The sequence below is a fragment of the Takifugu flavidus genome, chromosome 22, assembly GCF_003711565.1.
Source record: "Takifugu flavidus isolate HTHZ2018 chromosome 22, ASM371156v2, whole genome shotgun sequence".
Taxonomy (NCBI): domain Eukaryota; kingdom Metazoa; phylum Chordata; class Actinopteri; order Tetraodontiformes; family Tetraodontidae; genus Takifugu; species Takifugu flavidus.
The window spans coordinates 6988809-7092681 of record NC_079541.1 but is presented as its reverse complement, the minus strand read 5'-3'; the positions used below and the strand labels follow the sequence as shown (position 1 = coordinate 7092681).

Below are 103873 nucleotides of genomic sequence, written 5' to 3'. Positions count from 1 at the left end.
CAACTGAACTGTCTCTCACACACACACACGAACTGTCTGTTGACGTCAAATCTAGGTCACAGCAACACACACAGGAGTGAGAACAATCAGAAATGTTGAAGACAAACATTTTCCAGCTCAGCCCTTCACCCCTCCACCAAGATTAGAGTCAATCAAAAACTCTCACAAGTTGAACAACCAGCAGGACCCCCCCCCAGTCACCTGACTCCCGTTGTGACCTGTAGCCGCGTAACCCCCCCCCCCATGACATCATGAGTTTTGATCACTAAATAATCGAGCAACATTTTCAACCATGTGGCAAGCAGCCAAAAGTAAAAATTGTAATAAAAGAGACCCCGAGGAAGGGGGCAAACAGGAAGTTACCACATTTCTTCGTGTACACGGAGGTGGATGCTGTGGACGACAAGCTCGTTTTGGTGATTTCTGATTATGTCACATCCTGCCCCCAATCGCCACTGAGTAAACCTCAAGCCACACCCACTTATGTTTAAATACATAGGGATTTGGCTAGACCCTGGAAAGGTTCCTGCAGGGAAGGGTCCTGCAGTAGAGACGCACCCTTATCTTGCTAGAGGAAAAGATTCCTGTTATGCTGACGACTTCAGCTTCTATCTGTGACATTTCGTGCACGCTTATTTTCAGTGCAGGCGAAATGTTCTATGTTTCAATCCATTTATAATAGTTTTAAACAGTAGGGCTCATGTAGAATCTCACACCTTAACCTCTGTAATCTCTTCAAAAATAGCATGTCAGCTTAAAGTCTCGCTAAATTCTTTCAGATTCTCCGAGAGATTCAACAACTGCCGAGGTAAAACTCTAAAAAAATAAAACCCGGAGCCAGTTTGAGCTTTACAGTAAAGTCTAGTGGTGAGTTGGTGTCATCGGGCAAACTTTGCAAAATCAAAAAGAAACAATCAAAGCTGAGGCTAATGGGCTAGCCGCTAGCCGACTGTTACACCTTGAGCAAACAAGCTGATTACCTGTGTAAAGTCAGTCTTTCTGCCATGCTTGTTTTTCGGGGTTTTTTTAGCTGGATTCCAAACGTCCCCACACCCTGCAGGTGATTCATTCCCATCTTTATTGAGCCGCTGAGACCCAGGAGCCACTTCTGCATCGGGAACTCGGAGCAAGAGTCAATGCCGATGAACGTTTGGCAGCAGCTGGATGCTAACTTGCACCTCTGTTTACACAACACGGCACTTTTCTCTCGATTGTTCATTATTCATCACCCGTGAGACCCTCTCCCATCTGCCACTGCGGCCGGGTATGTGTATTAAGTCCTGCTGCTCGTCCTCCCTTCATCCGTCCTTCCAAAGGTAATGTATTCACTGATGGTATCACTGGGAGAGCTGATGGGGGCCCAACTGGGAACACGGTGCGAGGGTCTGAGCCGGTGTGGGAGGAGGAAGTGAGTCGGTGTGTTGGTGGGTGGGCGGCACAAAAGGGCGAGTTGAGAAAGAAAGGGGAAAAAAGACAGATGCATAATTACATCTGTCTGCCCACACGGAAGTTCACACGGAATCAATCGGCAGGAAGTGGTTTGATAATCGACTGATCACTTCTCTGCCGGCACCTCGAGCTCAGGTCGCCAACGCTCAGAGGAGAGTTTGCTGGTCACCAAACATTCACCTTCCACCCAAATAAGGTGAATTTAACATGAATGTGAACCGGTTTAGAACTGGTACCGAACTGGATGAAGCTAAGATTAATGCCTGTTCTTGGAGAAGAGCATCATGGGAAATGGGAAAAATGACCTCTGCAGAAACAGCTGACAAGTGGATTTGCGTTATTGCTACGTCTTGATTATTCGTGTCGCAATTACGCATTTTTCTGAATTTATATAAATATAATATAATTTATATAAATCATCAACTTTTTTCTGCAGCTTCAAAAAGGACGTGAAGGTGCGAGAAAAACATTAGCTATTTAGCCATAAATCCTTTAGCTGGTCCACAAACCAGTTCTGATGTGGTTCCGTGTGGGACTCGGGTTATGCTGTTTGTGATGAATGAAGGTTGATGCAAGGTCCTAGCACAGCTTTGTGCGCGTGTGCATGTGTGTGTGTGAGTAACATGAGCCAGTGCCGCTGGTGGGACGTGGTTCTGGAAGGTCAATGAGACCCAGCTCTCCTCTTCCTCGGTGTGTCAGGGAAATTCAAAACCTCTCCGGAGTCACGGACGACACGTTAGCACCGAGTGTGCGTGCATGTGTGCGTGTGTGTGTGTGTGTTTGGTGGGCTGATTAAATCTGGTCCAGGATCAATGACTTAAAATTACAAGCAAAAGTTCTTCAACAGCCTTCAGTCTGTGACGCATGTAGAAAAACAACCACCACTTTTTCATGGACGACAGGATGTTGTCAACAGCACCTTTACTGTAACTGTTGCCATGGGGAGCATTTACGCGAGTATTTCAAACACACGCTGCTAAAAATGTCCTGCATGATTATAAAAAGATGGCTTCATCCCAGACCCTCGTCCCCCTTGGAGGTTTCTCACCATCGTTGCAGAACGCAGCTGCCCAGATGTTTGAAGCAAGGCACTGTGATTATTACGCTCTATTTGTGGATGTACATGTGAGCCCACAAGCGTGTGTGTGTGTGTGTGTGTGTGTGTGTGTGTGTGTGTGTGTGTGTGTGTGTGTGTGTGTGTGTTGCTGCCCTTTGTTCTTTTTGTTTAAATGAATATATTCCAGTGAGATGAAACAGTTGACTCATTTCCTGTCCTGTCAGTGCATTGATCACATTGCTGCGCAGTTAAAGTGTGTGTGTGTGTGTGTGTGTGTGTGTTCGTTTCTAAAGACACTCACTGCTCAGATTATCCTAATCTTCAGTATTACCAATGTTAAGTATGGTGGGGGTGTAAGAATATGAGGGAGGGAGGAGGAGCATCTGGATAGCACAGCTGGTTGGCTGCTGGGCCCGTTTCTATGGCAACCGGGGTGCAGGCACCGTCCCCAGGTCCGCATGGATGATCTTCCTGTGAAAATAGTGTCTAAAAAGCAAAAACAAAGCAAAAAGTGACTGTGGTGATTTCTGAGAGAATCTTTTACACTTTTTTCGGCGGGAATTACAGAAGATGTGAAAAATAAAACTGCTCGAATGAGTTGTTTTAGGAGGTTAATTTCCTGTGTTTTATTCTTTGTTTTAGAAGTTGAGATCAAAGCAAGTATCTTTAAGAAGAAAGACAAAAAAAATTCTCTAAAATCTCTCAAATAAAACTGGCGTTTTCTGATATAACATGTATTTAATGTGGCACAAATAGTTTAAAAAGGTGAAATAATGGACAGATTTTTTTCCCAGTGTAGCGGTAGAGGAAGAAAAGTTGTAAAAACCTTTAAACTTGAAGATGTGCAGGCTCCTGTGAGAAGGGGAATTAACAGAGGAGGGAATTTACACAACAGATTCCTGGGGATAGTTTTTCTAAAATATCTGAAAAGACGAAACGAGGCCTCCTTTCTGATGATGTTTGAGGAGGTCCTTAAAATCAGACAAGATTAACTGAGATTCCACATAAAACCACCAAGGAAACACAAACAACTGTCATTTGTTTCAAGCGAAGCTGCGAAAGTGAAAGTAGCTTCTTAGCAGTTAAGAGTTCCAGGAAGTAGCCTGAAGCTCATGCAAATATGTCTTTTCTTCCAAGGTGTAGAAGCACAAAAACATGCATTTAAGACAGAAACATGGAAAAATGTCACAGCTGTTCCCCCAAAATTAATTAAAACAGTTAAATTAAATGAACCTCTATATAAAATCTAAAAAACCTGATGATTACAAGAGGAAGGAGGAAAAGCAGATGTTTGCCAGACGTGATGAATAAAAGTTCAAATAGACTGACGACACGTCAAAGTTAATATTGATTGACTGTGAACAAGAACTCGGTCAATAAAATGACATAGAAAAGAACAAAAAAGACTGAAAGATATTTCAGTTTAAAGACGCAGAAATGAGGGGGGGTACATTAAAAACACAATAACAGGGTTCAAAATACATGAACAAGGAGAGTAATTTGTAAAACTGAAAATGTCTATTCATGTGAAATAGCTAGCATCGGTATGCTAACATTGCTAACACTGTTAACACATTCCTAAATGTGAGGGGGAAGAAGCCACCTTCACTTCACAAAAAACCCAAATGTTTTTAAAATTTTGTGACCTTTAAAATTTAGGCTATGACCAATCAGGGGAACCCGAACCACAAGTTGGAACAAATTAAGTATAAAAACACAGTAAACACAATAAACCTCCAACTTCACTGTAAAATTGATTAATGTAGTAATAATAATGGCAATAATGATGGATAAAATCGATAGAAATAAGAAAAATAGAATGAAAACATCAACCAGCATCATTCCATACGGGACTTAAAGTTTAAGGTGACGTAACGGGTCATTTGGTGTTTCTGTGCTGTTGGATCAGCATGGGGGGGGGGGGGCACTGTGTGCCAGGCTTACTCAGCGGTACACAACCACACATTACACATCTATAGATCTGCATACCTATATGTGTGTATGTGTGAATGGATGATCTGTAGCTTTGATCTTCTTCTTTACTCTTTTCTTCTTTCATTCTATTCTTTCCCGCATCATTAGAGGAGTTCTTTGTTGTTAAAGTCGTGCTCCTGGTTTCTAAGGGCTTGTTTGGTCATTGTTGTTTGTCTGTCCTGTTGTTTTTCTGGGATGATTTGGGGTTTTCCCAGCAGTCATGTCCAGCATTTATTCATACAATAAAGTTTAAGCTTCATCACGACACAGGGTGGGCTCCGACCCACAGTCATAGAGCAACACCGTCTGAAGGTGTTGAGATCCGAAGCTGCTGCCTCCCTGCTGGACCGGAGCAGGACAACGAGCAAAAAACAACGCGTTAGATAAAGTGTGTTGGAACAAAGAACGTCACCAAAAGCTAACGTCACATAAACACGGAGGAAACATGGGAAAAATACAAATACTTGCGTAAAGACGTGAAAGTTATATTTAAATGCGGTCTGAAGCAGTAATATTATACTGAAGGACGTAATTGACCAGGACAAAGATGGAGTCTGAGGTTTACTGACAGCTCATCATCTAACTCCATCATAATTACCAACTGTGGGAACTTTAATTTAGACTCTTGCTGTTTGTGTGGACAGAAACTGTTGACAGAACCAGGAAGAGGAAAGAGAGAGAAGGAGGAAAGCTCAACATTTCTGATACTCCGACTGGCTCTGGAGGCTGTTCAGGAAACGATGGATGGAGGGAAAACTGCACAGGACACGTGTCGACATTAATCAATATCATTTTAGTTTGGAGTTCTTCGTGTGTGTCAAATGAATATTCTAATTTTTGTATTGTTTTTTTTTTTAAATTAACATCGCCACAATTTATTTTCTTTCACGCTTCAAACACAAACAATACGCAAACACTGGCGCCGTCTCGTGGAACTACTACAAACTGCACTGAGTTCTGTTTTTCTACTAACAGGGCAGTTTTAAAGAAAACTCCTTTTAATTTTGTTTTCTGAAAACAGATTTCAAATGTCTACCTTAAGGCTGCATTACCTTGATTGAAAAAGTAATTTATTCTTTTTTTTTAAAGTTGTTTTTAGAATCATTAAATTGGTCGATGATTCTCCGCAGGTGATTAGAAAACCAAGTCTGGGGAACCATTTTCAGTTCTTTAAACTCTAATTTCTCTTTCGTTACGAGTCGTTATGTCACGCTGCGTTCAAATCAACTCGGAGGTTTCGTTCGCTTCGAATTATAATCAGTTTAGTGTTTCCTATACTCACAAACCTTATAATCGATTAACTCAGTGACTAATGTCAAATGTGAGCTCAAATACTGTTTAATTATACTGAGAAACCCCATTAATACTTTGACAGGAATGAGGTTTGTGTGTCTGACGTGATTTCGAGTTTCGTGGTTTCAAAGCCCAGGAAACCTGTCAATGATCATGTAAATTCCCACTGTCTGTGAACGCCGCGCCGTTGCTCCGCTTCGGTGGGTTTATTCCAGAGGGTCGATGAGATGAACAGTGAGCATCCCAGGTCCTTAACAGGTGAGCAACCCTCTAACACGTCCATCACCTTTCTTTTAGAACGGTGTTAAAGCCTGACGCAGAGGTAGATTCATATCTGTCAATATTTTAGTTTTCCGTACCGTGATTTGTCTTAATGAGTCAAATTCAGATTTACGCCGCATGTAAAATACTTCAAACTAGCCTGATAAAATCCTCCTTCTTTTACTTTTTTGATCAATAAAACCTGAAAAATATCAACTGTGTTAAAGGTCAATATTTTGATATACATAGAATTGGGTATAAATCGTGTTTTTGTTGTGACATAACAAGAAAAAGTGTGTTACTATATAAAATGTGTGAGATTTTTCACAGATAGATCAGAAAAGAATCAATATTTCTACAAAATTTGAAAAAAAAAACAAATGCAATTGATGTGTTTCTAACCATTTTTGCCTTTAGCTAATTTCTTCACCTTGTCTCAGTCATATTTAATTTGTTGGTCTTGCAACTTATTTTTCTTCTAATTCATCTCTTTATTCTTCATTCTTGTTTTTCATGTCTTTGTTTTGCCTCCTGTTTTTGTTTCTTCACTTCCTGTTACACTCTCACTTTTTCATCAGCTTTTAATGATGCCATTTTTTTGTCCTTTTACAACTTTTTATCATTCTAAAATTCCCTTTTATCTCTATTGTGAGTTTACACACTCATCTGTCCTGTTTCTATCTTTGATCGAGTGACCCCTTCAGGGGCACTTGGGACTCATGTTAGTGTGGCAGCAAATGCTCCTGTCTCACACACACACACACACACACACACAGGCTCTGGCCCATGCTGTGTTACCTTCCCTCTGTAAAGGTTTGACAAAGGTTTGTGTGACCTTTCACCTCTGTTTGAGGGTGGACGGGGGGTATCACAAGGTCCACATGTGGCCTCAGATGTTCCTAAAGGTGAAGACCCCCCGACAACAACAATAAATATTAACTCTCACCATGAAAAAGCAGCTTTAGCTACATGGTTATTAGCATGATGCTACCACCTTTGTTTATGCCTGGAATAGCACATTAAGCATCATCAGCAGGTTTATTAAGGGTTTCAACAATGGCCCCCGTGTGCTGGTGAAAATCCTCTTAGCTTGTGGCTACTTCATCAGGAAAAGCATTTATTCCACTAAGACCCTTCAAACTTTACAACATTTAAATGGAAACTTCAGTAAAAAGTGAAGCAGTTTTCATTGTTTAAAATGTTATATTACTGAGCTGAAGCTAACGTTGGTAGCACAGGTCTATCTTTTTACATGTTTACGAGCGATATGCGTGCTCTACGACTCAAGCTTGTGTTTTGTTGTTGTGTTTTCTGAGTTGAAGTGTGTTTTTCGGCTGCTGTTTTCGATTTAGATGTCTTATTTTGATGTTTTCCAGGCTGCTTCGGCTCTGCTTGTGAGGCTTCACCACGGGAAGTGTGGTGGAGTCCACCATTCTACGCCGGAAGGGTTAGCGCCCGTCGACTGCAGGGTGTGATTAAGCAGATGACAGAGATCGGATCATTTTTTGATTGTTTACTTTAACCTTTGAGAGCTTTTTTGTGTGTTTGAATGACACTTGTCACAGTTAGCGTGGGGGCATCAAAAGCTTCCTGTCAGACTGATGCAGCTACAGATGGATTTGAGATTAGCTAATCTACATAAACATAAAGATCCAATCATAGGAGAAGGTATTTTAAAAACTTGAGATGATTGTAGCTCATGTTAACATGAAGCTAGCGTTAATGCGCTAACATCAGGAACATTATATCAAAAATGAACCAGAGGGGACAACATTCTCATTTAAGATTTGTCTTTTATTTTATCTACTAAAAAACATTATTGGGGTTGTCCTAAATCTGTTTCACACATGTTATCTTCATGTGTAACATCTACAGTTTAAGCTAGGCATACTCGCTGTATTTACTGTATTTTATGTGGTGATTTGTCAGCATGACACCAACTCAAACACACTAAAAATGACTTCACTGTTAGTCATGAAGACCACAGAAATACGGACTCATGGGGGGGTGCAATTTACTCTAGTCTAGTATTTCAGTTCTATTAATAGACCCCTCCCAGGCAAACACACACACACACACACACACACACACACGCCTTAAATGTCACATCCACTGTCACCCGGTCGCATAAATCTGCTGCAGTCGAGGCAGCGCCGGCGGTTTCGGTTGTTTCTTCCTCAGACGTCGGATTTAACAAAGTTTTTTATCGACAGCTGGTGCTGACGAGTGTCGGAGGTCCGCTGGTTGACTTCAGCTGCTCTCTGGTTTGGAGTTTGTTCAGGTTCCTGGTGCGAGACGTGTGCTTTTACTGGATTTGGTTTAAAACAGAGCTTACCGCCGGCTCTCGTGGTCGAGGCGTCATGGTGATGAAGTGTCTCTCTCTCTCTGTCACAGCGAACCTCGCCAGTCTGCCTCCCCCTCCGACGCCCCGTCTTTCCTCTGGAGGTGAGAGGGCCAATCAGAGGGCGTGCCACACAGGAAGCGTGCTAACGGCAGCGCGCTCTGGCGTTCTGCTGGTCTGACAGATATTCAGGGGCCGAGGGAGAAACCCGCTCTTATGGCGCCGTTCCTGCGAATCGGCTTCTCCAGCTTTGAGATTGACCCGGGTCTGGCCTACCACGAGGAGGTGCTGAACCCCTACTGTGCTGTTTACATGAAGGAAGCCGTGGAGACAGGTTAGTCCTGTCTGAGGAGTTGATTGAATATTGTGTAGCAGAACATGTTAGCAGAACACTGTCGCTAAACTGGACCCGTGCACGATGGAGCTAATTTAATCCAGATTATTCCCACCACAGCTTGAATGTTTCATCTGAATGATGATGAGCTCTTGTTGACATGGTCGCCAGTTAATCCAAATGTGTAACCTAGCAACAGGATCACCCGTCTATTAGCAAACAGGAACCAGGTTCAGCGAAAGTCATGTCCTGGTTTACCAGTCCAGATGTGACAAATGAAGCCGAAGTCCATCTGCCTGTCGTCAGATTAAGCGGCGACGGGCGTATGTCAGCAGCTTTGCAGCAACTAAACTGGACATAATCTTGACTAAAAGAGGTGAAGCGTCCTGATGCATCGGCAGGGATGGTTAAAGCACCATGGAATTAACCAAAGATCAGAGCAGATCTCAGTTTCAGGTTTTGGTTACACTTTCCTTCAGCCTGGAGGCTTGTACTCTGCACCATATGCAAAAAAAAACCAATCCCCTGTGTGGCGGAAGTGTCGAGCAAAGCTACAAAAGTTGGCTTTTACGATAATTATAGTGACGCAGAAGTTGCGTCTTTATTTTTATTTTTAGAGCTGGGCAACAGATCAGATTGTTAACAGGCAGAAAAAACACGACTAAAATGAAGAAGAAGAAGAACGGAGAAGCTGGACAGACGCGGCTCAGAGGGGTCTAACTCGAGTACCTATGAACAAGCGCCACGGTCAACATCAGTCAATGTGCTGTCGATTTTAGGAGACGTCCCGTCCAGATAAGAGGACGTATCTGTGCTGTCCTTCTGGTTGTCTTTGTATAATGTCACTGAGCGGAAGGAGAACAGTTCTGATGTTTCTTTTCCTCTGAGAAACCACAAGACTCTGTGTGTGTGTGTGTGTGTGTGTGTGTGTGTGTGTGTGTGTGTGTGTGTGTGTGTGTGTGTGTGTGTGTGTGTGTGTGCGTGGGTGTGTGAGTGTGTGAGAGAGGAGAACAATGACTTCTGGTTTTGTGTTGATCGTCTGAATCGTCTCACCTTAGCTTGTGAAACTCTTTGCTGCTGCTGATGACCAAAATCACGACCTTTGTGACAGAAAAGACCTGAGAACCAAGGCTCTCCGTTGGAACCCAGACTGAAGCTTTTAGCTTCTAAAAAGTCATGTTTGGAGGGAAATTTATCACCTTCCAACAGGACAAAGAAGCCAGGACACCCTTCAGGGACACCAGAAGGGAGGGATTTTTTACACTGCTCGGCCATTTTGTTACGTTCACCTTGCTAGTAAAAGGTTGGAGCCACTTTTACCTTCGGAACAGCCTTAAATCTTCCTGATTCACTTTCAGCAACGTTTTGGAAACATTCCTCAGAGATTTAGCTCCCTATTGACACGCCAGCATCACGCAGTTGCTGCAGATTAGTTGGCTTCTATGATGTGAATCTCCAAGGTGCTCTACTGGATTCAGATCTGGTGACTGTGGAGGCCACTGGAGTACAGCGAATGGGAATGTTCCAGAAACCAGTTAGAGATGATCTGAGCTTTATGACATGGTTCATTATCCTGCTGGAAGTAGCCATCAGAAGCTGGTCCACTGTGGTTATAAAGGGATGGAAGAGGTCAGCAGCAATACTCAGGAACAATACTCGGGGTTTAAAAGATGCTCAGTTGGTTCTAAGGGGCCCGAAGTCTGCCAAGTAGATATCCCCACCACTGCATCACCATCAGGAGCCTGAACTGTTGGAACAAGGCAGGAAGGATCCATCCTTTCATGGTGTTTCTGCCAAATTCTGACCCAACCAAATTCTGAGACTCCTCCAACCAGCAATGTTTTTCCCCATCTTCTGCTGTCCAGTTAGGGTGAGTCTGGGAACTGTGGCCTCAGGAGGGGCCCCTGGCGTGATCTCCTGCTGCTGTTGCCCACCTTCTTCAGTCCTTTCAGAGACGCTGGTTATTTGAATTACTGCTGCCTTTCTATCATCTCCAACTAACCTGGCCGTGTGGACCATCTCTGCAAACCCCAGAGATGGTTGCCAGTGGAGATTAGCACCTTCTGAGACCAGCCTGTCTGGCACCAACCACCAGGCCAGGTTCAAAGTCAACTAAATCCTCTTTCTTCTCCATTCTTATGCTCATTTTGAACTCTTCAAGGTGTCTTGACCACATCTTTGTGCCTAAATGAGTTTAGCTATTTGTGTAAACAAGCCATTGACCAGGTGGACACAATAACCCAGGTGGCCCCCACTGAGTTGCCATCCATCATCTGTGGAATAAAATCTAATGGGTCTCTGATCGCTATAAATCCACTAAGCTAGCTTAACTAGCGTATCTGGAACAGCTTTGGTTTTTGGTTTCCTTCGTTATTGTGAGTTGAGCGATAATTTAAGCAGAACATGGACGCCAACAGAGACAAGGCCCGTTAGATACGCAACAAACCATCCCAGGAAGCAACCGTAGAATTTATTTGATGTCATTTCTCAGACCAGATGATGGATGAGACAGACGATCACTTTCAGATCAGATTAGTGGACAGAGCGGCACGCGGCCGTTACGTAAGTGGATATGTTTTAAAGCAGCAGATGTCCGTTACGATGTCCAGATTTTGTTATCGTTGCCTCGACTTTAAAAAAGGCTCTGATGGTGCCGACTTTCTCCTGATGTTTGTTGCTTTATTATCCTCCAAAATAAATATGCTGCCATTCCAGAAAATGTCCAGAATTCAGAGAAATCTGTGGATTTTATACGGCAGATTGTGGCAGCAAAAGAGCGTTTAATCCCTGGAAAGTCACACGCTGCCGGTCATCCCATTTGCTGGGATTATGTCACCAACAGATGTTCTCCTCTTCCAGAAAATTTGACCATCCAGACAATTGATCACGTTATTGTCATTGAAAAAACAGAATATTTAACACTGTTTTAAACTGTAATCTGATCTGAGCCTGAGGAGTATCGCTTTAATGCGACTTTGATGTTTCTTTGATATAGAGAAGGGTCAAGTCTACAAACAGAAGAAGCCCACCATGTACCCGTCGTGGAACACCACCTTCGATGCCCACATCCACCGCGGTCGCGTCATGCATGTGGTTGTGAAGGGCCAGACGGCCGAGCTCAAGTCCGAGGCCATGGTTCCCCTGGACTCGCTGGCAACGCGGTGCAAGAAGGAGAATGGAAAGCTGGAGATCTGGGTGGGTGCAGCAGAACAGGAAGTGAAGAGACATGACCTGAAAGAGGGGTAAAAGAAGGAATCTTTGTCAGCCTACAACAAGCATCCCTCAACAGAAGGGGAGGCCTAATGCATAACTTCTCCATCTAAAACCCATTGCGCTCCGATCTGGCTTGGGACCCTAACGACTCACTTGATGGGCACCGCCCCCATCAAATGATTTCAATGGGTACTTTGGCTAACTGATGCTACGACAGCTATTCAGTCAGAACTGAGAAGCAAAAGGTCCTCCAGTGACTTTCAACAGTCCTGTTGACTCTTTGCTAGACCTTTATGGAACTTAAAGTGAACAGAACCTTTGGGAACAGGGGTGGTTGTGTTAAATCCCATTTAAATAAATAGGAAAATAGGAAAAATGAGCCAAACTGTTTGCTGGAAGCTTCTTGTCTCCTTAAATACTAGTAAATTTAATCTGCATCCCATGTGGTTTAGCTTTAGGGCCAACTACAAGACAAGAGTTGTTGTTGGTGCAGTGTTCTTCGGCCTGGACTCAGCCCGGGACATGGTCAACCATAAGGTCCTTCTGACCAAACTGTCCACATTCAAATTCTCCCCATTAGCACTTTGAGTCTAATCTGACTTCTAGATGTAAAAATGTTGTTTTAACAACTAACTTTCTCCAGCTCTGCAGTTGAACACTGGCGCCCCTCAAGGCTCAATCATGGGCCCACTACTGTTTTCTTTATATATTAGCGACCCACCTTCTGTGTGTCCTGATGTGCGTTGTATTTAGAGGACACTGTGATAGAAGTGCAGGCCACTAAAAAGCAACTGGCAACTGCTAAACTGATAATATTGACCTTGTGTTAAAGTTCAAATATCCATAGAAATATCTATCTAAATAACTAACATTTAAAACAAACATAAAAAGAAGAAAGTCAAAGATTTAGGTTAAGGGTTTTGACCAGAAATTAATTTTACCATCCTACACAAGCACAAGCTTCTGAGTTGGGAAGATGTAATTTAATATAGGAAAACTGAATTTATTGATAAAACAACATAATAATACTGGTCAGATCACTAAAAGCACCACACTCTTAGCCATCAGAACTCTCTTTCAATTAATGTCCTCTTTACCGTTGATAGAGTAGATTAAATGGGACTGTCCGCGACATTATAAAATAATACCAGATCACGGTAGCTGACAAACAAAAGAAACGTAGTTAGCGTTAGCCAGATGGCATCACGTGTTCCGCTGAGATAAGATGATAAAAATGTTTCTTGTGCTTCTCTCAGCTGGAGCTGAAGCCGCAGGGCCGCCTGCTGATGGAGGCCCGATATTTTCTGGAGAAAAGTGGTGAGTGCGTCTGCAGCTATCGCAGTGGTAGCACCAGAGGCAACGGCAACGCTGCTGGAACGTCCACCATGAGGACGTGGCCTCGAGTGGTGACTCACTGGACCATCGTTAGCATGTTTACTGCCCTCTGCTGGTTATCAAAGTGATGCTCAATGATGCGTTCGTGGATTCCTGCAGAAAACACACAAATGCACATGCCTTGCTAGTGATCACACTATGATCAATCCACACCAACAATTTGAAGCTAGTTAGACATTTGGACAGCTAAATAATCAGAGATCGTTGTGTTCCAGATGCTGCTGGTCAGACTGGTGTTTGCTCAGAGTCCCAGCGGGAGCGGGATGGCGTCTTCACGCTTCACCAGCGGCGAGGGGCAATCAAACAGGCCAAAATCCACATGGTGAAATCCCACGAATTCAGCGCTACATTCTTCCCTCAGCCGACCTTCTGCTCCGTCTGCAAAGAGTTTGTCTGGTGCGTAAGAGGCCACGTCGATATCATGTTGCTCACTAGCGCGTCCGTCATATCGCCTGTTTCTGTCCACCTCAGGGGTCTGAACAAGCAGGGCTACCAGTGCAGACGTGAGTGACACTTTCCTCTGGCGGGAGTTTGAACTCCACCTGATTTCATCTCGGGTCTCGTCTTTGTCTCTCCAGAATGCAACGCTGCCATACACAAAAAATGCATCGACAAAGTCATCGCCAAATGCACGGGCTCGGCCGTCAACAGCAGGGAAACGCTGGTGCGTACCTGCATCAAGACCGGTTACCCTAGCCAGGCCATTGCACAGTGAAGGATGATGTTTGCGTCAGCTGCAGAGCTTCATTCTGGTTCATTTAAAGCCTCCAACAATAGCCACAATGCTGCTAGCTGCTCTTTTAGCCGCACAGGTTGTGCAAGTTTGAGATTAATGTGTGGGACTCTTCAGAGGACTTGACAGGGAGTATTATAGCATGTCCTGCGTCTGCTAATGCTAGGCTATCTCTGTCTTGTGCGACGGTTTGTGCGTGTTTCAGAGCCACAAGGAGCGCTTCAAGATCGACATGCCTCACAGGTTCAAAGTCTACAACTACAAGAGTCCGACCTTTTGCGAGCACTGCGGGACGCTACTGTGGGGACTCGCTAGGCAGGGACTCAAATGTGAGGGTGAGACAACTCTGGCCTTCTGTGCTGAAATTGAAATTTTAGCTGAATCGGGATCCTTCCTGCTGCTCTCCTCCTTCCTCGGTCGTCTGTTGTGAAGGTCAGATGACCTGTGTTTGCATTTGACCCCTGAAAATCCATTTCTCCCACACCGAAATTTGACACCGCGAGAGCCAGTCCATGAAAAGACGAGTCGATTTAATTTGATCTCTCATTGTGAACATTTTCGCAAAATTTAATCCTCCAGTTTATCCAAGGATTTCAGAAACTTGCAACAGCTGCGACCGCAGCGCGTTTTTCAACATTTCCCATCCGGAAAAAAATGCAGCAGCTGTCACAGCAGCTTAACGACCGAATGATCCAGGTTTAGACCCTCAGGATCTGATACCCTCAGCTTAGTCATTAGCCGAGTCATTGGTGCTGTGGTTTGGAGGGTGTTTAAATGTTGGGTTTCTTCTGCAGAGTGCGGCATGAACGTCCACCATAAATGCCAGAACAAAGTGGCAAACCTCTGCGGGGTCAACCAGAAACTGATGGCCGAAGCTTTGGCCATCATTGAGACCAAACAGCAGGTCAGACGTCAACGCGGATGAGCGCGTTGCCTTAGACGAACGCCTGTGCAACCAAAATTTCGCTTGGAAACTGGAGGTTTTCAGGATGTTCTTTGACTCAAAGTCCAAACCATTAGCGGTCCTACCTCCTGTGTTCAGGCCAGGACTACTAAAGAAGGTGAAGACATTGGTCGAGAAGGTCCGGTGAGTGTGGGCCAACCGGGGATCGTCCGAGCTCCGTCTGGACTAATAACAGGAACTCTGACCACAGCTCCTGGAACCAAAGGTAGAGACCCCACTCTCATAACTCCCAGCAGTTATGGCGGATCCATCTGCCCTCCTGTTGCCTGACCAAGTTGCCTCCAGAGTTGCAGGGCGTCTCCTGGGATGGACCGGCAGACATCTCTATATCGATTACGGAGACAGAAGCGGAGCCTGTGTACGCCGTTCCCAGGAAGGACCACGCCCCCAAATACGCCATTGAGGACTTTGCACTGCACAAGCTGCTCGGGAAAGGCAGCTTTGGGAAGGTGCGGTTCTGATCCAGATAGGAAGCACAGCAAGAAGGAGGTGGAGTCGCTGGTGTGGTAACAAATAAAAATCTCTGCAGGTGTTTTTAGCCGAGCTGAAAAGAAGTGGGCAGTTCTTCGCGGTGAAGGCTCTAAAGAAAGACGTGGTGCTGATGGACGACGACGTGGAGTGCACCATGGTGGAGAGGAGGGTCCTCTCATTAGCCTGGGAGAGCCCATTTCTGGCGCACCTTTACTGCACCTTTCAGACCAAGGTAAGACCCTGTCCAGACCTCCATGAGGGATCATCCACCTGAGTTCTAACATCTCTGCACTGCTACATCCAGGAGAACCTCTTCTTCGTAATGGAGTATCTGAACGGAGGCGACCTCATGTTCCACATTCAGAACTGTCACAGGTTTGCCCTGGACAGAGCTACGTATGTTCAGCTTAAACCTCTAGTCCAAACATTTCGAATGCCTACCTTCTTTTTTGTCGTCATCCTTTTCGCTGACTGTGTCTTCCCGCAGCTTCTACGGCGCTGAGATTATCTGCGGCCTCCAGTTTCTTCACTCTAAAGGAATCATTTATAGGTGAGGCTCCACAGTCTGATGCGGTGCGGAGCACACTGCCTGACTCCTCGTATCCCCTACAGGGATCTGAAGCTTGACAACATCTTACTGGACTCTGATGGTCACATAAAGATCGCAGACTTCGGTATGTGCAAGGAAAACATGCAGGACGAGTCGCAGACATCCACCTTCTGCGGGACTCCTGACTACATCGCCCCCGAGGTAAAATCACACCTCTACCGTCAGCGGTTGTCCTTTAACCTTTTTACAGAAGTATGCTATTGGCTTAGCTTCCTTTGAGGCTAAATATGAATAAAGAAGTCAATTGTTGTTTCTCAGATCCTGCTGGGCCAGAAGTACAACAGTTCTGTGGACTGGTGGTCCTTTGGTGTTCTGCTCTACGAGATGTTGACGGGTCAGTCTCCATTCCACGGCCATAATGAGGAGGCCCTCTTTCAGTCCATACGCACCGACAACCCCTCCTACCCTTCCTGGCTCAGCAAAGACGCTGAGGACATCCTGAAGAAGGTCAGCTACAGTCCTTTTGCTGATCAGTCCAGCAAGAACATGCTAACGATATCCATGTCTCAGTTGTTTGTGAGGGAGCCCGAAGAGCGTCTGGGTGTGAAGGGCAGCATCAGGGAGCACCGTTTCTTCAGCGCTACTGACTGGAATGCACTGGAGCAACGGCAGGTGACGCCGCCCTTCAGGCCGACTTTGGTAAGTGCACTTTAACGATAGCATTCGGCTACATCCGTCCTGCCAATCGAGATGCGTGTCCAAGTATCCCCATGGGTCCTTTGCAGACGTCGCCCAGTGACTGTAGCAACTTCGACAAGGAGTTTATCAACGAGAAGCCTCGGCTGTCCTGCGCCGACCGGACGCTCATCAACAGTGTCGACCAGACGATGTTCAGAAACTTCTCTTTCGTAAACCCTGGGATGGCTCGTGTGGCGTGATGCTAGCTTAAAAAGACCATGCTCAGTTGAAAACTACACGTACCGTAATGGACTCAATGTACAATTTACATCTACAGCTTTTATTTTTAGATAGAAAACTCTGTTTAAATGTCAGTACTGTAGAATCAATGTTTAATGATGTTGTCTTTGTGCTCATCGGTGTTTTAATCCTAAAATGCTGTACAGCTCGTAGAACCGAAAAGGCGTTAAAAAGTACATGATTACCTCCAAATTAAGCTCAGAATTGAACTGTCACTTATTTCTCATGTATATTATAACTTAATTGAAGTGGTTTATGTTTATGTGCGTTTTCTAGTACCGCAGGAAATTTGCTGTGGTTGGACCAGGTGTCCTGGAAACTGTAGAGTTTATTTTCCCCTTTGTGAATCGCGCACATTAAAATGTGTCGCTTCTTGTTTCTTTTCTGTCTAAAATCATCACAACAAGCATTTTATTTGTTCACCTTAAGTGTTTTTTTCTTTTAAAAAATAGTTTGAACTACAGTAGGCCTATGACAAGATCTCGTACAGTGATTGTGGGCGGGGCTAACGAAGGTTTGCAGAGAGAAACGTCCACCTGGAAAAGTCATCAGAAAATGCCAAACGGAGCCAACAAACATGGTTGAGTCACATGCGACATGGCGATTTGTATCTTAAATCTGGCAAATGCGTTAAAATATCCGTAATTCTCGATGCCAACAAAATAACTTCTGTTTTAGTAAACTGACGGGGGCGTGGTTTCGGTGTGGGAGGGGCCTGGAGCAGTGGGCGGCTGATGAAAAAGAATCACACTTAAAATTTTAAAATCACAAGAAAATTGACTCGTTTCATGTTTTTGGACACATACACCTGCCATGTGTTACACGTCTTAACGGAACTTAGCCAAATCACCCAAATGCTAGGCTAACCAACACGTAATTCTTTCATTTTTTGCTGGGAATTCAGACACTCACCAGCGTTGATGACGTTAATAGCCTCCGTTACAGACCAACTAAGCAAGCAAATGAAATAACTCAAGTAAACTTTTCTAAATGCTCTGAGAATGGTGAATGTTTAAATGTTCATCCTTTATGTGTGAAAATGTAATAAAATATATGGTGACATGGTTCTAAAGTTTCATATTTTGAAAACAAATGGAATCATCCGTCAATCTGCTTTTAACCTTTAATGTCTCACTATTATAATCACGAGGGCAATTTCAGAGGTGCTCCTTGTAGCTCCACTGATCTTAATGATGTTGAGAAGACAGAATATTAACATCAAAGGCCACTTTGAGGAGCTTTTCACGTGTCTGGATTTAATGATGCCAGCGTTCAGGCTTCAGTGAGGTGACACATACATTCTGGGTTACAGCGCGGTTACAGACAAGAGTGCGAACACTTGGAATCCTTTCAGACCAGATCGGAAATGCCAGAATTGACAGAAAAAGCAGAAGAATGCCGAGTGTTTCTGGACATTTGTGACCTTTTCAATATTTTCTTTAATGCTTCCACACTTACAGACATTCTAGGGTTTCATTTCTTGTGCCATAGCATGGAAAGATCTGAAGACTACCATAAGAGGAGATCGTAGCGCATAATGTTTGGCTTGATGCTGCCGTGTGTTAGCATTAGCTCGGCTGTTAGCACGAATACAGATGACCACTGAACAAAAATGAGGATTTTCCCTTAAATTCCCGCTTGATCCTTCAGTGTTTGTTATGGCTTCTCCAGTTCGGGACTTTCAGGTGGTTTCTGGATGCACTTGGTGTCTACAACTTCAGAGTGAAGGTTGTTTTATTGCAGGAGGCAAAACGGTGTCGTAGCATCACGGGGGTCGTCATCGCCTCCCGGTGGTGCCGGCGCCGCTGCTGCGGTTGAGGTTGCGGCTGAGCTGAGGGAAGTGGACCGTGGGGGTTCGAGACGTCGGACCGTAGAGGCCGAGGTTTCTGGCTGCTACCGATTTCCTGGGCTGCTTCACACACGGGAAGGGAGAAAAGACCTGCGGCTTTGGCGGGACGGCGCCGGAGGAGGAAACGCAGGAGTGGACGGCGAGAGGGAGACGCGAGATGACGAGGACAGAGAAGAAAGGGATGGAGTGGAGGGGGAGGGGGTTCTGTAGAAGGAGGATGGATGGAGAGCAGAGAGGCTGTTAGAGGATGAGCATGGCATGGAGGGGGAAGGTGGGAGATCGGAAGGTGTGGGGACCGGAGAAGGGGTGTGGCTCGGGGTGGGCGGGGGGGGAAGGATTCAAGCCGACCGGCTGGTTGGGGGGAGTTAAAGGAATGGCGGGGAAGTGTCTTTTGGGGGAGGAGGTTTGCTCTGAACCTGAGGAGTCGGACTCTTTGAGTCTCCTGGAGGATGGTGGAGGAGGAGGAAGCAGAGGGACTGGAGGTTCTGTTTCTGGGTTTATGTCCTCTAGGTCCAGGGCTTCCAGCTGACCCACCACTTCTCCCACTTTGGCTTGTCTCGTCTCCTCGGTGATCGACCCGGTACCGGAGGGATTGGGAGACTGAGGGAAGGAGGAATCGCTGCCATCTTTCTGCTCCTCCTCGCTCCCCCTCTTCACCTCGTCTTCATCATCCTTCCTTTCCTCTGAATCTCCAAATCCCAGCTGAGCTCGAGCCCTGGCTACGTTTCTCCGGTGAACCCGGACATTAGCGTGCCAAGGCGACCCGCGGCCCCCCCTTGGAGCTCCCTGGAGATCCGGTACCGATGGAGGTGAGCGAGCTGCGGTGATGCCTGACAGGGGAGGCCTGACCCTGCGACACAGACCGACCCTGCAGTCCGGAAGTGTCGATGTTTGGGTATCCGGAGCCGACACCGCGAGGTTTCCGACCCAGGAGGAGGTGGTTGATCACGGTGCTGGAGGGGTTGAGCTGGGACGGCAGCACACGGGTGGCGGGACACTTGTCTGGAAGGAACGTCAGAAAGAGAGAGAACAGAGAGGAAAGTATGGATTTAGTTCTTCAGAAATATCGTTTAAGGTCCTGGATAGAGACACGGCCGCCTGGTGTCCCGGAAGGTTTAGACACTAATTATCCTTAATTGGCCGTTTTTTAATGCCCGTCTTTAATTAAGTGACTTTTCTCCTACCCTTTTACCTGTTACAAATAATATCCTGTTATTTGTGTCAGTCTTGCTGTAATCAGCTAAATGATCAGTTCATTGATCTGTTTAAGAGTCTTCGTTCTGAAAGTGTCATACCACCGATGGACACCAGGGGGCGTCTTAGACAAATTAATCAACGTTAAAAGAAAAATCCAGAACAGAAAAGAGTTAATATGTGTAAACCAGGCCAGAGTTAACGTGATGAAAGATGAACGGCGCATTTAGAGAGAGTGTGTGTGTGTGTGTGTGTGACTATGGGGAAAAAACAACAGATAAAACAGCAATGATGTCAGACAGGTTTCCCAGAACAGGTTAGACTGGAGGAACTGGAAGAATTCCAGGCTGTCAACAGACGAATCGGCCAAAAAACCATCATGCAGAAATGAATTGTACCCGGACACATCCGTCACCGCTGAGGCTGAGCACATTTGCTGCCGTTTAACTGATGTTCTAAGGAATTACTGAGCATTATTCTGGGATTTCTGTTGTTTTCTTCTGACTGAAAATGCTGCTCACATCAGCAGGGTGACGTTTGTCCCCAAATACGTGTTTAAATAGTGTAAGCTGGAGCAAAACCATCACCAGATGAAGCAAATATACTAAATGTACACTTAAATACATCAATATTAATTAAATTAAATCCATCCAATTTTTTAAAATGCTCTCAAAATTCATTTAAAGACACTTTATGAAACCTGTAATGGTTTTTTTTCTTCGTAAACTGATGAAAATAAATAAACTAAACAAATAAATAAATAAATCCAGACTGGATGAATTGACAGAAAAAAATGGTTTCTTGATTTTTTTTGTCTCAGAATTTGTAAAAATGATTCCTAAAATCAGACATTATATCAGTTCTAATTCGCTCATTGCGAAACCTCAAGCCTGATTTGTTTGGGTGGAATTTTGAGAGCATCGTCTGTTTGATTTAGACGATCAGAGCAGGTTTACAATATGAAAATGAGGAAAGTCCTGGTCAGATTCTGTTGAATTGAAATATAAAAGGGTTTATAAACTCATAAACTGGAGAATTGACTGGAAATCTGCCCCAAATGACCAGAACCTTAAATACCAACAATCATCTTTGAACTTCTGCAGCTGAAACAAAGAAACTATTAAACCCCATCAGCCACCAGAACACCCAGTTAGTTTCCCGACGACCCCTTGATTGGACCTCGGTACCGTCAGGGTGGCGGTCGGGACTCTTCTGACCGTCGGGCCGCTCCTTTCGAGCACACGTGCTCACGGCTGCTTCAACTCCAGGACCTACAAGTCACACGTCATTATCAACAACCCAACTTCCTGTCTGACCCACGAGGCCCCTCTGTGGTTCTGAGGCTAACCCTGTAGCCTAGCCAAACGCTCCGACTTTAGTGCTGCTGTGGCAGGTTCTGTTGTGTGTTTACGACGACCTCCCACCTGTGCGTACGTAGAGTTGCATAGCCTGCTGCTGCTGCCGCCTCTTGATCCGGGCGTACTGCTTCTTCAGGGCGTAGATGTCGGTGTTCATTCGCTCCATCATCATGCTGTTGATTGACGCCTTGTGCTCCGCCTTGGCTCCTCCACCTCCCGCCCCCGCGGCTCCCACCGCCCCCGGGCTCAGCTCGGCGATGTTGCTCTCCTCCGCTCGCTGCTCTGCGGCGCCGACAGGGGGAGAATCGTTAATCGGGTTTTACGATGCGCGAATCGGCGGCGCGTTTACGTTGCTCGGAGATTAAAGTCGAGAGCTCTGGAAAAGGAGGGAAGCGCTGCACAGACAGGCCTCATCACATCAGATCACGGGGCTTTGCGGGGGGGTTCGGAAAACCTCGCCTTTAGATCTTAACCGCTAAAATAAGTCCCTCGGGCTGTTGGAAGAGCTGCTGGTGGAGTGGTGGGGGGGGATTTGTGATTGGAGTCAAAGCGAGGACAGACGTTTGAGATTTGGGACAGATGTTTGGTCCTGAACCTTCTGGCTGCACCCACCTTTCAGGTACTTCTGGTAGCGCTGCAGCTCAGGGGCCAGCAGACCCCCTAGAGGACCCAGACAGCCCAGCGCCGTCACCATGGAGTCTTCGTCATCCATGTCGGCATCGTCGTCGCTCTCCCAGCTGCCCAGACCCCCACTGAGAAGATAAAAGCATGAAAGTTCGTCCTCATTATTGCTAATAAAAACCCCATTATGGCCATTTTTGGTCTAAAATCACCGATAAGTTTGCTCGAACACACACACACACACACACACACACAGACACAGACACAGACACACACACACACACACACACACACACCTTCCATTGGATTTGACCGAGGTAGGAAACGGAGTGATGTTGTACGTGTATTTCTCTCTCAGCTCAGCCAGCTGTGGGAACGGAAACACGGCCATGGAGTAAACTTCCTGAAAGGCAAATGAAATACGGAAGATTTCTCCATCAGGATCGGACGGGGATGGACGTCAGTGGCGATTTTGGGTTCAACGAACCTGCATGAGCTCGGCGGAATCGAAGAGATTCTCCTCCAACATCTCCTGCGTCAGACACCCCATCGTGCTGTAAAACTCGTCGGCCGTCTTACAGTATTCGATCCTCCTGGACAGACACACAGGACGACCAGCAGCGTTTACGAGTCAGGCGGTGATTTTAGATGGATTCTGATGCCTCTACCAGCAGGTACAGTTTAAAATCCTTCCCTTATTGGACCGAGAGTGCATGAGTAAAGCCATGCAAGATGGTGGTAACAAAATGGCCACTAGATGGCGCTACAGACAGACAGCATCCCTCAACGGCTGCACCGCCCAGCTGTACTCACTCTCCCAGTCTCTCCCAGATGGCGAGGGCAACCCGGAACAGCATCTCGGAGCCTTCGAAGAAAACCGAGTCCCAGATCTTGAGCACGGTGGGCGCCGGCAGGCAGGTGGCGAAGATGGTGAGGAACCACTGCATGGTGAACACGTTGGTGAGCGGCGGCTCGTAGCTACCTGGAGCCAAACAGAGGCGTCAACACACTCCTGCGGGTGGGCGGAGCAAGTGCCGACGTGCTCGCGGGCTTTACCCCCGGCTTCCTTGTTGGCGGATTTCTGAAGGAGGTGGAGATGCTGGGAGAGTCTGGGCAGCTTCAGACGCAGCAGGTCTCTGAACACGGCCATGTCCACTGACGGGAGGAGGGGGGGCAGTTAGCAGGCGAAGTATCATAGTTACACCCCGTCGGAGGACCTGGCGCCTTTACCTGATAACGCTCGAAGGTTGTTGGCAAAATAACTCTCAGGTAACACCTTGTCAATCAGGTAGATCATCACCTGAAATCAGAAAAGCCAAAAATCACAAATCTGCCCATTTCACTCGGTGTGTGAGTGTGTGTGTGTGTGAGTGTGTGTGTGTACCTTCAGTGCATCGCTCTCGTTTCCTTCAGTAACCTCCAGGATGAGCGCGGCCAGCACGTTGAACCCTTGGCAGTAGCCCACGGCCTTGTTCCAGCGGGCGTACGCCAGCAGCACCCTCTTCAGCACCACTCGGTCCTGCTCCCCCTCCTGGCCGCAGTATGAACTGCAGCCAGTCCTGTGCAGGTCCTGAACACCAGAACGGATCAAGAATCGGGAACGATGCCACGGATTGAAGGGGGGGAGCCGACATGAAGATGACACAAGCATGATGACACGTTGTCCTGTCTGACCGTCACCATGACGACTCCTGCCAATCTTACTCACTGTGCAAACATCTATCCCCAATCTGTAATAACCGCCGGCCTACCTTAACGATTTGGATTCCGAGGGAGTCGTCGTCCGGGTTGCTCCGCTCGTTAAAGGCGAAGCGAAGCGTCTTCTCCCAGTCGATGGAGATGCTGTGGAGGTACTGGTCAGCCAGCGTCAGCCAGACCTGCAGACACAGCCAGCAAACCCCCTCGCTCAGCTCTGAGATTTCACTTCCTGCTCCGCTCCTCAACAGAGGAAGAGACGAACGCCAGAGCGCCTCTGGGGCACGTTCTCGTCTCGCCGTCTTTGAGTGAACAAAGTAAACGCTTTTCTTCCAGTGAAGCTGGGTCAGCTGCTCCTTTGGAGCATCGCTGTCGGAACAGCTGGAGGTCGAGGATTACAGTTTATTAAATATTAAATAACAGGGCCGGCACAATCCATTCAACCATGGCAACACTCCCAGACGATGTGTGGGTTTATTTGCTAAATACACACGAATGTTTGGGTATAAATTAGGTTACATATGCTGCTACATATGGCTTTCACTTTACAGCACTAAAGGAAATTTCTTCTTCTTCTGTTAAGCGTATTTTCAAACAACCTCTTAATTGTAAAACCCGTTTGGGTTACATACCCTCCTCCTCCATTCCTTTGGGATCCCAGTGGGGAGTCTGGCCACTGCTTTCAGGGCATCGTACCACTGTTTTTACACAACAAACCCAATTCAGATCAATCGAAAACACATTGGTGTAAACAGGTTAATGAAATCAGTGTGTCTGTGAGTGATGTTGGACGTGTTCTACCTGCTGGAATCCGTTCTTTCCCAGCGACGGCTCAATGGAGAATCTCAGCCTTGTGTCAACTCCTGAAACACAACGTAACCTTTAGCATTGACCTGTCATACAGGGGAATAAATGTAGTAGGACTGTTTAGAGGGGATGTTAGGGAAAAGGTCATTGTTAAAGAGGATCAGTAAAACAGCTTTCAGATCAGAAGTATGATGAGTTTAAATCAATGAATCAACAATTAATTCATCATATGGACTTAAATATCTTACCAGCACATAACAGTGATATTTAAACAGTTACTACGGTTAAAAAAAATTAAATATGAAAGGCAGATGTTAGGTTAGCATTTTAGCTGAGCAACAGCGGACATAATTACACATGTTTATGTTTATGTAACACTTTACAGTACATTGTATGGGTCTAACAACAATGATTATGGGATGAAAAATCTGAAATGATCAAAATTTTAGACCCAGAAGTTCCCTTTTGGATCTTTTGATTGTAAAAACAATCAGACTCATCTGCTTCATATTTATATGTTATCCTCCCAGTGAACACCTCATTAGGGGGCCTCTAAAGTGGTTTATTTGATCAGTCAGATTAATAAAAGTCTTTGAAACGCGCTTTGAAACGCGGAAGCGGAAGTGTCGCTGTCCATTTCCTCTCGGTGCTGAAGTTTTCCCGCGGTCTCTGCTTCGCTCGTAACTGCAAGATCTCCTCGTTAATGGAGAATATTTAACGTATTTAAAACAAAATTCCAGCAGCACTCGGATCTGGGGTCCTGCTAACGACCCGCTGACATGCCCCGGCTCTGGAGCGACGGCTCCGCCGGCTGAGGTCTCCCACGTCCCGCAGGCACCCGGAACGATTCTCCGCCGGCAGCCAAACTTATACACGTTAACAAGCGAGAAATTCACGCCGTGAAATTATTTAGAATGTGTGTTAAACCTGCATATTCCGCCTCTGTCGTTTGGTCCTGCGCCATATTGGATTGTGCAGTTCCCTGTGGGAGGTCTGGGCGGATTATCGCGGGGAAAACCCTCCTCCTGCCCCGTCACAGATTACAGACAGCCGCCAATCACCCCGGAGAGTCTCCATCGTTCAGACTAAACGCTCACCTTTTTTTTTCTAAAATGAACGAGCTAAAAAAGCATCAAACAGCTGCTTCAAATCCATATATATATATATATATATTTATATATAGTTAAATAATTTTGAGGCATTAACTAAGATGGATATTCCAAAGGATAAAAAAATACGGATGTAGAAAACCTCAGAGTGTAGGAAGGCATAATTTTACTTTAATGGTCACGTAAATTCTTAAATTAGCTGTTGTAAATGTCAAAAAAGAAAAGAAAAATCGGCAAAAATACCATATTTCCGTCTGTTTGCAACCTAAAAACGGGGCTAATATCACTTCAGCGCCTGCTCATTTGATCTTCTTATTATTTATTTGATCTTATCTTCGTGCAGGAGGAGGATGAGTGTTTTCCTGCCACATTTGCGTCCATCGTGGTCGTTGGTGTAAAAACGGACACTTGATCGGATACTATTTGGTGTTTTTAATCCTTTGTCGGGGGTGCCCCACTCATGTTTAACAGCATATAGTCATATATATCCGGAAATGAGCTAAATCCAAAAAATCGATATTAAATTTGATTTTCTTTGATTTCTTTACAACTCTTCTTGCATCAATAATAATTTAAAAAAAATCAGTCTTCTGATTTGGAGGATTAATCTGATGGGATCAAACGAAACAAACCCCCCGAGAGAAGCTGCTGCACCCGGAAGTGCCGCCATGCAATTGATCACATCAAGAAGATTTCCAATCAAATGGCGCATTTAAAGCGCGCTCGCTCACGCCCGGACATGCACCCGTGTCACCTGGTTCTAAGGTGCAGAGCAGCCGGGGGGCACTCCTGGAGATGCCGTTACGTTTCTTAAGGACGTTGCTGATGATGTTGCCGACCCCTCCCGAGCCCTGCGGCCGCTGCCGCAGCCTCACGCCGGCCCGCGGCCTCCTCCCGGCGGCGGGGAGCCGCTCCTGCCTCATCGGGGAACCAGAGGGTCCGGTCACCTCATCGCTTTAACGCCCCTCCGCCGCGTCTTCCTGAACCGGATCCATCCAGATAACCGCTGCCGCTCCTGCTGCTCCTCCTCCAGAACGGGGAAGATTCGATCGGTCAAAGCGATCAGTTTCAGATCACTTCCGGTGACGGTTTTTTTTTTTTGTTGCCGACCACGCGGGCAGAACAGATCCGAGATGGATCTTTAAAAACAAAAGGATCGCTGCTATAAAAGAAGACGGACGGTGATTCCGATGATGCCGCTCACCTCCTCATCCTCCTCCGGGTCTAACGTCACCGAGAGAAGGCGCGAGGATGGAGAGACACGTGGGGAGGAGACAGGCAATGACGTAATGGTGGGCAAAAAAAATACCGACCTGTCAATCACTATCACTGTAGTTCTAATTGCCTTAGTGGCTCAGACTTTAGAAATACTCCAGATTTTTCCTCATTCTGCAGCAGGAAACGGGCAACAGCGCCCCCTAAAGGGCTGGAAACCACACCAAAAAAAGGTTTGATTCTCAAGATAGGCTCCATTCAATATCTGTAGAATGGCTAATGATTGAAAAACTCTTTCTCCATCAGCCAATGATTGCTGCTTTACCCTACGTTTTCTTATTTATGTTGACTACACAAAACAAACGTGTGAGCTTTGACCTTTCACCTCCACCAGTTTTACCATCAGCTTTGCCATCCGTGTCCAGGTAAACGAGCACAGAAACCGACGCATTTTCACCTTCACCGACTAAAACGATGGCTGAAAACGTTAGGGAGCATCGAGCTGCTTCAGACACAATATTTAGTGATTTAGAAGTGAGGGGAAAATATTTGGGGGGGCTTCTTTTCCTCTCCTGTACAATCATTTGTCCTTCTAACATGAAATATACATTGTTTTATCATTGTGCCTAAAACAGGATGCAAAAAGTTTAAAAGAAGACGTCAGATAGAAACCGGTCGTTGGAGGAATGTCCCCAGAGCTGCAGCAGCAGCACGAGAACAACCTGATCTCTTCTCAGGTGTTGTCATCAGTCTCTGACCTCTAATGTGTGACACATCTTTAAAATAAGGGGAACGCACCTACTATCTACCCCAGAGCTCACAGCTGAACTGTTCAGTTATGTAAATGTCAGTTATTTTCATACGACTCAAGATACAGGAGAGAACTCTCGATATGCAAACCTGTAGCTTCAATAATGGCGCTTCAGTTTCCTATAGAACATCTGATAGGAAAAATGGAGGAAATACCTAAACCACCAAATACTAAATTACTATTTGTTCAGAGTCTCAAGACACATCAGAGAATAAAGAACTTCTGAAGGAACCAAATTTGCTGTAAAACATCTGGAGTTGCTGCAGAATGAAACAACATAAATAATCTCATTTCCTCCACGTTTTAAGCCAACATTTAAGGCAAAGAAATCATCGTAAACGACAGCAAAACATACATTTTGTTGACATAAATCACTTTGATCTGCGATCAAAGCTAAACAGGAGCCCTTACTTCGTTTCTGCGAGACAGCCTGGAGACACGCCGTGATGATGTCATAGTTCTTCTGCAGTTTGTGGCTAAGTCGGTCTCGCCTCCTCAGCTGGCGGATCAGCTTAGCCGACTGCAGGCCGCTGCGATATTTGGCCTCCTGGATGATGGCGCGCAGTTCCTCCGGAGCTGAAAACACAAAGACGTTTGCCGAGGGCGATCTGAATGCTAAAGGAGGAGGTTACCTGCTGGGTGACGTTCTCTGAAGCTGTTTTCTGGTTATAAAACCACGTTTGGACCTAATTCAGAGGAGCTGCTTGACCATTTCCAACATGTGAGAATATTGAGAATAAAAATGAGAATAAAAATGAGAACACTGCTGCCGTTGCTGCGTTTCCCTGAGCCTCAGGCAAGGAGGAGCAACCAGAACACCGACCCAGACGATCTCCGACATGCTGATCTAATTTTAAACTGAGATTATACTATTTATATATATATATATAATATATATCTATTTTATATTTCTATTCATTCAAAAAAAAACTTTTTTTTTTTCCTTTCCCGAACTTCTGGTTTTCATATTTGTAGAATTCTGACAGTTTTTATTAGGATTTTCTTCCCCTCCAACCTGCATCTACTGAAAATATAAATCTCAACTGAAGTTAACACAAAAAAACGTCTCAATTTTAAAAGAAATGAATCCATAAATCCTCTTTTACACAGTGCAGTCTGTTTCAGAAAATATTGTGTTTTCATAAACGAATCTTTTGAAAAAAATAAAATTCATTTCCCCCCTCAGACTGGTTTAGCTGTGGGAAACGCTGGCACTCTTCATCCGTCCTGGTTCCCTCCTCCTGAGCAGCGATCCTCTGCACTGTTTGACTTGAGCGAGGACAAACACTGAACTGGGAAGCTCGGCCGTGTTTACAGTAGGAATCCACCTTAAGGAAGGAAACAATGGCGGCCTGGCACCCACGTTAGGGTCCCTCTCCACCCTCCCAGGAAGCCCCGTCAACTAGTCCCTGGTCATTTCACATCTATGCATCAATGCTCTGTTAACGTCACCGCTGTTTCTTCCATTTGTTTCATATTAACAGGGATCATTTCCATATATTCAAGCTTTTAAGTTGTTATAACTCCTAAACTCCAGGTATTTTCTATTGGAGACACCTGTGCCAACAAGCTGCAGCATCTAACATCTGTATTTGCCAGTGATCCGGTGCAAATAATCAAAATTATGGACTGAGAATGACAAGCAGTTTGCAAATAGTGATACGTGACACCTCTGATTCGTAAAGCATTTATAGATTGGCAGACATTTGAAATGATCCAAGATTTTAGAACTTTATATTAGGAATTGTCCTCACGTGAAGCTTCGAGACTTAATATGTTTGTTTTTTTTTTAAACAACACAAAAATCACCTTTGCACGAGGGGCATTTACCTTTCTGGCCCAGGTAGTTCATCTGCAGCCTCCTGGTGTGTTTCTCCTGCAGCTCCTGCAGGAAGCTGGACCCAGAGTTGCTCCGGCCCGGGAAAGCATCGGAACCGGACGCCTCGGTGGAGCTGTCCCAGCTGTCCGCATTCCTCCTGCTGCCTCCGCTGTAGGTCTCGTAAAGCTCCACCAGCAGGCAGTCCACGATGGAGCTCCGCGGGGCTCTGAGCCCATCCGCCGGGTTCTCGGCGTCGCTGTCAGCGTCCGTGCGGGGCCTGGGAGCGGCGGACCCCGGCGGAGTTCCCGCTCCGTTGTGGCTCTGTTGCCCCGGAGGTGATGATGTGTCACGGTGAGGTGACAGAGACGGACTCGCCCACTGCTGGAAGCCGGAGAATTCTTCCTGCAGGGAAGAAGCCGAGTTCACAAAAACGCCGCTCTCGTCCTCAGAACACACGCCACGATCGCATATGTCAACTTCCAAAAGTTCTTCCCCGTTTAACTCCAACTCCGCGTCCATTTTTAAATCACCGGCAAACTCCTCAAAACTACCCCCGCCACGGCTCTACATGGGGGGGGGAGGTTATTTTCGCAGGAAAGAAACCGAACTTGCAAAGTTTTCCTTGAGGAGGACCGAGTTCCTGGAGCGCTCCATTATTCCGCTTCCAAAGGTAAACACCGTCCGGCGGCCTTGCCGTTCCTTCCTCATTAGTCAGGACTCGGCGGTGCTGTCCCCCCCCTCCCAGACCGAACAATGGTCCAGCCCACTGCCTCAACTTCTCAATGGCTGCTAAACTTTCAGGTGGCGCGACAGGTGCAGGTGTCTGCGGGGGACCAATGAGAAGGCAGCTTAAAAGACGCTCCACCAATCAGCGTCCATGTTGTGGAACTGTTTTAAACCAGGCGATAATGGCAAATTTTAGCATATGTTAAAATAATGACAATAAAAATAGCTAAGATATATGAAGAAATGAAGTATTCGAACATCGTTTGACCCTTAAGTGTTAAGAATATCTGTTTTATTACTATTCTTAGCAGCAAGTTTCTGAACTTCTTTACTTCAGACACTCTTGGTTGTTTTGATTGGATAATACAGCACGATTATTTCTATACCCTCTGCCTTCCATATTACGCCTGATTTTTTTTTATAGACAATTTCAAAGACAAAGTTACAAACATAATTATATGAATATCTGATGTAATTTTGACAATAGATATTAATCAATTAGTCAAAACGTATTTATAGTCAAAAGTCAATGCTTTTTGAACATATTAATTAAGATAATACTGCGAGGTAATTAATTTGAATATATATATAGTATATTTTGTGTTATTTTGCCGTCAACTTGGGGGGCGTGTCCGCCTCAGATCACCTGACACGAGTTTCCGCAATTGCGTGTCATGTGACCCGGAAGCAGCGAAGTGTGCCGTTAAACAGAAACAGGCCAAAGTCTGCTGCTTGTTTTCCCCAGAAGAGGCGTCATCAAACCGTCAACAGACAGCTGCGGTGAACGAAGGGACGGCATGTTCGTAGTGTATCAGTAAATTATCAAAATGTGCTCGACGGGCTCGTTTCCGCTTCAGTTATTAAACTGTCTGCTCATCTGCGTCACTTTGTGGAGCTGCCTGAGCGGCGGAGCGTCGGCCAAGTCCAACCGGAGACCAAACATCGTTCTCATCCTCACCGATGACTTAGACGTCGCTATGGGTGGTCTGGTGGGTGAATTTAGACTGAAAACCTGTTTTTGTGTGTGCGTTTCCCAGTTTTGTAGCCGCCTGTCGGTCCCCTGAGCTGATCCAGGGTAACAGTGGAGTCAGATTAAGCTGACAGCTCACATTCCTTCTGGCTGGATTCATCATTTGGTTATCTCTGCTGAATGGAGCCAGAAGACAAATCTATCAAGATAACGCTTTTTTTAGGCAAACGCTCTCCACCTTGGACACAATAACAGCCAAATAGCATCGGATTTGAACAAGTTTGGCCCCCTAAATTGCCTGAATCTGCATATTATTCCATTCAAATCTGATGACACTAAAGCCATTTTGGACTATTGGAGTTTAGTTTCGAGATTATGATCATTTTTACCAGTCTTGCTCAAGTGAATGGACTGCATTCTGATTCGTATTCATTTATGAACAGATTTCTGCTCATTTATTAGCATCACAGCTGTTTTCTTGATTATTACTTCCACCCTTTTCCCTCCAGACTCCACTTAAAAAAACCAAAAAACTGATCGGTGACGCAGGGGTGTCCTTCACCAACGCGGTGAGTTTTATAAACGTTGCGCGGATGTCGTTGAAAAGGAGTGGCTCGGTCCGACGTTGTTGCTGTTTCCACCTCAGTTTGTGGCCAGTCCGCTGTGCTGCCCCAGCAGAGCCAGCATCCTGACGGGGAAGTACCCTCACAACCACCGCGTCACCAACAACACCTTAGAGGGCAACTGCAGCAGCAAAGCCTGGCAGAAGAGCGAGGAGGCCACCACCTTCCCCGCCCTGCTCAAGGCGCACGCCGACTACCAGACGTTCTTCGCCGGGAAATATCTCAACCAGGTGAGTGAACATCACGTCTTTGTTTCTCAAGGCTGCAACGTAGCCCTTGAAAAATGTTAAAACCTTGGTATGACAGAAAGGGGAGTCACTTCCTGCTATTGTTTAGTGTTGTTTACATTGACTAATTGCACAGCAAAGATTTCCTGAGGTTTTGAAATTGCATCAGGCTCTCCTGTCAGTTTGTGATAACGTTCATCTGTGGACTGATGAATCAGCCAGTCGGCGGGTTCCTAAGTTCACTGAGTGACTGTTTGCTTCAGGCTGGAACAGGCAGCAGCTTCTATTGAACATCCGTCATTGAATTCCTGCTTTACAGAGATGAACCGGGATCACTTTAATGAGTTTAAATCAACATTATCATGACGATACTAGCATTTTTCCTGCAGACTTATACAGTAAATGCTCTCAGATGAAGCTTCTGCCTGGTACTTTAACACGTTCCACCACTAGAGGGCGCCGCTCAGAGTGTTGCCACTCCAAAGGAAGATTCCAGACAGTCTGATTAATGCTGCGTCAGTGAGACAAAAATGATGCATCTGTTCAGAAAAAGGCCAAATCAGAGACGCTACTGTTGACATTAGTGGTGTTTAAAGCCAAACATGTTACCTTTGCATCCTCTGCTTCAGTACGGACATGCGCAGGCTGGTGGCGTGGAGCACATCCCTCCAGGCTGGAGCTTCTGGGTGGGACTGGTAAGGGTTGCTACTTTTGATAACTGTGTGTTTTTTGAGAGAATAACTACAATATAATCAGAGTATTTCCTCTTTTTTTAAGGAGAAGAACTCAAAATACTACAACTACACTCTGTCGGTCAATGGAAAGGCTCAAAAACACGGGTCGGACTACAGCAAAGACTACCTGACGGACGTCCTGGTGGGGACACACATGATGGGGACACACATGATGGGGACGCACATGATGGGGACGCACATGATGGGGACGCACATGATGGGGACGCACATGATGGGGACGCACATGATGGGGACGCACATGATGGGGAACGCACATGATGGGGACGCACATGATGGGGACGCACATGATGGGGACGCACATGATGGGGAACGCACATGATGGGGACGCACATGATGGGGACGCACATGATGGGGACGCACATGATGGGGACGCACATGATGGGGACGCACATGATGGGGACGCACATGATGGGGACGCACATGATGGGGAACGCACATGATGGGGACGCACATGATGGGGACGCACATGATGGGGACACACATGATGGGGACGCACATGATGGGGACGCACATGATGGGGACGCACATGATGGGGACGCACATGATGGGGACGCACATGATGGGGAACGCACATGATGGGGCGCACATGATGGGGACGCACATGATGGGGACGCACATGATGGGGACACACATGATGGGGACACACATGATCCCTCTCAAGACTTGTTGCAAGTGTATCCGCTAAAGCTTGAACTTTGCGTTTCCTCTCAGGCCAATATGTCTCTGGAATTCCTCCAGTATAAATCCAGCTACCAACCCTTCTTCATGATGGTATCCACGCCAGCGCCTCACTCTCCGTGGACGGCGGCACCTCAGTACCAGAACAGCTTCAACAGCACCAAGGCCCCCAGAGACCCCAACTTCAACGTGCACGGGAAGGTGCGGCCTCACCCGCTATCTTGAGGTGTAAAACATTAAAAATGGACATTACAGAGAGGTTTAATTTCTCCCCACAGGACAAACACTGGCTCATCAGACAGGCCAAGACACCGATGAGCAACAGCTCGGTTCAGTTTCTGGACGACGCCTTCAGGAAACGGTCAGCTATGGTTGCTTCCTGTCGCCCTCGCTCAGCTTCCTGTTTCATCTATGAACACCACAAATTCACACCAATATTCTAGTGCAACGTCTCCAATGTCAACTTAGTCTCCGTTACTTGATCCTCCTGGCCTGCAGGTGGCGCACTCTGCTGTCAGTGGACGACCTGGTGGAGACGCTTGTGAAGAGGTTGGAGATCAGAGGTGAACTGGACAATACCTACATCTTCTTCACCTCTGACAACGGCTACCACACAGGTGCGTAGCGCAGCGGCTAGTTTACCTGTAGCTGTTTAGATGCGGCTTCACCCGCTTTATTCCCCCCTCCAGGTCAGTTCTCTCTTCCTCTGGACAAGCGGCAGCTCTATGAGTTCGACATCAGAGTGCCTCTCATGGTCAGAGGGCCACAGATCAAAGCAAACCAGACCAGTCAGGTATGGAAAGCATTTGTTCCCCTGTTCCGCTGTGGCCGATCACTCAACTCCCCGATGTAACAGATGCTGGTGGCGAACATCGACCTCGGCCCGACCATCCTGGACATCGCCGGGATCGACGTCAACAAGACCCAGATGGACGGCGTGAGCTTCCTGCCCATTATGGTGAGCTCGGCAGGTTTGAATCTCGGGTGGCATCGGACCTGATGTGCGTTTGTGACCGCAGGAGGGGAAGGTGAACAGCAGCAGCTGGCGGACGGACTTTCTGGTGGAGTACGAAGGAGAAGGACGCAACGTGTCGGACCCGGCGTGCCCCCTGCTGGGCCCCGGCGTGTCGGTACGATAGCGACGAGTGGAACGTACTCAGGAGAATTACTCTTAGAGTCACATGAGTGTCCCTCTTTCCCACAGGAGTGTTTCCCAGACTGTGTGTGCGAGGACGCCTTCAACAACACCTATGCCTGTGTGCGCACTGTCGCCCCCTCTGTCAGCCTGCAGTACTGCGAGTTCGATGACAATGAGGTACGTTCACACCAGGCTGATTAAGGCTGCAGTACGAAGTGGAAATGATATTACTGCCCCCTGGTGGTCAAACGGAAGCTTTTCTCCTATTGCAGGTGTTTGTGGAAGTTTACAACATGACGGCGGATCCGTTCCAGCTGAAGAACATCGCAAAAACCATCGACCAGGAGGTCCTGGAGAAGATGAACCACCGGCTGATGATGTTGCAGTCCTGCGCCAAGCAGTCATGTCGGACGCCCGGGGTGTACGACCCGAGGTCTGTTCGGCACCGCTAATGCTTCAATCTTCCGTCACGCGGCTCTAAAACTGCCACATCTGCTGAATATGATCAATCTGTTCTAACGCCAAACCATCCTGCTGTTTTTCAGGTATAAATTTAACCCCCGGCAGATGTTTAGCGCCCCCGGCTGGCAGCCCGTTAGACTGCAACAGAAGCTAAAATAAGAAAACTGGACGACTGGTCCGTTTTCAGCCTCCCCTGTTGTTGCCTTGTTTCACAGCCTCCGGAGCCTGATGGCTAAAGAGATTCTTGGGGTGGTATACTTGGAACGGTGGGTTGCCACGGAGACACGAGGCCTCTCCGCGCGCAGGTCCCACCTGTAAAACTTCTGCTGAAAAGCTGCCGTTTACAGTTTGTTAGTGCAGAAAAGCCAAATCATCTCACCTCTTTAATGTCACTTTGATTTTAGGAAAAGCGTCCTGTGAGGTCCCGAGTCGCAATTCAGAATTCAGGAGGTGTTTTTGATGAGATCACAGGGTAGCCGGGTTATTCCAGACGACCCGTCACCAGAACCGTAGCTGCATTTTAGTGAAGAAAATTTCCACTGCGAACTGGTGAACGCACTTTTCTGAGTCGTTTTCTCCCCCCTAACTTTAAGTGTTTTTAGTTCAAGATTTATAATGTGAATTTCTGCACTGGAGGAAAATCTAATGAAATATGTTGTGAACAATAGGATGTTTGTAGTGTCCTTGAGCCACATTTGGATTTCAGTCAAAATAATTGGTTTTTCTTAGCCCAAGTCATTAATAAATCTAGTTTTGTATGTTATATTTATGTGATCTACAATGTTTAAGGGAACCGTTTCTCCATGGATTACACTAATCTCAAAAATAAACCTTTTAAAGGGTTTATCTTGAGTTAAAACCTTTAAGAACAGAGTGTTGAGAGAAGCTCCTGACTCAAAAACACAATAGTACAAACATGTTGGTTTATTCTGAAGTTTCTTAACCTCCAAACGCCATAAAAGTCAAACATTTCAACTCACTGCTGCACTTTTCAAGCTGTCACAGATGTGTTTTTTGTTGTTGTACTTTAGCTGTGTGTGTTTTTCTGGTCCAAATAAAGAGATTAACTATCAGAGAGCCTGTTTCGTCTAATTCTGCATTTTTGTGGAAAAATCTACATCCGTTAAACACAGAAGTTTTAGAATACATTCAAAATTCATAGAGTTAAGAATTTCCCACATTTATGAACAAGTTTACTTATATTTATCCTGTCTGCTGTAAGTAAATCATTAATGAAATTAAGAAAAAAATATTAAATAAGTTAATGTCTTTTCACATCAAATAGCTGATCTCATTTTAACATAAAATATTTAAAATGTAGCTTTAATCAGGTGTTGCAGGTTAAGTTTGGCATCAATTATTTTTTAAACATCAAGTTTTTCTGTTAAACTTCAAAAGTAAGAACTTAACCGACCGAACGTCCAGAGCTGCTCACGTTTGTCCAAAATATGTCATTAATCATCAGAACTGATTAGAAAACAAACATAAAACACTTCTGAGTTTAAAAAATGTTAGAAAATTCATGTTAATTTCTGTGCTCTTTATCCTCATTACGCTGAACATTTAATAAAACTAAAATATTCTGGAATCGGACCGAACTCTGGCAGTAAACAGGTCCAGGATCAGCTGCTCCCGCCCTCCAGGACCGGCAGGAAGGGCAGGTCGGTGCTGCCCAGGTACGTCCTCCCTCGGTGCTGGAAGACGTCGCTGATGGCCCACGTCAGCCGACCTTCGGGGTCGTGCAGCGAGCCCACGATGTGACCGTCCGGTCCCAGCTCCAGGACCAGCGCGTAGCGCGGCAGCAGGACGTTGTACCAGCTGAGCGGCACCACCTGCCCACATCACAGCTGGTTCTTATCCCACATCAGCGGAACCATTCTCACCTCACGGGATTCCAGAACCCACCTTGGCCAGGAAACGTTTGACGGCTGGATAAGGAGCGATCAGGTCCAGGAACGGAGGCAGAAGCTTCCGGAAGCGTGTTGTCGTTATGCCAACGAGGAATGTTCCGTGGTCGCTGAGGCGGATGTTGTCAGGGTAACCGATCATGTTATCCAAGATGACCTCCTTGGTTCCTGCCTTCGGGCCCTTCAGCCAGAACCTGAAACCAAAGCAGAAGGTCAGCTGACATCCCAGATCCCAGTCAGCCTCGATTATGGGATTGTGTGTTTGTACCTGAGTATACGGCCGATACTGGTCTCTGCCAGCAGCAGGAAGTGCTCATCAGGGGACAGGACAATACCGTTGGGCATGTAGAGGCCGTCCAGCAGAACCTTCACACTTCCTGTATCGGGATCGTAGGAGAGAAGACGGCCCAGGTTGTTCAGCTCGATCACCTGGAACAATTTATTCCTTCTTTAAAATGACCAATCGGAAGAAAGGCCCTTTAAAAAATAAAAATCAAGTCACCTCCAGCTTGACGTGTCTCCGTCCCCACCGGGAGGACGAGTCGGTGAAGTAAATCATCCCCGTCTGGGAGGAAATCTCCAGACCATTTAAGAACCCAAATGGAACGCCGCCGGCGCCTGTGGAGGGTCCAGGTGTGAGACGAGGGACAGAACAACGAGCTCCTGAACTCCTCCAGACGCGTTACCCTGTGAACTGGACACCAGCACCGTCTTCTCTCCAGTTTGAGGGTCGACGCTGTGCAGCCCGAAGTACGAGTCGGCCACTACGAGCTGACCGTGGCGGTCCAGGCGAACGCCGTGGGGACGCCCGCACACGGGCTCATAATCTGTGCTGCTGCCTGGTGACGCACGCGGACTTTATCAAAGCAGGCGAATGAGGAGGAGCAAAAAAAAACACGCCGGATAAATAAATAAACACCAACCACATTCCGGTAAACTCCGCCCCATCTGCGTGATGAAGGTCAGACTGTCATCAGCGCCGATCTTCCACAGCTTCCCGTCGACTGTTCCCGTGAACACATTACCTGGAACACGCAGGTAAAAAAAAGGGCATACAAGGAACAGCAATGTATGGCGTTAATCTAAATCCGAGCACACTCACCCTCCTCATCAGCAGTGAAGGATTCTGGTCCGTGTAGTTGACCCGTGAACAACCTGCGGCCCTTCTGCAGGAGGGTGTTGGCGGCCAGCGGGCCCTCGAGCAGCGGCGGAGGCCCCTTCAGTCTAAAGACCACACGTATAGAGCACACACCCCCCCTCGGGTCAAAGGTCACACCACACTTTTACTACAACATCTCAAACGCCGCCTAGCGGACAGCGGGGGAAATGCATACAATGAAGGTAAAGCAGACTAATGTATGGAGGAATTTTTCATTTCATTGTTGCCAAATTCCATCTGTGGCGCGAACACCTCATCCCTCTCTGCGTCTGCGTTCCATACATACGTGTGTGGTTTTGGGTCGATGGGTGAAGGCAGCAGATAAAGTCCAACGGCGACAGCGAGCAGAGTCACTAACATCGACTTCTTCCCAAACCTGACGGAGCAGACAGATAACGTCTTTACTGACAGCCTGTTTACCTTCTTCACTGATACAATTAAAGTTACATATTCATATTTACGCTCGTCTAAGGCAATTTTATGTCCAGTTGTGAAAGACGTCTGTCTAGTGTTGCCTAATTTCCTCATTTTCCCACCCAGAATTCCAAATAAAAAGAGCGGAAAAGAACATCAGAGTGTAAAATTGATACATTTTTGTTTTTAAGAGCAAATTCTTGAGGGGAAAAGGGTTTCATAACGCCTTCACAACAGTGGGAGAATATTTTTATTTTATATCGTTTTGAAGGGTGCATTTTATATTTACTGTTTGCAGGTAAAGATATGCATTTTCTAACAGTAGATTTATACTATAGAAGAGATCGACTGTTACTTCTGCCACAGGTAACATAGAAAAATAAACTTATGGAAATTGTCAAACTTTGACAGCGCCGACTGTGTCCGTGATGCGTTCAGGGCCTCATTGGGGAAAAATCTTTTTACGACAGGTGCTGCAAAATAACTGTATCAATATTATCAGCACTGATTTGTGATGTCATTAAACGAAATAAATACATCATAAAACGTCTCACCGCCACCATCTAGGTGACCACAGGTGTTCTGTCGGTGTGCTACCTTGTGGTTCTGCGCATGCGCAATGCCTCCGCTACCAACCGGCGTTTATCTTGTCTGATTCAATTGTCCCGAAAATGTTGACAATGGGCCAATAAAGGTGATTGGATTTTGGTGGTTTTACGGATTCGAGAAACTTTAACCTATGATCTTCCAAAGATACGCAAAGATCATAAAGCAACCGAGTATCTTATGTAACATGTGTCACTTTTGCCTAAATATAAACTTTCTCCCCCCTAGTTTGCTAAAGAAGACGCTGAAGTTGATGAATTGGACTAACGCCGAAATCAAGATTGTCATTAAACATGTCGGAAAATATCATTAACATTACCATTAAGGGTTTTATTTTAGGTTTATCACGTTTACAGCAACATTTGACAAATTTGTAGACGGAGTTCGGCTTCACGGACGAGAAACTTCAGTCTCCCGCTGCTCGCAGATCTAGATAACCTCACCAAACGTATGGACAGAAATAAAACACACTTTAAAACTTACATTGTCCAGGTTTATATCTGAGTCTTCTTTGTTGTGTGCGGGATTCAAAAAAAATCAGAAAAGAACGGACGATAACAGGTCTGATTGTTGCTCGCTAGCGTGAAAGCGAGTACATCCGGTAGGGACCTTCAAAATAAACGCGTTGAGCGACAGCTTCCGGTCTGACTCTGAGCTGCCACATTACATTTTAATAAATCATCCCACACAGAACAGAATACACACATTTGGATTATTTAAAAAAAACAAAACAAAAAAACCATTTATCACTGATCTTTAGTTTGGTTTTCACAAAAAAAAAATCGACGCGTTCAGTTTTATTGTGAAGGTGACATCAGCGCTTTCTGCTGCAACTATACAGCTAGCGTGAATGAGGAGGTGTGGCCCCCAAACCCCGCCCAGAATCTGGGGTCACACCGGGGACAGGAGGAGCCTCTGCACGTGCTGTTGTCCTTTAGCCGCACACAAAAGCCACTTGATCAGATATGGACTAGCTGCCAGGTCACTGACAGGATTAACATAACCAGTGATTAGAGAAGACAATAGGTGCTTCGAGACAAACTTCATTTTTAAGATATTTTAGCTGTCTCTTGTGTTGTACGAGTAAAAGTAAACACACCCAAAAAAGCTTTGATTGAATTCAACTTTATTAGCATTAGCCGCCTCTGAGAGCAAAAGTCACATTTGGTAACAACTGAAACAGTAAACAAAAAATAACCAAAACCCACAAAAGTGTCAGAGTAAAACTCTCCTGAGGTTCTTCTCATCTGAAAAAGGCACGCACGAGGTCCTAGATGTCAAAGCCGAAGCTGAAATCCCAGAAACGTTGCTGAAGTTTAGCTTCTGTGACCTTTGATTTTATTTATTTTTAAATGGTGCTTTTGAGCTCAGGATGCTCCAACAGAATGTGGAAATAAGATAAACAAGAAGAGCTGAACTAAGATCTTTGGCATATAAGTCCTCAACAGCTTTTATTCACGTGCAACAGAAAATCCTGTTTGTTTACCTTTGATGCTAACGCCGCTAACAGCACTAAAGAGATGGAGGTCAATCTGCAACTATGATTTGCTTCTTGACCTTTTCGAACATCCGTCAGCTTTATTGTGGAACAGTAGTGTTTACACAAACAAACAAACAACACAAACATCTCACAGTCTACAGCTAGCTAAAATAATATGGGATCTTGTGGGGACAGAACCAAAAATAAAGTGATCTTAAAACACTTCTGTCACACTGTACTTCAATCTGTTTAAAAAAAAGAATCAGTCGAGCTCAATATTTCTCAAAAATAAGAATATCATGTTAGATATTAAGTAGTGAGAAATCCGCAATTTGAATCTATATATAAAATAAATCAAAGCCCATCTTCCCTGAATTCAAGTTAAAGTGCCCCCACAAAAAAGTATACATGTGTACACACACACACACACACACACACACACACACACACACACACACACACACACACACACACACACACACACACACACACACACACACACACACACACACACACGTCTGGTACGATGAGTTTAACAGCTGAAGTTGGTTCTCAAATACACAAGCGACATCAGCTTCATACTTTTCAATTCATAATTTTTCATATCATATTTTAAATTAGATAAACCAGATGCCCGACGAGGCCAAAACGGTCCGAGAGTCACGAGGATCTTTGATTTCCAGTCTCATTGGTCGACCTGATGAACTAAATATTCTGCATTTAACTGATGTTTCAGATATTTTGGAAACAGTAAAGCTACAGAGCTTTAGAGTAAAACAGAATCTGATGATTTCATCTGATCCGACATCACAAACACTTGATTTCATTTCTTAAATTCCCATAGGCTTTAAAAATCAGACCTGGATCATTTTGGCGCCGCCGGGCTTCCGTAGATTAAACCAGTGTCTAAACAATTAAAAATAAAACTCTCTACGAGGCCTCTATTGTAGTTATTTTTGCTCCAGGCAACGCCACAAAATATCTTTGGTTATGAGAAAATAAAAATAAATCTGGACCGACAGAAACAGAAATAGGCGCGTCTGTCCGCCAGGTGTCGCTGTTGGACAGCTAAAAACATCAGTACCTGCAGCTCAGCGATTATTAAAGTGTCTCTGGTCTCAGAGCTGATTAAATACGCAGACTAGAGCCCATATTTGTGTTTAAGGCAACTTTTCATGTCCAGAATCACCAAACGGAGCCTTCTATAGGACTTCGAGGTGGAGGGTCACGCACTCGACCACAACCTCCTCGCCGATATCCTCCTTCTCTTCCTTCCTCAGTTTGTTTCTTCTTCTACTTCCTCTAAACGGCCAAACTTCCCAAAAAAAACAAACCCGCTCAAACTTGGCAGAAAACTCTCAGAGCTTCGTCCTCAACTTCAACCTGCTTTTTCCTTCTGTGCTCGTATCACCTTCTCTGACCTTCGTCATCAGACCAGCCTGTACGGAGTCTGCATGTGCCAAAAATGATGGAAACCCCCCTAAAAATGAAAACATGCACAAGGCAGCCACAACTATATGGAAAATATCATCACGTGTAAATGACAGACGTAAATGCTCAACAGATTAACGATGTTATACTCAATAAAAAATATTTGAACGTCACTCTACGCCGAGACATGAAAAAATATAGCATTTCTGCTCATTGTAATTATATTTAGAATGTATTCAATACACTTATTAAAGCTATAATTTGGATTATATATCATGTTTAAAGAGTCATATTTAGCAATAAAAGAGAGGATGTAATATGGATTTTATGATTTGGCACCCGAGACTCCGTAAACACGCGTGGATCGTTTCTATAAAACAAAGTTACGCCTGAATATTCTCAGACGTTCCGGACAAACCGTCCTCACATCGGCCTGGATCCAATCATCTGCACCGTCGGTGACCAGATCCAAGAGCCACTAAAATAAGACTTCTTTTCAAAAACCAAAAAAATTCAAAAAGATTTAAAAAAAAAAAAAAAAAAACTTCACCAATATAAATTAAGAAAAAAATATGTACAAACCTTTGAAATTAAATAAAAGTTATGGCCTCGAGTGTTCAGGATTGAGAGGAAGGAAGCGACACTCCTCATCGGTGACGTGACGGCAGGACAGAGCGGAAGAAAAGAGGGATGGAGAGCGAACAAATATGGCACCTTTGGATCTTTGGTGTGAGCAGACGGATGAGCGATCTAGATTTAGTCCATTCACCCCGTTATTCACTTGTCCTTTCCCATCGCTCTCTCCTCTTGTCATCTCGGGATCATCCCTTCTTCTGGCCTGGAAATCCTTCTCATCCATTTAAATTTCACCTCCACGGGAAGAAAAGCAGTCCAGCCTCCAGTCCACCGGGGGGCAGCAGCGCTGCCTGCTGGAGGTCTACGAGGTCCCTCCGAGCTCCCTCAGGGCCTCCTGCAGTCTCTGCCGGTACGCCTCGTATCGGCGGATCACAGCCTCCCGCTGCTCGTCCTCCTCCTTGTCCAGGAACCGCAGGAAGTTCCGCAGCTCCGGGATGGTGAAGGCATCCCACTGAAAACCACCATAGAAACACCATGAAAGCCGCCGTTTGACGCGGACATTGAGAAGAAAAAAAGAAGCAGATTTATGCCTCGAACGGGCATAAAGATTTATGCCGTGGATGAACAGGAGACTGAGGAAGAGGAAGATTTACCACAACTTCTCCCGTCTGCTGCTCTCTCAGGACGAAGCTGAGCGTGTCGGTGTCGGGTCCCGCTAGCAGGCGAAGGAACAGCGGCTGCTCGCCATCTGCCAGCTTACACACATAAACTGTGGAGGGTACAGACAATTAGTGTGTGTGTGTGTGGGGGGGGGGGGGGTCAATAACTAAAAAAACTGGTCAATATCTCATTATTGGATTAGCATTAGGCTATTAGACCAACAATACTTTCCACATTATCTGTTATTGAGTTGAATTGGAATAAATAAACACGCCCAAAAAGGTCTACAGCACCCTCTAAATGGGCATTTAAGAAACTAAAAATTGTGTCAAAGACTCAGAAACACTTTTTTTTTGTCTTGGAGAAGCGAAATAATCCAAGATAAACCAGCAGCAGCTGTATGTGACTATAAATGTGTTTACTACTGATGGGCGTAGTCTCCTGGCATCATTACACACACACACACACACACACACACCAGGCTACATGATACCAGAGGAATGAGAAGCATGAAGCACCATGTGGAGTCCCAGTTCTTACCCTGCTCTTCCCTGCAGTAGCGTTTATAGAGGGCGTATTTGGCTGGGTTGTCGGCCACCGTGAACTTGTTCAGCAGCGCCACGATGACCTGAGCAGAGACACACGTCAGGAGTCACCACAGGGTCACACTGGAAATAGCAGGAGGCTGATGGGGGGGGGGGGGGGAAGAAAACGCTCCTAAAGCTCGTGGATGCTAACTGTTAGCTCGCTAACCTGAGACAGGAGGACAGAATTTATACGTGAAGAAGGGATGAAACTGTTTCCTGCTTAAAACGTCCAACATCTGCGATGACCTCAGCCCTTTAGTCATCAGATCCTAATTGAGTCGCGCTGACGTCTGTGTGTGTGTGCGTGCGTGCGTGTGTGTTCAGCCACCTGTCTGACTGTGTTATTGGAGCTGATGTGGAGGGTGTTGGTGACTCCTCGGGGCAGATAAAAGGCCTCCTCCTCCACACGTCCTCCTGCTGCCTTCTGCCCCCCCCTCACCGTCACCGGCCGCCTCAGGTCCATCTGCACCTTGATGAAACCAGTATACACTCCAGTTGGATTCTGGGACAGAGACAGACACAGAGCGTTACAGCACATCTGCACGGGGGGGGGGGGTATTCTGCTAGGCTAAAGCTAAAGAACCAAAAAACTCCAATTTACATGTGACAAATTGTGTTTTATATTGATTTTACAACCAAAAAACAGATTTTACTGTACTGGAGTTGGTGGAACGTGGCTCTAAAGCTGCTAGAAAAGTTCTAATTAGTTACTTAAATGAACACTGATGACTTTTAACCTGGGAAAACTGAGCAAAACACACATAAGAAACAAAATATGCTATTATGTCCCTGAAGCCGCCCAGTCCACCCAGTGAGAGACAGATGGCCCCAGTCAGAGGGGTAATCTGGTTATCCACTGTGAGGGGCCCGTTCAATGCAAGAGTGGCGAGGACGAGATAAAGAAACAAGGGATTTACGATGATGCTGTCAGAGGTTTGCTGGATCACCGCTTTATTTAAAACGCCGTCCACGCGCCAGCTCAGGAGAAATACTGCTCCTCCCACCATTCCCATCAAACCCCACATCGGCGGTTTGACCGCAACTTCAAACAAGGTCCACGCCGCCAGGGACCGCGATGAGGGGGCGAACACTGAGCAGGAACCATCTCATCCCTCTGATCCGAGGGCCCGGGAATGCTGGCAGCAGGAGGAACGCTGAAAACTGGAGCTTTGCTATTACATGATTCATCCCAGATGTTCACATTTTTAGAAGCTCTTTGCTAATTTTGATGTTTAACGGTTAGCGGCAGGCGAGGCGTTAGCGTGGACAAAACCTTCCTTTGGCAGGAAAACTGCAGTCTCAGGCGAGTTTGAGACCAAACTGTAAAATATTCTAACTTTACCACAAACATGTGACATAATATAGTAACTACAGGAACAGAAGGCCATTCTGGATACATCATATCAGCTAATTTAGCTAAATTAGCTGCTGCTGCTGCATCAAACATGATTTCATCTGTATGAAAACACGCAGAGAAGCAGCCGTGGGTGAAAGAGTTCTCCGTCCAGGACAAAAGAGCTCCAAACCAAACACGTTGGAGCTCCCTGACTCAGCTCGGCGCCACTCACCAGCGTCATTTTAAGGTGGTCTTTGGTCGCGGCGTTGTACAGCTCCACCTTCTGGCCGATTTCCTCCCAGCTGAGCTCCGTCCGCAGCTCTCGCTCCTTCTCCACATCCTGACGGTGAAATAAAGGGGGGGGGATGAGATGGCGGGGGCTTAAACGGGATCAGGAGGAGGCAGATTCGGCTCCACCTTAAATCAAACCAGGAATGTTCAGGTGGACCCACATCAGTGGGACATGCAGCCTTTACCTTTCTAAAGAAAACCATGACAGAAGGAAGGAAAACAAGCGCTCGTAGCCCAGGGGTCACATGACCAGAACCCACTCCTGAAGCTGCGGGACTGCTTCCTAAATTTAGACGCCATTTAGAGGCCTGCAGTGTGAACGGGCCCAATCCGAACAGCGAGTTCACAGAGGGAGGACGCGGGGCTGGGGGGGGTCAGCTGACGAAGGAAGCCACGCGGTCCGAGGCGTCCCGCGAACATCTGCCGGCGCTTCAGAACGCACGCTCAGCCCAGAGTAAAAGCTCCCGAGATGGAGGCACGAGTCCATCTCCCTGACATCCCAGTGTGTGTTTATGGCTGCAATCACACACACTCAGGTTTAATCTGCTGTGAGCTTACATGGGCATAGTGCAGCCACAACTATTAACACGCACGCACACACACACACACACACGCACACACACACACACAGAACAGAACCCAGAGAGACTGTGAAGGCACATACACCCTTAAATGGAAACCACAGACTGCTCAAAGGAACAAGGGAAGACATGGTACCACACATACACACACTCACACTCACACTCACACGTTGATATGGCGCCATCGTCCACTGCACACCAAGTATTGATCAGTTAATGATCGACAGAATTAGGTGACTTCCTGACACCTGAGCTGATTCAGGATCAGGATCATCTGTAGTCACGTGGACTCAGCACCATGGGCAGATCAGCAGTGGTGCCAAAGATCATCTACTGGTTTATTCTGAGATCACGCTTTTCCTCCGACCCCCGTATGTCACAACGCTGAGCTGAGGTGTATATCTCCACAGGTGAGGTGAGTCGGGGCAGGTGAGTGATCTCCAGCTGTCGTTACGTCACTGCGTCACTTCTATTTGCAGGTTTCCTGTCAGTCACCTCCACAGCGAGGGCCTCGGCCACAACAGACACCAAAAAGACCCGTCTACTCCCCCAAAAGTACCAGGACGGGTCAGGATCTCGGGACAGCTCCGCAAATAATCAGCTGCGCTCGGCAACGTGTAAAAACACTGACATTATGACTGTAAAGTGCATGTTTTCATGCAGGAGGAAGAGCTCCAGTCCAAACAAACGCCAGGAGGAGGAGACAGAGTTACAGCACCATGAGGTCATGGTCTTTATTTCAGTGAAGCGGGGGGGGGGGGGGGGGGGATCTCGAGAAAGGCCACCTTACCCGTGCTCCAGAGGAGCTCTAAAGAGGAAGTGAAAGAGAATAAAAGTGTTCAGACAGAAAGGAGAGGGGGATCTTTATCAGGTGGTAGTTTAGTCTGAGCAGCTGTAGATGGTGTTATCTTCATCATTTCTGCCAGTTCAGCATCTTCAGGATCATCTGCTTGACTTTTATGGAACATAAACATCATGACATCAACTGTGTGTGTGTGTGTGTGTGTGTGTGTGTGTGTGTGTGTGTGTGTGTGTGTGTGTGTGTGTGTGTGTGTGTGTGTAGACAAAACACGCTCGGCTAGCCAAGGATAGCCTGGGGCACAACAGATCTGTGTGTTTCTTAAATAAACGTAGGCTTCAGAAACCCGACCTTCAGGTTAAAGGACGCTAGCTTGCGCGGCTGAAATGGTGAAACCCAAACATCCTTTCTAAAATGCTAGAGAAGGACTTTTAATGGGAGCTGAATCAACATCCCTCTCTGTAGCGCTTCCTCTCGACTCCACGGGGGGAAGTGGTGGGGGGCCGCACCTTTCCTCCTGCCATTCCTGCTCTAATGGGAACGCACACACGACTGTGCCACACTAGTGAAAGTGCTCGCACCGTTGCTCTGCCACAGAGAAGCTAACGGGCCGAAGGAGAAGTTAATGGAACCCTCGATGTAGCCTGTTAGCTAATATGAGCTGCTTCTAACTGAAGCGGCCTTGGTTTATAAAACCGAGTGCCAGAACGACAGCAGCTAGCACGCTGCTGTTGTGTTGTTATGTTACAAGTTATGTCATGAGTTTGAGTAAAACTGCTTGAAATCACAGCTGGAATTATGTGACCACGATCCTTCAGCGTTAGCGTTAGGGTTGCTATCGCTGCTATTTCTAGAGCTAAATCTAAGAACTGAAACTTGCAGATGAGACAAGAAAACAGAACACGATGAAACAGATCCGCGCAGGCTGGAGTGAGCTGTACTGAACTAGCCCTGTTCGCCATGGAGACGAGTCCTGCTAAACACCTGCAGAGGACACGTGCACACACACACGCACACACACACACGCACACCTCAGTTGCTTAAGTCCTCTGGTGTTAACACATCTGTGCCAAGACTTCTGTTTGAATTATTCACTGTTGGGTTGTATAATCTTTTGATTAAATCAAACACAGAGTGTGTGTGTGTGTGTGTGTGTGTGTGTGTGTGTGTGTGTGTGTGTGTGTGTGTGTGTGTGTTAATGTCACAGCTAGATTGTTAGCCACAAACACAAATTGTTAAAGCTGTGTTGTTCATTTGTTGCCACATTATGCCCCTATTGCCCCATCGGTTGGTCAACTCCAATGTTAAAAACTAGAACCAACAACAGGCGTTATCCACCGACCACAACAACCAGCAGAAACCGTGTGCACGTGCACGCCTGTCGTGGATCAAGAGGCACCTTTAGAAGCTGCAGATTTTAAATGTCTCGGTGGAACTCGGTCAGGAAGCAACAAGCAAAGAGCGTAAACGTGTTTATAACCTCGTGACCTTTGCCCTCTCCGAGGCTCCGCCCAAACAAGGACTGTGTTCAGCATCTGGAGGTTGGATTTACAAGGTCAATTATGCAATTACAACTAAAACCAAGCCAGCAAACATCAACTGCTCAGAGATAATTAGCCGAAGCGCTAGGCTGACATGAATACTGTCACGCTCGCTCATTTTCCCACAAGATGAGACTTGAGTGCAAAGACGAGCTGGAGCGACTCGCTGCAGGAGTCGGGGTTAAACCCGGTGACCTTCCACGACCACAGAGACCTGGTGTGTCTGCGGGGACACCGATAGGGAAACAACATTGCACATAGCCACAAACGCCAACCCCGAGGCTGCCGGCCGCTGAATAATAACCTGCTGAGTCAGGGCTTAATGTTGAAACCCGCCGACTCATCATCCGACGGCGCGCTCCGAGACGGCCTGGAGGCTTCCCGTTGAAGGTGTGACACATTCAAGCCGCCGCTCCACGTAACCGGCTAATGACACGCGGGATAAGGATTAATTCAGCACCCAAGCGTGGCAGCCCGTCCCCTATTATTAGAGTAACCCGACATTAGGAGGGTTATTCTGGAATTATGAGAGCATGTCTGACCGTCCGCTAATAAATGCTACTATCACATCTGGCTAGCATCTGCTACAGCCTAACTCGTGGCCAAAACTGTATTTCTTGCCATTCGTGCGCTTCAAAACAGGTCCCAGCAGGTGGTCTTTAGTTCTCCCTCGCCCTTACTTTCTCTCTTTGAACATCAAAGCGAGCTCATAAGCCCGAAAGAAGCGCGCCGTGGTTTGGCGATAACGGCGACTGGAATCGCTCTGCCGACCTCAACTGTTGCCAGATGAGCTGCCGACTGGAGACGACTTTAAAGGGAAAGACCGCGGCGGCACCACACGCCCATATAAGCTCTTATAAATGTGCCTGTGCCATGTAAATAATGAAATAATGTTCACAAAAGGTTGCAAGCTTTGGGTTCTTGCTCCCACCTGGAGCCACTCGATGCTACAGGTAGCCGACCTGCTTGCTTGCAGCTAGCTTGAATCATCACCTCATCCTGAACAGAAGGTTCTTGGTTCAGTTCCCTGAAAGGGGCAGGCTGAAGCTGCACATGCTCAATGCTAGCTCAAAAACTTCTAAAAACTTTGTCCAAGTTTACGTGTGTAGAAGGGATTTATTACTAAAAAAACAGGTGGTAACGGAGGAGTTAGCCAACTGCAGCCTGATACGGCGCCTATGTGCTGCAGGAATTGATCGCTTCCCTCTTTTCCCTCTCTTTCCTAACAAACACCTCATGTTCTCCATGACGCAACCGGCCGCCCTTTAAGGCAGATTTATCAACAGCAGCGTGGTCAAGGTGTGCGTGTTTGTGTGTGTTTCCAGGCGTAGCGGCGCTCAGCCCGGCGCCGTTTGAAGAGATAGCGAGGGGCCGGAGAGCCGAGAACAATTCCACTCATGTTTCCTTTGGAACGGCAAGAGCAGGAGCGGTGGGAGCGTCTCGTAAAGAGTTTTATGTAACCTGCAGACGAGGTTAAAACCCCGCGGATGAATAATGGCCCCGCAAACACACCCACACACACACAAATGGACTGTGAAATACCTGCGGTGCAGTAAGCGATGAAAGCGGCCTGTTAGGAGTTTATTTCCACCGCCAACGCCGTCAGAGTTCGCTAAAGTTTGACGTAACAGGCCGGTTTTTAGCCGGTTTCCATTGAGATGCTGCCAAAAATAAACAAACTGAGCATGTTGGCGGCGATAAACTGGTTTTAAAAGAAGCTGGCGGTGAAGGCAAGGTAGGCTGGGTCAACCAGTTTATCGAGTTTGATGCGACATTACATAATCGCCATGGATACCACATACTGATTAAAAAAAAGAGGACGAAACCTAATGCCACTCATGTGCTTACGGTTGGCATGCTGCTGCCTAAACCCTGGGAAGGTCGAATGAGGAAGCTATAATTCACATATGCACACTCACATGATGCCATGAGACAAAACCTGCGGCCCGTCGTTGTGGCAACGGGAAAAGCTGTAATCACAGACTGTGGTGAAATCCTATTATGCCCCAATTGTTTTCAAATACAGCAGACGGAGCAGCCAAGGATGGAACCGTAAGTACGGCTTGGTGGAGAAAAAGGACAGGTCAGGGACTTAGATGGCAGATTTAGGAGCGTTCCAGGATTTACGGGGTTAATCTGTGTCACTGAGACGCCTCAATGACAAAAACTCGGCGTCGGAGGTTTCAGCCAAACTGGTGTCAGGGAAGAAACGGTCAGGACCTGTCCTAAACAACCTCCCCTGCCCATTAGAGCCCCTCAGCTTGAGCGTCTGGATGCTCATTTGGTTGGATTTGCATTAGCAAAAGAGGGTAAATGAACCAGTATTGGAAGATATCGGCATCAGCCACTTTCTTCTCCCAAAAATGTTGTTGCATCCCTGGAAGATTGTCAATTATATTCATGCCATGGTGTGGGAGGAGCCTAAACAGGCCCTGCATGAGAGGGTTTTACAACCTTTGGTCAGAAAGTACATGCAAAGATAAGCGCTAATCAATGATACACGGCTGCTAGCATGTTGCTGCGGCTAACAACAAACTCCCGCTGCCTCACTTTTCTCCATTATCGACTTTTTGTAAATAAATGTCAGCAGCCACACAACGTGCAGGATGACAGAACAAGACCCGGGTGGCCTCGACAGCGCAGGATAGAGAGGCGAGGACGGACAGGAAGTGATCACAATAGACGAGGAACCGGGACGAATCCGAGAGAGAAGCTGTGGAAGGGGTGAGAGGGGCAGATGCAGGAAGGAAGGGCAGAGGGGGAGAATGTGACTAAGGGCAGGATAGGTTTCACACGTGCAATAAGTCCAGCAATTCTTTATGTTTACAGAAATAACACGGGGAGGATCAAAGGTCACGACCGATGAAGAAGCACCGTTCTACTCTAAGAGGTAAACAACATGGTGGTTGAGGAAGTCAAAGACAGGATTATGGCGTGATAAAGGCAGAAACTAAGAGAGATAAGATCTGTATCTGTGATGACGCCGTCCCATCAGAGACAATGACCAGGAGGTACTTTTCTCCAGAAACAGATAAGGAGGTGAGATCATTTAGATCAGATTCATTTCTTTTGTTAAGCTTTGAGATGGTCCATCTGGTTTAAATCACCTGGGGTGGAGCTGATCGTGAAGGCACTCACCAGCTCGTAGTGCATATCAGAGCACCCATGAGGTCAAACGACCTGCTAGAAGAGCTCAGAGACGGAGCGCTAGCATCTGGACACAGCTAGAACAAACAGCTGGGGGGGGGATCCCTGATTGATCCAGAGTTCCTGTGTGGAAGTGCAGAAAGTTTCAGACTGACAACCAAAAACTGGGCAGGAGAGGGATCTCAAACACACCTGAAGGGCTCCCAGCCAGTAAATACGCAGCCGTTCCAGCTGTGGCCGCTACAAGAAAGAGTGAGAAATCCAAGAGGCCCTAAAAACGTCCCGTGGAAGCGGTAAATCACCAGGAAAAACACAAGGAATGACTAGCATGCAGAGCGACCGCGCAACGCTAGCAGATGTCATCAGGATGAGGTTAGATTTGTCAACATCACTGTTATGAGGAAACAGGACTTCCTGGGGAGGGAGCGGTAGCAGAACGCCGCGGGAGCCACTGTAATCCCAGTTATAATCTGGGAGTTAAAGAGCAGCACGACTCATGAGAGCAGGGTTAAAGCTTCGCCGGCTCGTCCCCAAAACCACCGCGGCTAATCTGCACTCCTGCAGGTCATCGTTTTTAAGGGAGCCGGTGCCGTTCTGCCTCAGTTTTAAAACTAATTAGCTTCTCTGCCGTCAGCTGATGCGACCACTAAACCGCTACAGGATATTCATCGAATCTATAAGCTAACTGGATAATCTGCGGTCAGAATAGGGACGTTGCTGCCGTCGTTTATAGAGCCGCAGCAGAGCCCGACAGATGACCCGGCCTCCGGCGTGCCGTCTGGGGCGGGGCTGACGTGGAGATGAGCAGCTTTAGCCGTGCGGCGCGTGTGCTTGCATGTGTGTGTGGTGGCCCGAGGGGGTTGGGTGGGATTACCATCACGGGACACAGGCCCACTGGTCAGTGTGACATTTCCCAACAGAAACAGCATTGACAGAGAAAAGGTGGCCCAGTGGGCGAGTGGGCGGAAGAATGCGTGCGTGCGGAATACAAACGGACCGTTCACACCCCGCGCATCGCCGCCGCCTGTCCACCGCCTCCCTCAAACTCGTCTAACTGCCCCGATGAGATTTAATCACCATAAAGTGACCAGGAATCTCTCTCTCTCTCTCTCAGAAAACTGTCAAAGTTGCTAAACTTTGGGAATAAATGATGATGTCAACAAAACACGAGTGCAGCCCAGAATAACCACAGGAGCAGTAAGATACTCAGGTTACTGCTACAGATCAAATTAGCCGCGCCGTCGTGCACGTAATTAATAGCCAGCAGAGTTTGGCTGCACACTTTTTAGCCCCATTTGGGGCTAATCTGGCACCAGAGGATCGATGGACGACAGAAAGCCTCACGGCAGCAGCTGGGAGTGTGTGGGACAGAACACTGATAGTTTCAACGTTTAATGGTTGTCCACGGCAACAGGGGAAGTCAATGGTGGCCCTTCAGTCAGCCACCGCACGCACACACACGCACGCACACACACACGGATCAGGAGAGCAACTCATCAGACTTGGTCCTGGTGAAGAAACGATTCTTGGAAACCAAACAGTCAGACAGTTCCTCAAACATGAAGCTTCTCTGGAGGTTTCCAGTGAGACAAAAGAGCCCAAAACCAGAGAAACTACATAAGAGGATGTGACTTAGTAAAAAAAAAGTGCTTAAGTCATCAACCGATGATGTAAACCTTCATTATTTGAGGCCTTGGCCAGCTTTTAACGGACCCCCGGCCCAGTGTATCACCTGGAATCTGCTGACAGCAGTGTGCCAACAACATTCCAGCGGCGTCCCTGAATGAGTAATCCATTACTGCTGCGGCACAAGTACACGGACACACCAACAACACACAAACCTTCCAGTTTCTGCACAGCAGAACAGAAAATTCCCTACAGGTTTCTCAGGGGAAACGCCCCGTGGCCCCCCCCCGCCTTTGCTTGGCATGCATGGAACCACCGTCCGGATGTCAGGGACCGGGCAGCTGTGTGTATTAAACACACTCCCGGATGGAACGAGGGTCGACGTCAGCGTCGTGCGGCGTTTGATCGGGGTCCGCGTGAGCCGGAGCCGCTGGGAGACAGCCGAGAGCCAGTCAAGGTCCTGAGCGAACTCATTCCTGGAGTTCCCGGCACGATAAAGCTGCTGCGTGCGTGGGTGTAACGCCATCCAAAGCTCAGTCCGGCCTCGACCTGGATTTCCCAGGATGCATCAGTCCGAAGGCCTCTAAAGACCCCTGTCCAGGCTGGGACGCTGCTGGGCTGTTTAAAATCCAGACTGGAGCCTAAATGGGTCATTAGGTGGGGGCTGCTCGGGGAGGTCAGTGTTTTACACTGTAATCTTTCATAAAATGCAAACTTTTACACCGTTTCTGTTTCAAATGGCTGCTCGCTCACACCACTGGTGCAAAAGTCAGATATAGAGTGGATTAAACAAGGCCAACCTAATCTTTGACTCCAAATGCTCTCACAGCTTGAGAGTTCCACTACAATTCCACATGCAAAGCAAATTCAAAGCACACAAATCCACCTTTTGCACATTTTAAAGCCGAACTGACAAAGATTAGCAGGTCGCAACAGGTGAACCGGCCATAAACGGGATAAAGGCCTTTTCTCGAGCAGAGGACGCTTTAATTAAAGCCAACACGACAATTAATGTCATCTTTAGAATTAGAAGACAGTTGCGGTTTGATTTAGAACGTGTTTGTTTCAGCAGAATAACTGAATAAATGCTCGTTTTGCAGCTCGTTAAATGAAGTTCGCGGCCGGACGAAGCGTCGGTGCGGGTGGATAAAGCTTCTCTCCGGATCACAAACATCTTGTAGCGGGGTTATTTTAGGGAAAAGGTGGAATTATTTGGTCTTTACCTTGCCTTCGGTGACTTTTCCTAAAGGTTTTTTGATGAAAGAGGTCCTGGCCGTGAAGAAGTATTCCTCCGAGTCCTCCTCCAAGCTGCTGTAGCCGCTGCTCATCGTGCTATTCCACGTCATTTGCAGAGGAAAACTCCAGACTAAAGCATCCACAACAGCCCTCCCCCCCAAACTGACACTTTTGGGCTGAGAGCAGTCTAAAATAGGGGCTTGAAGCCGGTTTGTGGCCGCATGAGTCGATGTTTGCTCGGGTTGATTTCCTCTTTGAAACCTCTCCGTGGCGTCTCAACCCTCGTCCTCTTCCCTCGTTAAACCCATTTAAACATTTCTAATCACTCACAAAAATCTGCAAACGCCATTTAGGAAGCGGCTCCTTCAGTGTCTTCGACAAAGTGGTCAGTTTTGTGATGAAAAATAGCGAAAACTAGTCCAAAGGAGAGACGCTTCTCTCGACCGCCGCCTCTCGTTGAATGGGCGGTCAACTTTGACTGACAGGCTGGGTACAGTAAGGCCCCGCCCACTCCGAAGAGTAACTCCAGCCGACCAATCACCTGCGAGAAACCAGTGGAGCCACGCCCCATGCGTGTCCACAGCCAATCAAGCGAATCTACGGAAATGTATGTACATTAAAAAGTGTTTAAAGTTTAAAGAGTTTTGACAAAAATGACATTAACTTAGCTCGTTTAAAATCGCAGATATGTGACATGATTGACAGCTGTGCAGCTAGAAAACACACTGGTTTAAATATATATTTATGCTAAAGACCGATTCATTAAAATAAGCTACCCCCTTTGTTAATGTGAGCGTTCATTCAATGTATTTTCTGTCTTTACATCATTAAACTGTTGCTTTTAATTCTTAATGTTGTTATCTGTGTTTTTAGAGTAGCTTATATTAGTGTCCCAGAGCAGGTTAAAGTAGTTTTTCCTTCTGAGCTTCCTGCTGACCTTTGAGGTGCCCAGAGGCGAAATGAGAGGTCGTGCTTAAACCTCAGCTAACTGAAATCCTTTAAATAAAATCACCAACCAGCAGAGCAAAGTTATCCTGGTTCTTAAAATACGGATCAGGTCAAAGGCCACTGACAGGGCGGAACTTTCACTCTCTCTTTAATTCCTGCATCATGTAAATGACTAGATGTCCCCAAATATTACCCACAGGGCTTTTAACTGGAGGGCAACTGGACAACTGGAAGCTATCGCTAAATCTGGTCTTTATGGACAAAACACACACGTATTTCATAATTTTGAAAGTGAGGGTGAAACAGCCAAATGTCAAAGAGGATAAACTCGGCCTGCTGTGACCTTGTCTGAGTCCTGGTGACCAGAGTGTGTGTCCGTATGTGTGTGTGTCCGTATGTGTCCGTGTGTGCGTGTGTGTGTTAAACTGGCCGCCGCCCTGGTACCAGTCTGGTCAAACATTTCTGACATACCAGCGTGAGTGGCTCCTCCAGACCAGATACTGGGTCTGCAGCCTGGGGCACAAGTAGCAGCAGGAAACGTGAACCTCAGCGGCTCCCCTGACCTCAAAAGTCGCCACAGAGTTTTAAAATAGTGCCACAGTTTCACCTGAAAGTGCTGCCTGCATGTTTCAGGGACCATCCCTGTTATTAGCCTGGACTCTGGTGTTGGTGGGCTTCTCTGACGAGGCTAATCATCACGTTGAATTGATGTTTTAGAGATAATAATCATCTCTTCCTGAACAGAAACCATCGTTTATCATACAAAAATGATCCAACAGAAGAAAAGCAAACACGAGCAACGACCCGTGTGGAACGAACTAAATACAGGCTAAATTACGTGGTACATCCGTGTAATGACATGTGTGATAGGAAGACAGACAGACAGACAGGTGGAAACTGTGGAGGAGGAACGTGGCCGCCGAAGATCTGCAGTTAAACATCACATTCAGCTCCTCCTTTCTGATTATTTTTAAAGGTTCTCACGCAGATTTTAGCTTGAGGTTTTTTCCTTAGACTCAATTTGACGCAATTTACTTGTTTACGTGTCACAGATGTATAATCAGGAGACAAAGCAACAATAGCAAACAGGGTGCGTGCAGTACCACGAATGGCCACTAGACGCTCTCACCTCATCCAGGCAACATCGGGAGTCAGAAAATGAAAATCTTTTTTTAAAAAGCGTCTCAACTCATTTTGGGTGTAGCTGAAGCAGATAATAAGCGTGGAGGGTAACGAGTCACGCCAGGCGGGTTTGGCAGGGGTCAAAGTTCGCCGCCTGAGGAATGTGTCACGTTTAGAGGAGCGGAATGACAGGGTGTCAGATGGACAGACGGAGACGGGAATCCCCTCAGAATTCCATGATCTCATTCAGCGTGAAAGAAACACAAAACCGCTCTGATGTGTGAGATGTCGGTTAACCTGTAAGGCGGGGGGGGGGGGGGGGGGGGGGGGTCTAATTTGAAGACAGTGGTGGGTGTGTAAAGAAGGTTTTAGTGACGCTGCAGCCTGAGGGAAAAAGAACCGGTGACAAATTCCCTCCCTGAGCTCCAGGTTGCCTCGGGGTCCTGTAGAACTGACCCAAACACATCATAGATTGTGTGTTTTTTGTGCGTCTGTGCACGTGAAAGTGGGCTGCTCATGCCTGGAGGCCCCCGGCGTTTCATCCTGACGGGCCAAAGACCCGGCGTCTCGTGATCAAAGAGCAGAAGAGCGTCGTCAGAGGATCTGTGTGTCGGATCATCACAGACAGGCGGCGAGGGGAGGGTTGAAATGCCAGAGGGCAACAGTGCAGCTGGGGGGAGCACAATTACAGCTGCAACAGTGTGTGTGTGTGTGGGGGGGGGGAAACAAGGGGAAAAAAGGGGGGGGTTCTTTACAGGATCAAAGGCAAAGAAGAGGGAAATGAAGAAACCTTTGCTAACAGTAGCCACCGCTTAGCTCCAGGGCCTCAAGAACACCCCTCCCCCCAGCTGTAGGCTGCCAGGTAGCAGCACAGCAACCCCCCCCACCATGGATATGGCCTCCACACTCACCTGGAGGCTGTCCTGTCACCTTTAACCCTGAGGAGGTCAGGAGGAGGCCACGGCGGTGTCCACGGTGTCCACGCCATCATTCCCATCCCTGAGAAGAGCAGCCCCCTCAAGTCTCTGAACCACCTTCAGCCTGTAGCTCTAACCTGCTGGTTATGAAGGCTATGAAGAGAGTGATCAAAGGGCCCCTTATCAAAGAGAAACACACCTGGAATGATCCAACACCTCCCACACACTGTTGTTTGCCGAGTTTGGGCATTTAACACCCTTCAGCCCCACAGAAGCCCCCCCCACACACACACACATTTCCTTTGCTAATTTCTGCTAGCTGCCCACCTCAGTGATGCTAAGGTCGACGTTTTAGGAGGGGTTGTATTTCCTCCGTTTCTAATTTTAAACTAAAATGAGACGTAAGAGTCTGTGTGGGGTCCTTGTCAATGCTGTAGGTGCGCCACGAGTTCCAGACGGAAACCTGACCTTTGACCTCACCGGGTACTTGTCGATGTGAAAACACGACCGTGCAGTTTCCTCTGCTAATTTCTGTAACCGTAAAATGTGGCGATGAAAACAAACCCTGGCGTTACCTTAGCTGACCTTCACCATGGAGTTTAGTTAGCCTAGCGGCTAAAGGGATACGTGACTTTTAAAGAGCCTTTTAGCTCTTTAAAAGTCACCTATCCTAGAAACGGCTGCGACGCTAACTTCTCATATCGGCAGACGACAATCGCAGGAACCACCCGCATATGGTGGATGAAGTTCCTGAATGAGCTTCAGGGGTTAAACCAGTGCAGACCTGCAGGCCGCTAACTGCTGCGATAAGCTCAGACAAACAAGGCAGCGACCAGCGCTGTGCTCGTATCGAGCCCCTGCATGTGAATCTCCATCTGTAATGTGCTGATGGCTAGCCTGTGTGTGGTGTGGTGTGTGGTGGTGTGTGTGTGAGTGTGTGAGAGAGAGAGAGAGTGTGTGTGTGTGTGTGTGTGTGTGAGAGAGAGAGTGAGAGTGAGTTGTGTGTGTGTTGTGTGTTGTGGTGTGTGTGTGTGTGTGTGTGTGTGTGAGTGGTGAGTGTGAGAGAGAGTGTGGTGTGTGGTGTGTGTGTGTGTGTGTGTGTGTGTGTGTGTGTCTTGGGGGGTTAAATAATGTTTTTTCTGATGGAGAGAAAATTGAATCAGTTTGAAATCAAACAGGAAGCAGCTGGACAGAACTTATTCAGTTTGGGGCAACTGTTCTGCAGCAAGGGCACAATAACAGAATCACACACACACACACACACACACACACACACACACACACACACACACACACACACAGGTTAGTTAAATGAAGAGATTCATCATCCCAATAAGAGCTCAACATAGACCCGTTTAACTTCATGAACTGGAACTTTTCTCTTTGATCATGATCGATCGGCGGCTTTGATTGTGCGTTTAATCGTCCAGACGGTGTGTTGGGATGATGAATGTGTGTCAGTGAGAGTCGTCCTCTACAGAGCGATTGTCCGGCGGATAAGGACGGGATCTCAGATAACACACACAGTCAGCGAGCATCGCGCCGCCCTCATCAGAGTCTCCCTCTGAACCTCAGAGGCAGAAACCGCCAGTTTCACTCCGGCGCCACAGACACAGACTCTCCCGCACACCCTGGTGAAGACGGCTGCTGTTGTCACCTCGGACAGAAACAGGCCAGGACGGGATCTCAGAAATGCTCTCTCAGCAGCCTGGTTTCTGACGTCTGAGGATCCCGGCGTTCTCGCCATTTCCATCCCTTTTCCCCCAGACTGGTCTGATAAATGTGTCGAAGCCACGCCTCTCCAGCCAGTCAGGGGTCCACTGTAGGGCAGCAGAGACCGCCGGTCGGAGGCTGGTGTTCACTGGAACCCCACTGTGAAACACCTGAGCGTCTCTGGCGGCCATGTTGGCACCCGTTTGCAGCCAAAAACAGGGAAATCCCCGGGACCCGTCTGCCGTTGGCGCTCTAATCTGTTGGCCGGTGTCCTGTTTCTGCAACAGGCAGCTGATAAAAGAAGGTGGGGGGGGGGGGGGGGGGGGGGGTAATCCTCCACAATCCACAAAGATTACAGTTGTTCTGTCTGCTATAAATCATCCCTCTGCTGCCTTCCAGACTCTTTATTCTGAGCAGTACTGACGGGCAGATTAGCTGCAAACTAAATGCCTCCATCACTGCCATGTCTGTTCATTTACAGCGACCTCTCTGACCTCTGGAGTTACGGTTGTGTGTCGTGGTGTAGCTGACCGAGGTGGCGTGTTTCTGCAGCTCTGCCAGACTCGCGTTGACTGAATGGGACGATTTCTTTTGAATACACAGCAGATAAAACTTTTAAACTGATCTTTTATATAAACGTGCGTTATCTCACGCCGGGCAGGTGAGGCTCCACCCTGTCTGCGTTTCCTTTAACACAATAAGAGTGTGATTAGAGGACAGCAGAGTGGAAGAGCGACGGAGGAAAAGAGGATTGATAAGGAAGCAGAGTTGATGTTTGTTGACAGGAAGGACAGAACGAAGAGCTGATGTTTGATAGTGGAGCCAACGCATGGTGGTACATTCAGGGACACTGGGAAAAAAGGCTTTCGTGGTCAATGGTGGGTCACAGAAATGGTTCCCCTTGTTTGAAGGGGAGAGACACAGAAACCGTCACAAAAACTTGCTCAGTGAACTTAAACGTTGGTTATCTGGAGGAATATGAGTTTAAATGAGCAGCATGTGTGTTTTAATGACATAATCCAGTTCTAAAAACAGCCGCAGCAGCTCAGTTCCTCTAAAACAAGGTTAACAGGTTCAGGAATGGAAGGGGATTGGGTTTGATCCTAACTCCTCGTGAGGCAGAAATACAGAAAATGAAGCTTTTCCCACACTCGGATGTGTTTTATTGGAAACTTTTACTATTGTTTTGCCTCCTGCTGATTCTGCTGCTGAGTGTGTATTTGCGCCACCACCAACCCTTAATGAGTAACCATAAAACCCCAGAGGGAAAACCTTAAAACCCACCTTTCACACAACCTTCAGACCTGAATCCCATCGAGCATTAAGGATATTAAATATGCCGAACACAACAGAGGACATTGCAATGAGTTTGCACCATTTTCAACCATAAATATCTGTTCACTGTGGATCCACACGGAACAAAACTAATCCATGTTAATGACCGCTCGTAAGAACTTAATGGGTTTTCTCTACTTCTATGGTGGTTTCTTTCCTCCTGCTTCAGTATTAATGAGCATCCATCAGAGGAGCCTGCTCAGTCTTCTCGGTCTGTGCTTCTCCTGTTTCCCATCATTCACTCTGCCTGTGTTTGTCTTTCCCAGCAGTTTGCTCTCTTTTTGCTCTCTCTCTTCTCCGCCTGTCAGGCATTTCCTGCCCCTCCCTTGAGCTCAGCCAATCACAGCAGAGAGGATGACCAGACACTCAGGTGTTGCTATTGATTCAGTATTTTTGCAGGTGTTGGACTTCCTCACTCCACAGATTAGCATTCTGACAAATGCATTGATAACAGACACAAATAGGACTATTTATGATAATTAGCTGGTGTGTGTTAAGTGTTGCTATAAAATATGTCCATGCTTCTGTAGCTTGTGAAGATAAACCTTTGTTTTTTGGAACTTTAAGCTTTAATGGTCTTAAGTTCATACTTTTCACAGTATTTTCTGCTATTCAGCATGTAAGCTATAGTCATTAGCAACCAATACATAAAAGGAAAGCCCACAGAACATGAATCACACACAACATGACAGAAAATCAATTTCATCAACCATCGATGTCATCTGAGGAGCTGTTAGCGTGAGTAAAGAGCTCAAACCACAGACAAAACACACTTTACAACCGTTTTGGTGGATGATCGGATGGTTTCTCCACCACTGAAAGAATTGGGATGACGTTCAGTCAATTCTATGAATTTCTGATTTGAGACCAAGCAGAAACAATTTGGATTAAAGCTGATTCAGAGTGTAGAATCTTAAAAAGATATTAAGACTCACGGAACCTTAGCTCCTATTAGACATGCTAATCCTACCTCATCCCAAAACATACAAAAACGAATAGTTCTTACTAAAAGCTCATTTGCAGACAAGGTAGGTCAGCTAAAAAAATGTCCCAGTTTGCTTCAGTGAACAATCACCAACACAATCTACACACAAACACACACAGACACACTCTGACCCATTTGAATCCAGCTGTGGCATTTTCATTCAAAAATAAAGACTCACTATCAGGTGTATGAACATCAGACTGAAATATGCGGAATTAAGATCAGATTAAATTATCCAGAAACACAGTGGAACTACCCAAGCTACAAAATAAAACAAAGACTAAATATTCTGTGTAAAACAGGAAACCATCAGATTGACCTTAAGTACTAATATAAACAACAACCATCAGTTGAGTAAAAATCTGTTGCCCAAATATTCTGAATTAGACAGCACTTCTAAAAGACTACAAACTGTGAAAGCCTGTCAGGGACGTTACCAAAAACTTATAATGTTTAAGCATATTATTAAAATCAATATAATAGGTGTATAATTTGTTTTACAGTGTTAATGACAATTTTGGCAAACTACTGTTTCTGGCGGCACAGCCCAGCAGCAGTAATGTTTGACAACAGCACCACCCGGTGGCCATGTCGTGTACTGCAGCTTAAAACTGGAGCCTACATCAGCTGATCCTGAGCAGGATTCATTTAAATAAAATCAACAAGCAATAGTAAAATACTGACTATGAAAGGCAGAACTGGAGTCAGAAAAAGTCCATTTGAGAATTGTGTGTGAAAATAAGAGCCGTGGCGTACTCACATGGAGGGCGCTGTGGTTGTTGTTGAGGTGGTCCTGACTGACCGGAGAGACTAAAGTTTGGCAGTCCAGCGACACTCGTTCCTGACAGGTGGCGTGACAAGTGTACTTACAGCCTGCAGACAGATTAAAACAATCATTGATAAAGAGATTTAAAAAAAAAAGTTTTTAAAAAGCCCATTGTCAGATGTGTGCGGTGCCTCCACGCGCCTGTAACGTTCATGCAAATACACTGGAGCTATCAGGTTTCTGTGTGCTAACAGGAAAACTACCAAAGGGAAACTCTCAAGCTAGTGATGTTTCAAAGGTGGTCAAACCGAAGTGACAGTATGCTCGCTTGAATTGTTGTTTACCACTAAAATCATGATTAATATCAAGTGGTCCCCACTACACCTCTAAACAAGCAGTCATTCACACTTTGTACAAAAAGATGCCAAAAACCAAAGTGTGTGCGTGTGTGTGTGTGTGTGTGTGTGTGTGTGTGTGTGTGTGTGTGTGTGAGTGTGTGTGCGCTGTCCCACAGATCCTACCTGGTGACCTCTTTTTCATGTGTTGTCCAACCTTATCCGACAGTTTGCACATGGCTGCTCCCATCTCCCGCCTTCATCTCTCACTCAAAACTCAATATCTTTCCCAGCCTAAACGCTGTCGCAGAACCTTGTACACACACGTACACACAACACAAACACAACCTTCCACATACGGCAACATTCTCCCGGCTGATCTGTCCAACCATCAGAATTCAGGTGCTGATTTGCACGGTCACTGCTCCCTCTGCACCCCTGTATGCATGTGTGTGTGTGTGTGTTGTGCTGAGTGTGTGATTTAACAGTCAAATGGAGGCCAGACTGATGGACGCACAGACAGGATAGGAAGGGTTCTGCTGACTCAGTCTCTCTCCTCGCTGCCACACTTACATAGCTTGTTATGACTAGTGTGTGTGTGTGAGCGTTCTTGTACATGGTACAAAGTGAGGACCAGAAGGGGCATTTCACCTGCAATGAGAGGACATTTTGGGTACAACTTTTGATTCATGGAGAGGGTTAGTTTTTGGGTCTTCGTCGTGTTGTTTATGGTCAGCGGAATGTTGCTGAAAGTCCTCACAAAGATATAAGTCCATGCCTGTGTGTGAAACACACACACACACACACATTCATGTTTTCCTCTCTGGATCTCTTCTGACAATGAACTTGATCCTCGGAGGAAGAGAGTTGGACAACACGCGTCGTGTTCGGTCCTCTGGACCGTAAAAGCTCTTTGACTCAATAACGATATTGATCGGATTCAATCAGCGAGGGACAGGAAGTCTGAGCTCTCTCTCCTCTGAACTTCTGTGCTTTGACATTTGCATTTAACTAATATTAATGAGTAGGTGCTCATTCACCACCACCGTGTTCACAGGGAAGTCTACCAGGTCAAAGGTCAGACCGGACACACATTTTTCTCGCCAGTGTGTGAAACTGTGTTTATTTTAACACCAGTTGTCTAATCAAGTCTGGGCACACACACACACACAGTTCCATTGGGTGGAGGTCAGTTTTAGTCTGAACTTCTTTTAATTTGACCACTGATGTTTAAATTAAATGTGAGTGCTGATAGATCAGAATGAGCTGAGCCCATTTTACAGGATAAACTCATTAGCTATCTCTGTTGTGTGGCTGGCTACAACTTTAGCAACGTGAATAAACCCTATGCATGGGTGTGTGTGTGTGGGTGGGTGTGTGTGTGTGGGTGTGTGTTTGTGGACAGGTGTCTGCTGAGCACAGCAACCATCTGTTCTTTTCTTTTTCTTTATATTATTCTTTCATTCTTTTCTACTATATGCTAGTTGTTCGTCACAATACCCAGACTTATCAAGTTACCAACACACACACACACACACACACACACACACACACACACACACACACACACACACACACACACACACACACACACACACACACTTTACATCTCTGCTGTTAGGAAACATGTATAAGAATTGGGCCAATTGAATGAAATATTCCGACATATTTCCTGGTTTTTGCGTCTCAGCTCCCGTCACTGATCACACAGGAGGAAAACTGTAAATACGCTTCTGTTTAGAGGAAAACTTCAGACTCACGTGCATCATTTCACTGACAATAAAACCCCCCCAACTTGGTAAAGATCGTCTCACCGGAGTTTTTCCACAGCAGGACGACCTCCAGACGGCCGGAGCGTCGCATCGCTTTGGGGAAACGACAGAAAAATCCAGAGACTCTCCTCAAATTTCTGTCAAACTTTTTGGCAAAGCCCATCGCTTACGCGCACGTGTACACGCACATTATCTGACACGCGCGCACACGCAAACACACAGGTTTGAGTATAATCCAGCTCTAGCTCCGAAAACACTGATGGCGATCCAAACTCATCCACAGCCACCAAGAACTGTCTGTAATCCCACCCTCACGCGCTCACCCGCCCAGCGTGTGCATGTGTGTGGGTACGTGTGCACGTGTGTGTCTGTGTGTGCGTCTGTGTGTGTGTGGGTACGTGTGTGTGTGTGAGCTGCAATCCTTTGTTTGTTCAGTCGCTCTGACAGTTTGGCTCTGAGGGACAAGACACACACACACACACACACACACACACAACACACACACACACACACACACACACACACACACACCACACACACACACACACAGTATTTTGCACAGCAGTTCAAAATGAGCCTCTGTCTCTCCCTCCACAGGAATTTGCCCTGATTATTAATTCTAATTAATCCACTAAATCAATAATCAATATAATAATAAGTTAATGATTCCTTTCTAGTTATTTACACGCATCTTCATACAGATCTGACCATAAAATATCTACATTCATATACCTAAAGTGTCTTTTCAGTCGCTTTATGATGCTCATAAGATAATTTGTGAACGTTATCAATGGACTCTAGATGTGGAATATATAGAAACAACAGATCATTTACATGCTGATGACTATTAAACACAGCGACAGATGACATAAACATGACAGGCTGATTAATTATTCATTATTCTGAAGCCCCTCCCACTCACCCCAACAGCCAATCACATAATAATTGACAACATTTTACTGAAAATATTTAGTTTGACATACAAAATTACTTTCACACAATATGCTCGCAATACCTAATCTTGTAAATCACGATTAAATTACAATAATAAGTCAGTCAAGTGTCAAGCAACTAATTGTCATTATTATAAAGTAATCAGATCATAAATCACGTTCTATTACAGGCTATGGATGTAAAAATTCAGATGTGAAAGAACTTTGGCTTTAAGGCGCGATTATTGTGGATAATCTCCGTTCTGGTTCTGCCTTTAATCCGTTCAGACGGGTTCAAGAAGGTTCTGAGACACAAACGTCCATTAATATTTAAAAGAAATAACCAAACCCCTGTTTTTGCTGCGTCATTAATGATTGTTCCGGCGTTAATAAGTGACGTCTCAGTTGTCGCATTAACAGACATGTTCACGTTCTAATTTGATTTTTGTCCTTTTAAAACGACTGATCATTTTCAGAACCTCAAATGGACCTTTTATGGGCTTTGCAACCGTGGAAACGGCTCTTAAACGAGCAGAAACATTAGCCGGCGCTGCCTGGAAAACTCAGCGGAAGCAGCGAGCTGGAACATAACAAGGTTAAAAAGGCAAAGGAAGAAGATCTAAATCTGACTCCAGATCAGCCGGGTTTTACTCTTTACCACGTTTTAATCTGACATATGAATGTTTTTGCTCAACTCCCTGTAAGGTTTTAGATTCTGATGTTATAGGTTACCATAATAAGATCCTTTAAATTAAAAAAAATCACCCAAAAAATGTCTTTATCATCTAAATGTGGATTAAAACATGAAACAAATACAGTCTAAAGTGAGGAAAATAAAAGAATGTGAGTTCGGCCTTTAGAGCCTGGAGTCACCCTAACCGGCCAGAAAGGAGCCAGTTTGTCTCCTACGTTGTTTGTTGGACAACAGTGGACGTCGTCTTTCCTGGAGGAGACTCGGCTCCTCCGGGGTTGAACCGGCTCACCTGCATACCGGCCACATTCCAGCTCTCGGCTCTCACCGTCGCGCCTGTTCACGTCATGAAAGCAGCTTCAAACTCACAACCGAGCTGAACTCTATAAGGGATCTTCTGAGGGACACTGGGCCAGAGGGCGCATGGAAAATGCCAAATATCTGGTCTTAAAGTCACAAATTTATCTCCCTGAGGGTGCCCAGTCCCCCCCCCCCCCCCCCCCCCCCAACCCCAGCCCCTGTTTACCTGCACAGGTGAGACCCTGCTGGAAGATGTATCGGCAGCACACATCGCACCAGGTGTTCTCGCCCCCGGGTTCAAAGTTGTGACCTTCTCCGGTTTCCTGCTTCACCCTGGGGTCCTTCTCTCCCGGTGAGAAGATGGTCCTCACGTCAGGAGGTCTGAACCCTCTCCTCCGGCCCCTCAACGGCCCTCCTCCGGGGTGACCTTCCATCCCGTTATCGGTTGCATCTGTTTCGGCGTCCTTCCTCTCGGGACTCGGTACAGACTCGGGAGACTGTCTACTCTCCAACCAGGCCGCCTCCAGGCTCTCGAGACTGGCGGGTTGAGGTGACGGATGCCGCCGGACAGCCTTCACCACCACCGCGCCCTTGTTGGCTTTGGAGATCCGCATTCTGGCCCCCGGCGGCGGCCAGGTGCCCTCCGGAGCTTCGTCGAGCCTCCCCGGGGATGTGCGGACGTGAACCGCCTGGAATGCAGAGTCATCCGGGACCGGACAGCGTGTCGGGACGTACTTCCGACTGAAGTGCATCACGCTCGCGCTTCGCTCCCCGCCGAACCGCGTGCAAGCAGCGAGTGTGACGTCGTCTTAATGACACCAGTGATGACACCGGCTCGTGCGTGGCGGCGGAGCGCGTGTTGTCTGTGGGTGAACAGGTTGAGGTGGTGATGCGTTCAGGGAGCAGCGGAACAATGCAAAGAAACGACGATTCAAAAAAAGTATTTACTGTCGTGACCGCAAAATCACTTTACAACTGGATTAAAACCCTTCCCTGAGCGTGGAAATTCATTCGAAAACAATTGAATTACAATTATAAACTCTTTATTTCAGGTCTCTTGTTGGGATACTTGGATTCCACATTTTCCAGCCTTTCTAAAAAATATCCCGAAAAGCAAGGTGACGTGTGGAGTGTGATAACAGACCCAACTTAATTTATAATCTTTACTTAAATTAACTTTAGCCCATCAAAAGAATGTGGACAAATCCAATTGGCTCACTTGACCACCAGGCGGCGCCGGTCGATTAAAAATCAACATCTTATCAGCAATAAGACGCGAATTTGATCGATTTCTCCATGACAGACACTTGCGAGACAAATGCTAAGTTTGAAGATAAACATTGGCTCAGCAAGATCATTTTTTATTACAGGATAAACTTAACATTTTCAAAGTTGGAAAAAAGGAAACATTTTAATTAATAAAGACACATCAATGAATAACTACGTTGAAAAAAAATTAAATAATAACCAATTGCACAAAAACAGCAGCAGGCGCTTCCCTTAGGGCGAGGGCGCCACTGCTCGAACAATATTCTTCACAACTGTAGGAGGGACTGGTTAAGGTTTATTTCATCCATTAGCAGGATTAGTTTAATAAACAATTTGTTTTCCTGAGAATCACCGTCAACAACTGTTACCATTAATAACTCATCTTTTGAATTGGGGCCTCGAGGGTCCAGTTTGCAAAAAGGTTTTATAATATTACAGTTACAAACAATGTTAATAGAGTGCGAGTGCATTGGTATGCTAACTTGTGGATACAGCGTGGTGGTAAACAATGACAGGAAATTAATGCTGTGCCCTTCAGTTTAATTTCATGAGGTATGACAGCATCAGGACATCTGGAAAAGGCCTCAGGGCAGGTCACTCCACATCCTCCTCCTCATCGCTGTGGAAAACCTCCACCTGTGACAGGAGAGCTTTTTAAACACCAACACGCAGGGACACCGTAAAGGTCATTCAAGGTCATTCTCACGTACATAGCCGCCGTTCTGCGTCACCCAGGGAGAGTAATAATCCTGCAGATATCGAGCACCGTAGCCCAGCATACTCCTCTGGGGGACTGAGGTCAAGGTCAGCAGACGATTGGTGGCCTGAGAGGAAAGAGAACAGGAAATAGGTCACACCGGTGTTGAGGCCCTTCTGACCCCCCTCCCCCAGTACCAGACTACAATAACTCCACTCCTGAACTTTTCAAATGTTTCTATATTCAGCAACTCCTTCTCACCTCACAGGTCACAGCGATCTGGGCTTTGGGGGACGCTTGTGGCCCCAGACGGTCGGGGTCAGTGCTCACGAGGCCCATCCGCCTCAGCAGCGTCTTTATGACCTTCTCATAGAAACCGTAGTTCCTAAAGAGCTCTGCAGCCAAGTTGAGATCTTTTGTCTGCAGGAACAATGGAAAGTAACAAAGAGAGGTGACGAATTCTGCGTTTGATATATTAATTTTATTGAAACGATTGGAAATGTTCCCACTTCCTCGTTCAGCTTGTCTCCGGCCTCTCGCAGCAGCAGTGCGACCACCTTCTCCACATCATCTGGAAGAACACCAACGACCAGCGTGAAGATGACAGAACATTTTCAGAGGAAGCACGAGCACAAACGTCTGGCACCTCCAGACACACATGCTGTGACCTCACGGGCGTGTTTGTGACCTCATTTAGGGAAGTTCGGGCTCGGTTTCAAACCAAAGTGAGCCTCATGAAACCTGCTGACATCAGCACATCCAATCTGATGCCAACAGGAATTTTCAGGCCTGCGACAGCTCAAATTAGACACCAATACTGGATTAGCCCTTTCAGCCTTACTGATCTCTCTGGGGGAGTCCATCTCGATGACCGGGGGGGTGAACGGGATCTCATCCGCGATCTCCGATATTTTGCCCGCCGCTTCGTCCAACTCGTCCGTTTTCTCCACGTCGTCAGAAATGTCTGAAACAAAACCAGCGGCAATAATTCCGAGGTTTTTACCAAGACCGAGGCTGTTAAAATGAGCTTTTAGGACCTTTTAAGGTTTAAAACTCACCAATTGTGAAAGCACCGCTTCTAAATTCACATTCTGATCCAGTTGGAGCAAGTTCTGAAGGCTCGTCATTTTTTATCGGAGGTTTGATGCAGTTAAACATTTTAAACACACGCTTCATTCCTTTCCTCTTCCTCTTCCTCTCGGTCTTCACCTCCCCGTCTTTCTGAGGAGACGGTGGGTCCATCGGACCGGAGAACCTGACACTGGGAGCCGCTCTTGGTCGCCGTCTTTGGCTGTACGCCATGAGGAGCCTGAACTCGACGGTGTCGTCCATGCTGGTGGTTGGTGAGGTAGGTTCGGTGTCTGAGGAGGCCACGTTGTTGTTGGAAAAGGGGTCGTGGATTTCTACATGATCATTCGCCATCCCGCTGAACGTTCTTTTAAAAAAGGAACAGGAAAAAAGACAAAAGTAAGTGTTCAACTCAAAATCTGAGGGAAAAAAAAAGTTTTCTGCAGATATCTTGTGTTTTGAACACGTAAAATGACTAAATGTGAGTGACCTACTAAACACAGGCAACTGAAGTCTATAAGGAAATGCGGCAGCGTCCTGGTTTACCTGTAAACAGCCGCTTTATTTGGGGAAAGACGCTTTAAGTCGACAGTTAAGAGCAAACGAAGGATTCCTAACATGGATTTGAGTTCGTTAAAACGCTGGGAAGTTGAATAAAATCAGCTTCCGTCGGAATAAAGAGCAAAAAGAGCTGAAACGGTAGTTTCTTTTACTCAGAGCTAAAATTAGCCGCTAGGATGATTTAGCATAACAGACAACTTCCTCTTTAGTAGAAATAGTAGAAATTAACAACACAAACTCCTCGTCTCTCTTATATTCCCGTGTCTCTACCAAACCTTCTGAAACCGTCCCGTTCATTTTTTTTAAGCACTTTCTGTAGTTTACATTCACGATTAACGCCAACTCGACATTTACGCAAACTTTTTAAAGAAAGAACTTCATGAAGTTAAGACACATGTACTTACTGTCCGGACGCTACAATAAGAACTTTTAAAGTTTTGAAGCTCCAGCTGAGACAATTCTTCCTGCTCACCGACTCCAACTGGAGCGAAATGAGGAGTTGCCTCGCGCACAGGTATTAATATATACGTCACAGGTACGCGATGACGCAATGGGCCGTCGAAAGTGAAACTGTAAGCGATGACGTGGCGCAGCTCCAGCCGTCCGCTGTGTATTCCGTCACGTCCAAGCAAAGTCTGCTTCACACGCCAAATGGAGACGAGCGACGGTTTCCGCAAACTACCGCGAAATTCCCGCAGGATCGAGGTGGGCGGAGCCTCGGAGCGGGTTCGGTTCTTTTGGTTTTTTACATGGATTTGACAAAAAAAAACACAGTTGGTTCTTTAATCGGTTCGTGTCTGCTTTAAACGCACCCTGGTGTCAGATCTGATGCCAGAGGCCAGAATTAAATTAAATTAAAGCCAGAGGAAACTTCCAGCTGTGACTCAGTTGTTTTGCAGCTAACTGAGGAATCTGTCAGGTCAAGTTAGGACCTGTGAGAACAGTTGGTTTTAGGGTGTTTTGTAGGCAAAAGATGTCAAAGTGAAACCGTCAGAGACTCCCCTTGGATGAAGCCCTACTGATAGCTAGCAACGGCCTAAAACTATATATATAGCATCCATGATCCTGATTCATCCATGATCCTGATTCAAGTCCATATTCCGGTTAAAGGAAACATCTTTGCTAGGAACAATACTGTCTCTTCCTGGAAAACGCTCTTTTCAAAAGGAGTTTTAATCTTTTAGACCACAACACCTAGCAACTGTCAGGCAGGACTTTAATCAAGCATATAGTTTTTATTTTTATTTATTTAGTTTTTACAGCAACTGTATCCTGGTGATTTTGACCTACTTTGATGTCCTTGGTGTTAGCGTCCATGTTTGGAGACATTTCTACATCTTTGTGATGGATATTTATCTGAGTGCATGTGCTTCATTAAGACATTAGCACAAGTAAATCCAACAGCTACTGTAGCGTCTTAATACTGTAGATTTTTTTTAGTATTTGGGGTATTTTGTTTTATAAACTTTGTTATGAATGATAGAAATCGATCTATAAAATTTACAAGGGCAGTATATTTGGTTATATAAATTCAAATTTAGTTTCAGTATTATACACATGGATTATTTTTTTTCTTACCAGCAGCCTAAAAAAAGAACTTCCTCAAACCAAGCTTAAAAAGAGGAAATGTTAAAGTACACACATAAGAATGCCCAGAAGAAGAAAAAAAATGCAGCATCACATCATCTTTAAACAAGTTAAACAACAAACTTCAAGTAATTCCAACATCAGCAGAAAAAAAATACAAAAAATAAAAAGTAAACTACGGTTGTTTAAACAATGATAAAACCTTCAACAGAGATTAAAAAAAAGAAATACCATGCATAGTCAATACTGAGACACTGTTTAATACAAATGTACTTCATAGGAACAATCCGTTAGAAAAGAGTGTGTGTGATGGGTGAGTGTGTGTTCTTCAACTGAAGGTTATTTTGTCCCAGTACTGTCTCCAGATCTGTCCAGGATGTTACCGAAAAGCCATTAAAATGTGAAATATTCACAGAAATGGATCAAAGCAGATCAGGATTTCAGACCAAACACATCAAAGGAATCATTTTTATGACAATGCCCCCAAAACAGCAGCCAAAATGATCTCTTAAGGAATTTAATTCTTACAGATTTTAAATCAGTGAACTTAATTGAGAATGTGTCACATGTTAAACTTTCCCCCACGTTGCTGAGTCCGATTTCCATTTTTACATTCATATTTGGCCTCTTTTTTATCCAACAGATTAAAATGGCATTTTTAATTGTATCCCCAGTTATTTAATTTATAATCTATGTGAACTGGACCAAATGTGTCTTTAAATGTATTTATCTTTGTGTCTTGGCTAAAAACAGGAACCTGAACTTGTTTAATAAACGTACAAATGTACTAATCAATAAATGTGAACATCTCTGAAATGAAGCAAGGAACTCTGTAAACGGCCAACACAGAAATGCCACAAAACGCTCTTTCATGTTGAGTTTGGCTCAGATTTTTATTTTAAACTGGAAACACACACACGCGCTGCTCTTTCAGTGATTAAACTGCTTCAGATAAATAATCTGATTGAAAACTAGTTCTGATATTTGAAGAAGTTGCTTATTAGAGCAGAAAATAAAGGATAATTTTGAAACTAGTTGGACATCTAGAAGGTTAATTCCTCGTAGAGACTCATTGGACATCATATCACAACCTTTTAAAGTGTTGTTATATTTATTCCAAGTATATATTTTGTAAAAATTATTCAGGAGACGCTTTGAAAACGTAAGTTTTTACATATATAAGATGCTTAAATATATTATTTTTTGATAATTTGATTCAATTTTCTTTTGTTATATGTCAGTATAGAAATATCTTTATATTTTCCACATATAGAAAGTTCTTTCGCGGTGACATTCAGTTTGAAATGTGACTATATTTAAAATGTTTGTGTTTAAGTTAAGTAAACTATTGTTCCTGAAATACGGTGAGAAAAAAACAACGAAAATAGGGTTCTTTAATACAAACCTCTAAATGTTATTTTGACATGTTTGTTGGGACACAAAGGCATTTTATCATCTAACTTGTATTTAAGCGAAGCTAACGGGCCAACAGATGCTAAATGAATGAAACAAGGCGGGTGAAACAGATATGACTCCATCAGAACCATCGTCTTTGGCACACAAGTTTATGGATTCCATCAAGAAAACGATAATTTCCAACAGTTGTTAGCGAGTAAACAGAAGAGAAACAGACACGATATCGTCTCCTCAAAGTGCACTTGCAACCGGCCACAGTCCTCAATCGATCGATCCATTGATCAGCGAAACCAATAAATAGATTATGAATAAATAAATACAAATAAATAGAAGAGTGTTAAAAAGCCGTTGGGTTGATGCTCCATCTGAGTTCAGGATTTTAACACTTTATTCCCGCACATTCATTTCCTCCACGAGTCCACTGTGTGTGTGTGTGCGTGTGTGTGTGTGTGTGTGTGCGTGTGTGTGTGTGTGTGTGTGTGGGTCTCAGACAGCTGTCTCCAGATCGTCACGGTTGTTTGAGGATGGATGTCGTTGGCCGCTCAGGTACGTGGCGAGCTCTGCGTCTCCATCTGCCTGATCCGCCGCCGTTTTTCCCTGTTGGAGTCACACACGGAGCTGAGAACTGAGACATTTCCCAGGATTTGTTCTGTTTTTATCAGGTCTCTTTGCTTTAAACTGGAAATTCTCTGCATTTTTACAGTCTGGTCTTTGTTTTCTGGGAATTCAGATCTGGAGCTCAAAATTCCAACACTTTTGGTTGAGAATTCCCAAAAAAATCTAATTTATTCAAAGTCTGGTTTCTTGTGTGGTTCCGGCAAAGACTTCCTGGACCCACATGAAGGTGGGAATTCTTTAAAAACACAGACACGCCCAAGGTAGTCACCTACTGTATTACCGGTACTCAGACACAGTCAGCAGGCCTTTTCACATGTGTGTGTGTGTGCGTGCGTGTGTGTGTGTGCGTGTGTGTGTGTTACACCGTTTACGATAAATACCTGGAAGTTGGTTTTCTTCAGTGACGCTCCGGCCTCCACCAACAATCGACACACAGCGTGAAGCTTCTCTGCGGCGGCTTTGTGTAAAGCAGTGTCGCCTCTGCACACAAACAAACAAATAAAGCAAAACGTACGTTCACAGAAGCGCAAGTGACCTCTTTAAAACTGAATATAAAGCAACGTACTTTTCTCTGTCTGTCAAATCCAGAAGAACTTTAGAGCCTGAAGAAACGAAAGAGGAAACAAGAGAAACATCTGTTGCAGTAAACAGGATGTAATGTAAAACACTGTTGAAAACACTGTCGCCGAAGGACAACTGGAACATTCCCAACCGTCAGAACATTAAAACCTCCGACAGCCACGCAAACATCAGGATCTGGCACCAGCGTGACCACCATCACTGCTCCTGATGTTGCCCGTCTTACCTTGCTGCAGGATGAAGCCCACGAGCTCCGCGTGTCCTTTCTGGGCGGCTATATGCAACGCCGAACAACCTCCGGAGTCCCGAACCAGCAGGCTGACACCTCGACGGATGCATTCCGACAGCTGCAGGCGGGACACACGTGACGGAGAGACTCAGCAGCTTAAAATATCACCCAAATTACAGGATAAGTGATATAAAACAAGTCAAAAAAAATGTTCTGCTTGAATATTAAACATGGTTGTTATTAAAATGTGGCTGAGAAGAGTGGAAAGTCTTCTGGAGTTCCACAGGGACCTGTGTTTGGCCCACTGATGAGCACAGTGTGTAAAGGCTGCACCTTTGTATTTCTAAAGTAAAAAGTGTGCAGCGGTTGCTGAAAACAACCCACTTTTTTATGGCAAAAGTCTAATTCTAATACTCTTATTACTTCTCAGAAAAACTCTGTTTTTAGTCTGTATGCAAATGTCCGTTACCATGGTGACATCCCCGGCACCGGCGGCCATCAACAGTGCTGTGGAGACACAAACGGGCAGAGGTCATATGATCGCAGGGTGAATATTCCCTGTTTGTAAATCTTTAACTTCCTCTTTCTGTCTCTGCAATTTTGTGTATTCATGATGAGCAGCCAAACCAGCCGAAGTCCCTGTTCAGGACCTTAAACTCAGCTATAGATACGGTCTTAAAGGTGGTTAAAAACGCTAATACTGTCACTGATGTCGTGACGTTAATACTTTTAAAGTTACTGAAACTGACGGCGGATTAAAAGGACAAACATGTGTGGACATGTCCTGAGTTAGGAGGAGAGTCCCTGAATTCACTGGAAACTCCACTGCAGCAAAAAAACTTTCCCCAGAACAATCTGGAGCCGCTTCTCTGGTCGATCAAAACAATGACTCAGACACACACAAGTGTGTGTGTGTGTGTGTGTGTGTGTTACTGTACGGGAGACAGATATCCACTTCCTGCATAGTGAGGACATTTTGACAACTTTAAAGGCGTGATTGAGGGTTCAGAGTTCAGGTTCAGCTATAAACCTGTATAATGTCTATGAAGATAGCATAGAGGTGTGTGTGTGTGTGAGAGTGTGCGTGTGTGTGTGTTTGTTCTACCTTGTTCATCAGTTGTCAAAGGAGTCCTGAAAAAATCAGACATTAAAGACCAAAGTATTAAAACATCATTTATAATAATAATAGTGATAGTTTGACTCTCTGCTGACGCACCCCGTGGTGGGTTCCACCACCAGGTCAGGCATTCCTGGGGACACTCCCTGGCTCACCACTGGTCCCTCGTGGTCCAGGATGAACACCTCGTCCTGGCAGATTTCCGTCACAAAGTGGAGATGCTCCTGTAGACACAACAGATGAGATCGGAGAAGCCTTCGAACATCTCGGAGCGGCGATGTGGCGTTTACCTGAGCCTTGTCGATGCGATAGAAGCGGTCAGCTGATGTCGCTGCAGACAAGAAAATCTGGAATTAACTCCAAAAATGTCTCTGGATCTTTGAAGCAACAAAGCAGAATCCTGTACTTTCTGTTCAGTTAAATTAGAGCCGATGTTTTATGTTGTTTTCCAGAACAGGAGCATTTCTGCTGCAGCAGTTCTGTTCAAAAGGAACTTTTAACATGACGTCGCCCCCTGGTGGTGACGCGCAGTCTGGTTATTGCATTTAATTCTGCTTACTCAAAGAGTTTATCCTTTCCTTTTTTTGTGTAAATCACTTTTTTTGTGTAAATCAACATTTTTCCATCACTCACAATCCAAAAAGCTCCAGTTGGAAGAGAGCCGGCTGGACGAGCTGGTCCTGGGGACGCCTCGGCACTCGTCCTGGGGACAAAGACGAACAATGTGACCTTTCTTCACCGCTAACCCTACGACAAGCCGAAGGGATTATTTAAAAAGCAGCAGCGCAAAAAAGCGATTTTAGACAGAGACGATCGAGACAAAGAAGCTGCAGAAAAGTTTGACACAGAAAATAAATAAATAGGAGAGAATTGATCAGAGGCTGTATCTTAGTCGTCTAAATGATTCCTCTTGTGTTAAAAGAGGATTTTACATCAAAAGGGTGTCAGTCTGGCATGTAATTCTGCATTAAAGCAAATTATTCTTTCATTATGATAAATTTCTTAACTATCCCACAATCTAAAAAATAATCTTATTTGGTTTCAGGGCTTTGCATCCTTAATTACATTAAGGTTATTAAGGATTAATAACAGAAAGACACCCAGAGGTCAGATACCTGATAGTGCACTCTGTGGCCAGTAGATGGCGCCTGGTGTAAGTCCTAGCAAGCACAGACAGGTTTGGAGGTTAACAGACAGCCGAAGCATTTGCATCAAAAACTTCCACAGATGTGTTACGGAACATTTCCCACATGAGACGCGCAGCGTTCCCGGGCGGCGGCGGCGGCGCGTCTAAAAATACCCGTGGACGGGTGACGCTGCGGGTGCCATGAAATAATGATGGCGAGATAGAAGCGGAAGAGGAGAGAAAGGAGGAGGAGGAGGCGGAGACTTGCCTCCTGTAACCGGTCGATGTAGAGTCTGCACGTCTCCAGGTCACAGTCGCCCCTCACCACCACGATGCCAACGGGGATCGCTGCAAACCACACGCTTAGCGTTAGCCAGGTCAAATAAAACGGGGGGTTGTGCGCACTGTTAGCACTGCAAATGACCTAAAACCACGAGGTCAGAGGTCAGCCGGGCGACGGCGTTCTTACATATGTCTCGTAGTCGCTCTTTGTCGTATTGCAGGCGGTCGTACTCTTGGAGGCTGATCCGGTTCACTCGGAGACGCAGGCGATCTGGAATGGCGTGAGGGCTGTGGGGAAGAAAGTGCATGCACGTGCACGCGCACGGTTCAGGCAAAGTCATACGCAAGAAGGCATGGGGGTGGGGGTGGGGGGGGGCGCAAAAACCAAATCGTAACTCTAGCTAGCTAGGTCACATTTGAGGCCTTATCTGTGTGTTAGCTTAACTTTTGAAGGGAAACGTGAGAACGAGCGGCAGTTTTTGTTAGCGATCTTCCTGCAGCCCCAATCTGGCCGATGCAGTTTGAAGACGGCCGTCCGTTTGCTTGTCAGTGTTTGTGGGTAATGTTGCCTTTAGCTGGGATGGCGGTTGATGGACGCAGAGCACTGGTGACAGCAGAGTGGTGGGAGACGAGAAGAACGACAGCGTGGTCACACGGCCGCTGCAGGCAACATTACCCATCAACCCGAGCTCGGCTCGAAAAGCCGCCGAGACAACGGCTTTGCTTTCCGGGGAGACGGCATTCATGCGAGAGTGGAGGATTGTTCGGTTAGAATAAAGCTGAGATTTAAAAAAACATCCAGACAAGAAGCAGAACAAGTGAGGAACGTTCAACGTGCAGCCACACAAGTTCACAGGTAGCGACCAAGTTACATGAATTCATTCCACACGACAGCCTGAGTTCAACAAGTACGAGCGCACGTTCAAAACTCTGCGTCTGAGGAAGTTAAATTCAATTTAAATGGTGTCATTGAGTCAAGGTCCCGCCCATAAGCCAAAACCGCCCAATCAGAGCACAGCCCTGCTGTCAATCATGAGTTGACCCTCTCAATATCTTAAAATAAACATCCCTAAATATTCACCTTAATTTACCCTGATGTTGTCCGCAGTAATGGTGGAGGAGGGGCTTATTTCTGTGCTGATCCCGCCCACCCAAGCCTGGACGCACCTTCGGCATATTTACTGAAATACTGGTTGAACTCGTGGCAACAACAGAAACGCCACAAACATTCGTACAGACAGCGACACGGGGGGGGGCTGAGGTACTTACACAGAGAAGGAGTCTGGGGGGGCAGAGAGGCGGCGCAGATCAGCTGCACACACCTTCTGAATACTACCGTCGCACACACACACACCCACAGAAGAGAGGATGAACGTGTGAAGAAGAATGAGGAGAGAGAGAAAAGTCAAATAAACATGTTATGGATGAACAGAAAGGTGAGACAGGAAGGGAGACAGATGGAGAAAAGCCCAAAGGTAAGTGGACACACAGCAGCATAGAAGTACATCAAGCAGACGCTACAACATTACCCCCCCCCTGAAATATCTGCCTTTCCCTCCCAATCAGCAGACGCTGACACGTACACACTCACGTATATTAACAGAAATATACATGGAATATTAGTTCTGGAGGGACGGAGCAGCATTAGTGTTTCAGACGCAGACCGCAGCTTTATCTCTGAAAGACATCTGAGAGGAAACGTGTACAAACATAATATCACATGTCAAAGTGTGCATGTGTGTGTGTCCTCGTGTGTGTATATTGAGTACTAAACTACTCATTCTACTAGCAAAGTGGGGCCCCATAACTTCCACAAGAAAGGACCGTTGATGGATAAGACATGGGTTTAAGGTCGAGGTTAGCGTTGGGGTTAGGTTAGGGTTAGTTGGGAGGTTAGTGTAAGGAACTGGGTAATATATTGTGTCCAAGAAGTCCCCACAAAGATAGAAATACGAGGATACAAGTGTGTGTGTCCCTCTGATGACCAGGACAAAGATGTCCGCTATGTGTGTTAAACAATGAGCTGTGTGTCACCTTTACCTAAACAGACTGTATGACTCACTGTGTGTGTGTGTGTGTGTGTGTGTGTGTGTGTGTGTGTGTGTGTGTGTGAGTGTGTGTGTGTGTGTGTGCCTCACTCGTTCAGCAGGGGGACGGAGGTGCGTCTCTTGCTCTTCTGGACCATGTTGGCCTGGTTCCGTAGCGAGATGCGGAGCGTGGACGGAGCCAGTCGACAAGGCTCTCCGTCCACCTACGCACACACAGGGAATTATGGGTGGGGGGGGCATTTATGAGGGCGTGACGTGAGCTGATTTAGTCAGAATAAATAAGTAAGGCCCTGCTCCACATTTCAGGTTGAGCAGCAGTTCTCACCTGCACAGGTACGGTCTTAAAGGTGGTGAGTACAACTTCTCTGCACTGGTGCAGCCTCTCTCCGTGTCCACCGACCTGCAGCGCCGCCTAGTGGACGAGGAGGGGTTTACAGGTGTTCGGCTCCTTGATCCTCTGATTTATCTGCCTGTTTCTCTCACCAGGGAGGCCATGGTGAAGCCTATGACCTCGATGCAGCCGTCGTCATGGCGCTGCGGCTCGAAATCTCGGTGATCGCCGGTGTTTCCCCAGGGCATGGTGCCAGCACAGTACCTGCACCCAACAGGTAGGATCACCTGCGCTCATCATCTTTAAAACTGTGATTCAATGCTAATAATCAGGGTTAAGGCTGTTGGTGTGTTATTTTCCGATTTGCGTTCTCTCACCTGGGAATGTTCAGAAACACGATGCACTGAAATTTCAGCTCCTGGATCTTTGGGGTTAAATCGGTCCCGTCACACTGAGAGAGACAAAGGAAGTGATCTTTCAAACGTCCGTTTGTTCTGTCAAGGCTCATTAAGCTTAAACCGAAGTGAGAGAACGAAAACAGCGATTGTTGCAAACAGGTCAGATGAGTTTCCAGGTAAGAAACAGGAATCGGAAGTTTAAATGTGGGTCTGGAATAAAAAATCTAGCAGCAGTGGCAGTTCTTTAAAAGCTTCCAACGGAGAGGATTTTTGAATAAATGGAAGAAAATTGTGTAATGCTGATTTTTTTTTCTCCATTCTAGTAGAAGACTTGTGCCTTTGGGAAATATTCATGTGGATATTAACCAAATATTCTGAATTAATCAAAAACAGTGTGATGCACATCAAAGTCACGGTTTTTTAATGAGCACTGAGTCACGCACCGCTGAGACGGCTAGAAAATGCTGGTTCTGATAAACATGACTCGCCATTTTTTCCCTGCAGCTGCGTTTCCACTGCAGGAACCTTCCCTGAAGGGTCACTTACAGGAACTTTTACGGGGTCCGAGTTCCCCCGCGGTGGAGACACGACCATCGAGAGGGACAACTGAGGAGAACGGTTGCTATGAAGTTCCTCCCTGAAGGATTTACCAGGAACTCCCGCAGTGGAAACGCGCCTCAAGAACAAAAATACAGTCTGGATGTTTTTAATCTCTCACTGAAGGACAACCTGCTCATGCCAGATGGTCCCAGAACAGTCGGGGGACGGCTGTTTTAATCACCAGGCCGCTCAGCCGCACGGGCGTGTCAACATGGAAAAACGATACAGAGAAGACGAGAGAACGTGTTGGCACTCACCACCACCCTGACGTGCTTGGACAGGTCCCTGGAGCTCCGCTGGAGGAAATCTGAGAAGGCCGCCTGAGGAGAGAGGAAGAGAAGCCGTTGCCATCGGTCCTGTCATTTTAAAAGCATCAGATGCTACAGACTAAACGGGAGGACGTGGCCGCAATTCCCACTTTTCCCCGCTAGAACGTTCCGTGCTTGAAGAGCTGCTGTTCTAAAAGTTTGTGAGTGAATCAAGCACTCACCCCTGCATAGAACATCTTGTTGCGGAAGCGGCTGTTGAACTTCTCGGGGTTGGCTTCTGGAAAAGGAACGAATACATTAAAAACAAAACGCGCCGAGGCGGAAGGAGAGAAGACGGCGAGAAAATCTGACTCATCCCGGCGGCATTTTAGTTTATTCCGCTCATCTGCCAGCAGAGGAGGCAGCGCGCTAATGGCAACAACGGGAGCTAACAGGAGGGGTGAGGTGTGAAATTAAAGAGTGAGAAGGTTCGGCCGACCTCTGGACTCGTGGAACTCCAGGGTGACGTGAGCGTCGAAGCCCAGGCTGAAGTAGTTGTTGAAGACATTCAAAGGCAGCTGCGGAGGCAGGAAAGGGTCACAGTTAGCCACCGTTAGCACGCATCACTTCCTCTTCGGATCAATTCGCATGGGTCCGATCGCAACGGGCTCCTTATTTTCCCCGAACGTGGATTCCATCCCCGATGGGAGATGATCCGCCGCTTTAATCCAATCAGGATGCTTTCAGAGAGTGCTAATTCAGACAGATCGCTTCCTGCTGCGTTCGCCACCAGTTACATAGTCGGCGCGGCTGATTCGCAGAGAGGAACGCATTAATGCGATCCGCTGTTGCTTCTTAGTCGAGGTTGGTGATTGCCTTTTATCTCTGGAGCCTTTTCTACTTCTGTAATCAATCGGCAGAGTCAAACTTAAACTTTACAGCTGTGTCCAGAGTTTCAATCTAATTTAAGACACTCAGACACAAGTTAACATTTTTAACAGCATTAGCGCATTAATTAGCATGTTTTTGTCCACTTATCAGTCAGATATCCATGTAGACATTGACACGTTTCCCCTCCACAAGGGCTAAATTTGTTTGAGAAAATGGTTGGTAATTCCTGCAATCTGTATTCTTACCACTAGGTGTCAGCCCATTTCACCCACTGGATCTTCAACTCTTTAGGTGCCTCAGATGGTTCAACTTTAGCTATTTTCAATGCTCTGTAGGAACATTAAATACTTGGAGCTGACCTTCTGCGTTCCCTCCTCCGGTGGAGTCGTGCTCTTCTCCACCAGGAGGTTCCACCGGTCCAGCTGCACCACCGTCCCGTCCTCCACATGGCACAAAACCTTGGACACCGGCTCGTCCGTGTAACCCTACACGACAGCACCGTCGATTTTAGAAATAAATCAAGTTAAAATGTAATATTAAATTCTGGAGGTACAAGTTGATATGACGATATGAAGTGGTTCATCAGAGCCGAACAGCTTATTAACAGGTTATTAACACTCAAAAACTATAATAGATTAGGAGAGGTGGCATGAAAACAACCAGAAACACGTGAGGATTTAAGGAAGAATCATGAAAAAATAGGGATGAAACAGACAAAAGGAAGAACGGTGAGGAGAGAAAAAGAGGACGAAGGGATGATGACTTGAGCTAATTCGTGGCCTTGATCCATCTGTCAAACTCTCAAGGTCTCTGACACACACACACACACAAACATAAACACACACAGGAAGTGACAGTGAAACAGACAGTGAAAGAGTACACACAACGGTACGTACAAACACACGCGCACACACACACACACACACACACAACTCATTTCTCCATCTCTCACTGTCAATCAATTCCTTATTTCTCCCTCCATCCCCAAAGTACTGTGTCTTTTCTCTTATTCTCTCCATACCAAGGAAACACACACACACACACACACACACACAGAGTAACCGGATCCATCACAGTCACACAGAGGTGAGAGTGAGACGGGACGGAGGAAAACCTCTGACTGTAAAAACAAGAGAGAGGAAAGAGTCTGAGATGACGGAAGCTTCTGGATTTAACTTGTGCTGCTGGGTCACAGCATTTAAACCCCGAGAACAAAGTGAAAACAGCAAAACTCTACAAAGAGAAGGACGGGAAGAATGGAGACGGAGGAGGCTGGAAACCGCCACAATAGCGATGACATGGCTGATGAAAAAAGTCATAAATAGAGGACGAGACGGGGGACAAAGGAGACTAATTACAGTGATTACACATCTTCTTCCAGGACGTTTCCAGCTCCCTCTAGCCTCACACGTTCTTCACCTGCCCTTGACTCTATCGAAGGCAATCTGCCGACGCTCCGGAAGCAGCGGATGAAAACCGCCGCGCTGCAGAGCGGAGCGGGCGACTCCAGGAGTTGCCTCTGAATATTTGACTCATGCGGGGTCGTTTGCTGCGGTGAAAGCAGAAGACTGTGGGTGCTGCCGAAGTCTCCGTGTCACGGCGCAGTTACGCAACCGCTGCGTGAGGGCACCGAGCGGGCCGATTCTCCAGGTTCGCTATTATTTTGGGAGCGCGACGTGCCCTCAAACAGAGGAGGTGGCTCATGTGTCTGCTCCTAACTCTGCTCAAACACACTTCAGCTGGTTAAAGTTCTGCAAAAAAAAAAAGCACCTCGGCTAACTGGATCCTGTAATCGATAATCAAGTTACTTGCTGGAACTTTTTAAGTCGAGTTTATTCGGGAACGAACATTATCGTTCGTTCGCATCTCGTTTGTGTCGAGCTGATGAAACCGAGGCTCGTTTTCATCGTCCGGAGGGGAACTGTGAGGCTCGTTAGCTGCTGAATGTTCCGAAGCTTGGCGCGTTTTATTGATGTTTAATCATAATAGTTCAGCCGGAATCCCTGGCAGAGCAACAACAGAAACAAATCAGCATAGGTCATTATAAAATCGAGGAAAGATCATCAAACAAGCTAAGCTAATCGATCGATGAGTCCTCGGAGAAATATCTGACTGGTTAGCTTGTGCTCTGCTGTGCAACCTCATTTCTTTCCCTGCTACATGTCGATTTGACCGCGAAAGAGATCCAAACTCTTTGGAACATGCAAACCTTTGCTAGGGCACACGCTACGTGTGTTAGCTGCAGCACAGGAGAAGAATGAAGTGGGTGAAAATGGTGTTAAGAAAGATGGAAAGAGCTCCGTCTGAGTCCTCGTCGGATCCTCGCTCGTGTGTCAGTTGGGGCGTCAGACTGTGAGGATTTACAGGATGAGTTACACAGGAAGGTCAATGTCGCAGACTTCCTGGAATGTGCGTCTTCCTCGGAGGTGTTGCAGAAGTAAACGAGGGACAGGCTCACATTCAGGAGCAAATTGTATCGACCGATTTATTTTTCTCCTTTGTGTTTTGTTTTTTCTTTAAGTGTATTTCATTCGATCTCAGTTGTGATGTGAATAAAACAAAGGCAAAGCCACGTCCTGCAGCTCTCACAAGCGGAGGCGAGGAACTCACCCCGCCCCAGTTAAGCGTCCTGGCGAGGTCATTTCCTGTTCCCAGAGGAAGAACAGCGACGGGAGGCTGGGGGTTCATCTGCAGCTCGTCTAGAGTGGAAAGGATCCAGCCCACCTTTAGAGAAAGACTCAAATTACCCAGGGAATCCGTTTAATCAAAGCAGATTAAAGCGGGACAGGCCCTCACCGTGCCGTCGCCGCCGCAGGCGAGGACTCGCAGATTTGGCACTTTTCGATACAACTCCAACCTGAGAAATCAGAGAGCGGCGCTGAGCTCGCGAGGAAGGCGTTCGTTCAACCCTATCGATTTCCTGCCGGCGCTTTTCTTTGATGTCTTTCCTCATTATTTAAAAAGAGGCCTCAGAATAAAGAAACCGCAGCCTCCAGATGTCAAGACGACTTTAACCCAAAGTGATAACGAGCGTGAAGCCGAAGCTGGCCGATACTCACGCCTCTCGCAGTCCCCCCTGCGACAGGTCGAACACTTGTCGAGGATTCAAGATCCACATAAACATCTGTAATAACTTGGCACCCTGACGAGAGAGAACAAAGACTTTAATATTGTGGGGGGGGGGGCACTGACGTCCTCAGTGGTCCAGCGTTGGTACCTGGTTACCGCCACTCTTGGGGTTAACAAAAACCAAGACGGGCTTCATTAGAGGCGAAGGCAGCGGCTTCAGTATGAACGGACGCCATTTTGACTCCTTGAAAGCGCATAAAGTGGGAAAAAAACATCAAATTTAGGGGCGTGTCTTAAAGCTGCGCCTGCGGCAGTGGCGCCGTCACTCACGTCCAGTCCCTTCTTGCTTGTCCTCCGCTTGAAAGACGTCCTCTTTTTTCTCCGGGCAGAATTCTTCAGCGAGCTCTGGAACAGGAGAGCCGAAGCGTTGAGTGACAGCGACGGAAGGAGTAACCACGCATACGATCGACGGGCGTGAGCGAGTGTGTTGTGATGGATTAACAGACCCTCGCACACACACACCGGACACGTGTCGGTTCTGATCAGATCACAGCCGCCACCTCTCACAGAAGCATCCGTCGTCCTTCATCACTGTCAGAGTGACAGCGATACCGCGCGCGCGCGCGTGTGTGTGTGTCTGGGTGTGTGTTCACCTGTGGTTTCCTGACTTTGATGATCCAGGACGGTGGTACTATGACTCCAGCGTGAGCCCCGAGCGAACACGGCTCCTCGATCTGGTGCAGCATGAAACACGTCACCTTATTGTGATACTGGAACCCAAAAAATAACAAAAAACAGGTTATTGTTTATATAATTGCAGATTTATTTCAACGCATCCTTTTGGAAGATTTTAGTTTAAAAAAGCGAATAGGTTAGCTACCCCTGTCGCTCATGCTGCCACCTAGTGGCAAAGGATAGGAAGTCAGTTTAAGATTGAAACTTTAAATCACTTACAGCTAGTTTACACCAGGAACAACTGATGGCGACGATTTCCTTGCTGTGGAAGAATTTCTGCTGGAAACTCTGCAGAAGTAGAGAGAATTAAGTGTGTGTAAGGTGACTGCCTGTGTGTGTGTGTGTGTGTGTGTTTTTACCTTTCCACACTGCCTACATTTCCCCTCCTGTCTTCTTCTGTGAACCCAGTGATGTCTCAGCATGTTCTGCTGACAGAAACCGGGATGCTCCAAATGTTTTAAGCGTCGCCATAACCGGAAGTAGAAAGTTTTTTCACACTGGTGGACTTACGTCTCTGAGGCAGCGAGATCCCCCTTCCCTGAAAGTTGGCTTGCATCGGAAGTTAATCTGGTGAGAGACAACAAAAAGCAGCTTTTAATTCTGACGTCTGAAGATATGTTGCAGTTAGCAGTGTTGCTAAAGGCGACACAATCAGATTACATAAGAAGCATGCATTTAATATGGGATTAATCCCCAAATTGTAAAACTGCCTCAACTAAAAATATCTTTTTAAGCTTAAAAGGCTTGAATGTCAATGTTTCTGGGATTAAAGCCGGACCATTTGTGTATCAAACACAAACTTTGTTGCCACAAACACAAACTGACGTCAGAACATTCACTGATGTGTCGACATATCACAAAATGTCCCCACAGAGTCTAAAGATATAGATGGAAACAAAGCAGTAATACACCCTTGAAAGCAGGTCAAAAAACAACATTTACACATGACCACAACTTCCTGTACGGATTACACCCTCAAATTTCTAAATTGAAGCACTGGCCTTTCGTATCAGTCCACATGCTGCATCTGCACTATAAAACAACCCTTTGATCTTGATGGATCAGCCTTCCACTCTCCTCGAGGTTTGATGGTTTCGGGGGTGTCCTACCTGTTCTAGCTGCTCCATACAGCCTGTGTGAACAACGATCCGGCAAGCTGCACACTTCCTCCTGGGAGCCGACTTCTTAAGGGAGCAAACACACACACACACACACACACACACACACACAGAATGTTGTGAGAACTGCTGTAATCACATTACATAAGCGCCGCTCACACGTGCTCTTAACTCCAGATCAGTTATGTTTAGAGATGTAGAGATGACGATGATGGCGACGTGCACGCCACTCACTGCGGCCTTCAGCAGGCAGTTGTCCTCGCCGAGGTAACACAGCTCTCCCGAGCAACTCGTCTCCATCCACAGGTGATCCCCGTTGACGGCGTTCTCCTGCGCGCAACCATGCGACACCTCGCGTTAACCTCTCACATTAAACGGCAACCATGCGCGCGTTAGCGCTCGTCAGAGGACGCAGTCAACAAGCGTGTCAAGCACATAATTGCAGCCTGAGTAGGTGTGTAATTTCACGCCGCATGTTAATCTATGGCGCGGATCAACACACGAGCGCGAACAAGAGTCGAGGGAGGCCACACAAATAATTTGAATGAAAGCGTTTTAAGTGGTTGCCTGGAGGTAAATCAGCCCACAGAAGGTCTTCACCCATCACGCTACAATGGTGATAGTATCACAACCGCTAACATGTTGAGAAATCTTCCTGATTATGTCGCTCCGCTGATCAAATTAAAAATATTCTCATCAGGTTTTATTGAAAAACGCTGCAGCCACAAGCTGCAAAGATATTAAATCCAGTTGTTCAAATTCAATTGTTCCCTTATTCTTTTGCATCATGTGTGGTGCTAAAGCTAAGAGGTTAGCTTGGTGTGGCTGGAGGCGGGGTTAGTGCACCTTCAGGTCACATGACAGTCTAAGAAAATGACAAACGACTTGATGAATAGGGATGAAGCATCAGAGGAGGGGCCATTAATCGTTCTCAATTATCGTTTTAATAAAGGCGTTCCCGCCTTTTCACTGTCAACCTAAAGAATTTTAATTAGCTGAAGATTTGAAGTAGTCACGATCTCGCCGCTCTCTTTATCTCCGTGTTGAATCAGATAAAAATAGCAGCTCGCCTGTTTTCCGTCAGGCCTATTGTAAACCAAGTAAAGTTGGCAGCGGTTCCTTTCTGTAATCCCTGTTTTAGAAACACAGTCTGTCTCTGCAGAACCAGCTCGCACAGGGTCTTTGTTCCACGCACGAGCCGGAGGCTGAAATGGCCGAAAGAGCGAGGGAACAAGTCACCTGTTTCAGGAAATGTTTAAACAATAACAAACATTTCTCCAGGACTGGCACAGAAAAGCTTCCATTTCCATGTGGACGCACGGCTGTTGAAACCAATCTGCTCGCAAATCTGCCGCCGTTTAAGACCCAAATGTCGCTCGTTGAGGCAGCGGCACGGACCTGCTGAAAAGTGTGATTTTCTGGAAAATAATATATTCAACTTTGGTTTTCCAGCTCGGAATTATCTCAGGTAGCAGCCTGAACAGACTGACCTTTGACCTCCAATGACCTGAATGTATCGCCACTTTTTTGTTCTCGTCTACCTTTACCAATTTTTTTTAACTAACTGGGAACCTCTCAGACTTTTTCAAGTATCGTCTGCTGCCGCAGGTGCATTTTCCTGTTTCCCTCCTTGACTAACGTAACGTGGTCGCCGCCCCCTGTTGGTCTGGAGGTTGCAGAAGGTGCAGAGAGTGAGTACAAACAGTAGGGGAAAACTAGTCCTGGCACCAGTCGACGACTGAGACCAGCCCGTAGAAAAGGGCGGAGCCTGATCCGTACCGTCCAGTCCAGGCAGCTGCGCAGCTCCTTGTTGGGTCCGTTGGACGCTGGAGGCAGGGAGGGTTGCGGCGGTCCCAGGTGCTGGAGCCCGGAACGAGAGATGGCCTTCCTGCAAACGTGGACACACCCGACCGTTAGCATAACATGAACCACGTCTCCATTCTTCTGCAGCTCTCCCGCCGCAGAGAACTAGATTTTTAGTATGTATTTTGATGAATTATTCATGCCGCGAGACCGCGTTTCAGCTGGAGATCTGTAGTCGAGGCAAAGCGGGAACAGCTTGGTGGAGAACTGCCCGCAGCACTTTGGGGAGATGAGAAAGAGACAGAGACAAATCAGCTCTGTCACAGGATGACTCAGCGCGCCCCATCTTCATGACTTCCTCTTCCATTCTCTCTCATTTACATGTCTTTAATTATTTGACATTGTTTCCTCTACCGATAACACAGAACAACAGGTTCTGCTTTCCCGTGATGCACTTCTGCTTTCACACGAGGCACTTGTTTTTTATACAGATCTCAAATAAAGTAGTTAGAGGTTGAAAGAGGTTGTTTGTGTTGTTTTTAACGTGGCAGCAAAATGAAACAAAAACACAATCTTCCAGTTGTCGACACTGTTGATTGTCGTTGCTGTTGGTTTATTAAAGCTCTATAAGGGAGCTACTAGCTAGCTGCTACCATCCCGGGGACCCAACAAAAGCACCTGGAAACATTCAAAAGGGAAAAGCTCCGATTGGGGCCAACCAAGAACTTTTATCACAACTTAGAATTTGAGCAGATGTGCAGAAGAGTCAAGGTTGCAGAGCAGGATTGGATCCACCGCCTGCTGAAAGTTTCAGTGGTCGTCTGTCTAAGGTGATCAGCCAGCACAAAAGGGGGAGTCCACTTACACACAAAGTAACCCGATGACACAACCTGATGCACAAACATCCGTTCTCGCAGACGCTAAAAATAGCAGGGCCTGAGTGACAGCGGTGCAAATGCGCAGACGAATGGTGACTGGACACAAGATGGAAACCACCGGGGATTCCTCTCATTAACCCACTGGAAAGTAGTCGCACTTAGCCGGAAAGATGATAGCATCACATACATTCAGGAAAGTGACAAAGTAAAAAATAAAGTGAAAATGGTGAGTCAGTGGAGAAATATTTCCATCTTTTGTTGTGTCCAGTAAAGGGGCCCCATGACCCTAGTTTACCCAATGTCCTCCTTAGGTAAGGTAAATGAGAATACATCATTAAACACACACATAGCCCCCGAGCAACTTTTAATCTTCTAAAAGCTGAAAGGCATTAAAGCGCACTGCTAAAATCTAAACACACACAAAACATGGGCAGTGAGAGTGCGTCGATCTAAAAATAACTCGTGTTTTAGGCATTAAGAGCAATGTGAAAGGACACACATCAGACCACATGTAATGAAAACTGGAGACAAACGTCGCCAAACTGTGTCCTGGCCGCCGATGATGGAAAGCTAAAATTAAAGCGTCGCAACAAAGGAACGATTAAAGAGAAGATGTGATTCGATGAGCTTCGTGTTTCGGTGCCGCAGCAAAAGGTCAAGCAGAGGTGTGAAACTGTTACCAGTCCACCGCTGCAGTCCGGCCTCACAAAGGTTACTGGGTTGTTCTCTGCGTGGGTTCGATACGACACCTTGTTGACATTTTCATGTGACCGATTCGCACAACTGAGACATTCCAGGAGGGGACGGTTTATCCGTCCTTACCCAGGCCACCGTCCTCTCCTGCCTCCACCGAGTGCCCGAGTCCTCGTCCACCAGATAAAGTGGAGGGAATTAATGCGCTCGTGTGTGTTTGCACGTCATGACGGGGGATGGCGTCTCCCTCGTTAATGCATCACTTTAACGAGTCAGGTAGGCTGGCAAACATCTGCGAGATGGGGAGATTAAAACGAGCGCAGCTGCTCTCCGTTCCAACACCACCTACTCTCCCTTGCTCCGGGTCTGCCCCTTCTTCTTCTCTGCCTCTGTTGCTAATTGCCCTCCTCTTCCTCCTCCGCTCTCATCGTCCTCCCATCTCCCTTTTTTTCCTTTCTTCTGGAACTTCCCCTCCGTTTTGCCACCTCCGCCGCCACCGCCTCCATCTAATCACTCTATTAATTTCGCTCCTCCTCCTGTGCCATTCCTCCTCTCTCTGTCTCCCATTTTTTTCCCTCCTCCTCCTCCTCTTCTTCCAGCGGAGGTGGGTTGACAGTGTTGCCATGACAACGGCACAGCGGGAGAACTGGGAGCTCATCCAATAATTATATCAGTTCAGAATCTGTTTTCTGTGCGCATAACTTGAAAGTCAACTGTGCAGTTACCACAAAGACACGTACGCGCACACACACACACATACAGGTTACTCTTGACATGGGGTGACATGATTCCTGAAATGAAGGTGGGTTATCAGGACCCAGGTAGGTTACTGGTCTCTAGCGTACACAGATGAACTCAAGTTACAGCCCGAGAGTTTAGCTGCTTTTCAAACACAATTTCAGCACCGATACTGACACAAAACCGAGACAGTAAACTAAAGTAAAATCCTTTCATATTTGCCGCTGCGTTGAGCCGATAAAAGGATCTGACAGCTCACCTGTAGCCCAGCAGCCGGTGAAACAATCCCGTTTTTGGTACCCGCCTTTTCCTTCCTCTGTGTCCACCTCCTCCCAAATTTATCATCCTCTTTCTGACTATTTATCGTGCTTCAAATGAGATCTTAAGGCAAAAGAGAGTGACAAATCCGGCGTGGAGCAAATTAACCGTCATTTCCCTCCACGCTCGCAACAGAGGTCAGGTAATTATGGCAATCAACGCATCATGCAGCAGACACCTGAAACCAGACATCTGAGCTCACCTCCGTGTATGTGAGTGTAGTGGTGTCCAATGAACTATGACACTGGATCCACACCTCACCTCCATCCTCACCTCCAGTCCCAGTTAGATCAAGTAGGCTAACTTAAAACACAACAGTTAGCATCCATTTTATTACCGTTGAGTTCAACGTGGTTTGATGCCAGTTGAACTGTCACAATATGTACAGGAACATCTTTCCATGCAAGTACGGACAAAATTTTATTTAAATGGGGAGAATTTCCATCCACAATCAACTGTGAGAAGCTAGTGAACCGTTAGCGCTGCAAACAGTCATAATGGAGGAAAGTGTGAAGCAAGTGGAAAATAAATGCAGCGGAACCTTGAAAGGTTTGTTTCAGATTTGCTGTGCAGTTTTGTTTTTTAATCCTTTTTAAGCACAAAGGGATAAGCTACTGTATTTTAGCTTAACAAAGGCTGAATGGAAATAGAATGTGTCTGACATTTTCATCAAATTCTGTAGGTGGTGAAACAACAACTGTACACCAAAGCAAGGTAAGAAACTCAGACATATACGTTTCGGGGATTTTAGGCATCTATAATTATTATAACCATGCAAAAATTATTACGAAATATTCCAGCTTAATACTCTGCATCAAAACCGGTCTGATGTTGTAGAGCAATGCACCAGTATCACCCTAAAGCACATCAAAGGAGGTAAATTATCATTAGCTGGGTGTTAGTTTAAATTGAAGTTGATACTATTTCCTGCTAACACTCCCTAATTTCTGCCTTTGCTTTCAGATCTTTGTTCCCTGACAGGTGAATCTGCTCTATTTTTGGATCATTGCGTAAGAGACAACCTGGCAAAGGCAACAGCAGAACCAGGCGCACAAATGCATGAGCTCATGCTAGCACGTGCACAGACACGCACACATGCTTATCAGTTCTATTAAGAAAGGCATTTAGCTGAATGTTTGCGCATCAGAGCCAGACCCATCAGGGATTTAAAGGCCAACACGACCATGTTCTTTTATGCTGATGGAGAATTTTCTTCTTGTTCAAGAGGGAAAAAACTAGATGTAAATGCACCGTTAGTGCACAGAGGCCACGAGCCTCTCAGTGCTATAAACTATTATTTATAGAAAACACGCATTCTTCAACATGTGTGAAACAGGCCTTAACCCGTACAAATGCGATATTACCGTGGGATCTTTTTAATATCCACTATCCTCTTCATTCAGTTTCACAAAATTTGGCATTTAGCTGTAATTTGGCGGCAAAAAAATCAAAAATTGAAGTCTAAATCAAACCGGCCCAGGCTATTACCTTGAACTTTGGTGAAAGCTGGAAGTTTCTGACTACCCCGGTGTTAGCTAATGTTAGCCACCAACCCACCATTAACAAAACAAAACACCACTAAAAAAACAAGATTTTAATCCTCTAAGCGGGTGAGAGCGACGGTTGGTAATGCTAATGCAGCCTTCAAAACGTACACTTTGATGATTTAGCAGTATGTGTTAGCCTAAAGCCACCCGGCGCCTCCTGTTAGCAGTGCCGTGGGTGGGTGTGGTGGGTTTTTCTTATTTTGAGAAGTACAGAGATCATCCTGTATCACAGTGGTTCCGGCGCCCGTCTGACCACAGTGATGTGAAAATGCAGGCTGAGACACACACAAGCAAGACTGCAAACATGCTACATGCTGACAGCAGGAAAACACCAACACACACAAATGTTCCGCACCGACTTTTGTTCATTGTTGATTCCTGCCCGAGTCTTCACCCTGAAGCCTAGCGGCCCCCACAAATGTAGTTGTACCCCTGAGTGTAAATTGCGTGCACGTGTGACGGGTGTGAAGTGTGTGGTTGTCTTGGCAACGCCACTCAGGCTTCCTTCCCGGCGATATTAGGGAACTCCTGTCTGTGTCCAGCTATCTCTCAATTTCCCCTCCGCCGACCACAACGTGATTATCAACTATCGAAACACCTGAACCCTAAAATGTTCATGAATCAGGTGAGATAACAGGAGGGCTCCTCAAGGGCCACATGGCCAACGGAGACAGAGGGCTCCACAAGGGCCACAAGGCCAATGGAGACAGAGGGCTCCTCAAGGGCCACATGGCCAACGGAGACAGAGGGCTCCACAAGGGCCACATGGCCAATGGAGACAGAGGGCTCCACAAGGGCCACATGGCCAATGGAGACAGAGGGCTCCTCAAGGGCCACATGGCCAATGGAGACAGAGGGCTCCACAAGTTTGAAAACACTGGTGTTAGCGTGTTGTTGTGAGCATGTTTCCGGCTGTTCGGCTGCATACAGGAAGTCTGACTCTTTCCTTCTGACCTTCCTCCCTCTATTTTTAAGCATTCTTTCTATCTGAAGCACAAATCTCAGTTTTTATCATCTCAACCTTTCGGGTCCAGGTTTGGTAAATTTTCCAGGCAGCATCACATGCTAAGCTAACATGACATGAACCTGAAAAGACAGCTCATAATTAGAGTTTCCATACTGACGGGGGGGACAGAAAAATCCCTGTCAGGGCTCCCGCTGATGCTGCCCTTCACTGGAGAAGGTGAAAGTCTGCAAGCGAACGAGGGAGCGTGCCCTTCACTTCTATTGGCCTACATTATTTCTCCGCTGGGGGTGGATGAGGAGGAGGAAGAAGAGGGAGGAGAGAGAAAAGTGAGAGTCAGATAAGAGAGAAAGGGAGGAGAAAGAGTGTGAAAGAACGAGAGATCATAGATGGGAGAGGACAAGAGGGCACGTGGAGAGAGGATGAGGAGTGAGAGAGGAAGAGAGAAAACTGTGAGGAGAGAGAGAGAGAGAGCATCTGTAGGCGGTCTTGGCTTTGCCCAAAGGCCTTGGCTTCTCTCCTCATCCTCCTCTTCATCTCTCCTTCACACTTTCGCTCCCTCCCTCTCTCTTTCCTTTTTAACCTCATCTTCTTCTACCTCCCTAATTTCTCTTCCTGGTTTTCCGTAGCAGCCATCTCATTGGATAAAAAATCCAAACCAATTCTAAATTTAAGCAAATGAGATAAAGCCGCTGAGGCTCGACAGGACACAAAGCGAAAACCAACAGGTTCTCCAGATTTAGTACTTTGGCTTCGTGACCAACGTTTCTGCCTTTCTGCCCAGCGAAGTCAGCAAAGAAGAACGCCCCCTCAGAAACAACCAACGGTTCTATAAGTGTGAAAGAGAGAGCGAGAGAACGGCTTATTATCTGTGAACTCGCTAACGGTTTTAGTGCAGGAGTGATAACTCGACACACACGATCATCTCCAACTTAGTGCGCCCAAAAAAAGCACAAATGGTTTCCTCTTAGCTTGAGTGCGTTCAGACGTCAGTATGCAGGTTCTTTATGCTCTATCTTTATCCAAATTTCAAAGGTTCAATTCAGGGCCCAGGGGGAACTCACCAACTCGCATACAGAGACAAAAAAGAAGCATTGTTCCACGTGAACTGTGACCTTATCATTTCCTGGTAGCGCCCTTTGTGTGCAGCGTTCTGAAAAGAAACAAATTTAGGAAGTACGAGTACCACAAACAGATAAAACTACAGGAAAACGATGAAAAACTACCGGAACTGCTGGAAGACAGCAACTACAGCAACTACAAGTGTCGCTGGTGGGAAGCTGATTTCAGCCCCTGAGGAACCTGGTTTGAAGATGTCTGAGCAAGCAAAAATATGGTGTGGAACAGCCGGTGGAGACGTAAATTACAACCTGGGCGTCCTACAACGTGACCAAGGTCGTAAAAAGTGAAAATCACTGTAACAGGACGTTTCCAGGAATTTCAGGGTCTCGTTGTTCTGTTTCTTTCTGACCAAAAACAACTCCTGATGCAAATTTTAGGCTGCAGGAAGTCATCGGTACGAGACAGCCATGCAAACGTGTACAGTGATGCGTAGGGATGCAAATCGAAGACACGGGGGCGCAAAACAGATGCTGGAAAAGGAGGGAAAATTGCAAAAAATCATGAGATGCCAGCAGCACGGATTCAGGAATCCCCCCCTTCCCCTTCCTTCACAGGAGCCAGGTCCCGCTCTGGATTTCTTCCTGTTAAAGGGAGTTTTTGTTGTCACTGTTTGGGGGTTAGGAAACAGAAGCTGAATCAAGCTGAATTGACGTGACACCGGTGGGTCACGCACGTCTTTACTTATCCCGGCGTGTGCGTGACCCACCGGTGGAGGTGGAACCTAGTAGTGATACCCCCCACCCCCACCCCCCTCCCACCACCACCACCACCACCACCTTTTTCTACCCTCACGTCTTTTCTGACACCTCCATAATTACAGATGGAGTCTGTAATGTGGGGGAGGCATCGGATTTGCACCGCGCATCTGAATCTGACCTTTCCAGCTCAGAATAGACGTGCACGCACGCACGTGCGCGCTGAGAGGACGGCGGAGGGAGAGATAAAGAGGAAAAGATAAAAGGACAGAAGAGAAGCGAAGACGAGGTGAATCAGAAGAAAGAAAAGTGTGAGCAACTATCCAACGCTATGAATGATTCATAACATCTGGCAACAGCTGCCCAATAAATTTATTGACTAATGATTCCCATCTGAGGCGAGCAACACACACACACACACACACACACAGAGCGCGATAGAGATGCTGCCTCACTAATTACAGCATGTCTCTCCAGCTGAGGTCTGCTAGGTCGAGTGGGCGAGCTCATGAGCGTGCAAGCGTGTGCACGTGTCCGTGCAGGCGCATGAGAGAGAAATTCAAATCTGAGTGGGGCCTCATCTATGTGAGCAGTGATGATTATTACTCTGTAATCCGACCTGCGTGTGCACACACACACACACACCGACAGGGCTGCAGAGAGCCGGGGGTTAATCCACACGCGTGCACACACACACACACACATGTTTATGTGTGATGGCGTTTGTGCTTATGCATGTTAATAGAAACTATAAATAGGAAGAGAAGCAGATGTACAGTAGCTGCTGGAGAAGCAGAAAATCGAGGTGTGACATGAGCGCGAGAGCCGCTTTTATTCGCTAAAACGGCCGAGACACCAAGAAAAGTTAATTAGAGACGATAAAGCCGCGGCGAATCTCAGTCCCTCTGACATAAAAGCGGCAAATACGACAATTCCGGGAGGAATACGGATAAAAGGATGGACGGAGATTTGCAAAAACGACTGATTAACGTTAAGATTGTAAAAGAAATATGTGTTATCTTTCCCGAAAAATCGAATCAAAAAATAATGGGTGAAGACAGATGCCAATATGCACCAAACACGCTAGCCTCGCCTAGCTTACAGGCCCGTTTCTCATCCGTGTGAAGGTTAATGAACTTTAACTGTCACGACGGTCTTAAAGTTTCCCGCCAGTGACACAGTCCTTAATTGCGCATGGCCACATCAAAGCGGTCGGACAGGAGAGCGAGGAAGAGTTGGAGCGGCGGTGATGGAGTCGGTGGCACCTCAGCGGTGGCCTCGGCGGGTTCATTATCAGCTCTGAGCAGACAGATGGGCCTGGTGGACGTCAGCAGGGAGGACACATGCAGACACCGACGGAAGGCGAGACTGAGCCTCTGCTTTGATGTGTTTCCTGGCTTTAATCTTCACCTGTCACCACCTGAGGGTCCGAGTTCACCAGTTAATCTGGACGTCTGCCGACCGACCTAAAGCTGCGCAGCTAACTTCAACCAAAAGGTTGAAAACCGCACGAGCGCGACGCCGGAGCTGCCGTAAAGTTAGATGAAAGCCTTTCAAAACAGGATCAAAGCAGGACCCAGTTGCTGACTGGAATTTTCCATTCTGTCAGTTGTGAAGAGTCAAAGGCAGCAGGTAGAAAGATCATTTGTGCTACACAAAAGAACTAATAACAACTAATAAACAGTGTGAAATATAATTAAAAATCCTGAGAATCACATTTTCCCCCCGTCTGGTCCATATCTTTTACACTATTGTAACTAGCTTAGATAAATTTACAGCTCGTCCTGCCTGGAACCTCCTTCCTTTACATCCAAGGAATGTAAACACGGCAGAACGTTAAGTACCGGAGCAGCGGCGGCATCTGATCTCCTGAAACGCACGGCTAGCCTGGCTTCATTTTGGGATGGGGGGGGTTCAGTTTGAAGTTAGATTTTAGGCTGAATGTTGACGTTCAGTGACCAACAATTTCTCATCTGATTCAGCTCCTTTTTCCTCAGCTTCACTTCCAAGCAGGAAAAGCCTCTCGCAGCCAGCCAGACGACTAATAAGGAGTGGTTCCTGTCACTCAATCCCCCATAATGCTTCAGTACGCTGCGTTATGGGCAAAATAAACCCGACACAGACACGCTGGGACTCGCAAAACATTCCTGAAAAGGCTAAAAAAGGAGAGAGAGAGTCAGAAACGGCACCGCCGCCGTTCCTCCACCTCTGCGAATGATTGATGGCTGCACGGAAACGCACCAGTTGGAGAGGGTGGGGGGCCGAGCAGAGACCCCCCGGAGGACGTCCGTGTTACCCCGCACGCCTGACAACAGCAGTAGCAGCCATGTGCTTTGATTGTTTCATGAACGGATCAAAGAACCTTCATTTGGCTTTGTTCTTTAAAAGCAAGAAAACTGGCACTTTACACTCATTTGTGTGAGTTTTATGTGTGTGAAAAAGGGCTAAAAACAAAAACCTGCAAGGTTGCAACAAAGGCCCCACAGACTCGCGCTTCAGAGCAAAACAGGAGGATTTTCAGCCTTCCGACAGTCACACCGGTTTTGTTTTCTGAGTCCTGGCGTCTTCAAATTACTCATGAGCCTTCCTCGGATGATAAACCAGCGCCATCAATATGTATGCGTGTCTGGTCATGTCTTTTGAAGATGTGGGGGTGTCAGTTAGGCAACAACTTTTGGCATCCTGACACTTGCTGAAACATTCATGAGTCTTTTAGCCACTTGGACTCTGAGCCAAGTGCTCTGATGAATTTAACACAAGCTACCGTTAGAAAAAAGGCAAAACGTTGTAGAAAACACGAGCGGCGCTTCACGCGGCAGAGGTGTACTCAGGTGAGAGCGCCGTCGCTGACTGAATTTATTACATAAACCACTTTAGCCGGTGCTACCTAGCGTAGCAAATACTGACGATGGTCTGTACCAGCCCCTGGTGCATCAACATCTCGCTGGCTGCACATTAAATTAGCTAAAAATAGAGCCACCGCACTAGCCAAATTTGCTGATTTCCGCGGCGTGCTGCCATTTTGAACAAATGGGGTGACAGATGTGTCTGAAATGTGACCTCTGATGGAAGTGGGACAACCACTGAAGCAACCAAACAGGCAAATTTGGGGGCCGCTAACATCAGACACCAGCGTCACACATTAGCAGAGAAACACGGAATTGGAGATTTCCAATGCCGAAACTTCTGTCTTCTGTTAAAAAAAAGTGCCAGGAAGTGCCCAAGAAATCTTACGTAGGCTTTCTGTCCGCTCTCATTCTTTGTGGCAGAAGCGCAAAAAAGGGAAGTTGCTAACACGCCTTAATTTGGGAGGAAGAGCAAAGCTTGAGAAACCCCGGTGGATGATCGGCAAGCTAAAGGTATAAGGTTAAAGGTGTATCAAAGAGCTAAAACCTGCTAATGCTGGGGAACTCTTTGAAGACGTGTGGCAGGTTTATTTTTATCCGCTGAACTTTTGCAGAATGTCTCGTTTCTCCATTCGGGCGTTACAGTAACCGTCTCGCACGTCAGGGCCAAACTGCTGCCGTGTCATCATGACTTCCTCCCCGTCTGCACATGTTCTGGTCATTTTTCTTGACTTCCTCATCTCCCCGATTGTTTTGAGCCTTTACCCCCAGCAGCAACAGATTCGTCAATAACACATCCTGTCCTGTGGTTTTATTTTAGCAAATTATTCACATTTTCCCACTTTTGAAGGGGCATTTCAAATGTGTCTGAACCTTTGACCCGTCTGCCTATCATAGCTATCATAGCTATCATAGCCAGTTGCATGTAGCTAGCAAAAGATTCCCGGTTGTGCTGATATGACGTCATGTGGCTAACGTGGTGAAAGCGCCCGAGCCTACACGGATACAGCAGCCGAATGATGATTCCAAAGCTCTCCCACTGGTGGACGGTGGGCCTAGCCTAATGCTAATTCAATAGTGTGCTACATTCCCAGCAGGGCCTGTAAACTTACCCAAATTTGATGGCGACAACCAAGAAATATTCTTACTTTTGAAAATTCTAGTAATTAGATTTGTCTTTTGGAGGCAAACACTGCAGAGCCAGGCAGAAACCACAAAGGGAAGGAAGCCAGGACAGAACTTTCCTATTAAAGCTTCTTCTGGGCGTAGCATGGGTTCAAATCCTCTTTGCTTCTCAGACACCAAACCCACAATAATCCATAAATTCTGGTTCTGTTTGCGATAAGTGACACCCAGAAACGCTAATGGACAGTTGCCACAGTGTAAATATCATTATACTGAAGCAGCGCCATCCGAGTCGTGCTGAATATTTTATACTCATCTTATTAGATCCATCAGTCGTCGGTAATGGGTCGTTCCACGAGGCTGTAAACAGCGCCGACGCCTGTGGACTCACTCTAAGTGTGCTGGGGTTTCGGAAGGTGCAGCTCGGGTCCGGAGTGTTTGATTATTACCGTGTAACGACACTGGAAGCTACTGTGTTGTTTTTGTGATATTACGGGGGAAGTGGGGGCGGGGGGTAAATTCAATCAGGGGCCAGATGGCACCAAAAATGCTCTGATTGTTGCAGACATGAAGAGCCCAGAAAGGTACTGACTTCACTCACGGGTCGAGTGTCCAGCCGGTTGACTGACCGGCTAATTAAAGTAATGGTTTACAGGCTAAGGGGCGCGCTGACTAACTGATATGCCTGACACACACACACACACACACACACACACACACACACACACACGCAGAGTGAGTAAAGACCGTCCAGCAGACAGGTGAGACATCTAAGAATAGATGAAAGGAGCACCGGTGTTCCCGGAACAGTGTGACGGATGTGTTACACGTGCGCGGGCCAAAACACAGGCCGCGATAGCACGTCCCCAGAAAGACAGGCGCCGCCTTTGATGTCCGGTCGCATCATTTCTGCGCGCTTTCATATCGCCACATATGGTAATTCACTTCTTGGCACCGGCCACTTCAAAGAAATGTAAACTGTCTCCTGACAACCCCTCTCTTCGTTAATGCTATTTTCTCCGCATAGTTGAAGGAAAATTCCAAGATTATCCCGTGCTTGTATTCAATAAGGTCAAAGTTCAAAATAACAGAGATAAAACTACACAACGGTGGTGTGTGTGTGTGTGTGTGTGTGTGTGTGTGTGTGTGGGGGGGGGGGGGGCAGTATTATAAGGACGAAGGCAGCGTTCAGGGTAAAGCGATAGCGAAAAAACCAACTCTCTTTTTTCCAAATTAATATAATCCAGATGAGCGGCGATGCGACAGCAAAGCCGAGTGTGTGGAAAATAACGTCGCTTCAATCACATTCGCTCATTGTCTTTTTATTATCCCATTTCATTCACAAAGCTTTTTTATTGAAAAATAAAGAGCAGCGGCGGTATTAAATCGTCCTTTTCCAGTATTCTTAATCCCTGCGGTTGTACTGGTCGGACTCCCGATACGAAGTGAAATGAAATAGACCGATATTTCCAAAATGTCAAACAGAGGCTCGTCACTGCTAAGTGGTTGCCCGGCAACCAGTTGAGGAAGTCCAGGCAGAGAAATAGTCCAGCCGGCCACGTAGGATTTACACCCAGAGTTCGGAACAAGAATTTGTTTCTGATTTTCTTGATGTCTTAACTCAGGAAGCTCACCTGTATCTGTACACAGGTGAGCCAATTACGACTCCCGGATGAGTCAGTGGGCGGGGCTACAGACTTTAATTACCATTCATTTACTTGTGCTCATTTGTGGCCTCCTGATCAGCTTTAGGAAGCTACGATGACAGGACAAACTAATGCTAACATCAACAAACTTCCCAAGCTAGCCCGTTCTAGCTAGCAAGACGTTAAATGTCTGAGTGGAAATATGGATTGAACAAGCGAACCCATCAACAGCTGGGTGCTGCGAACCAAAGTGAGCGTTACAAACAGACAGAAACTGCAGCTAGCCGACGTTTTGTTTTGAGAAACGGTCCAAACGATCCGAGTGTAGCTTTCAACTGCCTTTTAAATTATGAATCCACCGTTAACAAGTATCAGTTCGCACCTCCTCGAATGGACAGAACGTGTCGGGGACGCTGCTAGCACGCTGACCAGCGTGTTCCCCTTTGATACATCTGCTTCTGCGACCAGAGGAGGAGCAACTTTACGAGTGCTTGCTTTCCAAATTAGCATCGTCCTTTGCTGCACGTCGGTAGCCTAGCGTGAACTGTCGGCTTCACACCCAAGAATTTCCAGCGATATTTATGTCTCTCCATTACTTTTCAGGAAAGTGATTGCTTGGATTTAGGCCAAACGCACACACGCCCACACAGGTTAATGTCATTGATCTGACCTCTGGGTATAGATTTCCAATAGCTTTAACGACCAGGGAGCAGAAATGATGGACGGGTGGACAGAGATTCAGTCATTTAGCACACACGGTCTCACATTCCCCACATTTGTTAACAACGTGTGCATGTTTGTGTGTGTGGGGCCGGTTTTCACTATCAACAGCAGCTGCCAGCCTCACCAGGGTGTCAGGCTGCTGCTGGCACGCACACACACACACACACACACACACACACACAACACACACACACACAGACAGAGTAATCAATACCGTTTCTCCCACTAACCCCCTTCACATTACCCTCCAACAAAACAGCACCACAGGGACGTGTACACTAATGTTGTTGTATGTAAATTACTCTGTGTGTGTGTGTGTGTGTGTGTGTGTGTGTGTGTGTGTGTGTGTGTGTGTGTGTCACACTGAGGTGTTAACAGCACAATGAACAAGCACCATCAAGCCCGATCAACCATTCCAAAGCGCATCCGGAAGAATTTGCCTTTCAAATGAATAAATTAACCTCTAAACCATCCGTCGCTGTTGGCCATGTCGCCGCCTTTAGATGCATCGCCACCAGGGAGACCCACCTCTGCCCAGTCCCCGTCTCCCAGCATCCTCCCGGCAGCACACTCACCGATAGGAGGTCTGTTTTCGGAACGCCAGCCCTCTTAGTTTCTCTTCCAGGGTCTCCGTCTCCATGTCGGGCAGGCTGCTGAACGTGTCGCTGCAGCAGCCCACGGCGGCTTCCTCCGACCCGGCTGCGGACTCCGAGTCCCCGCCGTCGGCTCCGAGTGAGGCCAGGCGCCCGCCGAAGCCTCCCGTCCCCGGGCTAGTTCGGTCTTTCGCCTGGGGGTCCATGCTGGTCGGTCCTGGCTGTCTCGCCCGGCGCTGGACCCCCCGTCTCCCTCACCGGGGTGTGAGTGGACGCCGATGCCGGTGTCCGACGGGAGGATTAAGCGAGGGGGGTCGGAGCGGTTTCAGCAGCGTGGCCGGTTGTTCTTCAGACTATGACCGCTGCCTGGAGCCGCCGCCGGGTACAGAGGCACCAACAGCCGCCTGGACAACAGACCGAGCAGCGCTCACGAGCCGCTGACCAAGTGGCGGCGCGAGCGTCAACGCGCCGGGCCAACCAGGAAGCAGAGCCTCCGGGCTTTCAAAATAAAAGCAGAGCGCCAGACAAACTTCAACATTTTTAAAACCGAAGGCAGGTCCCTCCACCCCCAGAGGAGTCGCCCTATTTGAGCATTTGTGGGTTCGGTACCTTTCTCAAGGTTCCCTCTGCGTCCTCTGAAGGTGTTCCGGCACCTTATCCTGCTACACCTTCCATGTTTTGTCTGCACTGGGGCTTGAACCAAGAACCCTCCACCTCTCAGCACAGCCTCCAACAGACTTAGCTACTTGTAAAAGCATGTTTCTTATTTTCCTTTTGTGTACTGTGCTGCTATTACCTTGTTTTGTGCTATTTAAGATGCTAAACACATTCTGAGGACACGTGCGCTTTAAACGTCTGTACAAAGTAATGTGGGTTATTTTCTGGCAGGTGGGATCCAACCAGTTGCAGGTTACACTGGTGTTTATTTTGGCTTTTGTTTCGCTGGATGTAACATATTATCCCCGAGTCGCGTATAGCAGCACATCCAAGTACTCGAATACTTCGCTGACTGTGTTAGTAATTGAATATTTCTTTTTAAATTAAAAACACAGAAATGAAAAAAAAGTGAAGCAAAAACAAGTATCGCATAGAAATAAGTGTGTCACGCTGAACTGTAAAATAATAAGCATCCTGTAAAAGTGTGGAAAAGAACCACTGTGCCAATTTGCACATTGTGTGGTGAAATATTGATTATAATCAGGCTTAAAATATGATAAAATATATACTAGGGTATGTATTCTTTATATTCCCCATTGGCTGTGTTCTTAGAAGGTATTGTTGAATAAAAATTATATTAAATTAAAAAAAATATTGATATACTGTATATACATTTAAATATGCCACAAAACTACAGGTTAACGTATGTTTGGGTCAGGTCTGGGCGATGACGCCGTTTTATTCCTTTTATTTGTTAAGACAAGACCGGAAGCTTTGTGCTCGCCTCGTGCTGTTGCACTGCCGTTTTTTTAAAACTGCCAAAGCGCGAGCTCCTGCGAGCTTCACTGACGCCAAACAGCGTCCGTCCTTCCGTCCACCCATCCATCCATCCCGGGGGACGAGCAGCGTGGCATGATGGGATATTCGCCTCTCCTCCTTTCCGCATCATCATCAAAGTAGGGCAGAGGGTGAGCGTGCGCGGGAGAGCGCACGCGCCTCGTCAATGTGTCGCCGTCAAGGGCTCGTCGCACGCGCGCATATGTTGCGTTCACGAGCCCGTTTCGCCCTCGCTGGACGATCGTCTCGCGGGCGGGCCTGCACGTTCTGACGATGTGGCGCGAAGCCAAAATAAACTGTAAAAACACAAAATCGGAGTGTAAAAATTGGGGCAAAGCTTCGAAACTCACCTGTTTACAGCCGTAGAGATGTATCAGAAGCCAGTGTTGATGTTTGAGCGGATTAGCATCAAAGTGCGGCTCATTTTATAACTCATTT

At 46.5% G+C, this 103873-nt stretch overlaps 7 protein-coding genes and 1 long non-coding RNA gene across 16 annotated transcripts; 2 read left to right on the top strand and 6 right to left on the bottom strand.

Moving 5' to 3' along the window:
- Nucleotides 1-7807: 7807 nt before the first annotated feature.
- Nucleotides 7808-9544, bottom strand: LOC130519221 (uncharacterized). Its single transcript, XR_008948255.1, has 2 exons — nucleotides 9439-9544; nucleotides 7808-8319 (listed from the first exon to the last, which is right to left on the bottom strand). It is a non-coding gene; the product is annotated as an uncharacterized LOC130519221 (long non-coding RNA).
- On the top strand, nucleotides 8178-18078 carry prkcq (protein kinase C, theta). Its single transcript, XM_057022423.1, has 18 exons — nucleotides 8178-8322; nucleotides 8429-8709; nucleotides 11705-11904; nucleotides 13179-13239; nucleotides 13533-13713; nucleotides 13789-13820; nucleotides 13896-13981; nucleotides 14256-14385; nucleotides 14845-14954; nucleotides 15093-15219; nucleotides 15300-15463; nucleotides 15544-15717; nucleotides 15790-15881; nucleotides 15973-16035; nucleotides 16098-16236; nucleotides 16354-16542; nucleotides 16606-16734; nucleotides 16821-18078. Exons 2-18 carry the CDS (start codon nucleotides 8592-8594, stop codon nucleotides 16971-16973), a joined length of 2148 nt encoding a protein of 715 aa, XP_056878403.1. The 5' UTR covers nucleotides 8178-8322; nucleotides 8429-8591; the 3' UTR covers nucleotides 16974-18078.
- A 44-nt stretch (nucleotides 18079-18122) lies between these two features.
- Nucleotides 18123-30241, bottom strand: tbc1d30 (TBC1 domain family, member 30). The gene is given in 18 exon segments (XM_057022412.1): nucleotides 18123-18981; nucleotides 18984-19189; nucleotides 19191-19627; nucleotides 19629-19864; nucleotides 21244-21327; nucleotides 21481-21696; nucleotides 22027-22166; nucleotides 22332-22438; nucleotides 22523-22628; nucleotides 22849-23017; nucleotides 23092-23190; nucleotides 23266-23335; nucleotides 23420-23605; nucleotides 23787-23912; nucleotides 24363-24428; nucleotides 24532-24593; nucleotides 28084-28248; nucleotides 29503-30241. Coding segments are annotated over 18 exon segments (3174 nt in total). The 5' UTR covers nucleotides 30011-30241; the 3' UTR covers nucleotides 18123-18790.
- Nucleotides 30242-30893: 652 nt separating this feature from the next.
- gnsa (glucosamine (N-acetyl)-6-sulfatase a) lies at nucleotides 30894-36143 on the top strand. The gene is made up of 14 exons (XM_057022428.1): nucleotides 30894-31206; nucleotides 31697-31756; nucleotides 31834-32040; nucleotides 32667-32732; nucleotides 32815-32913; nucleotides 33504-33671; nucleotides 33749-33831; nucleotides 33969-34087; nucleotides 34160-34263; nucleotides 34327-34428; nucleotides 34490-34600; nucleotides 34675-34785; nucleotides 34881-35041; nucleotides 35154-36143. Exons 1-14 carry the CDS (start codon nucleotides 31045-31047, stop codon nucleotides 35227-35229), a joined length of 1629 nt encoding a protein of 542 aa, XP_056878408.1. The 5' UTR covers nucleotides 30894-31044; the 3' UTR covers nucleotides 35230-36143.
- zgc:194209 (uncharacterized protein LOC570908 homolog) lies at nucleotides 35980-39777 on the bottom strand. Its single transcript, XM_057022431.1, has 9 exons — nucleotides 39640-39777; nucleotides 38423-38512; nucleotides 38080-38201; nucleotides 37901-38002; nucleotides 37664-37816; nucleotides 37480-37595; nucleotides 37246-37406; nucleotides 36976-37171; nucleotides 35980-36902 (listed from the first exon to the last, which is right to left on the bottom strand). Coding segments are annotated over exons 1-9 (1152 nt in total). The 5' UTR covers nucleotides 39642-39777; the 3' UTR covers nucleotides 35980-36692.
- Nucleotides 39778-40265: 488 nt separating this feature from the next.
- rassf3 (Ras association domain family member 3) lies at nucleotides 40266-67083 on the bottom strand. The gene is made up of 7 exons (XM_057022429.1): nucleotides 66490-67083; nucleotides 62228-62340; nucleotides 45459-45566; nucleotides 44219-44392; nucleotides 43844-43931; nucleotides 43297-43412; nucleotides 40266-43154 (listed from the first exon to the last, which is right to left on the bottom strand). Exons 1-7 carry the CDS (start codon nucleotides 67013-67015, stop codon nucleotides 43005-43007), a joined length of 1275 nt encoding a protein of 424 aa, XP_056878409.1. The 5' UTR covers nucleotides 67016-67083; the 3' UTR covers nucleotides 40266-43004.
- A 520-nt stretch (nucleotides 67084-67603) lies between these two features.
- Nucleotides 67604-69651, bottom strand: LOC130519219 (apoptosis facilitator Bcl-2-like protein 14). The gene is made up of 6 exons (XM_057022432.1): nucleotides 69288-69651; nucleotides 69071-69193; nucleotides 68739-68800; nucleotides 68491-68649; nucleotides 68243-68356; nucleotides 67604-68168 (listed from the first exon to the last, which is right to left on the bottom strand). Exons 1-6 carry the CDS (start codon nucleotides 69649-69651, stop codon nucleotides 68127-68129), a joined length of 864 nt encoding a protein of 287 aa, XP_056878412.1. The 3' UTR covers nucleotides 67604-68126.
- Nucleotides 69652-71073: 1422 nt separating this feature from the next.
- dgki (diacylglycerol kinase, iota) lies at nucleotides 71074-102708 on the bottom strand. 9 transcript variants are annotated; one of them, XM_057022415.1, is made up of 34 exons: nucleotides 101924-102698; nucleotides 88030-88138; nucleotides 86485-86580; nucleotides 86242-86313; nucleotides 85643-85699; nucleotides 85492-85560; nucleotides 85352-85420; nucleotides 85051-85167; nucleotides 84728-84802; nucleotides 84546-84641; nucleotides 84388-84470; nucleotides 84125-84185; nucleotides 83939-84052; nucleotides 81688-81813; nucleotides 80937-81015; nucleotides 80680-80735; nucleotides 80447-80509; nucleotides 79569-79642; nucleotides 79344-79455; nucleotides 79186-79272; nucleotides 78951-79063; nucleotides 78082-78144; nucleotides 77000-77100; nucleotides 76799-76878; nucleotides 76520-76564; nucleotides 76038-76107; nucleotides 75695-75735; nucleotides 75504-75628; nucleotides 75393-75418; nucleotides 74757-74794; nucleotides 74285-74405; nucleotides 74045-74081; nucleotides 73860-73959; nucleotides 71074-73458 (listed from the first exon to the last, which is right to left on the bottom strand). In XM_057022415.1, exons 1-34 carry the CDS (start codon nucleotides 102145-102147, stop codon nucleotides 73348-73350), a joined length of 2910 nt encoding a protein of 969 aa, XP_056878395.1. In that variant the 5' UTR covers nucleotides 102148-102698; the 3' UTR covers nucleotides 71074-73347. The 9 variants fall into 9 exon arrangements, with proteins under 9 accessions (XP_056878395.1, XP_056878393.1, XP_056878396.1 ...); XM_057022413.1 differs by having other exon boundaries at nucleotides 86242-86316; nucleotides 101924-102696; XM_057022416.1 differs by having other exon boundaries at nucleotides 85492-85557; nucleotides 101924-102695.
- Nucleotides 102709-103873: the final 1165 nt, after the last annotated feature.

Bases quoted from the DNA above. Each gene is read 5' to 3' on its own strand.
- LOC130519219 (XM_057022432.1), bottom strand. From the start codon at position 69,651: ATGGCGAATGATCATGTAGAAATCCACGACCCCTTTTCCAACAACAAC. The intron at 68,801-69,070 runs GTAAGGCTGAAA...GTGTTCTTCCAG, and splicing joins GGACTCCCCCAGAGAGATCA to ATGATGTGGAGAAGGTGGTC. The intron at 68,169-68,242 runs GTACGTGAGAAT...CTCCTGTCACAG, and splicing joins TGACGCAGAACGGCGGCTAT to GTGGAGGTTTTCCACAGCGA.
- rassf3 (XM_057022429.1), bottom strand. From the start codon at position 67,015: ATGCACTTCAGTCGGAAGTACGTCCCGACACGCTGTCCGGTCCCGGAT. The intron at 44,393-45,458 runs GTGAGTGGCGCC...TCTCTGTCCCAG, and splicing joins ACCACCTTAAAATGACGCTG to AATCCAACTGGAGTGTATAC. The intron at 43,413-43,843 runs GTAAGAACTGGG...TACCCTCCACAG, and splicing joins CTACTGCAGGGAAGAGCAGG to TTTATGTGTGTAAGCTGGCA.
- gnsa (XM_057022428.1), top strand. From the start codon at position 31,045: ATGTGCTCGACGGGCTCGTTTCCGCTTCAGTTATTAAACTGTCTGCTC. The intron at 31,757-31,833 runs GTGAGTTTTATA...TTTCCACCTCAG, and splicing joins GGGTGTCCTTCACCAACGCG to TTTGTGGCCAGTCCGCTGTG. The intron at 34,786-34,880 runs GTACGTTCACAC...CTCCTATTGCAG, and splicing joins GCGAGTTCGATGACAATGAG to GTGTTTGTGGAAGTTTACAA.
- dgki (XM_057022413.1), bottom strand. From the start codon at position 102,147: ATGGACCCCCAGGCGAAAGACCGAACTAGCCCGGGGACGGGAGGCTTC. The intron at 77,101-78,081 runs GTAAGTACCTCA...TCTTCCCCACAG, and splicing joins CCCCCAGACTCCTTCTCTGT to CCCTCACGCCATTCCAGATC. The intron at 76,565-76,798 runs GCAAGTCTCCGC...TGTGCTTGCTAG, and splicing joins ACATCGACCGGTTACAGGAG to GACTTACACCAGGCGCCATC.
- prkcq (XM_057022423.1), top strand. From the start codon at position 8,592: ATGGCGCCGTTCCTGCGAATCGGCTTCTCCAGCTTTGAGATTGACCCG. The intron at 13,714-13,788 runs GTGCGTAAGAGG...TGTCCACCTCAG, and splicing joins GTCTGCAAAGAGTTTGTCTG to GGGTCTGAACAAGCAGGGCT. The intron at 16,036-16,097 runs GTGAGGCTCCAC...TATCCCCTACAG, and splicing joins TCTAAAGGAATCATTTATAG to GGATCTGAAGCTTGACAACA.
- zgc:194209 (XM_057022431.1), bottom strand. The intron at 38,003-38,079 runs GTGAGTGTGCTC...TGCGTGTTCCAG, and splicing joins CTTCACTGCTGATGAGGAGG to GTAATGTGTTCACGGGAACA. The intron at 36,903-36,975 runs GTGGGTTCTGGA...TGATGTGGGCAG, and splicing joins TCAAACGTTTCCTGGCCAAG to GTGGTGCCGCTCAGCTGGTA.